The sequence below is a fragment of the Dreissena polymorpha genome, chromosome 8, assembly GCF_020536995.1.
Source record: "Dreissena polymorpha isolate Duluth1 chromosome 8, UMN_Dpol_1.0, whole genome shotgun sequence".
Classification (NCBI taxonomy): domain Eukaryota; kingdom Metazoa; phylum Mollusca; class Bivalvia; order Myida; family Dreissenidae; genus Dreissena; species Dreissena polymorpha.
This window is the reverse complement of record NC_068362.1, coordinates 32,418,694-32,537,452: the sequence shown is the minus strand read 5'-3', so window position 1 is coordinate 32,537,452 and position 118,759 is coordinate 32,418,694. Positions and strand designations below refer to the sequence as shown.

The following is a 118,759-nucleotide window of genomic DNA, read 5'->3' as shown; positions in this document are numbered from 1 at the left end:
GAGACTGATAGAAAAATACTCTCTTACAACTGCCGTGGATTAAATGATTGTAAAACGAAATGATGTATTTGATTTTTTAAAACCAAAATTCAAAGCACATATCTTTGTCTACAAGATTGCCACTTCACTCCATCTTTAGAATAGCAAATTTATTCTCAGTGGGATGGTGAATGTTATTTTAGCCATGGTAATTCAAACTCAAGAGGTGTCTGCATATTATTTCAAATATACCAGTAACTATTCATGCCATTAAAAAAGACCAGTCTGGGAACTTGTTAATTTTAGATATAACATTTGATACAAAAAGGTTCACGCTATGTACCTTGTATGGACCTAACACTGATCAACCAAATTTCTACAGTGAATTACTTTCTGACATAGACAACTTAGGAAATGATACCTATATTATCTGTGGAGTTTTAATCTTGTATTGGATTCTAAATTAGATTATGTCCATTACAAAAATCTTAACAATAATAAAAAGTCAAGAGAATTGTTATCTTCTGCAATGCATGATAGAAACTTGATAGATAGTTTTAGACTAATGAATGGCACTATTAATCAATACACTTGGCGAAAACCAAACACTCTTCAACAAGGTAGGCTGGATTTCTTCCTTGTCACTAGTAATCTTGTTCAAAATATTAGAAAATCTGATATACAATCAAGCTACAAATCTGACCATTCAGCTATAACATTAGAATTAAAATCTGCGAAACAACCCATGGTAAAGGACTCTGGAAATTCAATAACTCTCTGTTACATGATCAAGAATATCTCGATTGTATGAAAATAAAAATTGGAGAAAAAAAAAAACAATATTGCCTACCTGTATATAACATTGACTCTTTGAACACGATTGATGATTGTGAGATTCAGTTACCATAAATGACCAGCTTTTTTTTAGAAACCTTGTTAATGGAAATCAGGGGCAAAACTATCTCATTTTCATCATACAGATCTAAACAGAGGAAAGACAGGGAAGATTTTATTATAAAAAAATTGAAATTCTAGAAAAAATATTACTGAAAATAATATTGAGAACTTCATTTGTTACAGCAGGAACTATCTGATATCCGTGATATTAAAGAAAGGATCATTCATAAGATCCAAAGCAAAATGGATTGATGAAGGCGAAAACCCCACGAAATACTTTTGCAATCGGAAAAACAACACTCATCTAGCAAAACAATACCTTATATTATAAACAATAATGGCCACAATATATATGATCACAATGAAATTTTAGCAGAAGCTGCCTCATATTACAAGACTTTATACTCCAAAGGTGAAACAAAAGAAAGTGATAACGCAATATTTGATGAACTTAATTTGATACACGGTGCAAAATTGAATAACGATGAAGCTCAAGCATTAGAAGGCATATTGACAATGGAAGAAATCTCAACTACCTTGAAAAATATGAAACATTTTAAAATTCCAGGTTCAGATGGCTTGACAACAGAATTTTTTTAAGTTTTCTGGAAAGATCTTAAGTATTTCATTTTAAGGAGTCTTAATTATGCTTTTATTTCTGGGGCTATGTCAATCACTCAAAAACAAGGTATTATCACCTGTATACCAAAAGAAAATAAGCCAAGAACAACCTTTAACAATCTGAGACCATTAACTCTCTTAAATGTTGTTTACAAAATAGCTTCAGGCACAATTGCAAACAGACTTAAAACAGTTCTTGACAAATTAATTTCCAAAGATCAGACTGGATTTATAAAAGGAAGATATATAGGTGAAAATACTAGACTATTGTATGATATCCTAAAATATACAGAAGATAACAAAATCCCAGGACTCTTATTAACGTTAGACTTTGAAAAGGCGTTCGACTCATTGGCATTCAATTTCATTGAAAAACTCTAATTTATTTTACTTTGGGTCCAATGTTCAGAACATGGATCTCTCTTTTTTTATACAACACTATGTCAGCCATTCAAATCAATGGATTCCTGTCTGAATCATTCAAAATTGAAAAAGGCTGCCGTCAAGGCGATCCTGATCAGTTTCTTACATTTTTATACTATGTGCAGAAACATTGGCAATCAAAATAAGAAACTCAAAACAAATTAAAGGAATAACTATTGAAAACATGAATACAAAATTTCCCAATTTGCAGACGACACATTACTTTTATTAGACGGTTCTGAAAGTTCTCTTAACACAGCACTTGACCTATTGCATACCTTTGCCCTGGAATCTGGACTAAAAATTAACTATGACAAAAACAAACCTTATATTGGATAGGCTCCAAGAAATATAGTACACACTTCAATAAAAACTAAATACAAACTTAAATGGGTTCAACCAATTTCAAAGTACTAGGTATCATATTTGATGTCAACCTAGAGAAATGATTGATTATAATTATTCCTAGCAAATTGACAATGTTACAAATATCATAAATTTTGGAAAAGGAGAAAATATCTCACCTTTAGGAAAGATAACTGTAGTTGAATCCATGTTACTCCCCCCTTTTCACTCATTTATTTATTGCTCTTCCCAGTCCAGGAGTACATATATTAAATCAAATACATAATTGTTTTTACAACTTCATATGGGATGGTCCTTTAAAAATCAAACACAATCTCTTATCAAACCTTATGAAGAGGGTAGGGGCTGAATATGATAGATATATACTCATTTGAAAAAAGTATGAAGCTAACATGGATAAAGAAACTTGCACTATGTACAGGAAATGCTTTGTATTAGTCTATTCACTGTTTGATGTTAAAAAAATGTTAAATGTGGGAAATGCATATGTGCAAAAAATTGTTAAAAGATTAACTAACACATTTTGGAAAGATGTTCTTAATTACTATAGCATATATGTTAACAAATTTAAGATTTGTACATTTGATGATGTATTAAATATGCCATTATTTTACAATGACAACTTTAAATTGTATGAATTGCATTTATGATAAGAACATGTATGAAAGAGGAATTAGACTTGTTAGAGACATATTATGTACCTCTGGAGGGTTTAAGACCAAGAATGATATTGAGAATTACACTGGAAAAGTGCTAAATTTTTTATTCTATGAAGGAGTTAAAAGAACTGTATCAGATTTTATTAAAAAATCAAGTTTTGCTACTGTTAACAAGTCAAACACCACTGGAGTATTTTTCTCTTCCTATCTGAATGTTATTGTTTTTTAAAGCAAAACCAAATAAATCAATATATAGCACATATACATTTAATAAAGAAAAAAACTACATGTCAAAATAAGTGGAATGAAATATTTAATAACATTGACTGGAAGTTTGTACATAACTTGTTTTTGAAAACTCCAGAGATACATATATACAATGGCTTCAAACTAGAATTGTACACAGAATCTTGGGTACAAAATCTCTGTTATATAAAATGAAAATTGTTAACGACAATCTATGTTCTTTTTGTAAAAAACATGAGGAAACCTTAACTCATCTTTTCTGGGAATGTGAACACATTCAACCCATTATCAACTATATAAAATATTCAATGAATCTAAACAACATCAATTTTCCCAACATCTCTTGCCAAGATGTTCTACTTGGGATTTGTTCTGAAAAAATGACCCCCATTAATATTTTATTTCTTGAAATGAAAAGGTATGTTTTTATCTGTAAAAAACATAGTAAAATCCCAACAGTACCAGGGCTAAAAAATAGTTTTCAACTAGCATGGGAAATTCAAAAGCACACCATTTGCCAAGGATCGGAATTTCCAAAGTGGTCAGTTGTAAGATTATTAATCAATGAACCCATAACTTAAAATGTACTTGCTTTACATTGATGTGCACTGAAATGAATGCTTTCAACTATACACTGTGGTTTTGTTTTCACATATTTTTTTTTGTTCAAACCTACACTTTCTTTACCTTTGACAAAAGAAAACAATGATATGTGTAGTACAAATCTCCATATTAAGTATGAAGATCCCTGTGTTATATAGAAAGTATAGTTGCTACTTGTGTTTTCTGTGCTTTCACAAAGTTTTTCATCTACTATGTATCTATGTATACATTGTACATTGCTAAATATAAACTTGCATCCGCTGTTTATAAACGTGCAAATCATTTAGTTGTATACTAACACAGGCTGTATTTAATTGCTACTAACACATAATTTTTGTAAGGTATGGAGTAGGATGGCCTCGACCTACACATACCTATTGACGAGGTAAATAAAGTTTTCTTATTTAAAAAAAAAAAAAAAAAAAAAAAAAAAAATTCCCTATATGAGCTTATATGAATGTTATCTCTTTTTGCCAACCAGTGGGCGGATTCTAAACTTTGCAGGTGGGGTAAAATGACATTTCAATTCCCATTTTCAATGGTAAAGGTCATGTTCCCAAGTTGTAAAAATGCGCTCAAATCATATGCCAATGATCAATACCGTTAACATATAAACGTTCGGCGCTTTTTTCAATATTTGGCAATTATATTATCAGCGACACTGTCACTTTTCTCTCAAGCGGATTTTGTATCATCGCATTACGTCACATCCGGCTAAGTTACACAACTCTTACACTAGTAAATGCGAATAACTTAAAGGGTCAATAGGGTGTCACAACCAGAATGTACAATCTTATTATTGCATGAAGCATTATTTACAATGAAACATTACTACATATAAATGTATTTTACAGGGTTTGCACAGACCTTGAAAAATGCTTGAATTTTAATGTTCTCATTGAAAAGTGCTTATAAAGGCTGTGGGGTGCTTAAAAAGTAATTATTTGCATATAAAAACTTAAAAATGCTTGAAAAGTGCTTATTTTGAGCTTCAAAAGTGCTTGAAAAAAGTACCAAGGGTAAACATATATAATTTCATATCTTTTCCATGAGTCCGAAGTCGTTGTTTTTTTCACAATTTTATCTGTTTATACTGAAAGGTGCTGGATCGGTACGGGTTGGTACGGGTTTTAGAACATAAGGGAGACAACTTCTAATAATCTTCCACCAATCGGTCTACTTCGGGTTTTTGTACGCATTATGCCATTTATAATGTAGTGTTGACAAGTTGAAATATGTCAGCGAATAAGTTCATTTTTCAGAAAGGGTGGCTTTTGAAGTACCCTTGGGTTGTTGACAACTCCGATTCTAATGTCAAAGCATCTTCTAAAGTATGCACAACAGATAAAGAGATCGCTAGTATAGGGAATCGGCGTGAAAAAGCCACATAAGAGTGCATTTAGAACATTTAGAATACATATTCAATACAAATAACAGGTTTTGTTTAGGTATGTGTAATGCCTTTGGTCAAATACTATATCATAATGAAATATCTTACTTTTGATTAAACAGTATTACTGTAGCAGGGTAGTGCAGACTGTTGTAAGTCGCATAGAATTTCAAGCAAGAAGATACCAATTTAACGAAACTGTTGTCAGTATTGGACACAGAAAAATATACAGTTTTCAGTAGGTAGGACTTAAAAAGTGCTTGAATTTGGATTTTTTCCCTTGAAAAGTGCTTTAAAAGTGCTTGAATTTCATTGAAGAAAATCTGTATAAACCCTGTTTTAGTATTGCCTTCATGCTAAGGATATTGCAGTATCTAACAGGGCTCAACATTAACCTAAAAACCAACTTAGTACTTAGAAAATCTACTTGCCCTGAACGTAAAGCCAGTCTTGCCCAAACATGAAATATCACATTAACTGTAAACCTCATATTTTTAAATAAAGATAAAAATGATAAACCACAAAACCTTTTTTGTTTTTGCACATTTAACAAAAGGATTTCAGCAATTAAAGTCTAATTAAAGTCTAGATGAAATGCTCTTTGTTCTTTTTTGCACTTGCACGGGCAGACAACTACATTATAAAATAACTTGCCCGGACCCAACTTTTACTTGCCAGGGGCAATAGGACAACTGTAAATGTTGAGCCCTGTCTAATAAGGCCATACAATATCACGTGAATTCAATTCAAAAGGAAATACAGCATGGTATTACAATACCCCAGTACAATAAACGATGCATGAGGTATAGTACAACATGATATAACAAGCAGTGTTCAGCTAGTTTGCGTTTCACACAGTCAAGGTACTAAGTACTTTACATCTCATGAACAGTCCTGGCACCAACAACTTCACATCTCACAATCATTTTTATAATTACTTATCATCGCACAAATAAGGTAATAGATAAAGCTAGTTATCATCTCATAAACACAGTAAAATGACTAAATACTTCGACTCTCACAAATACAGTACTTATTACTTATTACTGTCCATCTTGTAAACACAGTCATGATATTAACTACTTCACATCAAACTAACCAACTCTTAATTTTCGGACACTTACAAATGATTACAAAAATAGTATACCAAAATTTAGATTCACACAAATATTATTAAAAAAGCAATATCGGAAATTGTTGAGTTAACCTGACAATATATAATGCCTAAATGCTGGGATTTGTGTATGTGTAAAGATACTCTGGTAAAATAAAAAGTTGACCTCAATACCACTCTTTAATACATTTAATATAATTGTTCAATATATTAACGATTATAAAAATGCTTGATTTTCTTATACAGAAACAGTCTATCAAATGTAATCCACGGATAAACGTTTTCCACTGAGCACTAGTATTAGCATGGTGTTGTTCGTTGGACGAACCTTAAAATACAAAGTAATTCAGAAGGGGCTTTTCCATGTGGATAACTGAACTGTTATAAGGCAATTATAGGCGAATTTTCAGATTATCATAATTGGTACAAGTTTACATCATTCAGTTTTTTTATTCATCGCAACAGAATTGTTACCCTCTGATCAACATCTACTGGCACAGGTATCAATCACATCATATCACTTCTTAATGGTTGCTTACTGGTTAATTTCCACTGGCATATAAACCAGGCAAATTACATCAGTACTTAATGGTGACTTATTGTTTAACATCCACTGGCACAGTAACAAAGCAAATCACATTACCCCTGAATGGTAACCTACTTATTAGCATCCACTGGCACATATACCAAGCAAATCACAGCACTCCTGAGTGGTTACTTACTAATTAACATCCACTGGTACATGAACCAAGCAAATCACAGCACTCCTGAGCTGTTACTTACTAATTAACATCCACTGGCACATATACCAAGCAAATCACAGCACTCCTGAGTGGTTACTTACTGTTTAACATCCACTCAGTCTGGCACATATACTTAGCAAAGCACAGCACCCCTGAATAGTCACTCATTGATTAACATCCACTGGTACAGATACCAAGCGAATTGCATCTTTACTCAATGATTACTTACTGATTGGCATCCACTGACACAGATACCAAGCAAATCACATCACCCATGAATGTTTACTTACTAATTAACATACACCGACACAGATACCAACCAAATAACATCACTCCTTAACGGAAACTAACTGATCCGCATCCATTAGCACATGACAAACCAAATCACATCACATCAGAATGGTAGTCTGCTGATTAACAATGGACCAATAAAGTAACCAACACAATCACTATAATGGTTTCCAACAAACTGAAAACACAATTCACCAACTTAGTTATCTTATACATTACACCTGCAGTGATATTTCCAGAGTGTCCTACAAATCCATGTCTTTCCAGAAAAGTAATTAATTGACAAACTAATTCACATCTCACCTCAGAAAATATTTAGTGTTGGTAAATACCAGAATATAAAGCAAACTACTGCCATGATTGTTAATATTTATTTATTGTTAACGTTATGTTGATTTTTTTTATATAACAAACTAGGTACTATGTTATTACGAGAGAAGAATATACAGATTTAAGGTTGTCGCATAATTGATGTATTTTATGTATATACCTTGTTCGCTATAATGCAAACCCTGGGGCTACGTCTGTGTTGCTGGGGACCTATTAATTTGTTGACAGCAGGTACACGCTTTCCGCTGGCTATAGTCCGTTTTAATTATAGGTCATTACAGAGATTACGAGATTACATAATAAATGTATGTTTGTTGTCGTGCATATGCATTTACAAGATGGTAAATAAATCTAGTATATGCAAGTTCAACGAGGTAGTCTGAATTATCAAGTTGAAATGTTTATGTAACGATGCATGTATATAAGCAATACGTTTCGGACACTAAAACAACAATGATTTAACACATAGGAGAAACTCTCAAGGTTTATTTTCAGAACTCAACCACAGGTGGGGTGGGGTCCTATCAGGATGGACAGAGACGTAGATAACAGAGACTGGAGACTCACCCAATTTATATAATAAAGCGTGCCGAGTTCTCACCCGTTACGGGATTTCGCGAGACTTGAAGAAAAATATAGACGACGCCATTTTGTTTGCGAAGCGGGTAAAAGCTACAAACTAAAGAGCGAATTTAGAGCGAGTTCTTTGTTGACATTGACTGAATATGTTATTTTTAAATTGCTGGATAATGTTTTCACCAGACCAGTTCAGTAAACAAGGAACATCATTGGAGGTTACGGTAAGAATCGTTACGAACATTACTGCATTTTTACGCTATTCTCGGTAAACACACGTTTTGCTCCAATTGCAGTAAACTTGTGACTCATTTATTTAAGAAAATATGACCTACATATTATTAAATTTGATTTTTGCATTAAAGTACTGATTCGGTTTAATGAATTCACACCTTTTTATAGTGATATTCTGTTAGATAATAAAATTACACCAGATTTTATTTACCCCATTTTGCCGATGCATTTGATTTTCTATTTAAACTCCTCATAGCTTTAGCGAATAAAACTTCGAATATAAACTACGGATCACATCATATATGGTTTCATTTTAAAGTGCTGATTGAGTTCTATGTTTGTCCATATTTTCAGTGTGATATTCCATTAAATAATAAAGTTGTGCAAGTTTTAATTTTACCCTATTTTTCACATACTTGCTTTCAGCCATTTTGGTTTTCCATAAAAAACATGCATATTTCCAGTGACCAAAGCTAAAAAAGGGTGCAATGCATCATATCATAACTTATATTTTTTCAAAGTGCTAATTGTAATTTATTAAGTCACATATTTTCATTGTGATGTGCCTTTGAATAAGAAATTGACACCAAATTAAATTTTCCCCATTTTGTCGGTGCATGCGATAAGCCAAAATTTATTTTAATCCAAACTCTTCATAGTTTTAACGACTAAAACTGACAACGTGTTCTATGGATCATATCATCAATGGTATCATTTTAAAGTGCAGACTGAGTTTTAAGGCTGCCCTTATTTTCATTTTGATATTCCTTTCAATAATGAAATTATCCAAGTTTTAATTTGTCCTGTTTTTCAGGTATTTGCATTTAGTCGTTTTGATTTTCCGCAAAAAACCTTGCATATTTTGCGTGACCAAAGCTAAAAAAAGGGTGCATTGCATCATATCATAACTTATATTTTTTAAAGTGCTAATTGTAATTTATTAAGTCACATATTTTCATTGTGATATGCCTTTGAATAATAAATTGACACCAAATTAAATTTTCCCCATTTTGTTGGTGCATGCGATAAGCCAAAAATTATTTTAATCCAAACTCTTCATAGTTTTAACGACTAAAACTGACAACGTGTTCTATGGATCATATCATCAATGGTATCATTTTAAAGTGCAGACTGAGTTTTAAGGCTGCCCTTATTTTCATTTTGATATTCCTTTTAATAATGAAATTATCCAAGTTTTAATTTGTCCTGTTTTTCAGGTATTTGCATTCAGTCGTTTTGATTTTCCAAAAAAAACTTGCATATTTTGAGTGACCAAAGCTAAAAAAGGGTCCATTGCAATATATCATAACTTATAATTTTAAAGAGTGCTAATTGTAAATTATATAGTCCCACATTTTCAGTGTGATATTCTTTTGCATAAGAAAATTACAACATATTTTATTTACCCCACTTTGCAGGTGACTTCTGTAAGCCAAAAATTGTTTCAATCCAAACATTTCATAGTTACAGCGACTAAAACGTCAAATATAAACTATGGATCGCATCAAATATGGTATCTTTTTCTGGCATGCCAATTGAGTTTTATGTCTGCCCGAATTTTCATTTTGACAGTCCGTTAAATAATGAAATTCTGCAAGTGGTAATTTATCCTGTTTTTCAGGTATTTGCATACAGCCGTTTCGATTTTCCGCAAAAAAACTTTATATTTTGAGTGACCAAAGCTAAAAAAGGGTGCATTGCTTCATATAATAACTGATATTTTTCTACAGTGCTGATTGAACTTTATTTAGCTCCTCAGTTTCATAGTGATATTTCTTTGCTTAAGAAAGTTACACCATATTTTATACACCCCATTTTGCAGGTGAATGTTTTAATCCATAAAAAGTTTCCATTCAACTCCTTCATAGTTGTAATCACTTAAACTAAAAACATATACTATGGCCTGTAACATAAACTTAATTATTTTACAGTGCAGATTTAGTTTTTTGGCTGCCCATATTTTCATTGTGATATTCCTTTAAATAATGGAATTGTGCAATTTTTAATTGACCCAGTTTTTCAGACATTTTCATTCAGCCTTTTTGATTTTCTGCAACAAAGCTTAAAGACTGTGTTAAAATTGCTTTTTATTTTAAAATAATTATATCCCAATATGATTGAAATTATACAAAAATGAATAAAAAATAAATTTGTTACAAAGAAATGGACTCATGCTGGCAATTCCGGGAGAATGATTATGGGAAAATTTTGAATTCAAGCATTTTGATGACAGTTTACAAAGTTTATGGCTAGTATTGAATAGAATTAATGCTCAATTTCAACCTGTGGATGTTAATTACAATAAAGTAATTTAAGTATAATATGAATATGGTTAAATACATCATTATTATTGATTTCAAAAACAATAAAACTTAGCATATCTCTGTAATTAAAATTATCTGGATTAAATTTAAGTGCACACAATTAGGGAGTCCTTTATTCCTTTCTTAACTCTCCCTAATATCCATAAAAACCTCCCAGGCAGATGTCAAATTGACCCCAGTTACTAATGTTGTGTATTATTCCCTACATAACTGCCAATTTATGTCACATAGTTTATGGCTTTATGGGTGTTGAAATGACTCTTATCAGGGGATATATCACAAGTTGAGTAGGCACCAGCTCAGTATGGTTTCATATTAACCCTCCCCAATTAAATCTCACTGTGTATTATAAATATAATTTGTTATTCCGCTTTATTCTCATTCGCAATCATACTTTGTGTAAAGCAGAGTAAGTTGTTGAAAGAAAATTATTAAAAAGAATTGTTGGGTTATTCTTTGGAGTTAAAATTGTTGAAGAAAGTGCTTTATTAGAAAAAAGTGCTTCAGTGTTATAAGTTAAGGAAGGATTTAATTCATTGATCATTTGATATAGAGTTTAATTTATAAGGAAGGATTTAATTAATCAGAGACGTAGATAACTACCTACGTCTCTGAATTAATTGGTCTATTAATATATAGTTTAATTAATAAATATAGTTATAATACAATCATTTAATACTTAATATAAGAGCTAGATTATTTAATTTGAAAAAAGGTGATCAGTGAATATTATATCCAAGAATTGTATTGTAAACCGGTGCTTGTTCATTAATATATATCTGTGGAAGGAAATGTAATGTGTATAAGCTCATTTTCTATTACAATTTTGTCTATTACCAGGTATTTTGTGGTGTAATTGTGTGGGTTCAGAGTCTGACTGGATATCTACACCTCTGGTGGATTATAAAAAAGAAGGGTTCGTCCACAGAAAAGGAGTAAGTTCATATTTAGTTTAGAAGCTTTTAACAATATATGCTGCCATATACCCTATAAAGAGTTTCTTGACCAGATTAATGGGATAATCTGCCATCAGAGCAAATGAGTTGACATTATTGATATGCTGAGCAAAAGCGAATCGATACATGTTCGGTTGCGGGTTTAACGCATTTATGCCTAGTGGACTCTCCCAGCCCTCTAAATTGGATCAATTTATTTCCAAACTTAGGGATGTCTAGTATATTTAGTTCTATATTTTTCTAGACGCTAGGAATAAATTGGTTAACTACTTGGTACAAAAATTTGACCTTGTAAATATTAGGTAGACTTAGTACTCTTACCAAACCAATAAAAGAGTCTGCAAAAAAGGTTATTAAAGTATCTCATTGAGTGTTTACTAAGAAATAAAAAAACATGATTTATTGGAGGAACTGTTCAATTACGAACGTTCACCTATTTTGCCTAACAAACATAACTAGCCAATTAACCCTTTCCCACTCAGAAGCATAGTGAAAATGGCTATGTACAAACAACATAAAACCAGAACAGCCTGCGAGTAACTCGCAGTCTGTTCAGGTTTTATGCTGTTTGCTTTGCACCAGTATCTTAGGGTTATTAATGAAGCCTTTCAAACTTGATTATATTAAAGATAGATAGTTATATTCATGGTTTTTACTTTATTTCAATATTAAAACAATATTTAGTTGAACAAATGTTTTCATGCACATTGTTTTTAGTTTGTATTTCAATATTACATCTTTACAAAAGGCACACAATGGCAGAAGTCATACATCAATGTATTTTGAAATTATTTATTTATTTTTCTCATTTTTATTTATAACACAAAATATACAACAACATATTATGTAATCGTTTCGCGTTGCAACGCTTTATAATTTTCAGGTTTTTAAACCTTCAAAATATGCATATAATGGATATTTTAGAGCATGGTAAATGTTCAGTTATACTGTTTCCTCACAAATATCATAACTACAATGACAATTTGCGTTTCCAAAACAATATCAAGTTGACTTCAAATAGAGCAAGTCGACCAAACACATGCCAGTTGACTAACGTGTGAGTTGACCGGCATCCTTTTTAAGTTATTTTATTGCACTCGCACACTTTTCCTTAAGTGCTGCACGAAAACTGTTGCCTGATTTTTCACTTTGATAAAGTGTATTTCTTTGAAGTTTTGCCATAGCAAACCCCTCACAGTCACAAATATTTGAGAAATATCCTCAAGTAGGCCACTCAATAAATAATCATCTTCATATATCGTTTCATTTGCCTTACAAAGTTCCTCGATGTAATGTTTTACCATAAAGTCTTCCATTAATGTTATCTACGTCTCTGGGATGGATTTGGACGAATTTCGTCATGTCTTGAAACGTTGTTAGTTACTTAGAGAATTACATGGACTTAGAAATATTGCATTAACAACTAGTTTAAAGAAGTATATGGACTTAGAAACGTTATGTTAACAATTGAATAAAGAGCCAAGAAAATTCCATAGAATTTATTTATATATGCGTCGCTACTACGGCACAAGGTATCTGCAATTTAACAATTGTACAACTTAACATTCAAATCATAAACACTTCAATGCGTTTATTCTTCTTGTTGTCTTAAAAAAATATATTTTACATTCTGAAATAAGGTAGAGGTCATCACAAGGCTCATACCTCTTTGTTCGTTTAAACATACCAGTGGTATGAGTGTGAATTTCGAAGTTAATAAGGTCTTCCTGAGCCTGATGCATGGATCTAGAGTGCGTCAAAGTACTCTTACTAGACTCAGTTAAGTTTTACTACTTTTGAACTAAGCTACAATTATGTAGAGGTAAAAAAATGCAAGGCTCACATCTCTTTCAAATTTATTTCAAAATACACTTGCTTTTCTGCAATTACGTTTCCATTTTTTCAATTAGCTGTATAGTTTAAAGAATATGAATGTATTAATAAAACAAAATGTTAGATAGTGATTCAATACTTATTAATGCAGTCATAAATGTTACACATGAAAAAAATACCTGTAGTGTACGAAAATGTGAAAAGATACACACATTTTTTTCTTTTTGTTCATTAGTTTTCATCAGTTACAATATATGATCTGTTCTTGAGGTTTTCAAAATACATCAACCACCTGAATGCAAAAGAGCTCCGAGTAGCATTTCACTGAACATATAACCTTTTTGCACTAAAATAAATTTAATTTGACTAAGTGCTTTTGGACAAATTTCAATTTTCCTTTTCTATTTGATTTCCAAGAACTAAGATATTTGAATACATGATGGGCATGGATGTTGCGATACAAAATAAAATGTATACAAAAAACGTTTTGTGAACAAATATCAATTAGAGCTGTTTCGATTTCACCACTCGAAATGCAGAGATAATTTTTTTGTTTGGCTTGTTTCTCGTTTTTCAACAAAATTTAACTTGACTAAGTGCTTTTGGACAAATTTCAATTTTCCCTTTTATTTGATTTCCTTGAACTAAGATATTTTAATACATGATGGGCATGGATGTTGCGATACAATATATACAAAAAGTCGTTTTGTAAAAAAAATGTCAGTTAGAGCTGTTTATGTAGCTAGACATGGATAACGAAATAAGGACCTTTTGAAATCAGGCCCTTTATCAACTGAGATAGCTAGTCCGTTTGTCCCATTTAATAACATTTGTTAAGCTCTGTTGAGCTTCGTATGCAGTCGACAGGAAATATTGGTTCCCGTTTAAGAGGTTTATCCAACCTGCACTTTAATTTTAATTAACTTTTTAATAACATTACAACAGCTACAATTTTCGTTTAATTCTCTTTTCAACAACATAACAACAGCAACAACTAACAAACAGAAACCAATATAACAAGTTTCCTAATAAAGCATCCGTGTTTTCTTAGAGGCAAGTGTGTTTAACATTTATTGACCGAAATATGTCTTAGAAAAAAGTCTGCTCATTTATATAATTAACAATACATATAAAATGCCTACAATGCCATTTCTTTAAACTACCCGGTAATGAAATACCCAACAATGAAGCACAAGTCAGTTCTTTTAGATAGTGAAATATCCACTGCTAAAACATAAACCATGTGATCAGATATTAAAACTATCATAGCTTAAGAACAAAACAGTTTTCTCAGCAACAGATATAGTCATAACTAAAGCATACAAATATTGTGTGAGTGACAAATTGACCGTTTGTTCGGTTTTTGAAGCATGTATAGATAAAAAATAACAAAGTTAGTTAAGATCCGTTAAACTATGCAAGAAATATCTAAAATTAAGAGTTTTAGTGCACTCATTCAAGGGAACGAGTAGACTCCTAATGTGTTTCTAAAGGAAATCCTTTTTTCTATTCAAGAAATATTCACATCACAATTGAAGCATGAGTCAACTCATTTCGCTTCTACCGTAGATACTTTCTCAACTACGAAGCAGTGTCTGCATATAAAACTGAAATATTCACAGCCACAGCACAATTAGTCACCCCCATATATAGCAACTGATACTTTCGCGGCCCATGAATCACCGTATTTATTCCGAGTTGCACTTGTACGCGCGAATAATGTCCCTGATAGGTGCCCGGCATACGGGACACTTGGCACCGCGATCCATCAGGTGTCGCCCGCACGGGAAGCAAACACACATGTGACCGCATTGGTACAGCACAGAGTCGCTGTGGTTGTCGAGGCAGATCAGACAGTGTGTGTCATTCACAGGGCGGGACAGGGCTGCTGTTGCCGTGGGTAGTATTCCTTCAGTTCCGGCACTTCCTATGGCACCTCCTATTAAAAGTACAGATCATTCATCAAAACGTTTGATAATAATTAACTACCAATAAGGTTTAATTTATTTAAGAATACATAAGAGGACGGCCTTGAGGGCCCAAGGAACGTCCATAACCATTTTATAAAGCAGCCCAGATATCATTAGAGCAAAATGACCTTAGCAAGTTTTGTATGATTGGTGGGGGGGGGGATATGACTTTGAGAGTGTTATAAATATTGCAATCAAGATTTATAAGAAAAACTGTCCAGCCTTACAAACAGGCAAATTTTGAAGCAAGACATTATTTGAAACAAACCATAGTACCACCATAAGATGTTACATGCAACTTAATACCAAACCTATGGGCCTAGCTTTTCACGATTGATTTATCTATAAGGAAAACAAGTTACCAAATAACATTGACCCCAGAGTCGAGATTTGAGCGGACCTGGTAAATGACCATCATACAATGTTGTATGTCAAATATTACACCTCCAGGAATTGTCCTTTTAGAGAAGAATGTTTTTTTTATATATAAGTTTATGTTAATTATGTGATTTCTGGTGGGAATCCACAGGCAGGATTAGAACAAAATAATTAGAAGACAACAAGACAATATAACACCCATTACTACACCCGTGGTATTTGTAGTTTTAGAGAAGAGTTTTGAAGTTTTAATTTTATTAATATCATGTTTTACCTCTAGTGACCTATGTATACCTGAAGGATTTGAACAACTTTAAAAGAGGGTCACCCAATGATCATCCCTGTCAAGTGTTGGTTAACTCTGTCTAAGGAGATTAAGTTGTTAAAATAAAAAAACTCTAACACAGGCAAATGCTTACAAACAAGAATTATTCTTAAAGCTTCCTGTAAGCACTTAGGTAAGCTTAAACGTTTAGAAAATCATCCTTCAAATATGTAGGAACCCCTCATGTCATGTCTTAAGCAGGGTATTAAGTGCATTTAAAGACAAAGAAATCCATTATCCACACAAACTGTTTCACAGGTTCCAAATTTGAAAATGTTTTATATTGAAATGGAAATAATGAAGGGGACAAAATTGTATTGTATTCGGTTCCGGACAAAAAACACTTAAAGAAACACTTAAAGGGGCCTTTTCACAGATTTTGGCATGTTTTGAAGTTTGTCATTAAATGCTTTATATTGATACATGTAAACATCGGATATAAAAAGCTCCAGTAAAAATCAAGAATAAAATTTAAAAAAAAGGAAAACAAGTAGACCGCATCAGGGCTCAAACCAGTGACCCCCGGATTCCTGGAGTAAAAACCAATTAAACCGCTCGGCCATCCTGCCAAGTATGTATGAATGACGTATTTTATACTTTATATAAGAAATATTCGTAGTTTCACAAGATTAAACGACAACAACAGAACTCTCAAAATTATTCAATCGTTTTGCGTTGCAACGCTTAATAATTTTCAGGTTTTTAAATCGTCAAAACAAGCATATAATGGCTATATTAGACCATGTTAAATGTTCAGTATTACTGTTTCCTCACAAATATCATTACTTAAACGAAAATTTGCGAATCTGAAACGACTTTTTTCAATTTTGTCAATTTACTAAGAACGTGAAAAGATCCATTTAAATTCCGATCAATTTAATAAAAAATATTAATTAGAGCTTTGTCACAAAAACCCCTGCACCACAGCATGGCAGCCATGGAAATGATCAAGGGCACAAACTGGTCACTAAAGAATAAGAGCTTAACTGCACGTGAAAATAGTGTCTTGCACTTATACACAATACTGTGATGACATATTTTAAGTTCCAGTTGTGGAAAGGGTGTGCTCCACTAATATGTAAACCAACTGTGTGTCTCCATTACATCACTGTCCAATTTTGTTTGCAGAGTCATACTTAATTAAATCCTAGCAACATTCACTAGAAAAGAATCAACACAACCAACTGTTCGGAAATATCATTACTATAATTTGTTATGTCACTTTTATAGTGAACATTGTCAAAATGCAATTATCCATTTCAAGTCTCAATTGATTAGCCACGCACTTTACAAAAAGTATTCAAAACGTTGTTTTTCCAACATTTTATGAATGGTTCTGAGCCACATTGCATTTGGAAAAAATTGAGTTGTTTTCACTTAAAATGGGAAATTAGTGTTGCTTACGATTGCTAACAAATACTTAACAATTAGGAAGAAAATTGTTTTCAATATTAATCTGCATAAGCAACTGTTCTGAAATATCATTATCATAAGATCTTATGTCACATTTATAGTCAACATTGCCAAAATGCAATTATCCATTTAAAAGTCACAATTGGTTAGCCATGCACTTCGCAAAAAGCATTCAAAAGGTTTTTTTCAATATTTTTATAATGGGTCCGGGGCACATTGCATGTGGAAAATAATTGAGTTGTTTTCAATTAAACTGGGAAAGTTGTGTTGCTTTTGATTGCTAACAAATACTTAACAACTGAGATGAAGATTGTTGTCGATTATGGTTAAACTTATACAGCTGGAGAGGGAGATGAATTAGAGATTGACATTTATTTAATTTTTGTTGTTGAAATCACTTTAGGATTTGTGGCAGTCATGTGGAAAAATAGTACTCTATTTGAGATCGGAAAAGGGGCCATATTCTGGCCCAAAATATGACCAAAAAAACACAATCTGTATGAAGAAACATATTTCACTACACACCTGATGCAGCTGCGATGCCAGCAGCAACTTCCTGTCGGATTGACCTCTGGATGTCCATCTGAAGATCAAAGCTGTTCTTCATCATGTTCTTCATCTCTAGGAGTTGGGCCTTCAGAGCCGATATCTCTCTACTTAGGTGCAGGTTGGTCTGTAAGAGTAATTGATTAAATATCTATTCAAAACATGCTGTGTAACACAACAGTTGCCTACTTTAATCATGCAAAACCATCACCACAATTTTTTTGTATCAGTTATGTGCCAAATAAGAAAAGGTGATTTAGTTTATACTGTAAAGCTGGTAGGTAAATGGTTCTAATCTTTACATAAGCAAAAAAGAACACAACCCTCACCTTAAACAAACAAGAGGGCCTGAAAGGCCCAAAGTCGCTCACCTGAGATAACAAGAAATTATTGGGACAAATCTTCAGACCAAGTTTCATGAAGATTGGAAAATAAATGTGGCATCAACAGTGTTAACAAGGTTTAACTATAGCCATATAAGGAAAAATGCCCCACCCCCTTGCAGCCATGTTTTTTAACCAACCGGAATCATTTTTGAACTTGTCCAAGATATTATTGGGATGGATCTTCTGACCAAGTTTCATGAAAATCGGACGGTAAATGTGGCCTCTAGAGTGTTAACAAGATGTTACTATAGCCACATTAGGAAAAATGCCCCGCCCCTTGGCAGCGATGTTTTTCAAGCAAACATAACCATTTTCGAACTTATCCAAGATAACATTGAGACCAATCTTCTGACCAAATTTCATGAAGATTGGACAATAAATGTGGCCTCTAGATTGTTAACAAGGTTTTACTAAACCCATATATAGCCATATAAGGAAAAATGCCCCGCCCCTGATGGCCAAGTTTTTTAAGCAACCAAAACCATTTTTTAACTCATCCAAGATATCATTGGGACAAATCTTCTAACCAAGTTTCATGAAGATCGGAAAATAAATGTGACCACCAGAGTGTTAACAAGGATTAATATAGCCATATTAGGAAAATTACCCCGCCCCCGTGGCGGCCATGTTTTTCAACCAACCGGCATAATTTCTAAACTTGTCCAAGATATTATTGAGATGAATCTTCATAACAAGTTTCATGAAGATCGGACGGTAAATGTGGCCTCTAGAGTGTTTTACTAGAGTCATATAAGGAATAATGCCCCGCCCCTTGGCAGCCATGTTTTTCAAGCAAACGTAACCATTTTCAAACTTATCCAAGATATAAATAAGACCAATCTTCTGACAAAATTTCATGAAGATTGGACAATAAATTTAACCTCTAGAGCGTTGACAATGTTTTACTAAAGCCATATATAGCCTGATAAGGAAAATTGCCCCGCCCCCTGGTTGCCATGGTTTTTAAAGAATCCAAAACCATTTTCGAACTCGTCTAAGAAGATATCATACGGACAAATCTTCTGACCATGTTTAATGCAGATCCGAAACTAAATGTGGCCTCTAGATTGTTAATAAGGTTTTACTTTAGCCATATGTTTTTTAAACAACGGGCATCATTTTTGTACTCGTCCACGATATTATTGGGATGAATCTTCTGACCAAGTTTCGTGAAGATTGGAAATAAATAAGGCCCCTAGAGTGTTAACAAGATTTAACTTTACATGTACATGTAGCCATATAAGGAAAAATGCCCCTCACCTTGGCAGCCATGTTTTTCAAGCAAATATTACCATTTTCGAACTCATCCAAGATATCATTGGGACAAATCTTCTATACATGTTCCATGAAGATCGGAAAATAAATGTGTCCTCTAGAGTGTTAACAAGGTTTCACAATAGCCATATTAGGAAAAATGCCCTGCCTCCTGGCGGCCATGTTTTTATACCAACCGGCATCATTTTTCAACTCATCCAAAATATTATTAGAATTAATCTTATAACCAAGTTTCATGAAGATCGGACAATAAATGTGGCCTCAAGAGTGTTAACAAGATTTTACTATAGCCATATAAAGCCATATAAGGAAAAATGCCCCGCACCTTGGCTTCCATTTTTTTTTCAAGTAAACTTAACCATTTTCAAACTCATCCAAGATATTATCGAAACCAACCTTTAGATCAGAAAAGTCCCCTACCGGCTCCACCATTGTCAGAAATTTCACCATTTTCAGAATATTTTTTTTTTCATTGCAACCACAATTTTTGACATAGGAACAAAATGAAATGACGTGCATAATGTCCATATTGGCATCTATCCATGTACCAAGTTTCATGAAAAAATATTAGGAACTTTTAAAGTTATCGCAGGATCCAGAAAAAAACCACCTTTTTCAGCACTATTTCTAGTCTATTTGTTGCCATAGCAACCACAATTTTTGACGTAAGAACAAAATGAAATAACGTGCATAATGTCCATATTGCGGTCTATCCATGTTGCAAGTTTTGTGAAAAAATATTAAGAAGTTTTAAAGTTATCCGCAGGATCCAGAAAAAACACCATTATCAGCACTATTTCTAGTCTATTTGTTGCCAAAGCAACCACAATTTTTGACGTAGGAACAAAATGAAATGACGGACATAATGTCCATATTGCCGTCTATCCATGTTGCTCGTTTCATGAAAAAATATAAAGAACTTTTAAAGTTATCGCAGGATCCAGAAAAAACACCATAATAAGCACTATTTCTAGTATATTTGTTGCCATAGCAACCACAATTTTTGACGTAGGAACAAAATGAAATGACGTGCATAATGTCCACATTGCCATCTATCAATGTTCTAAGTTTCGTGAAAAATATTAAGAACTTTAAAAGTTATCGCAGGATCCAGAAAAGTGTGACGGACAGAGACAAAACCATAAGTCTCCTCCGGTGAAACTCGTAGGGGACTAACAAGGCAAATATTGACGCCGCAAGACAGACGCCAGAAACCGGACAAAAGGCGATCACAAAAGCTCACCATGAGCATGTTGTGCTCAGGTGAGCTCATAAAAAATAATAGGGAAAACTTTCATGCAATATTACTAATTGGGGTACTTGATTTCCACGTGAAAGTTTTGTTTTAGGGTAAAATTGCATGAATTTCAATCTTTTTTTCTGAGAAGATGTAGCCTTTATTCAGCTACTGTTTACAAATCTGCAACCTTGATACACAATATGATTGAAATATTGGACAGGAGTAAAGAAGCCATAAATAAACAGCAATCGTCTTGTTTGTTTAGCAGTTTACATTTGCTAAACAATAACCTGTGTGTAAGGCACAGTCTATGCAGCTAACAGTTACTTGTGTGTACGGCACAGTCTATGCAGGTAACAGTTACCCGTGTGTAAGGCACAGTCCATGCAGCAAATAGCTAACCGTGTGTAAGGAACAGTCTTTCATAACTATCCAGGTAACAGTTACCAGTGAGTAGGGCACAGCCCATCCTAAATATGCAGCTAACAGTTACCTGTATGTAAGGCACAGTATATCAATAATATGCACATAAGTGCTACTTGTGTGTAAGACATAGCCATTCCTTAATATGCAGCTAGCAGTTACCTGTATGTAAGGCGCATTATATCATTAATATGAACCTAAATAGAAGAAGTATTATTTGTGCGTATGACACAGTCATTCCTCAATATGCAGCCAACAGTTACCTGTGTGTAGGGCACAGCGCTGGCACTGATACTGGTGACAGAAATGTTGTCCCAGTTGTTTTCTCCTTGGTTGGGGATTCCAAGGTTGGAGAAGTCGTTGTGTTGATGTGGCTGAGTCTGTGGAATGGATCTGATGAACTGTTCCACCCTCTGTCCATCTGTCCCAGTGGCGGCAAGTTGTTGCTATAAAAATACATTCCCAATTTGTTTGTTTGCAATACGCACACATGGCATTTTTTACCTCTTTAGCAAGGGTCATACATAAGTCAATGTTTTGTGTCTTACTTTAAATAGAATTGGAATTTTAACAATCTGAATTTTCTAAATAATCCAGGTAAGTTTGCTTAGCCAGACTAAGAAAACCGTAACCATGTCATTGCCAAGTGGTTAAGCTTTTTGTGCCAAGCAAACAACTGCATCTGTCTTCAACATCGCTGTCAAGAGTGTTTACTCTGTACACCAAAGTTTATACCACCCGGTGTTATTTCATAAATCCTGGCATCAAGATGAAATACTTTTATTACTCGCTCAGCCATCCCTACCTTAAGTGCTTTTACTTTCTTTGAAAACTGACAGTTTGATCTTCCAGGCCTCTGATGTCAGATGTCTTTCTCAGAGTTCTTGGAGATATTGACAATACAACATGACGCAAACTAGTACATTTGACTCTTCAAACAGTGTATGAATACTAATAGCATTTGAATACGTGAAAAGTCATGCTTTCGCTCCATACACAGTTTTTTTTCAGACATCCTGTAAACTTTGCAGTCTTAATCATTTTTGGATGCTTCAATGATTGCAATTTTCGAGACACATGTACTAAGGTAAAAAAATATTGGGCGTAAATAACTCACACAAACAGGAACTGAGGCAAACATTAGAAGTAAATTACTCAGATACTCAGTATAAAGGCAACAATATGGAGTAAATTACTCACAAACACAGGTGCCCGGTATAAAGGCAAACATATGGAGTAAAATACTCCCAAACACAGATACCCGGCATAAAGGCAAACATATGGAGTAAAATACTCCCAAACACGGCTATTCGGTATAAAGGCAAACAAAGGAGTAAAATACTCCCAAACTCAGTACCCGGTATAAAGGCAAACATATGGAGTAAAATACTCCCAAAAACAGCTACCCAGTAAGGCAAACATATGGAGTATAATACTTCAAAACTTCTGTTAATCTTAAAGAATACTCTTTCAACCGCAATGTTCTTATAGTAATATCCAATTAACTGTGACAAATAATTCCTCACTTCTTAGTACAAAATTATTAATTTAGAACAATTAATTTATCTAATAAACAACATAGCCTGTTCATATTCAGACTCTTGAGTATTTATCTTGGGTATGCATTCTTTATTGTTAAGTCTAAGAATAAGTTGTGTATACAGGCCCTGCTGTCTAGGACAAATTAACAGTCCTGCGATTCTATAAATTGTTTCCCACTTAGCCCTTTCTGTTTAGAACAATGGTTTATTCTCCCAAAACTACTTACTCATACATCCTGTTTCCTAAAGGCAAAAGTTACTTTTTCCCAAAACATCTGACTGAAATTTCCTCATTAAAAAGCCAAATTTTTCCACTTAACACAATCATTGATTATACAGAGATTCTATTGCGATTCACTCTATAATATATATATATATATATATATATATATATATATATATATATATATATATATATATATATATATATATATATATATATATATATATATATATACAGATGCAGTTAAACAAGCACTTATAAACAATTGGAATATTTTTATTTATAATCATATTGATAATGTTTCATTTTTTCAAATTTCATCGTTTATTCTGATATTTTTCCCAATCCAAAAGACACAGGCTGTAAAATATAAAGCAAAAGCAATCCCTGTCTAGGGACGCCATACCTGCACGTGAAGCTCAAGGATATTACGGAACTCCCCCTGCAGCGTGGAGGTGACCAGTCTGCGATGAAGGAGTTCGCTCACTTCCTGTATGAGCTCCTCTTGTTGTTGCTCTTCAATTGTGTGCCAGTTCACTTCATGTACACTAAAACAATTATTTAGATTTGCGATTTTTTCTTATACAAAAGGTCAAAGTTTCAAATCATCAAACAAAAACACAAATGAGCCTAAAATGTTTGATGATGATTTTCATCTGTGTCATAGAAAATTATCATGTGTTGTTTTGAGATCCACTTCCTGTACACTGAAAACCATTGACCATTTTTCTTTTATTTTTGTACACAAGGCAAAGTTGCAAATCAGAAAAAAAAACTACTCAAATTAGCCTAAACTGTTAATTATGATTTTCACCCTCGCCATATATAACATTAAATTATCTTGTGTTTTTATTTTGGAATATCTGGTCAATGGCAATAGCATGTATTTCTTAAATTCTCACAGCTAACCTGGAGTGACTTTATTGCGGACAGCTTAGGTCCTGACTGGACTGTGCGATTGCGCAGGCTATTCTTGCGTTATGTTGGTTGCATATGACATAATAACTATTTATACATGATTCAGGTCGTACTTACACTGGTCCGGTAGGTATAGCAAGGCCAGGGGGTGGCACATTGTCATGTTGAAGCACTGATCCTAGCAGACCTGCAACGGGATGGAAATGCAGTGTTCACGTGTAAGTCCTTCCAAACCATTCAGCTTGGAAAAAAGAAAGTAATATTGGGTACCTGTAATCAGCAAAGTAAGAAAGCCTAGCTGTAAAATGTATGTTGGACTTGTCAGTCTGTGCCAATATTGAATTGCTTTAGGCATAAGCAACATTGTCATTGACACATAGATATACGGAAAACATTAGTGATGCTCTAACCTTTTTTTGCTTACAAATACTATACAATTGAGAGTAAAATTGTTGTTAACATTGTAACTTTTAAGTTTAATGTTGTTAGATCTTTATAGAATTATGAACTGAACATTTTGAATTATATTTTAAAAATTGGGAATTAAAGGCAGTTCTTCTGGAAAAAAATTAATACTTTTGATTTTTTTGTTTTATAATAGGGCAAATTTAAGCACAAAACGTACCCCCTCCCGCCAAAAACAAACAAACGCTGTAAATAACATAAAAAGGTTATTTATTTTTTTGTATGTACTTTACATATTTAAAAGTGTACTAAAGTAGTGTTAAGCTACATTTAAATTTTCTATAATAGGGGCCCGTATACTGTGTCATTCCCTATGAAACATACCTCAACTATGCAATTAAAAAGTCACATTGACAAACCTCTGGGGTCTTGCACGCGAACATCAACAGGTGCATTGGAAAATTCTCGCAAACTTGTTGACGATGATGTGGCAGAAGTAACTTGACTTGAGACACTGTCCCGACGTTCAGGCAAACTTTGAAGCGGGGCTATTAGTGGAGAGTCACCTACTGGAGTTTATAGTGATAGAGTATTGTTGTTATTAATGGAGAGTACGCTAATGGAGTCACTGATGATTGAGTGTTTTATTATTATCTGATTGCAGATCTCATGTATTATATTATATTGTGAAAATATTTACGTTTGCAGGCAGCTTTAAACTGTTTAATTATTTTGATACAAATATCCTTTTAGCAAAGTTTATAATAAAATAGTTTGTTCATAATAAAGGGAATACCAATGGTAAAGTTAAGCCAGAGGGAGCTTGAATAGCGAACTTTATTGTGAACTTATAGAACATACGTAGTTTTTTATCAATATCTGGACACATTTTCTCAGTTTGGGACACCAGGACAAACACACCAAAAGCGTGACTGTCCTGCCTAGATCAAAACATCTGCTATGTACCGGTATGGTTTATTATCTACGACCTATACCCTTGAAATTGGAGATTTTTTATCCATTCGCTTAAATTAGGTGCAAAATGTTATTTTTAATAACATTTAATAAGGTTTCCTAAAAGTTAGTTAAACTTTATTTAAATAAAAAACTGTTCAATGCAAACAAATAAGCAAAATAGGTAATACAATTTTAAAATTTGTTTTTTTCTGCTCTTTTATAACGTCACTACTTTCAACATTTGAAATCCATAAAATTAGTTTAGAGGGACTTAACTTTAAAAAACATGGATACTTTTTGCAATAGGTTATTATGACTGAATTCTTCCCTGCTCAGAAGCCAAGTGAAAATGGCTTTATGCAACTAGAATAAAACCAGAACAGCTTGCAAGTTACTCGCAGGCTTTTCAGGTTTTATGCTGTTTGCTGCTTATCAGCATGAAAGATGTGGAAATGAAAGATATCAAATGTGAATCTTGAAAGAAAAGTTTTAAATTTGATTTGACATTTTATGCGTTGTATTGGATATCTGAGTGGTAAATAACGCTATAAAATTGTAGCCCTAAACAACCCCTGGATACCACGCTTCTTTTTACCTGTGCACGGACTGGGGTACTGCTGGGGGACGTGTTGTCTCGATGGGAACCAGACTGACTGCGACTCTGAGAAACATAACGAAAGCTCCCTCGTATTATGTTTTCCAACTGCCGCCTGAATCCTGCAGCCTGTAAGACACTCTACACTCTCTGTTGCTGAGAAATGTTGCTGATCTCAATAACAACTGCATCCGGTCTGTGCTCTTCCACATTCCTCGAGTTGAGTGGAACATTTTCTTTTTCTGAGGCGTCAACAATTTCGCGTACTTCGATGTTTTTCGCCATGAATTGACCAATATTGTTTCGGCTTTCCTGACCAGTTACTGGTCTGGTGTTATTCTGAATTTGCAGTTACTCGTTCTGTCTTTCACTGTGGCAACAATTGGAAAAATTATGTTTTAATTGATATGTGTGAAAAATGATAGTATGTCAATTTAATGTCACCTATCCAATTCTTGTCTGGCTTTATTAAACATGAGTTAAAGTCATAGCCAAAAGAATTTTCTAAACAAGAGTGGATGAAGAGATGGGTGAATATATTGATTGACAGATGAACGGAAGGACAGTACCGAATTTTTTGCATAACTTTTTCGTTCCCAAAATGTTCGTACCCAAACTTTGTTTGTACCAAAATTTTTTTGGCATATTTTTTTCGTACCCCATATGTTGGTACTTTTTTTTGGTACCAACATATTTTTTTCGCACCAACATTTTTGTTCGTTCCCATTTTTTTTGCAAAATTGTTTCGTACTAAAAATTTTTGTAGCCAATTGTTTTTCCTTCGTACCCAAAATTTTCGTTCCCACATTTGTGATCGTGCCCATAATTTGTGTATGTGGGTACGAACATTTAGGGTACGACAAAAATGTGGGTACGAAAAAAAATTATGGTACGCAAATCTTGGGTACGAAAAAAAAAAATGGGAACAAATAAAAAATTGGGTACGAAAAAAAATGGTACGAAAATAAAATAGGGTACGATAAAAAATGTGGGTACGAAATTTTTTTAGGTACGAAAAATAATTGGGTACGAAAAATGTTGGGTATAAATTTGTTGTTATTAGGACAGATTGGGTACCTGTAAGTATACCGGGGTACACAAAAGTGTCATTTGAAAATCGGTGTACGGTGAAGTATACTTCAAAGTATCCGGGGTACGAGGAAGCAGTACCGGTGAGGAACTTGCCCCATTTAGCATTATTGATAGCATATGGACATACTGGTTGTAGATATAGTAATAACTCTGTAATACATTTAACGGATAATCTTACTATATGGCAGTACTTAAGTGATGGATGCATTTATATTTATTTGAACAATATTATGCATGCTTACATTTGGAATGTGTGCATACATGTTTAATCATTTGTTGGAATTTCATTTACAGTAATTAAAATATGTGGATGTTCCTGTGCATTGTGGCAAAAGTACAACACATACATGTTTCGGTCATATTGTTTATTCTTTAAGAGATTGAGTAACTAACATTATGTTTACACTTGTTTAATGTTATTTTACTTAATTAAGATGATTTTATCATGAAGTGTGTTTATGCTTTTCGACGTTTATTTTTCCGTTTGTGGACGAGTAATTAACAGCGTACTATTTTATCCGAATTCCCAAAACACTAACCGATCACTAATTCCTACGCTTTAAAATAACTAATTCCTACCCTTTAAAATGTAAGCAATATAACGATAGCCAGAAGCGAGTCGTTACGTTTCATTACGCCCTTTATTTGAAACTAATTATGATTTCTAAACGCCATTGTTTTATATATAAGTTTTCATACAATTTGTGTAATACAATGTGTTACCGATAATAAAAATTATATGCAATCATTTAACGCACCAGCGATTTAGGACATAACAAATGTACAACGCTATTATTAAAATAAATAGTCTGTCATTTAATAGCGCTTTTGTGAATGTATTAGGCCACGACTTTTTTTTTTATTGGTTTACAAAAATTATTTTGAAAATGGTCCATCGGGCGGTCGAAAAAAAAAAAAAAAAAAAAAAAACATCATTGGAAAAAAAAGTTAATGCTAATAACATCAGAACAAAGACAACATATCTTTTATAACCTTAACACAGAGACAAAAAATCAAATTATGCAATGAAACACATCTATATCTTCAAATGAAATGAGTCCTAACAGCACCTTATGTAACATCAGGCAATTTTAAACACTCCATTACATGACATGCGTTCTTCTCCCATTAAAACGAAAAACTGCGCTTCATTTCCATAATTGGATGCGCACCATTACGCAATGCGATGCCCGTTGCATAAATCTTATATAAGATAAACTACTCATACACAAATTACCCGGTATGTGTTTGCTCTTACTCGACTTATGAGATCGTACATGAAAAAAAATCGAGGTAGATCGATCCATGCGTCGTCGCGGTAGTGTTTGTCAAAGTTGTTGTTGTCATGAAAACTCGTTGATTTACAACGCAAAACGTCTTATTTGAACTGACGCGAATTAATTTAATCATATTTGTCAACTTCGCTTTTGCTTTATTTTGATAATTTAATCCAAAGTTTAATGTTAGCAAGTGTTTTTTTTTACTGGAATTGTAAACAAGGAGTCAGTTAAAGTCTTCCCAAAATGTGCAGTCTGTGTGTATTGACAGTTTGACGTCATCAAAGGAAAGCCGCTTTCTGTCGGAAGCAATAAAGCGACAAATTTCGCGCCGAAAAAATTGGCTTCCTTTGTCTAGCAATCAACATGCCGAACCAATCGTGTGTTTGTTTCTCAATTGCAATCCTCCAATTTAATAAAAGCACGTGCATAGCTCCGCCTTCGAATCTTTTGCAGAGAACGGAGGCGGAGTTTAACGGTTAATTGAGCTAGTGTTTTACACAAGTTGAGTTCCGATTTGCCGAAATTACTCGGCCCTAAGCATTAAAACGACAAATACATTTATCAATGATTTTCCGAGATATACCGATTTGTTCCGATTTCCAAACTTTCTGTACAGTTCCTATAAACTATGGCGGACGTGTTTACAAAATTCCTAAACACATATATCGTAAATAATGGCAGTGTTGTATTGGATTATTTATACTTATTATCAAATACTATCGGGTTTGTTTAATATAATTAACATGTTAAACAATATAGTTGCGTCACAGACACGGAAATAAATTTTGATGGGGTCGACATTTGACTGACGCTGATTTTCTTATTGTCTGTAATTTTTACCCGAAATAAATTTTGAGAAGTGCCCATAAAAGGACTGGTACATAATGTGTCACATTGAAAAATATCCCGATCTCTGCAATATATGTGAACCAATCGTTGTTTGTACTTACTTGATTTTATTCGCAACCGTACTCAAACCGGATCGTTTTTTTCTCATTTCGCTCATTTTGAAGTGCGGTCGGGAATAAAATATTTAAAAAAAAGACGATTTTCCGATTTTATTTTTTTTCCCATTTTCCAAAAATTAGGGTCGGCGGTTTTGTAAACCAAGAAATATAAAAGTCGTGGCCTTATTTAATCTAACGGCCGACGTATTTGCTTGAAAAGTGATACCATTGAATACAGATCATTTACATTAGTGACCGTAAGCTTGATTTCATATTTTTCAATAAATGCGTTTAATATGTAAATTTTCTTAACACAGGAAACCAATCCAATAAAGGCGCTGCATTTAGAAGACAACTTGGACATAATAAATAGATTCAGAAGTGTGTTCTTAGCATGTTCATATTAGATACTATATATTAAAAAAAAAAAAATTTAAAACGCATATACATTTTGGCGTATATTTAACATTACTGCTAAGTTTCAAATATTTGAGTCAGCTGCACATGCTTGGCAAGTGTGGAAAAACAATTTTGCGATATTGCCTGAAATGAAGGCATATTCAGACTGTTAGATTAAACACCAGGAGAAGTAGTATAAAAGGGCCACAAACTCACAAAATGTCTACTTTTCAGTTGTACACTGGTGTTTGAACAGCAGAAAACAAAAATGATTATTTTCAAAATATTTAAGTTTGTATTTAATATTTTCCGATAAAATTTGGCATACATATACTTAAGTATACAAACAATATGTATGTGTAATTTGATGGTTGTAAGTTATATAGTTATTGACTTACAGAAAAAAATGCTGTCTGCTTGAAATTCAAATTTCCCTGTAAATGCTAAGCACCGCCCACTTGAAAGGTTATGAACTTCTCTCAGCCAATAACTCAAATCAAGTTTACATGTAAATACAGATTCAACACTATACTAAATTGCTGTCTGCTCAAACACGTGTTTCTGTTTCTAAACACTCTAATGTTATCAGCAAATCGCTGGCAGATAAACCCAGCCCACTAGTTAATGTAGGTTAACATTTTACCACCGCAAAATTGAGCAAGTGAGATCTTGCTTTTAACGTTCAGTCCTTTAACGATTTGACATTTCTTTAGCTCTGTAATGCAACGCGAGTCAACTTACAATAACATTGCAATGATTTTCAAAATTTCAAAATGCGATTACTGTTTCAATTTGACTTGCCCTTTGTCAATATATTCCAGAGCCGCTAAAGGAGAGTAGTATAAGTAAAAAGTATTGTTTAATAGCTATGTTTTAAATGTACACAGTATGTTTTTTTTAATTAGTAGCATGCTAATCACAACATGAAAATCACATAAAAGGAGACAAGCAGTGCAATATGCCATATCGTAACTAGAGAGGCATTTGTAGTCAAGCTAAAATTGATTATTCATACAGGCACACACAAATGTAATATATGTATCTATAGTTACGTGTATGATGAATTATGCGTTATCTATACTATGTGATTGAATAGGAAGATTTCTTAAGAATCACAAAACATTTAGTTATTTTTCGGAAAGAAGAGGTATTTACTGTCATTTAATACAGTGAAAAATCCGGTTGTCAGAAAAAATAAAAGTCACACAACATAATTATTTTTGGCTAAACATGAGGTAGTTCGAAAATGTAGATTTATTAAAGCTAGTTGTTTGTCGTTTCAATTGATAAGCTGACAGCAAAAATATCCAAGAGAGTGGGAGAATTGATCGTCACGTTAGGTATAAAACTCTAGATTTTGCTCTTTCCGGTTTAAAGGTACTTAATGTTTGTGACTTTTAACGACTACAATCTGTTGCTCATCAAACGGTATACTAAGAGGTATACGGGATAGGTTTAAGGAGCAATGTGAAGATAAAAGTGTTGTTTTTCTTATATATTTTATTCTATAGAGGAGATTGTTTGCAGACACATGTGTTACGTTATCTTCCGTCGGAACTCATCTTAAATAGACGTATATATTTACATATTTTAATTTGTATTGCAGCTCAAAGTGCTGCAACTTACATTACCGTATTTGTTTAATTGTAAAACCATGTATTTGCGCTCGATCGCATTAAAAGTCTTATGCTAATTAAGACACCATCTAGTCCGTTCTTGGAGATAATCAGTACTTGGTATCTTTGAAGAAGTTCTTGAGAACGCGTTCATTTAGCTTTATTGGCGACGTACGATTGTTCAAATGTCTAAAAATGTTAAACCTCAGATGGGTGAACACTTATGTTAGATATTTGTCAGGTAGATCAAAGTTACGAAAATAAATCTTAATCAGCTTCTCAAGGTTAAAGTAGAATCGACGAACTATTCACAAAACGCGTTATCAATGAATGGACGACTAAATATATATATATGTTTAAAAGTATTAAGGGGTTCTCGAAAACATATGTAAGCCATGGTTTAATGCAACAGGTTTAATTTTAAGATAAATTGCCGTGCTTGTGGAAAGAATCCATCTTTAATAACATATTGAACACGCTTCTCGAGAAGCGACTCCTATCTTTACCCGTCGTTCGCAGCTCGGGCATCTTTATGACCTACCCATTACCTTATTACGAGCTCAACCATGTTTGAATATGCAAAACTTTTAAAAATGCATACGGACACTATAGCGATTTTGTTAAATTTATTGAGTTCAAAAATAGTTTATTTATTTTTTAGATTTCTCTGTGGTCCTTGCATCGGGCTTATATGGTGAATCTATATACATTAGATAGATAGACAGACAGACAGACAGACAGACAGACAGAGGGTGATAGATAGATAGATAGATAGATAGATAGATAGATAGATAGATAGATAGATAGATAGATAGATAGATACATAGATAGATAGATAGATAGATAGATAGATAGATAGATAGATAGATAGATAGATAGATAGATAGATAGATAGATAGATAGATAGATAGATAGATAGATAGATAGATAGATAGATAGATAGATAGATAGATAGATAGATAGATAGATAGATAGATAGATAGATAGATAGATATATAGATAGATAGATAGATAGATAGATAGATAGATAGATAGATAGATAGATAGATAGATAGATAGATAGATAGATAGATAGATAGATAGATAGATAGATAGATAGATAGATAGATAGATAGATAGATAGATAGATAGATAGATAGATAGATAGATAGATAGATAGATAGATAGATAGATAGATAGATAGATAGATAGATAGATAGATAGATAGATAGATAGATAGATAGATAGATAGATAGATAGATAGATAGATAGATAGATAGATAGATAGATAGATAGATAGATAGATAGATAGATAGATAGATAGATAGATAGATAGATAGATAGATAGATAGATAGATAGATAGATAGATAGATAGATAGATAGATAGATAAGCTAGATAGATAGATAGATTAGATAGATAGATAGATAGATTAGATCGCTAGATAGATAGATAGATAGATAGATAGATAGATAGATAGATAGATAGATAGATAGAAGATAGATAGATAGATAGAATAGGTAGGTAAATAGGTAGGTAGGTAGGTAGGTATGTAGGTAGGTAGGTAGGTAGGTAGGTAGGTAGGTAGGTAGGTAGGTAGGTAGGTAGGTAGGTAGGTAGGAGGTAGGTAGGTAAGGTAGGTAGGTAGATAGGTAGGTAGATAGATAGGTAGGTCGGTAGTAGGTAGGTAGATAGATAGGAGGTAGGTAGGTAGGTAGGTATGTAGGTCGGTAGGTAGGTAGGTAGTAGGTAGGGTAGGTAGGTAGGTAGGTAGGTAGGTAGGTAGGTAGGTAGGTAGGTAGGTAGGTAGGTGGGTAGGTAGATAGGTAGGTAGGTAAGTAGGTAGTAGATAGAATGAAGACAGACAGACAGACAGACAAGACAGACGAAAGCAAGACAGACAGACAGACAGACAGACAGACAGACAGACAGACAGACAGACAGACAGACAGACAGACAGACAGACAGACAGACAGACAGACAGACAGACAGACAGACAGACAGACAGACAGACAGACAGACAGACAGACAGACAGACAGACAGACAGACAGACAGACAGACAGACAGACAGACAGACAGACAGACAGACAGACAGACAGACAGACAGACAGACAGACAGACAGACAGACAGACAGACAGACAGACAGACAGACAGACAGACAGACAGACAGACAGACAGACAGACAGACAGACAGACAGACAGACAGACAGACAGACAGACAGACAGACAGACAGATAGATAGATAGATAGATAGATAGATAGATAGATAGATAGATAGATAGATAGATAGATAGATAGATAGATAGATAGATAGATAGATAGATAGATAGATAGATAGATAGATAGATAGATAGGTAGATAGGTAGGTAGATAGGTAGGTAGATAGGTAGGTAGGTAGGTAGGTAGGTAGGTAGGTAGGTAGGTAGGTAGGTAGGTAGGTAGGTAGGTAGGTAGGTAGGTAGGTAGGTAGGTAGGTAGGTAGGTAGGTAGGTAGGTAGGTAGGTAGGTAGGTAGGTAGGTAGGTAGGTAGGTAGGTAGGTAGGTAGGTAGGTAGGTAGGTAGGTAGGTAGGTAGGTAGGTAGGTAGGTAGGTAGGTAGGTAGGTAGGTAGGTAGGTAGGTAGGTAGGTAGGTAGGTAGGTAGGTAGGTAGGTAGGTAGGTAGGTAGGCAGGCAGGCAGGCAGGCAGGCAGGCAGGCAGGCAGGCAGGCAGGCAGGCAGGCAGGCAGGCAGGCAGGCAGATTTTACTATAAAATATTACTTTGAAGTTGAATCCGAGTAATATGACCATCCTCCACACATGACTGATATAAGAACTTCTTGTTGATTATGATATTAACAAATATATCAGGAAACGTTATATCACTTAGATATCAATGCGCTGGCATGATAAAATTGAATTCAAACCTGCGATTGCATACAACATGTATAATGAAGTTTGCTGTGGGCGAATTTGTCTTTACCAATTATACCTTTTAAAGAATGTTTTGTTCTTGATGACCGTCGTAATAAAATGGATTTAAACAAACTAACACAAATGGTACCTATAAATTTATGTAGTTTCCTGATAAAAATGTTGTATAATTATGTAGTAAGCGTTAAAACGCGAATGTTTTGCTGGGACTTGTAGTTCTCCCCATTCATATGCTTGTTTCACCGTTATCTCCGATTCATCTACTCATTGATATGTGAACACGCCCCTTTAATTATTGTGTGTAATAGCACTAAATACTTTCTGTTGACGCATATCTGTGAATCAGAGGTGTCAAGTTCTAACAGTATTGAATAAATTGCGACCGCGTTATAGCCATTTACCGTCTGACATTGCTTCGAACATTTGAGTGCCGAAGTACTCGCCTGTTTTTGAGGCTTTTGTAATTTTATTAATAAATTTAATCGTGCAAATACATTTATTTAACCTGCGTGTATGCTTTCTAGGAGGTCATACTAATTGCTTAAGATTCCAGTCATACAAAAATATACTTACGACCATTTTGCCATCAGTGTCGTAAACTTAAGTTCAAGTGCGATATCATGTTATTTTAAGCCTTGCATTTAGCTTAAGAATAACATACGACGAATACAAAACAGTAGCATCCTATTGCACATATATTTATATTATACATTGGAAAGAAAACATATTACCAATTATTTAAATGTATTTCATATTAGCCCAATGGCACGCATTGGCTTAGTTGTGTTACGTATACCTAATCAAATAAATATTTACATTAACACCATTTGGCAACAATATAGAGACATATATATATAACATCATCCAACTAACAATTGCAAATAAATGTCTTTTTGTAGTAATCTTGTCGATATTGTTTTATATTAGTAATTTTAAAATGCCCCTCCCTCCGCTTGAAGAGTCATAGTATGGCTTATGTAAACGAAAATTTAACAAGTCTGTACAAAAGTCACTTATGAATTATTGTGGTGTCGTCCTTTCCTTCGGATCATCAAGGCCGGAAGCCGTCACAGGGTCTTTTGGTAGTCGATTCCACGGTCTTGGTCTCACTAGGAGGGGCTGCCATCCAATGTCAGCTATCAACTATCAGCTGCTGCTTGTGGTTCGGCTCAGGACGGCTTCAAGCTGTTCAAAGCATCTCTATTTTTATCGAGCCCATGCAGTTGCAGCGTACTCTAATGATGATCGCAATAAAGTGATGTTTGTGTTTTAAGGCTTGGAGGGCAGCTGGATGGGTTGCGCTTCATGAAGTCTATAGTGTTGCTTGCCTTCCGGGTGACAGCGGCTATATGAGATTTCCAAGACATATTGTCCGAGATTGTCACGCAAAGATATTTTCCTTCCTTAACAGCTGCAAGCGTTTGTCCATGAATTTCATACTCCGATTGTATTGGATTGCGCTTTGGTGATTTGCAAGACTTCACATTTCTCGAGGAAGTCCAGATCGAGCTGTAGTGTTGTTGCATCTTATGCTGTCTTGATCATGTTGTACAGCAGAGTGACGTCGACAAAGAGCCTAGCAATGCTATATAGGTAACAGTGTCGAGTATATCATTCATGTTGAGTTAAAGTACTGCCCATCGACTAAGCCCCGTTGGCTTCATCCGGTTAGGAAGCTCTCTATCCATGTTAGCACTGGCCCTCTGATACCGTAGTGTCTCAGTTTCATACGAAGTCGCTGGTGCTGGACAGCATCAAAGTCTTTAAGAAAGTGTAGCAGAATTATATTGATCCGCTAACCATCGTCAAGGGATGCAGTTAAGTCCTGTATGGTGCGGATGAATTGCGACTCACATCTGCGTCTTTGCCGTGGGCATGTCTGTCCGGCATCAATGCATCTCTCTTTTATAGATTTAAGTGTTCTACTTTAATATCTTAAATAAATCTTAGAATCTATCATTATGTGATTAAAGTAATCATTATTAAGCCACCTAATTTCAAGAATGCGGGAGAATGGAGGGGACGACAATCAGGCAGAAATACTTATAGACCAACATAACGTCTGTCCGTTTATGTGCATGTGTCTCCTGCTACATAAGCATCTTTTGTTGTTTCTTACTCTACTGCTTTTATTCATTCATAATGTCAATCCAGTCCTCCTTAACGTACGCCCATAATGCCTCATGTTTAAAAAAATGTTGATGTTGATGCATATATCCAAAAGCGCATAAATACGACGCATTGTGATAAATATAACGAAACAATGTGATGATGAATTGCACCTTTCTAGTGAATGTCAACGTGATACAGGGCCTTTGACAAAATTCATTGTTTTATAACTGTTTCTGAATGCCGATCTAGACTCTATGTTGACCGATCATGAGTTCACTTATTAACTGTTGATAAATTCATTTCATGATATGCAATTTCATGGAGTTTTTTTGCAGAAGAAACCCCAACACAGAAGACGAAAGTCTTTATGCAGATATCTATCATGTCAAGCATAACCAGTCGATTATTGTTTACAGGTCAAAGGTCAAATATATTGTCCATTTAAATTTATATCAATGTGCATCATACCACTTTAAAGTTTTTAATTTATATTTTCCTCATCGTAATGTATTTGATTGGTAAAGCATGGTTAAGTGTACTTTCAGATTTATGTTTAACCTTAAGTTTCCACGTAATCTTGTCAATCTGTTTCAATATGTTCCGCATATCAGGTAAACACACCCTAAGAATAATTACTGACTTTTAAGACAAAAGAGCGGCGGCCTTGTTGAATAGCACACAATTGACCTCGATAGTATCCACAGCTTTAAATATCATTCGTAAATATGCGCATGTATGTTTATGTTCGAGGTGCGTAACGGGACAAGGTTATTGGACTATCATTAAAAATTAAAATGAATAAAAACATAAGGCAATAGTTCGACCTAAAATAATTAACATAATTTAACACAAACAAAGTCTGTATCATCATTCTTCAATGGCATTCAGACCATGCAACTTTATGTCTTACTTTACAAGTTTCAAATAAGTATCAGAGCTTTTGTTTTATCAAATACCCCAAAAAAATATTTATTTTCAACAATTCACAAGAACGCATGGATTAAATAACTTAATGTCTCATTCGAAGGCAAACATGTACATGTTTAAAAATTGAACATCATGGTATGTGTAACCGGTTCAATATAAACACACTGTCCCCATATTTATTCGTTACAGAGTATCATGCAGTTGACAATTTTATATTTATTGAAAGAAGAATGACGGAATAATCGAAATAGTGTATGTTCTGGTAAACAACTTAATCCGGATGCTGAAACTTGAAACCATGGTTTAAATAAGTATCCTCTACTCTTTCATTGAATGACAACCTTATTAGGGTGTTTTTCTACAAACCAGACTTTACACTACACTAGTCTATTCTATCATCGAATGGCAGATTCATCCGGATGTTGTTTTTTCAACAATGGTCTAACAAACATAGCGTACTCTATCATTGAATTACAACATAATCCGGATGTTGTTACGTCAAAACATGTTTTACAAATTGTTATGTATGATTGTAAAAGATTTGTGTAAGTATTTTATTACGTCTTTTATCTTGCCTTTGATTGGTAGTTGATGCAGTTGAAGTTGTTGTGTTTGATTTTATAGTGCATGCGCAACAATATGATATTCGTTCTTGAACAAGTGTACACTACTTCATGGCATTCTTTATTTCGTGGCATATAATTCATAGTATCGCGTTAAATTTGACAACATATTTAGAACTTTAGGAACATGAAATCATGATTGCATAAAATGTGAATTCATTCAAAGCACCAAAGTACTAAATAAGATGTTGATGATGAGGTTACCATATTGTAAAAATGTCGACTAAATAGTGCTTCAGCTTTTGCCGGGTTAGTTAATAAAACAATACTCAAAGCATACCAACGGACTTCTCCAAAGTATAAGCTTTGTTTTAAACAAGTGCTTTGTAGTTTATCCAATCTTAAATATGCTGAACAAAAGCCATGCGTTCTCCTATTACATGACTTCAATATACCTCGACATTCGCTAAGGTGCACTCCATTCAATAGTGGTAGACGGCCAAGTATCTATCGTTATGTATAGGAAGGACTAGATGGTGTGGGGTATGTTTGCTTACTTATTAATCATAATTATATGGGACATGTGTTTAAAAGTGCCACTATTAATGTATACATTCGTATTATTCAAATAAATGGAAGGCTTACAAACTGTAGCAAAATCATCACATCATGATTTATTAGAATGTTAACTTCAATTTAAGAACTGAGACTGGAGTTTCATTGTTAGATATATTCAATAACTTCATTGGTTTTACCGGGGTCCAGTTAGAGGACCCACACTGGATCAAAATTTATTTAAAGCTAACAAGTATAGTCCTTTGTCGGCTTGCAAAAACGGATAATATAAGAAAAAATTACGATTGCATTTTATTTTATTTCATTTAATGAAAACAAACTTCGTCAAGAGGACTCTTTAAGCTTAAATAAGCCATTTTAACGATTATAAAAACATGTAGGTTACTGCCAATGGTAAAGTAAACTTAATTTATAACCCTTACTATGTGTAACAAATTCGGAACATTAATTTAATTTCTAATACAAATAAACCATCAGTGATTATAGATTTCGTTGGCATAATTTTCGTCGTTCTCAGTAAACTTAGGATTTGTAGGCAAAAAAATCCTATTTATTGATTATCACTCTTTGATTAAGATCAATAATCGACAGAAAGGTGTAAACTAATCAGAAACAATCATTACTTTATTGTCAAGCTTCTTTTAATAATTGTTTATTTTTTTTAAAATACGATGTTTGCATTGCAACCGGCCGATATTTCGTACGCAGTAGACAATATTTACCTTGTATCCAAGTTATACAGTGACTGCGCATGACCCGACGCCATTCATGATACTAATTGTGTGTAGCCTTATTACCGGATAGCTCCACCCATTCTAAAGTTTCATTCAACAACGTCATCTCAGGTGTAAGCGATTTAAACATTGATTTGCAAAGCTAGCTTGTAAACTTCAATAATCAAAAGATCATCCGAGATCACATACTATGGTGCAGTCCGGTTTTTGCTTACTGTTGAAATTGTTAACGCTTGTAGTTAAATAAATCGAAAACAGAGAAAACAGTCCGGGTTAAACTGCCAAGCGTTTACTGTGAACGTTTTACGAGATTTAACCTTTGCAAATTGCATAATTGTATGCCCCCGGATCGAATTATCGGGTGTATATTGTTTTTAGCCTGTCTGTCATTGTGTGTGTCTGTCGCAAACTTTAACATTGGTTAAAGTTTGGTTACAGTTTTGCAATTACCTTTGCAATATTGAAGATAGCAACTTGATACTTGGCATGCATGTGTATCTCATGGAGCTGAACATTTTGAGATGTTAAAGGTCAAGGTCAAGGGTATTCTTCGAGGTCAAAGATCAAATATATGGCTTCAAAGCGGCGCAATAGGGAGCATTGTGTTTCTGACAAACACATCTCTTGTTTAACCATAGCTTTAATGTGTTCTTGAAAATGGCTAAAATGGAGGACGACAACGTTAGTCTTGCAATACAACTATAAAAAGGTATTTACGTTTAACAACATTAAATTTACCAATATATATTAATTGTTTATATAAACTCGTATCGGAATCCCTGCGCTACGAGAAAGAAATAGGCCCAAACGCGAATACAAACGCCGCTGTCGTCAAAAATTGTGTAACAGTATATTTGGGTGTAACTGAAGGTAACTTTCATTTTGTGTGGTAATCACAATTTCATAAACAAAGATGTTTTTGCAATATGTTACTACAAGTACGATACTAACAAACCCTGGTTAGTACCATTCATACTGGTGAATCATATACTGTGGGGTTAGATGTTTTGTTCCGCCAATTTATAGACCTACCAACACAAAAAATGCAGTTGGGTAGTTAAAAATGGTTATATCATCGTGTGTGGCATAGGTTCAAACTTTTCATGAAACGCCGGACTGCCTGTTTTCACAATAACTCCACTGTCAATTGGAGCCATAGTTTGCATTCCATTAAACTATGTTTAACACTCATTTGAGTATTCACATAGTCTTTCAAATAAGGATGTTATTTGCTTTTAGTTTTTTCTTCGGTTATCACATATTTGATCTGCAATGTTGACGTTTCCGAGTTTGGAGGTTTGGAGTCGCCAGTCCCAAATTGTGATTTCTTTGTCATCAGGTGTATTCTCTTCCGATTGTTCTTCAGTTAAAGTACTATGGTATGGAATAAGTACTCTCTGTCGATTTCTATTACCACTCCGACCTCTTGAAGTATGTCGCATTCAACATAATGTTTGTGTTCTGGAACTTAAAGCATCACGCTGGGACTTTATATCCTCCATTTTTTCAAAAATAAAATCTGATGTTAACCTTTGATTGTCCCCGTCCAGGGCATTCCGTTGATACCTTAGAAAGTTTGTGTTAGTATCATAACATGACATGCTTAGGAGACTTTGTGAATACAATGGCATTAATACATTAAAGACAACAATCATACCAATAAAGGAATACACATAACAGTGAGAAAACAAATAATATGAGAAAAGCAAACTATCAGAACCAATCGTTATTCTATATTATATGAAATAATATATATATCAAGGTAAACAGCTGAGGAAAGAGAAACGACATGTGCAGGAGAAAGCAAAAAGAAAACAACAGCACACAAGCAAACACACGAGCACAACTAACAAGTAGTCCGTATTAAATCGTCATGGCTTTGGGTTTTCGCAACTGATTTAAAAATATGTATTCATTGTTTTAAGTATAGTGTTTTACATCCTGGTATTTTCGTAGTATGTATGTTTTACCTTCTATTGTTTAGGGTGGGTGTCATTTATTTTGCAATTCTTGTACAAATGCATTTGGATTAAAATAAATAGACTATTAATTACTTAAATGTTTATTCCATGCAACAACAGATAATACAATTAACATGACGCCTGGACGATGATCGCTCCGCCTACTTAATCACGTGGCTCAGCGGGAAGCAAACCTAGACAAGCTAACACCAAAATGGCTTCTTTGCCTATAGACTGCATATAGATTTACGCGATATTCCGGATGATTTTTTTTTACTTTTTGACACCATATAACACTTTTAAAAGTGTTTGTGTCATGTAGTTATTCTGCAAATGCAAAACATATACGTTTATAGAGAACATCAGCTATTTATAACGGGATTTTCGGTACATGAAACACGCTCTCATACGCTTGCGCGCTTACCGAAATCGAACCTGTTACTACCTGTAATGGTGGTATTAGCAATAACTTATTAACACTTGTTCAGGGTATTTACCCATGTTATTTACGAAAATATTAGCGAAACATCCCCCCGTGTATTTGACACGAAATAGCGCTTTAAAACTGGGATTTCTGTGAAGTTTTACGCGCTTTATGACACCGATCGAGTGGGTACCAAAATCCCACATGTTATTACGTATAAAAGTGATATTAATCATATTTAACAATGCTTTTGGGACATTTATCAATCAATATAATTGAAAGTGCAAGACAACACAATCAGTTTGGTTATTGTCTGATATAAAGTAGCGTTGTATGAAGGGAATTCGGTAAAGCTACCCGTATCAGACGCTCTCGCAGGTACCGACTTCCCACAAGTTAACACATTTATTGGTTATATCAGTAACAATAACTCTTATACAATGGCATTTATCGATACGTTTTTATTTAAATAGAAACTTAAAATCGTTTTCGCTTGTTTCTGACACACAAAAAAATCGATTTATAACGGGGATTTCGTTAAGTTACGCAAAGTGGGTATCATTATTCTCTATTATTTTACATGCACACGTGATATAATTCATACTTAATATTGCATAGTTATTGCTTACATGACATGTCCAGTTTTGAAAAAAAATTAATGTTCTATAATGATCTCGGTAATTCTACACATTGAAGCTTCCACTCGCTCTTGTCAAGACCGCATTTCGGCGTTGGAAATGGTATATATTTAATTAATGTAACATATCTTTCTTGAGTTACATTAACCCTATATACACCGTTTTGCCAGATTTCATTGCCGTTTATTTTTCAAACAAAATAAATGAAACTCGTTGAAAAAAAGAGAATTAGGCATTCGATCTCCATGTGAGGATTAAAAGCGTTCATTGGTGACACCGCATTTCTGCACATGTGTAGAAACCGTTATTAAGATAAGATATCACGTGTCACTTTCCAATAACATGTATAATGTCAATAAAGTGCATTACTATCAGAGTAATGAAACACAGCATGCATTAGGCTTCATGCTGGGTTTTCTTTCTCTTAAAGTAATGCAGATGAACATTGCTTCTATTAATCATCTTGTAACTGATAAAACTATTAAAAAAGCATGATCTATATTACGTGATAATCAGATCGATAACATTAACTATTTTAATAAATTATTCGATAAAAAGATATTGTAACTGTCTTTGACAGTGTTGACGTTGTGTTGTTCGTGGGGACGGCCGCACGCAATTATACATCTCATACACTTTTCAAGATCTCTTTTCGGCTTTGGAAACGATATTAATTCAATGCCACCAAATAATCTTCCAGGATATCGATTGTCCGAGTTACATAATCCCCATTGAAACCGTTTTACCATCTTTAATCTACGTTTTTTAAAGAGCAAAACAAAAGAAACTCGTCGAAATACAAGTAAACCTAGACATAGCTTGTCTATGAAAAATGGCGGACAGTTCGTTGCTAACTAACGCGCCCGATTAATCGATCGCTGATTGGTAGATCAATTCTTAGATAAGGATTTGATTGACAGGCGGCGACATGGCAATTGTGTTCCGTAAGATACGCATTCCGACAATAGAATATAACATATTTTAAATGTGTACTCACTCTCAACAGATTTTAGTTATTCAGCAAAAGGAAAAAAGTGGACTATATTAAAGTTAATTTAAAACAAGAGGTAGCTCGTTCCAAAATTTATGTATTGAAGCGAGTGTAAGTTTGTATCTTTTGAAAATCATGTTCCATTCTTTCTCTCGAAATTATGTATTCAGTTTCCGAATCAACTTTTGTGAATATGCTTGGATCGCAGTTTTTTACATTTATATTTTGTATGTACACTATGTTCTTGTTGCGTTAATATATATATATATATATATATTATATATACAAATTTAAGTTATTGCGAAAGAGATGCTTAAAAAATATTTGTTTACAGATTCTTTACTAAACTTTGCTCGACATGTCTCTGCATTTGTTTCACATCATTAATACTGTAACAACTATGTAATAAAAAAAGTTTGCATTGTAACACGTCTTGTTAAGTTCGTTCATTGCTATAAAAGTATCGTCTCTGTTATGAGTGTCACTAATATAAATAATGCCAGAGTAAAACAATATTTAAAACTTATTACTTGGTTTACCTTTAACAACATTATTCTTGTAAAATAAACGATATAGTTTAACCGCTTTAGAATCAATTGGTAGTTTGCTACAATAAACCTAAAAGGCATTTCTAGCATCTCCCCCAAAAGAATTTGTAATCGTATTAGAAAGTGTGCGTATGTAATGCTTTTTGTGAAAGCATTACATGTGCAGAATGAAAGTACAATTTAGCTTAACATCTCCACTAATTATCGCTGGTCTATCATGTTGAAATCACTTTAATTTAAGCTAAAAAAAATCAATATCGATCATGTAGAGTCAACCTTGATAATAGTCTTCTGTAAGAACGCTGTTGTTTTCTTTTACGGACCGTTCCATAAAAAATCAAAACAGTGCCTAATTATGTATTGTTCATAATATGTGAGTCATATATATCCGATTGAAACTAGTATGGCATGAAGTAATTAACTAACACAGTATTGAGATTGAAAATGGGAATTTATTACTAATGCTTTAAAAGTGTGGGCATTTAAAACTGGATGCCCTAAAAAATAAATGTAAAACATACAAAACAGTGTATAAAATATGTATATTCATATACAAACAAAACATATTAGTAAATGTAAACATACAAGTTGTGTACAGAATGTCATTATGGGCGAAAGAGAACCGCCAACAAAACATATTAGTAAATGTAAACATGCAAATTATGTACAGAATGCCATAATGGACGATAGAGAACCGCCTGTAAACATACATGGCAATAATGAAATGAGAACACTGGATGATAAAAAACTAAAATGATATGTGGAGGAGGTGGGGAGATGGTGGTTTTGAAGCGTAAACTTGGCGGTGCAACTGAACACGCCGAAATGTTACTGAACGAATTTGGAAGCAGTCTGATTTGATTAACAGATCAAATGTTTTAGCGTGTAAGGTTACACTGCACTAATTTAGCATGTACAGAAAGGTATTGAGAATAACTTCAACTGAAAAATTAAAGTAATCACAATGACATAAACAAACTGTATGTGCACATAAAACTTTTTATGTATTGTTCATAATATGCGAGTCATATATGTCAGATTGAATTTCGTATGGCATGAAGTAAACAACTAACACAGTATTAAGATTGAACATGGCATTTATTACAAATGCCATAAAAGTGAGGGCATTTAAAACTGGATGCCCTTAAAACAATGAATGTTATACATACAAAACAGTGTGTAAAATATGTACATTCATATAAAAACAAAACATAATAGTAAATGTAAACATACAGGTTGTGTACAGAATGCCATAATGAGCGATAGAGAACCTCCACAAGGGTAACAATGGTTACCCACCGCCCGTGGTTACCCACCTAAGGGTAACAATGGTTACCCACCGCCCGTTGAAATCTGACAATGACTAGCATATACACTATGAGTAAAATAGCAGTAATTTGCAAAAATAATTAAAAAATAAACATTTCCTACTAATAATGTCACATGAACACGGATTACTATTTTTACATATTTACACAGAAGATAGCTACTGGCTGCAGCTTAAAATGACATGTCTGGGAAAGTACAAAGACAAAATAGCGTCCCTTTGAGCTGCTGTATAACACCGTCAGCTCACATGGTTGTACATTATAAGGGAATAACTTTATGCAGGGTGTGTCTGCACCGCAGTTCCCCTAGCTATGATACTGCCATACAAATTTCGGAATTCTGCATCGCAGCTCTCCTAAAAAATAGCCACTGGCAAACAAATTGGGATAACTGCACCGCAGCTCCGCTCAAAAATAGCCACAGCAAAATAAATTGGGGTATCTGTACCGCAGCTCCCATAAATAATAGCCACTGGCAAACAAATAGTGATATCTGCAACGCAGCTCCCCAAATGATAGCCACCGGTAAACAAATTGGGATTTCTGCACAGCAGCTCCCATAAATAGCCACTGGCGAACAAATTAGGATGTCTGCAGCGCAGGTACCATTACCAATAACAAATGGCAAACAAATGGGAATATCTGCACCGCAGCTCCCCTAAATGATAGCCACAAGCAAACAAATTGGGGTATCTGCACCGAAGTACCCATAAATGATAGCCACTAGCAAACAAATGGGGATATCTGCACCGCAGCTCCCATAATATCTGCATCGCATCTCCCCCAACTGGTAGCCATAAGCAAACAAATTGGGATTTCTGCACCGCAGCTCCCATAACTAAAAGCCACTGGCAAACAAAAGACGATATCTGCACCGCAGCTCCTTTAATTAATAGCCAATAACAGCCCAAAGTATTGCTTATCTTTTTAGCATTAGCCAGCATACAAAATGTAAAAATAAACATTGCCTAATAATGTAACATGAGCATGAATTGCTATTTTTACATATACACACAGAAGAGAGCTGCTGGCTGCAGCTTAAAATGTCATATCTGCTTAAGTACAAAGATAAAATGGCGTCCCTTTGAGCTGCTGCCTACACCGTCAGCTCATATGGTTGTACATTATAAAGGAAGAACTATGGTAAATTATAGAGCCAAAAGCTGAAGCCAAAAACCGTCAGCTTTGAGCCTGAACTGTAATAAGTAAAGTAATTCAATACTAGGAGTCTGCCATAAACCGTCAACTCGTATATGAGCTTGTGAGATGAGGAAAGGAAAACGAGAGCTGCTGCTTATAACCGACAGCTCCCAGTTTTTGGTATGGTTGCCTAACGACCAGAGAGTTGATGTTTAAGCTCAATATAGGACCTATATAGGGAGAGACTGGGGTCTTTTGGATCTATGTTTGATGGAACTACACATCTGCGTAACAGTATTCGGATGAAAGTAGTTGATATTGCCGCGCCTTTAGCGAAAAGGAAAAGTGGATTAGGGTATTGAGGGGCTATACGTAGATAACGTAATACAGGAACGACTAGACAACAGAAGTTTAAGGTTACCAAGCAATGATTGCAGTTTTCAGAGTTATAGTACGTTTATCTCTGCATGATTTTAGATTTGGACATGTTGTGTTAGTTTGAGGACTTACATAACCCAATTTGAAACCAGTTCTACACCCGTGTATTATTTATTGTGCACGTGAAGGTACGGGGCTCACCACATCATCGTACAAGTGAATGATGCTGGTTAAGGTCATTAATTAGCTAAATGTCTATAACCTATACAGAATAAATGTCTTATAATAGTATGCTGAAATAAATGTATATGATCATGAAAATATATAAGGGACTTGCCCTTCCAAAGAAAAGATAACATATGATACATAAATGGTTATTGTACAACTGTTAAGATCAAGTAGTCTAATTACTAAAAAAACTGACGGAAAAATAATATATTACAAAATCGCATGATAACGACAACTGCCGCTAACAATTTGTCTTATTATGCAAGCACATTTGTAACATATAATCATAGTTGCATGGACTGTCACTGGTACGGGCACTACTTTATCGCAATATAATAATAGAGTTTTCATGATTGCGGCCTAAACCCGTCATCATTTAAATTCAAATTGCACAGCTGTGGCCTTAAACCATCAGCCAAGTCAAATTTCATAACTGTGGCCTTAAACCATCAGCCAAATCAAATTTCACAGCAGTTACTGTGGCCTTAAGCCATCAGCCCAGTCAAATTTTATAACCGTGGCCTTAAACCATCACCTTAATTAAATTTCACAGCTGTGGCCTTAAACCATCAGCTAATTCTATACTGCATATTGCGACCATCATTGTAAGTCAATTCCATAGCTGAGGCCTTGACCAAAAGTACTGTGAAGGTTGGCAACGACATTCAGTTCTTTTGTGTTATTTCAAAGGATCTGTTGCCATCACCGCTTAAAGTGTCATACACATCTTCATCTAAACTGGCCTCTAGGGGCTGGGAGGTTTCATGATTTAAAACAAATAAATGATTATGAAGTCAGGGATGAAGCTATGTTCAGGGCATAAACCCTTGAATGCATTATAATATTGTAATTAAGTAGAGCATAAAGGGAAAATAAAGACAACACCATGTATTTGTAATTTTTATGTGATTTGTAAACTAAAGCAGACAATCATAGCCAGCAAAGCTGGTCAAGTCAAGGTAGTGCAAAACAGTGATAAGTCCATATTTCAAAATTTTACAGGAGAGTTAAAAAACTGATTGTTAAAAAAGATTGAGATTTGATTTTAACACAGTTAATATTTTAATACAGCTTTTAAACTAAAATATATTAGATAAAATGTATTTTAGTAAATTGCTTTGTGCAATAACTGAATAAGGTAAGTTATTATGGTTTAACCTCAAACAATGAACTGATTTTGTTGTAAAACCAAGAATAAAATGATTAAGGATATTGAAACCAAAATAATGTTTAGACCAATTTTGATGTAGGAAGCACAATTATGAGTACTGGGGTTCTGTCATGGCCTAGCATTATGAATCTTTTTAAGATTAAATGAATATTTATTTCATTTTTAAACAAACATCTTGCATATTAATGAAACATGCATTGCTTGATAATTTATTAATCAACTTTAAACAATAATATTACACTGGTATTTCATTTAACATAATTATATTTGTAACAACAATCATCGAAATTTAATTTGTATACTTAAGAAAAAAGAATTTTATTGGAACAGGCAAAAATTGAAGAGTATGACAACATCACCATACATGTACATTGATACAGTATACTTCGGCTTATATTATTAAATGTGATTTATATGATACAATTTGTCAAATTTGAATGACAAAAAATTTAACCAATGAGACAAACAAGACATCTTTTACTACATGGCATTTTCTTCTATATTGATGAATCATAACAATTTCATGGCTTCACCTTTGCTGAAGTTGACAGTACTATCAGCTTGAATTTTTATGTTATTCTCGCAGTATTTAAGTAGTGATATATATAAAAAAGGCTTCTGATAAGCCCACATACACTTTTAATAAAACTGGAGAATTGTGTTGCACTTTTCCAACTTAAAGTAGATAAAAGATGAAGTTTTCTTTTTTAATTTTGTTGCAAAATACCATGATTTCTTACAAAACACTACAGGAAAAACTATCAAGCATAAATTTGATCATTAGCTCAAATTACACAAAAGAAATATCTTAAAAAAGATATATAGCATTGATTGTGGTTGAAGCTGGTGAAAGGTAAATAAATAAGATCAAAGAAAGCAAATGTCTTTTTCTGTGCAGTTCTTAGTTGCATCACACGCAGTACGGGATGTTACGCGGAGTTTCCGCGGCTTTTTTTTACATTATTACATTTTGCTGATCATAAATCTATCGATACAAAACAGGAAACCAAAACAAGAACGGAAGTGAAATTAAAACATATAAGTCAACCGGCCACACGCGAAGTATCCATACATATTTTAAATATTTATACGCGCCTTCTTCGAACAAACCTATTTTACTGGTTTTTCGGGCATTGCCATTTGATTCGATTATTGAAAGTATTGAGAATCATTGCGCTTATGCTTAATACATTGGTCAATATGGTGGTATAATTCTTGCTAAATTAATCAAACATAATATTAATCATGGATGTGTTGAAAACACATTAAGAATATAATTATTATTTACATACGTACCATAATGATATCGCCAAATATCTTTATTTAAGATATTTCTGGTCTAAAAAGAGAATTCCAGTTCACTTAGTTTACGCGATATTATATATTATATAACAATTATTCTACTGGCCGCGAACTGACCCTGATACCTTGCGGGTTGGAATGCAATGCATTAAAGTGAGGTCACGCTTCCACTGCTGGAACGACGGCTTGTTTAAAACTCTATACTTTGAAATGTTAAATTTTCAATTTGGCAAAATCGAATATCAGGATATGGAAAAACAATATTTTTATGAACTACACTATATACTATTACACAAACAGCAATATGGAAGTAATTACAAAATATGAGAACATAGCCGTTAAGTGCAAACGCTCTGGCGCTGACAATCTTCTGAATATATGGGGCACACACAAACTGTATTGATGTCAAGAGTTGAGTGTAAAACTGTTCTATCAATCAAGCCTTTTCATTAGAGATAAACATGTTTCATATTGATCACGCAGCAAAACAGTGTTACATGCTATAATACAAAGTTGGGTCATGTTTCCAATATTATGTGGGATTATGCTCAAAACAGCCAATGGAATAAATGAATTTTATTCATTGTTGTCTAGCCGCGGGATATTGTATTTGAATGTTATTGACACTCACAAAGGTCAGGTAAGGTGAATAGCATGCTTAGACAGCTACTACGAAAAACATGGAACTACCAGTACCTTCAACCATAGAAAAACAGTAACAACTTGGTTATCCCTCACAGGGCAAATCTTTGTAGAATGCATAATATGCAGATGGTATTGTGTTGTTTTCACACAATTTCACTTGACTGTTATATGTAGCCTGATGAATGGTGTGCTTGTAACAAGGCATAAAAAGTCCTTTCAGACAAGAAAATTGTTTTCTCAGTTTAAATAATAAAATGTAAACTACTGATGACCAAGATCATGAAAATATAATCAATAAAATCACAATGAGGTCATTGTTTCTAGCTATGATGTGATCATTTGGCCTTGATGTATTACACTTATCACTATATAACACAAAATAACTTCACTGGAAATCAATTCTATTTTGGTGCAATAAGTGGACATGTGAATGACATTTTCTTAAAAAGTACCATTTAAACTGGAATAACATTCTGATATTTATTAAGGACATGTATGGCATCATTTTAGATCATTTTATGCACAAAAGTCATTTTTGAAAAAAAGTCACTTATCACTGTTTTGCGCTAAGGTGACGTATAAGAATAAACCATGTATTTGTAATTTTCGTGTGATTTATAAACTAAATCACACAATCATAGCCAGCAAAGCTGGTCAAGTTATTATGTGATATTAAGTTAAGTGTGAGCTATCAAACTAAGCACGCCTACATGAAAATTACTATAAGGAATAAACCATGTATTTGTAATTTGTGTGTATTGTTTAAACTAAATCACACAATCATAGCCAGCAAAGCTGGTCAAGTTATTCTATGATTTAAAGTTAAGGATGATCTATGAAACTAAGCACGCCTACATGAAAATTACTATAAAAATAAACCATGTATTTGTAATGTTCGTGTGATGTTTAAACTAAATCACACGATCATAGCCAGCAATATATTCTATGATATAAAGTTAAGCGTTTGCTATGAAACAAAGCACACCTACATAGAATATAAGACTAAACCATGTATTTGTAATTTTCGTGTGATGTGTAAACCAAATCACACAATCATAGACAGCAAGATATGTTATTATATAAAGTTAAGCGTGAGCTATGAAACTAAGCACGCCTACATGGAATATAAGATAAAATATGTAATTGTAATTTTCGTGTGATTTGTAAACTAAATTAAACAATCATAGACCGCAATATATGCTATCATACAAAGTTAAGCGTGAGCTATGAAACTAAGCAAGCCGACATGGATTGTAAAAATAAATTATGTACAGAAGGATAGTGTGAAGTGTAGACAAAATCACACCGTCGTGCCCATTGTTGCTAAGTTAAGTGTGAACTCTAAAATACATTCACTAGTTAATTAGGACACACAAGTAACAGTAATCCTTGCACAAAATAAAACAAGAGGGCCAAGATGGCCCTAGTTTGCTCTTCTGAGAGGAGTTGGTTCATTCAATCTTTACCAAAAGTCAAACTTGACCTGGATATTGTCCAGCCAGACATCATGGTCAAGTTTCATCATTATTGAACCAAACTGTTGGCGCATGGAGTGTTTTTGTAAGATTTGACATGATGACCTATATTTTAACCCCTCATGACCAAACATCAAATAAATATTATGACCAAGATTCATTAAATCTGAAACAAATTTGTGACCTCTAGAGTGTTTACAAGGATTTTGTATAATATAATGAAAATTTTGAGAATCTAAGGAAAATAATTATCTCATTGATTGTGCGATTTTGCTCATTATCAAAGGTGACTGAGATCTTGTGGTCATATAGGTTCTCAGCAATGTTGATAAAGAATGTTTGAGACATGTGAATGCTAATGTGTTTACAAACCAAATGTAGACGGACGGATGGGCGGCGGACAAAGACCAATCCCAAAACCTCACCTAAGCAATCAGGTGAACTAAAAATTGTGTGTTTTTCACCGATCTGAGCCATTTTCCAACGTGCCGAGATATCAATAAAACCAATGTATTGACTAAGATTCACAATGATTAGGCAAACAATGTGACTTCTAGAGTGTTCACAAGGTTTCTCTATAGTCATTTAAGAAAAACTGCCTTTTGACCGATCGAGACCATTTTCAAACTCACCGCAGATATAAATAAATTCAAGCTGTTCACTAAGTTTTATGATGATTGGGCAAAACATGTAACTTCTAGAGTGTTCACAATATTTTTTTAATATATAAATATAAGAAAAATGCAGCCCCCTGACAACCATGTTTTTCAACGGACTGGAACCATTTTTGAATTCAGCTCTCGTATCTAGGAAACAAATGTTCGGACCAAATTTCATGAAAATTGGGCCAAAAATGTGACTTCTAGAGTGTTTACATGTTGTCACGATATACATATAGAAAAAACTGCCCCGCCCACTGGTGGCCATGTTTTTTCATCGATCTGGACCATTTTCGAACTTGTCCCAGATATAAATAAAACCAATCTTTTAACCAAGTTTCATAATGATTGGGCAAACAATGTGACTTCTTGACTGTTCACGAGCTTTTTCTACTATATAAATAAATAGGAAAACTACACCGTCCACCTGGCAGCCATGTTTTTCAACGGACCGAAACCATTTTCGAACTTAAATCACGTATGTAGGAAATAAATGTTCTGACCAAATGGCATGAACATTGGACCAAAAATGTGATTTCTAGAGTGTTCACATGTTTTCGCTATATACATATAGCGACAACTGCCCCGCCCCTTGGTGGCCATGTTTTTTCACCGATCTGGACCATTTTCCAACTCGTCCGAGATATCAATAACACCCATGTTTTGACCAAGTTTAATGATGATTGGGCAAACATAATGACTTCTAGAGTGTTCACAGGGTTTATCTATAGCCAAATAAGGAAAACTGACCCGCCAACTGGCGGCCATGTTTTTCAACGGACCGGAACCACTTTTGAACTCAACCAACATATCATTAAGACAAACACTTTGACAAAGTAAAATGAATATTGGGCATGAAATGTGACTTCTCCTGTGTGTTTTTTTATCCAGTGGCCTAGGTTTTGACCCGGCATGACCCAGTTACGAACTTAATCGAGATATCATTTGGACAAATCTTCTGATTAAGTTTCGTGAAAATCGAACAAGAAATGTGCCCTCTAGAGTGTTTACAAGGTTTCTCTATAGCCAAATTAGGAAATCTGCAAAGCCCACTGGTGCCATATTTTTCAACAAACTGGAACCATTTTGGAACTCAATTAACATATCATTAAGACAACCATTGTGACAAAGTTACATGAGGATTGGGCATGAAATGTGACTTCTACAGTGTTTACAAGCTTTTCTTTTTTTTACCTAGTGACATAGTTTTTGACCCTTCATGACCTAGTTTCAAACTCGATCAAGGTTTCATTGGGACAAATCTTCTGACCAAGTTTCATGAAGATCGGACAAGAAATGTGGCCTTTAGAGTGTTTACAAGGTTTCTGTAAATCCAAATAAGGAAAACTTACCCGCCCAATGGCGGCCATGTTTTTCAACGGACCGGAACCACTTTTAACCTCAACCAACATATCATTAAAACAAACAAACATTTTTACAAAATAACATGAAGATTGAGCATGAAATGTGACTTCTCCTTTCTTTTTCTTTTTTGACCTAGTGACCTAGGTTTTGACCCAGCATGACCCAGTTTCGAACTTGACCAATGAAAGCTTCAGAAAAAGTTTCATGAAAATCGGACAAGAAATGTGGCCTCTATAGTGTTTACGAACAAATGTGGACGGACGGACAGACGACGGACAAAGACCGATCACAAAAGCTCAAATGAGCAATCAGGTGAGCTAAAACAATGACAATTCGAAAGCATGAACTGTATTAATATGAAAATGTAACTCATTGTTGTTGTGTTTTTTTTGCTATAGAGTGACTATATAATAATTAAGCATTAGTTTAATGCATTAAATAAAGGGTCATGCTATATACACATACGCATGATATCAAAATGTTTGTATACATACTGGAAACCACGAAAGTAGGAGTAATTCATGAAATTGTATTACATCTACTAGCTAATTAAGCACACTGTAATGTAGCAATATACAATATGTATTTTTATATATTAAAATATATTCTATTATGTATACTTTTCCAAGTGTTGATTATTTGATATGTGGTGTTTAATGCCATATAGCAATTCTATAATTCAATTTTCTGAAAGGGGATAAAACTACTTTCCTTGTGTGTACGATACATTTAGAATAAAAGGACAATTTATTAACCCCAATTAGAAACAAGAGATGTGTTCGTCAGAAACACAATGCCCCCCCCCCCCTACTGCGCCGCTTTAAAATAAAATTATATTTATCATTTTGCAGGTATAGAAATAATCTCCCTTCAAAGCTTATTACTTCCCTTGGATTTTGTTCAATCTTACCGGGGGGGGGGGGGTCTGTAGACAGTCAAAAATGACTAAGTCAGACATCACTGACAACCAAGGCCTGTGATTTATCAAAGAGATCATCGCCAGAGCTCATCATGTATTTTTTTTCTTTTTCAAAATCTATGGACATAAGTCCGCCGGTATGTAATGAACTATACTATTCACAAATTAGTACAGGAAAGAAATGATAATTATATCATTAAAAAAACTTTGACAAATCAATCATTAGTGTTATAAATAATCAAAATAAAAACTATGTACAGTAACTGTGAAAAGAATTTTAATTCTTTGTAAGGAAATATATAATCTTTGATTTATAATTATATAAATTACTTCCCTTGAAAATAATTGTTTCTAACAAATCTCTATCTTTGTTAGCAAATAATTTAAAGCCACTACCGTGACTGTGGATTCACCACTCAAAATGTGCAGCTCCATGAGATACACATGCATGCCAAATATCAATGTGCCATGTTCAATATTGAATAATTATCTCCCTTTAAAGCTTATTATTTCCCTTGGATTTGTATTTTTTACCTTTGACCTTGAAGGATGACCTTGACCTTGACCTTTTACCACGATGTGTTTGTCAGAAACACAATGCAGCCTACTGCGCCGCTTTGATTTATTTAACAAAAATATATAAATTGGCAGGTCAGATAATTATGTTCATTTAAAGCTTATTACTTCCCTTGGATTTGTTTTTTCGACCCCGTGACAAAGTTTTTGACCCGGCATAACCCATATTCGAACTTGACCTAGATATTGTCTAGATACAACTTCTGACCAAGTTTCGTAAAGATCGGATGCAAAACTTTTTGAATTAGAGAGCGTTCACGAAAAGTGTGACAGACTGACAGACATACTGACAAACAGTGCGAAAACTATATACCCCTTTTCTTCGAACTGATACAATAGACACAAGAAGCGCGAGACTGATAGTCCTGCAAAGATGAATGGCTTAAGGCTGACAAATGATAATAATATTGGAAAGCGTGAGGCTAGTAACTCAATCACGCATAAAGATATGACATGAAGCTGGCAAGTAAACCATGCGTAGATAAAATATTAAAGAATAATCAGCGTGAGGCTGATTGCTACATTGTCAACAAGGGAGATAAATCTTTTTTTTTTCACAAAAACTGCTCCAGTTAATTCCCTTACATTTGGGTAAATTGCACATAATTATAGAGCAAGCGGCTGACAACTGACTCATGTATTGATAAAATAATACCATGAAAAAGCGTGAGGCTGGTTACTAAAATCACACAAAAATATAAATCATGAGGCTGGTACAGATAGTTTGACAATCTAAATCAGGCATCTATAAAATGGTATGACTGGCCAGGCCTTTTTCTGCCTATCTCACGGATCCGATAGTCGGACCCATTCTCAATTCCAAATATGCATATTTTTTCCAAATTCTAAAAAAGTATCCTAATTTCCGACTGAAATGACCGAAGCCGAAAAAGTAGGATCATTGTTTTAAATAACCGTGTGCCGTGTTGCAGCGTTCTAAAGGGAATAGCCCATAAAACGCCCTCGTATCGAGTGTTCCATAATGCAATTTTCGTGCCCTTGACACTTCAGACAAATGGCGGCCGGTTGTGTTTATGCAATTCTTAAGATAAATTTTCGGTCAGAATTTGCTTTCAAATATTGAAGTGCTGAATTATTCAGAATAGTCAGGTAACGTACCCGGTTTACAACAAGTGATAATCATGTGTACGTATAAATTATTGTAAATTGGTTGAGAATCGATATCGATGGTCTGAGGTAGAGAAATGTGGACTGGTTTCACTTTCAACGTAACTGTGTTTCAAAAAGTGGTTGCCTTAAGACATTTGGAAACTTGAATTTTGAATAATATGTTGAATGCAGGTCCTTCGACTGTGCATATTCATAAAAAAAAATCATAAATGACAAATCGAGCTATATATTGTAAATGAACTTCTAGCATAACATTAACAAAGTCTGTATTTTTTTCATACACATACTTTCGCTAGCAGTGGACAATGACTGTTGCATGAAAAAAACATTTTAATACTTTTCTTCGCATTTTAAGGGAATACCTATGTAAGAAAACATTCAATTTAATAAGAAAAATTAAGAAAAAAATCCCCAATAATGCTTTTGTCGATTAAAATTCTTCCGAATTTGAAAGATTTCGCGACTCGAAAAATCCCAATTTTGCTAGGTACTTTTTTCCAAAATGATGCTGCCAACGAAGTCATTTATTTAAGTATAATAAACCTGAGCCTGGTAACTCAATCACGCAGAGAGCTAGCATAAGATCTTCAAACATTGAATAGTAAACTAATACATATCTGTAAGTTCTGAGCTCAGCTGCTGAGGATGCGTTTCGTGGCGGCGACCACTAGTGCTCTGATGTTTTTATACAGCTGGTGTTGTCCCCGGCTGGAAAGGTGGCAACCGTCTGTTGCAAAGTTTCTTTCTTTGGAAGAAATCGTCCAAAACCCTTTGAAACGCCACAGGCAAGCTCGGCTGTCTGATACCATTTCATACGTTCAGAAAGTACTAAAGTAGGAGTTTTAGACCGTCCACCCATGTCTTGAACTGTATTTGCCACAGAATTAATTGAACACACAGAGTCATAAATGTCGTTGGTGCCAATAATCAGCACAACAATGTCCGGTTGGAAGTAAGAAATAACGATTAACCGATCGTGTAGTGTTGACGCGAGCACCGGTGAATCCAGAGTATTTGAATGAAGGGTGTCCATGTAGTGTAGCGATTTAAGGTCACTTCTCATTAGCAGACAAAGTATCTCCTGACAAGAATTTGCTAATGACATAAGACCCATTTTCGTATGACACTGGTCACATCGCGCTATTTTGTTTACTATAACAGGTTAATACACAAAATCAAATAATTGATGCTTCCACAAAAGTCAGTAAGTCAGTACAGGTAAATTCATTAAGACACTACCTGCGATAGTGGAATGAATTTCATTGAAACAAAAAATCTGTACATACAGGTGTCAACCCTGAAAAGTTTGTGAAGATTGAACAGGATGTCACAGGAGAACATACATCATTATAGTTTCTTCTGGACTTTTCTTAAATATATTTATTTGCTATGTACAAATTAATTATTTTGTTGTTGTTTTTTGCGAATAAGTGGAGTCAAATACAGATGATTACAGCTGTGAGAAAATGGAAGATATGATCTCAGACTCTGATGACCTTGATCTAGAAACGGACAAAGGTCAAGGTGAAACTTACAGGGGTTAAGGTGATTCTAAGCTAAAAGGTCAATGTGATTTCCAAACTGCTAGTAATGTAATGCGGGCAGAAATATCTGCGAAACTAAACAATACTTCTTCCAATGTTATTGAAAATTATAAACAACAAGATGACATTACCAAGAGTGGTGAATGGAAACAAGCACCATCATCACATTTGTTATCCTTGCCGTTAACAACGAAGAAGATTTTTCGGTATTGCAGCAAACATTAATAAACTGTTTTAATTGTGTTTATTTATTTTAAGTACATTCAAGGATAACTGCTTCTAGAAATATAAATGAGCAATGCATTAGGAAAACAGAGTTTAATACATTTGCGTAAAGTTTTGTTCAAAATAAGCCTGTGCGGTCAGCATAGGCTAATCAGGGGTCACATTATCCCTTTAACTGTATTGTCAATACGAATAGACTTCCTTTAAGTTAAAACTACAATAAAAGTCTTAAAGTATTGTTTATTAATGAATTAGTTAAGCCCAGTTTTTCCAGAGACTCGAATCACAATATTTATGATTCCTGATTCAGGATGTAGTGGTGATTAAAGGTTGAAATTATCATAAGTACAGAAGAACTTTTATCAACCACAGTTTTTAATTGCATATATTGCTAAATAATACAGCTAAACATTTTTTTACTTGTTATTCTAAGTAGTGGCATAGTGGGTATGATCAAGGTCCTTCTTAGAGTAGACAGTTGTTAGTTCAATCAAGTCAGAAATGGAAATAGAGTTATAATTACCATTTCATTTATAAGTGTATATGAATATTGTTTGTTTATACTTTTGGTTGTAACAATGCCGGACATAGTATTAAATCTGTTTCCTGAAATATAAGATGTTTCGTTGAATATGCTGCACCACAAGAAGTGCTTTGTGGTTGTTAGGATCCTTGGTTTCACAAAACAAACAAATGATTAATAAAATATTTAAAAATTGTATCGTTTAATTTTTATATAAAATTTCTAAATGCTTGTGTATATAGAAACCTGTACAATTATTTACATGAACCTGTACCATTATTTACATAAAACATTCATGAAAACAATTACATGAATCGAGGCTTACATTTTCTCCTCTCCAAATTTTGACATAAGAGCGTTTCAAATTTTGCACAGACAGACAGGCAATCAAATTAACCATTATGAGGCCTAATGGACAATATGCACACATTTACAAAGCGTTTCCATATTACGTACCAATGTAATGTATGTATAATTGCCAATGTATCAACTGCAAAAGAATAACAACACATTTAATTTGATTATAACCATCAACAAAATAATGCCATGGTGCATATAGGTATTTACCAATTAATTATTTGATATGCATTATTGCATATTGACTTGATTGAAAGGGGATGAAGTTTATTCATACACAAGTAAAAGGGCTATAATGTGTTTTTTTTTTCTTAAACCAGGATGTCCACTTGCACATTGTTTAAGAAGGCATGTCTGACCGACTAATGTCTGTTTATTGGAAGTGTATTGAGGCTGACTTCATATTGAAGGTCAACTAAAACATGTTGTGTAAACTTAATGTTAAAGGAAGAAAAATCTTCACAAATGAACATGTGCATGTTGACATGTATGTGTTTAAGGGATGCAATTTCTCCAATGATGATTTTCTAAATCACGTGATATATAGAAGCATTTGTAAAACCTTTTTACATTTTCATGATTAAAATCATTGAGAACTTATTTAGGGTGAAAAGTGTAGAGTTCCAGTTGAAATCAACTTGTCTTGTTATTTCCCCCATTGAATGACAGTAGATATCAATTGGTCTTGTTATTTCCCCTATGGAATGGCAGTATATATCAACTGGTCTTGTTTTTTGTCCTGTGGAGTGGCAGTATAGATCAGCTGGTCTTGTTATTTCCCCTTGGAGTTGCGTTAGATATCAATTGGTCTTGCTATTTCACCATGGTGTGGCAGCAGATATCAGCTGGTTTTGTTATTTCCCCATGGAGTTGCATTAAATATCAGCTGGTCTTGCTATTTCACCATGGAGTAACAGTAAATAACAGCTGATCTTGCCAGTTCCTCATGGAGTAGCAGTCATTATCAGCTGGTCTTGTTATTTCCCCATGGAGTGGCAGCAGATATCAGCTGATCTTGTACTTTCCCCATGGAGTGGCAGTAGACATCAGCTGATCTTGTTATTTCCCCATGGAGTGGATGTAGATATTATCTGATCTTGTTATTTCCCCATGGAGTGGCTGTAGATATCAGCTGATCTTGTTATTTACCCATGGAGTGGCTGTAGATATTAGCTGATCTTGTTATTTCCCCATGGAGTGGCTGTAGATATCAGTTGGTCTTGTTATTTCCCCATAGAGTGGCAGTAAACATCAGCTGGTCGTGTTATTTCCCGATGGAGTGGCTGTAGATATCAGCTGATCTTGTTAATTCCCCATTGTGTGGCTGTTGATATCAGCTGGTCTTGTTATTTCCCCATGGAGTGGCTGTAGATATTAGCTGATCTTGCTATTTCCCCATGGAGTGGCTGTAAATATTAGCTGATCTTGCTATTTCCCCATGGAGTGGCTGTATATATCAGCTGGTCTTGTTATTTCACCATGGAGTGGCTGTAGATATCAGCTGATCTTGCTATTTCCCCATGGAGTGGCTGTAGATATTAGCTGATATTGCTATTTCCCCATGGAGTGGCTGTAGATATTAGCTTATCTTGCTATTTCCCCATGGAGTAACTGAAAATATCAGCTGGTCTTGTTATTTCCCCATAGTGTGGCAGTAGATATCAGCTGATCTTGTTATTTCCCCATAGAGTGGATGTTAATATTAGCTGATCTTGTTATCTTCCCATAGAGTGGCAGTAGATATCAGCTGGTCTTGTTATTTCCCCATGGAGTAACTGAAGATATCAGCTGATATTGTTATTTCCCCATAGAGTGGCAGTAAACATCAGCTGGTCTTGCTATTTCCCCATGGAGTGGCTGTAGATATCAGCTGGTCTTGTTATTTCCCCATGGAGTGGCTGTAGATATCAGTTGGTCTTGCTATTTCCCCATGGAGTGGATGTAGATATTAGCTGATCTGGCTATTTCCCCATGGAGTGGCTGTAGATATAAGCTGATTTTGTTATATCCCATGGAGTGGCTGTAGATATCAGCTAATCTTGTTATTTCCCCATAGAGTGGATGTAGATATTAGCTGCTCTTGCTATTTCCCCATAGAGTGGATGAAGATATCAGCTGGTCTTGTTATTTTCCCATGGAGTGGCAGTAAACATCAGCTGATCTTGTTATTTTCCCATTGAGTGGCTGTAGATATTAGCTGATCTTGTTATTTCCCGATGGAGTGGCTGTAGATATTAGCTGATCTTGTTATTTCCCCATGGAGTAACTGAAGATATCAGCTGGTCTTGTTATTTCCCCATAGAGTTGCAGTAAACATCAGCTGGTCTTTTTATGTCCCCATGAAGTGGCTGTAGATATTAGCTGATCTTGTTATTTCCCCATGGAGTGGCAGTAGATATGAGATGGTCTTGCCATTTCCCCATAGTGTGGCAGCAGATATCAGCTGGTCTTGTTATTCCCCTGTGGAATGGTAGTAGATATTACAGTAGACTCTGCCAATACCGGACTCTCCGAATACCGGAAATCTCCCGATTCCGAACGGCCGGGCCAGTCCCTATTTCCCCTTCTATTTCTTTGATAAAAAAATGTTGAACAAACCGAACTCTCTCAAAACCGGAAACCGAACGGATATCTCCTTGAATTTCGTCATTTTCAAGGTAAAATACATTTAGTACACCGGACTGTCCAAATTCTCAAGATGCATGTTAATTACAATACCTAGTCAGTACGGCGCGTGCGGTGTCACACATTCCGCTCACGCAATTATCGATAATCTCGGTTTTCAGAGAGTCTACTGTATCTGGTTTTGTTATTTCCCAATGGATTTTGGCAGTAGATATTAGCTGGTCTTATTTTTGTCCTCATGGAGTAGCCGTTGATTTCAGCTGTGGGTTGTTTTTTCCCCATGGATTCTCCAAGTTCAATCAGGAATGAGGTGAAACAAACTTTAAAAGACTATACCTGTATATATAAATCAAACATTTAATAACACAGAAAATGTCGTTCCTGATTATCTTGTTTAAATTGCAACGCATTTTTAAACTGCACATACTAATTTTGGACAATTCTTTACAAACATACACTTAGGCTGGTTTTCCAGAGATATGCCTCTTAGTTTTTTTTTATTTTAAAAATGTGATTGATAAACACATTAATATGTACCATACGGTAGCACTAGAGACGTATTTTTCAATATTTATTTCCAAAGGTAACAATGATTCAATGTTGCTGTGCTAAGTCTTATGTCAATAACTGAGATGAAGGGCCATGTTTTGGATATAGTCAGCAACAAGGCTTTATTGATCTGACAGGCTTTCAATGCAGTAATATTTGATTATTACTTTTAATTTATTCATGCATCTGTCATGACCATTTACCATTTTTATTGACAGGTTCCTTTATCTTAGAATAGATTTGAACCCGTGAACTAGTTTGGAAACTTGTTGATAGCATTAATTGAATGGTCGGAGTGATATTATGAATTTTCAATAAACTATTGCAATAGTAATCACGATGATAGGGCGAATAACACAACTTTTCCGCTCACCGTCTAAATTTTATACTTCTGACAAGCGCACCGTATCGTTCTGTCAAAAACATGGCCTCAACCTTTTTGGCGAGTACAGAAATGAAAGAAAAAAACAAGATATTCCATCGAACGAAGTATACACTTTACATATAATTGCCGTTTACCGCATCAAAATTTAGTCGCTTTGAACTTCAAAACTTTGAAAACTATTTGGGCATGCCTTGAAAGAAGTGACTTTCATGACGCGAAAAATCGTATTTTTTGCAGATTTTAAACATTTTAAATGAAAGATTGTTATGTTAAACGGTATTTTATGGTAGAAGAATCAATTTACAACACATTATGACTTGCTTTATTGAATATAACTGTGATTTTTACATTTACACGTGTTAGCAAGTATGCACCGCTCAACACTAACATTATAGAAATATGGACACCGCTCAACAATGTCCGTAAAGGCACCGCATCTTTATGATGTTTTGGCACCGCTCTATTCTGATATTTTTTCTTTCAGATAGAAGAGACGTTCCAATGTATGTTTAAACAAACCAAAAAACAAGAAACGGAGACTTTTTCCTCCCGGTGCTGAATATGATACCGGCGCATCTCCAGGCGACCGTCAACCGGCATGTACCAGCTCGACGTATGTCACAGAGACACCAACTGATCAGTGCCGCCCAGCCTTCCATGACAATATTGTTAATGCTCCACACAAACGGAAAACCAAGAAAGCAAGATCATCATAAAAGAAATTATTTGAAAATAGCAGTTTAGAAAACATGACTGAAAAAGTGACACATCTATTACCAGGTTTCTTTCAAAAATTACACTCGGCAAATTTATGCTATGACTTTTGTAACTTTATCAATTTGGTATGTAACAACACGTTTCCGCTGACAAATATTGCTCTGCTATTGTTTCTGGATGCTGTCAGGTGGTACGGTCTACCGATAACCTCAATGATGACATACAAAGAAGACACCATGAAATTCTGGAGAGTTGTACATAGATTATTTCACGGAAAAGTGTTGAGATTCATGTTTGGGGTCATAATTGTTAACAAATATAAAGCACAATATTTATTAAAACAATGTCAAATAATGGCTTCATACTGAATCAGGATGGCAAACAAGTGTACAAACCGTTTCAAAGCAATATTACAGTGTAATTTGAACATATTTGGGTTTCAATTTATTTATTTAAATACTTGACGGAAATAACTATATATGATTCGAACATCTCGTAAAAACGGACCGCGCTGTAATGTCTTATCTATGAAGACGTGCACTCACACGCTTCTATAGACAGTCTCAAAAAAGTTGTTTTTTATTATTGTAACCCCTTTTTTCTGATTTAAGTAGTCGAGAGCATATTTGGTATATACCGTTGGTTTTGGCCAAAAACACCAAAGTCATATTTTAGTAAATGTAACCAATGCAACATCACAATGCACACTCTATAGATAACTTAATTTATTATTTCTTTCGGTTAGTTTTACACCAACATTTGCCTATACTTTTCTATAATCGTAGCTTGACATCTTTTCATGAATCTGAAATCAATAAATAATAATTATCAATTATGATTGTATTATTCCACAACAATAAAGATAAATTGAAACATGAGACTTAAACATGTGCCCTCCACGTAATGGAAAGCAAGACAATCGATCCCGGCAAACCTTTTTTTGGTGCAAGCATGTAATCATTTTTATGATAAAATTTGGGACATGTAACTTTGATAAATGGAAGATTATCGTAAATAAATTAAGCTCACGATGGTTTGTTATAGCTTATCATTTAAAACCACGTGCAGAAGTTAGCGGTGCCACAAATTTCAGTTACACGGAATATATATACGGTGCTTATAATCAGTGTTGCGCGGTGCATCGCTTTTTATGTAAGTGATGCATGTTTTCACCAAAATTAGGCCTTTAACAGATATTGAAACAAACAGCTTCGTATGGCATGTTCTTTTTATATATACAATGATTTAAGTCTGTCACATCAGGTCTGACACATCGAAAATAATCGGATTATTACATTTTTCTCACAAGTACGAATGGTGTCGAGCGCGACACGACTTTTTGTAAACACTTGTTCAAAGTCATACTAAATATAAAACGACTGGTAAACTTTTAAATAGACGACATATTGGTTCAGAAATTCGGTGGAGTGCTTCGCAAGTGGCAATCATTTTTCAGTGTCTTATAATAAAACATTGTGTCACCCACTTACCGGATTTGTCTTTGTCCGCAATGTTACTTTTCGTCAAAAGGATACGGTGCACTTGTCAGAAGTGTAAAATTTCGACGGTGAGCGGAAAAGTTGTGGTATTCGCCCTATCATCGTGGTAATATATAGCTGACTGCATTAGCATAAATTTAATTTATCATAGATACTTGCATGTTTTATATTTTAAATTATCCATGATGTTGTTTAATGTTCCTAATTACCTGCTCCATTTGTCCAGAAAATACAAACAATCTTATTTCGTGTGGACTGTTTAAAAAATAATATATTATGTAATGGTACAGTGAACCTTTGTGTTGCATACTATTTAGCCATGCTACTTAAGAACATATTCAATACTTACTGACACTCCATAAATATATGGGTACTCCCCAGTACCAGTTTTTCAAAATCTCATTTAAATGCATATATATTCAGACCATTTATTGCTCAGGGTATTCCCCCTGTAGGTCTTTACAGATCATTTATCTCGTTTAAATTTTATTATTCCGACCATCTATTTATGCATTTATAAAAGTTTATTATTATTTGTAATGGCAATAACAAAAAAGATTTTGATCATGCTTTAACGACTTTGGAGACATGTTTTTAAAAAACCAAACAACTAAGATCATGGGAAATCATAAATATCATAGCCAAACTTTTTGTATATGCTTAACATAAAGTGCCATGCATACATTGAAGTTTCACTTCATTAAGGTTTTAAAAGATGTTGAAGCATGCTTTATAACCATTTAGTGAACAAGTTTATATGGAATGATTTACATATTACCTCTGTGATACCAAAATGGGTCTTAACCCTTTTCCCCATAAGAAGCAAAGTGCAAATGGCTTTTGCAACCAGCCTTAAACCAGAAAAGCATGTGAATAACTCGCAGTCTGGTCAGGTTTTATGCTGTTTGCTGCTTATAAGTATCTAAGGGTTGGATATGAAGCATTTATAACTTGAATTTTGTAAGAAATGTTTTTAATTAAATTTAACTTTACAATGGACTACCAATGCGTCAAAATCCGTATCTAAGTGGTAAAGAGTCATATGCAACCAGTGTAGCTTCCGACCAACCTGGGCATCCACGCAGTCTTGCAGGGCATCCACGCAGTCTTACCCTGTCTGCTTATGAGACCATAAAACCGTGTTTGACTTACCAGTTGAAAGCGTAGCTTCTTGCCAACCTGCGCAATTGTGCAAGCTGGTCTGGAGCAATTCTGGCAGCACATGACATAAGACCCAATTTCAAGAGGCCCAGTTCATACATATTGCAATTTAGTTTTATCATTAATTGCATCAGGTTTTTATCTTTATTGGAGTAAGAATTGAGTTGCATTGAAAGATAGTCAGACTCTTGTTTGGAAATAAATTAACTAAATTAGGCACGCCAGAATAAAATGACACCTTTAAAAAGGATTATATTTAATCAGTTCATGCAATACAAAAAGCAGCATCTTGGTTTTTTTACGTTTTTGTTGAATATATTTGTTAAATCCAAGAGATGGGTGGATGTTTAATTTTATTTTGTATTTTAAATTGTAGAGAAGTTTATACTTCCCTAAGTATATACATGTAGTGGATATTTCATACACCCAACGATTGCATGGGGATTGTTTTAGATGTTTACTTGCAAGATTCAAATAGATACTTTATATCATATTTTCTCAAAACCATTTAGCATGGTTTACGTGTCTTTTCCTCTCTGTATGTTATAATTGTGCTTGTTATTTGCAGGTTAAACCATTTTAGCTGCAAAAAAGTTTTAATAGTACTATTTTAACACATGTTATGAATATGTAATATGGGTACAAGTACCTTATTTTACTACAAGTCAATAAATTTAATCTTAATATGACAAATTGTCCATTTTACTCAGTGACATAAGTTTATTATTTACGCGATGTTTAATTGCTTGCATCCGTTAACCGATATGTAATTATCCAAGGCCACATATAACATTGATTTTGATTACAATTGATGTAGAAGACGATAAAAGACATCATTTCCATGTAAAATGGAGCCTCTTAAAATTCCACTTTACTTCTGAGCTAGGAGATTCAACACACAAAATATTACTCCTTGAAGTTGCTTGGTAAATAAGAAATTGCTGCATTATATTATACATGGAATGTTTTATGTGGATGGATGTTTCCGTTCGCCTGTAATTGGTCTCTGCTTTGTAACTTTAACATTCATGGGAAAATTTTAACCCGTTCCCCCTTAGATAATATTTTCACGCATTTGCAGTTCCTTAGAAAGTTATATTTAATGTTAGATCGTCCATACTAGATTCAAATGTTTAAGGTTTCATCTCCAAACCTTAGATACTGATGCGTAGAAAAGAGCATAAAACCTAAACAGACTTATATACTTATTAAAAGCGGTTTTATAAAGAATATAGTATCAATAATAATGTATATTTCAAACGAATAATGCAAGTTTTCTGAACATTTGCATTGTATGATCATTCTTCTGAGATAATTTCGCATGCTGAATTTATTATTGACCGACGAAATCGCGTGATCATCTGAACCAATTAAGTTTGTTTTGTGCCAAAAAATTGATTTTCGGTCTTTGAAATTTGATACCGTTTCAAAACAATTGCTCCAATACCTGAATTGGCATTCGTGCGCATTCAAACGAGCATATCAATACAAATCATTAAGCCATTTGACTGTTTAGTTATAGTTCATTAAATTGAGAAATGTTTACTCTGGATTGAATACAAATGGTCAAAATAATTCTCATTCTACTTGATATATTGATTTAAATGCTTGTTAATAGTGTTGCCATTCAGACATTTCTTTGTTCGTTTATTATTGAATCAATGCTTAAGCTGAGAAAACGTGCAGAAGAAGTTTTAACGTTGGACTAGCATTGTAATAATATGTAAAAAAGAAAAAGTTATGTTAATTTTAGACAGGTATTTGCACAATCTCAATTTTATTTTAAGAAATCATGTTAACGCGAACTTTAAACAGATCTTTAATGTATATCAAGTCTATAATGGCGATATAGCATATCACGGCTTTACGTTCCTTTAGTTGTAAAGATATTGTTTATACATTATACATTATACAAACAACATAACTGAACAAACTGACTGACACAGACTGTAATACAGCATAAATTAAGATTAAACACGAATCATCCACAACCAGCATATATCGAAACATGTGGTGGTCAATTTATCTTAATTCTGTCATTTCCTAAACCAAGCCACATGCTTACCGCGTATGTTTTCATATTACTAAAAGATTGAGCGACACATTTAGGATAGACTTTTCAAGTACTGAACTTCTACAAATGATTTGTGTAAAAAAATAATGTGAGGAAACATTAGATTTAGGCAACATTTTAAGTTAAAGATAATAATTTTTGGGTTCAAATTTGATGGCATTTGTCCGACTAGACACGTTAATAAAAAGGTGTAACCCGAGCCCCGCAATTGTTACTATGGTTGTGTTATTTGCTTTCATTGTCAGACGTAATTGTGATTTATTTTAAACGGATTTATCTTCAGTAGGGTGCTACCATAAATATGAAAGTATCAGGATATTGTTCTCCAACCCTCCATTATGTGATGCAAGTTAGAGAAAAGCTTTTTTTTAAACATTTAGGACTTGCCTAACGCCGTAAAAGTTTATAATACAAGCTGCATTGAATATATAGGCATATGTTGATAGTAGCAACCACCCGATATTGCATATCGTAATGTTGAGAATTCGGTAGTACTTTACCAGTGATTTTTTGCGGATTTTGAAAATTCGAAAAACGCGATACTGTTGCATTTATGGGAATAATAACTCATTTATAAATGACTTTTGCCAAATGAATATACGAAAAAGACTGCATATTTCTGCTGATTTTGCCGAGCTATATGGTTATGCGAATATTATCCGGATGTCACAGTTTTTTTGTAATAGATTTTGCTGCTGCTGCTTCTGCTACAGCTACTACTACTATTACTACTATTACTACCACTACCACTACTAGTACTACTACTACTACTACTACTACTACTACTACTACTACTACTACTACTACTACTACTACTACTACTACTACTACTACTACTACTACTACTACTACTACTACTACTACTACTACTACTACTACTACTACAACTACTACTACTACTACTACTTCTACTACTACTACTACTACTACTACTACTACTACTACTACTACTACTACTACTACTACTACTACTACTACTACTACTACTACTACTACTTCTTCTACTACTACTACAACTACTACTACTACTACTACTACTACTACTACTACTACTACTACTACTACTACTACTACTACTACTACTACTACATCTACTACTCCCCCTACTACTACTACTACTACTACTACTACTACTTCTACTACTACTACTACTACTACTACTACTACTACTTTTTTTACTACTTTTTCTACTACTGCTACTACTACAACTACTACAACTACTACTACTACTACTACTACTACTACTACTACTACTACTACTACTACTACTACTACTACTACTACCATTACTACTACTACTACTACTACTACTACTACTACTACTACTACTACTACTACTACTACTACTACTACTACTACTACTACTACTACTACTACTTCTACAAAATCTCTTTAAATTATTTTGCGATTATTGCAGTTTGCAAAACTTTCGGCCACTTTTATTAACTTCACACGTCTTTAATCCGCTTTTCACACGTTTTGATCTATGTCTGAGGAGCAATAAACCGGTCCTGACCGGTTTAGAGAGGTACACTAACGTATGGACAGACCAAATTTTTATCCAAAAACTGACCTGTATTCGGAATTGAGGGGATTTCGGTCTTGAGAAGATGATTACGCATGGTTTTATAGGGACAAAAATTGGACCGGACAATTTGTCAGGACTAGAGAGGATTCCGGTATAGAGAGGATCCGGTTTAGAGGGTTTTCACTGTATATGAACATGATGTTAGAACAGCTTCTGAAATAATAATTATTCTTATTATGCATAATATGATGTTCATGACTAAATGCAACTTCTTATACATATGAACCTTCATATATATTATCATGTTTTAATTTAGATTTATATTGGAAATGAGTAAAAGATGGAATATTCAAGAAATAATCTTTCTGATTTCGATCGTTTTGCACATACTATTCGGCTTGAAAAAAACTGCTGTCCACCGCAAAATGACAGAACACCTTAAGAAGCGCATATACTATTATGTTGTTTCTAACTAAAAAATATCGACCAATGCCAGAATTTGTTTACTTATTATCGTATTTGTTATCAGGATACTTTTCAGTGAACCATCTAGATCGACAAAATTGGCATAAATATGCAGGTTTATGTCTATATTTTTTAACCAAAGTCACTAATTAATAATAATTAAGTATCAGAGTAATATCGCTTAAAATATATTATTACAAAATTTATTTTTAAAATCCACAAGAAAATGACCAGTTAAGTACTAGCGTTTTCGCAACATTTCAATATGGAATCCTGATGGCTACTGTCAGCATATACTTTTATATTCAATGAAGATTGTATTAAAAACTAAACAGCCTTTAGCAAGCCCTAAATATTTTACATCTAATGTGTGGGTTAGGGCTTGGTCATAAGCGGTAAGTGATTGTAAATCTAATGCTTGTTAACAGGGACCACAATGCATGCCGATTAAAATACATGTAAATTGTTGAAAACCCAAATTATCGTTGAGTGAAATTGTAATCATGCGCGGTATTGCATCAATATATAAATATTTTAATTTTTAAATTGTACATTTAAAAATTGGATATTTTTAAAATTGGAAGAAGAACCCTGCATTTAAATTTTAGAGTAGAGTTCTACATATATGAGCAGTAAATACAAATGCTGTAGCACCAACGCAGACATTTAACATCATTTTGCGTGGAAATTAAACAAAAATCTTGAGTCCATTCCTAAGACCCTATTCTTTCAGACCTGGGCGCTTTAACAACATTCTTGGGTAGGCCTTGAACTACACAGCATACTCAACTAAATTCACCTTTCATTTATTATGCCCATTTAATAGCCCATGACAACGTGCATATGCAGTGACTTATATGCTAAAAAATACCAACTATATTTGTCTGTTTCCTAAAAACAGTGACGTGTTTTTTCCAGAAATCTCACTAATTCCTTCAAAATGGTAACACATTCCAAACGTCTTATAAAATACAGGAAATACAGTTCCCTCTCTTTGATAGATTCCACATGAACTTTAAATGTCGTTCTGATTGGCCACTAATCAAAATAATTTTGTAATACTTAGCTGACCAATCAGAATAATAGTGACATTTCTCAAGCGTGATTTGCAGACACATGTATAAGAGTAGGCACATCTGATATTTACTGCACATTTTATTTCCAACAAATAATTACAACGCCAAATATCAGAAAATCATAATGAACCGGAAACATTCCTACGTGCAACTGGAACCCATGTAAATTCAAATAGTACTAAAATTTAGTTCAATAAGCAGGAAACAACAGTAAACAACAGGTAGAAGAAAATACATTGACTTAAATACCCATGTTCACAAACCTTTACAATTTATTTGAAACATATGTATTTCAGCGCGATTGGATCGAAATTGTAAGGCTTATTTGAACCGCCATCGAGTCCGTTTCCTTGGACTAAAACCAGTACTTGGTATATGTGGGGTAGATCGAAAGAACACTCCCGTAGTGGGATAGAAACCGTGACATTCCGGTCGCATTGCGGACACTATATCCACTACATAACGCCGACCTTTCCAATGTTTGCAAAATTGGGCATTACATTACAAAAATCATTTACTAGATGACACTCGCTCAAATGTTTTGTTTAAATAATGTATGTAAACATTTATAAATACATTTCTTAACACTCGAAATACAATAATGTTTAATAAAATGTATGAAGTTTCATTTAACCAAAGTTCTTGTGTTTTCATATTCTTAAAGGCACATGCTGTATAATAAAAAAACAAACAGCACTGCCTTAAAATGCACTAACACGAGATATCATTATATGCCCACAACATTCCATATCGTCTATGTACATAAGAATGTCAAAGCGTTCCATAAATGTCAAGTTCATAATTGATCTAGTATTCTTTATTTCAACTCTAACACATCTTCATCATATCTTAAACCTTTAATCATTATTAACGGTGTCATTAATAATATTATCATCATCATAATATCACATGCATAATAATCATCGTTATCGTCGTTCTTACAATGGAGATCATGATCAACATAATCATCAACAGCATCACTGTAATACATGAATAACTGCGATCCGTATCGCATACACAATCTAAAAGGTTTTACATATTTTTTTGCAAATGACTGGACCGATGGTAATTATATATATATATATTTACAGCTGCAACTCAAGCCACAACGTGTTTCTTCCGAACGTTGGATTTCCATCTGCGATGAAAATAACTTAAACATTATGGCGAGGCTAGCCGATGTGTTCACCGAGCCGGAAAGGACGAACTGGCTGAAGGCATGGCTAGCAATTGATATTTCGAAGTCTGGCCTAGAGCAGTTCGTGGAAAATGAGGCTAAAACTTTGCACGGCAATATATATAACGCTGTCTGGGCAAGTGTTCAAGCGCAAGTCTCGTGTACTGGCTGTCACATCGCAAACTTGCTGATATGCCATTCACAAGGAATATGCAATAAACGTGGAGCATATGGGTTACGCACATCAATGCATCACACCGCGTTGAAACAACCACAGCCATGTCCAGCTAATGTGTGTAATAAAGTTATTGACGCAATTGAAAAGCAACATAGATTTTTAAACCCGTCATGGAAAAATATAAAGGCGAATTACTGGACATCAAATCCGTGGGAAATAGCCAAGGCTTATTTACCTCCTGACGGTTATACTGAAAACATTTCGGTTCGAGATACAGACTTTAACGGAATAATCAGTTTATAATAAACTGCAAACACTTCGATAACAAGTTTTCGTTCCCCATAGCCCTGGGAAAAACACATCCGTCGTGTATTTTATCAAAGGTAAATATACTGTTGTCTCATTAAATGAATCTTATATTAAAGTTCCATTCAAATGCATAATAAAATGTAACTTTCCACTCTTGCCTTATTCCTTCAAGAAATTTGCATAAGTGCACTGATATCAACTGTATTTTCTTCAAAATAAAATGTATGTTCTCGGAGAAAGCAACCCGTGCTTTTGTTTTGTATTGTTATGTCAATGCAGTTCTTTCTACCCGCGCCATAGTGGAAAAATGTATTTTGTGACACTTCTATAATCTTATTTTTTTACAATATGTTAGTATGTATGTGTAGATAGATTTTAAGTGTGGTCTTTTCTTTGTATGACTGTGAAAGATACTTTAATTTAAACATAAAAAGTAACTAACATGTGTATTTGCACTAATGCATTATTATATTCTCTTTAAACCGTATTATATGTTTAAGTTTTATACATGGACGTTCTGAAAATATATGTTTATTCATGTAAGTACACGCTGGGATTCAGTACTTCAATAGGTTGTCGTTACAAATGAGCATTGTTTTATCAGGTGATACTTAACCTTCTTCATAATTTTAGGCTCGAGAACTTGGCAGAACTGTGCACCATTCCTCTTCATGCAAGGTCACCGACAAAGATCTCCAGGACATCTTCATAACACTGATTTCCCTGCTGACTGACACCCAATGTCTGGCACATTACCTTTCTGCGCGAGAGGCTGTGAGGAAACTAGCAAAGGTATTGGATAAACATTTGCGGTGAATAAAAGCCGTTTACGTAATTGCGATCATTATCGAACTTTGCATGAAGTGCGCGTTTTAATATTGAATATAGTTTACTGATTGTGTACGTTTTGTTATGGTATAATGGGTACATTTAAATGTATCGTTAATGTCGTATTTTTTATTTGCAATTGATCCCTTATATGCGATCATATTGTATTTATCATTATATCAGTCGGTGATAGCCTCTTATGATTTAAATGTATCATGTATACGTATATGAAGGCTTAGCAATGAGTTGTGCATGATTAATATGTAGGTAAAATCACGCTGTCCACATACTCGTATATATACATAAATATTCATGAAACATTATAAATGTACATGTTTGACCCAAACGCATGTTTAAAGATAGTTTTCGCTGTCCAGCTACAAACCGACGTTCTGAAGCTAACAACGGAGGAAATTGTTGATTTGTTAGAGTCTGCACAAGATAAACTAAAGACAGTTGAACACATAACAGAGGCGGCAATTGGTGCGATGCGAACTTACATTGAACACTGCAAAAGGATCTCAGCGCACACACGGACAAATGTAAACAGAAACTTAGTGAATACACGGGAAAATGTAAAAGGGAACTCGATAAACATTGTTGGAATACTACAGAATCGTACAAAATCGTACTACGAGAAATCGTGCAAAGGTATGTCTGACTTTAGATCGCACTGTAAATCACCGAACAATGAAGTCAACCTCAGTTATCGCAATATTCAGCATATGTGTGGAACTTGATAATATTTAACCATATTGACAATTATTTAATTGCATGTTCAATACCAAACCAATAATGTTATTGCAAATATGTATGTCAATTAGAAACAATTTTGCGATTGTGTTTGCAAAGATTTAACGATATGTTTGGGTTGAGTTAATATAGCAATATTAAATACATGTCATTAGTACTGCATGCAATTCAATGGAAGTGAGAATTAAGTATGAATTATTTTAACATAGTCATATAACTATGCCATATAATCGTTCAAACTGTCAAAATGCGATCAACACTGTTAACGATACAATTCAAAATGAATCAATGTTTAATACTACAAGATCATATTTAAATTTTTAGTAAGGCCTATAACATATCGAGAACATTCAAAGAGAGAAAATCATATGAAAAATAATAACATGTCCACTTAATTATTTATTTTCGCTATGTATTTACATAATAGGAACGTGTGACTAAAATAAATAATTCTTGACAGATTAGGTTTGGTTTCATAAATCTCATTAAACTCATGTCTAATCTGACGAGATGAAATACTATTTTGTAAAAGAGATCTGATTCAGATACCTCAACGTTGACTAAAAAACTACATTAAGCAATGTGCGTTTAAAAATACATTCCGTGGTATCTCTTTAGAATTTCGGCGACGTTTGATTGCCCAGTACAATGACGCTTCTAGAAATGTGCCTCTTTCCAATGTTGTATGCAGTATTGACAAGCGAATATTAGATATATATGCAACGCCAAACATACACCGAATTGAGATTAAAAAAGATGGGAAACGCGTAAAAAAGGAGGAAGCGCTAACAAACAAACAAATATTTTACACAGACGATGATCTAACCTGCGTATATACCTACAACGTAAACCCGGCACCGGTAAAACTACGTTTTCAGCTAAGTTGGTTCGTGACTGGTGCCATGGATATCAGGTTTCATCGACAACCCCCTGCGTAACTACAGCATTCAATGACGTGTCAACAATTCAAAAATTCAAATTTCTTTTTCTCATCACATCCAGAGATTCGAAAGGCCAGACAGATGTAACGCAGATGATAAAAAAGCATTTTATTGATAAAACGTTTTCCGAAGACGAACGAGCATATATGTACAAACTTTTCGTAAAAATAATAAACTCTGAAATCTGCCTCGTATTACGGGACGGGATAGATGAAAGGGTGTCTCCTGATAGCATAAACCTAACCGAATCTTCCATCACTGGATATCAGAACGATACACGTACGATACTTACAATATCTCGACCATCGAAGCTGGCTGATAAAGATTTCAAGAATTCTCATACTGACATATTATTAGAGATCCATGGGATACGCGATCCGTATGAATTTAGTGAAAATATACTTCGACGCTTAATTGACCAGGCGAAGAATCTAGAAGAAACTTCGAAAAAAATTCAGTCGTTGGTTAGATATAGTAAGATAGAATCGTTATCATCTCCACCAAAAGTGTACACGCTTGTCATATGTAATTGGGTAAATACGATTGTGGAGGAAGACAATTGGAAAGGTCCATCACGTTGTGCTCTTTATACTACTCTGATTGAAAGTCTTTGTAAAAAGGCTAACAATGCACTTGGTTATTTTAACGATTCACACCCGCCACCGGTGGACTGTTTTTCTTGAACAAGCTACTTCCAGGCAAACATTGAACACCTAGATAAACAAGCTGAAGTTGCTTGTAAATTGCTCCTCGCTTCTGATAGAAAATCACCTTATGTTTCCAATAAAATACCATTGTCCAGCTATTTTCCTCTGGACGATTTCACTGTATGTAAGTAATTTGCTGTTAAAGCAGGAATACTTACAAACATAAAAGATAACACTCGAACAGACAGCTCTATCTCGTTCGTTGACAAAACTGTGCTGAACTTTTTCGCAGCATACCATATCGCCTGCAATCCATACGTATTTGGTGTCGAGGTATCCAGTTATCTTGAACGTAACAATACATCATATCGCGATATATCGCATGTTCTCATATTTTTGTGTGGGATGAACATCTCCGCTGCGAATAAACTGTCGGCTTTGATCAATCAATGTGACATCAGCCATTGCTAGTATAAGAATGGGTCACACAATCCTTGTGAGTTTCAGCGCATCATTGAGTCAGGAATCAGAGAGGCAACAGCCAACAATCAGGATGCCATACAGATGAAACTCAGTCAATTTTATATTGATGAAATCAACATAAGAGATTTAAATAATATATGGTCTTCTAACACGATCGATGCCCAGAGATTATTTGTAAAGATTTCAACGAGTGACTTCTGGAGTTCATCTGAAGGTTGCAAGTCTACATCTCATTATGACTTTAACCTGTCATCCTGCCACAGCTTGAAGAAATTGGTTCTTTGGGGATGGGGCATATGGTTAAGAGGTAACAGAAACGATTATTTACCTTTTCTCATCACTTCAATCGAATGAATTTTAATATTACAATATCACATGTTATGATTTATTGATATGGGTTTCAGTCTTATAGATAGTGTATACGATGTATGTTTATTACTTATATTCCGCAGCTGGAGTTTCACGTCTTTATATTATATGAAGCACGTGTACTTTTCGTTTATTGAAATAGCGGTATATTGCAAGGCTTCAGTTAAAACGTTTATGTTTTCGTGTTCTTAAAGGCGCAGTCCGTCGAACAGAACAGTTAAAAGTAGAGCTGTAACGATTCGCGTTTCGATGCATCGAAAAACCGGTTCAACGCCGCCGATTCGATTTCGATACCAATACGGCCAATTTCGATTCGATTCACTGCAATCCCGATTGATCCGCATTTTGAACCTTACTTTCCAAAACCGACGTCCAAATTTTTCTGTTATTTGTAATACGTATTGTGATTGGCCAATAGCCAATATAGAATCCAATGAATGAATGAATAACATGCTGAGTATTGCATCAGCCGGTAAAATGGCTTCTTCAACCGCGCTGAAAGACGCACCGTCAAAATTAAAATCATAAGTATGGGAACATTTTGGGTTTCGCGAAGGTTTCGATGCAATGGCAACTGTCAAATAGTGTTTTGTTGACGCAAGTTACCCTAAATCTGCAAACACCACACGTTTGAGGAAACATTTGTAGAGAAAACACTCAGGTTGCTATTTCAGATGTGATAAATTTTTCGTTTTATGTTATTTAAGAATGACGCAACAGGAAGTTTTGCTCAATAAATTTGTTACAATGTTGCGTGTTTAAATTTTAAATTGTATTTCAAAAATTAAACACTTTAAATGTACAACATAATAAGTTAATAACAAATACCAAACATATAAATTCATGCCCTGGACAAATCAAACATAAAATAGTTTGCAAAATAAGCAGGAAATAGTTTAATTTGATTTGAATAGAAAATAATCGAATCGGACCATTTGGTATCGAAATCGAATCGTTATTTTTAAAAGATCTGGACGTTTGCCACTGACAAGGGACTCGTAGTTTTATACAATACAATTATCATTATCTTAAAAGACCGGAGCCTCTACAAGCAAAACACATTAAACTATAAATAACAATGTATGTATGGATCTTTGCAAAACTAATTACACCATGCATAATTTTAATTCTAGACCATGATAATAATACTATTACTAAAATCCTATGAATATAATACACGTTTGTTTGGAGCTATCGAAACGAATCGTTGAACAAGTAGTATACTTTTACCAACTTTATTTATGATTATTAATTGAAAGAACAAATATTTGTCACATTATTTAAAAACAAAATCAGTATTTTTTCTGTTTTCATATGATGAATACGTCCTTTTTTTCCTTTTTATACTCTATGATAAAGTTAAAATGGCCACTTTGACGAGCGGTTAACAAGTCCTCTTACTATGTTTGTTAGTGTTATATATTGAACTATGCTGTGTTCTAATACAGATACAGCCAGATCGACCACATCATAATTTCCGGTATGGATTGTTCTTAACATTACAGATCCAGCCCAGTGTGTAGACCCACCTTCGATACTGTCATCAATAGAAAACATTTACTTGGCTAGCGTCAAATGTTCCTCTTTCGGTCTACGTAGCCTGTTAAGTTCTATGCTAAGACTCGATCATGAGGTGAAGTGTTGGCTGGACGACTGTGTCAAAACATCGTTTGTAGAGGGTTCAAACATATTTACAAACTTAATAATAACGACGAGTAAAAACAATACATTAAACATTATTTGTGTTCGGAACGACAGCCCCGGTATGTGGGAGGCTCTCCATGGTCTGAATATTAAGAGTTTGAGTCTGGGTGATAAGGACGGATGTTTTACATTCGATGTGAATCATGTTCAGTTTGTGTGTGTTTTTTTTCTATCATCGCTCACACATTTAGAAACGCTTTGTATTGAGAATGATTATGATGTGTTCAGTCAGCGGCACGGTTACCATGGTCTGAATATCAAGAGTCTGAGTCTCAGTGGTGTGTGTGAAGGTTTGACAGTGAATCGTGTAGAGTCGTTGACACAGCTCACAAAGCTGGACACACTTAAGATTACAGTGTTTGAAGACAATACAAGTCTGTGGGAGGTTCTCTTCGGTCGTTATATCAAGAGCCTGAGTCTGATTGATACGTATGAAGATTCGGGCTTGAACCATAAATAATTGTTTTTGCAGTTTCTATCATCGCTCGCAAAACTAGAACCGCTTAGTATTGAGGTAAAAGATGTCATTCCTGGTTTGTGGGAAGCTCTCAGTGGTCTTAATATCAAGGGTGTGAGTATGATTGATAAGTCTGGAGGTTTGAGAAGGATTCTTTCAAACTCGTCGTCGCAGTTTCTATGCCTATCTTTGCTCACAAATCAGGAAACGCTTAGTATTTGTGTTTATGAAGACAGTCCCGGTCTGTGGGAGGCTCTCCGTGGTCTAAAAATTAGGAGTTTGAGTCTGAGTCATAAGAGTGATGGTTTGGAAGTGAATCATGAAGAATCGTTTTCGCAGTCTCTATCATCGCTCACGCAGCTTAAAACGCTCACAATATATGTGTTTACTTCAATCAATCTGCAGCTACCTTAATCATTGGAGTTTTTTAATATCTACTGTCATACATTGGATCCATCGAAATTACACGACCTTATGAATACGATGGCTTCATGTACTCACAAAGTTGAGAGTAGGCTGGAATTCATATGTACTAGTTATGCGCGAATGAAGGACTACATTGAAATCAAACAGAAACTGAAGAATGTTATAGTGATACGATTCCGAATATACGACAATGCGCTGGGATCCGATAAGTGGTCTCATATGCGTGGTATTGGTGTTGTTAATGACGATGATCATTTTTACGATGACAGCGTTGACAATAAGGAGTATAACTATTTCCTTCAGAATAGTTCTCATGACGCCATCAATCGAATTTAAATGCAACTTCAGATACTTTCAGCTTCAAGTTCGACTTCATGAATCAACGCATGCGAGGTTTATGATGATGATATCAACGCATGCATTACTAATGTAGGCAACAATTGTTGATATTGTGTAAATATAAAGAATACAGGGAACATCTAAAATATAAGTCGCCAGATGAATTCGTTTATATTAAACATTGCATTACGATGTATAAGTATTTTATCAGTGTTAAATTACAACGTGTAAAATATACTATTTTATTATTTTTTCCAACATAATTTTAGTTTTATTTATTGTTTATCTTACAGGCTAGTAAATGATAAATGTTTGTATTATGTATTCCACCAATATTTTTAAGAAATACATTTTAGTAATAAATGTAATACTTCAAAATAACATCATTTCATTCCTAAATAGTAAACTGTAATGACATCGTATTCATTCATATAAATCAAAGAACGATATTACTTCACGTTAGCTGCTTTAGGCACAAGTCACATGTTGCCTGCACGAATAGTTAAACAAAATAATTATTTGTTTATATAGTTTACGTTTTATTTTAGTGTATGTGATTGTAAATACATTCGTTTGTTTCAAACATAAAACATAAAATAGAATAAAACATTGTTGTTTAGTACGCTTCTATGTGTGTGCATCTAGATCCAATGTATAGATTGCGAACAATCTCTAGAATTAATATATAGAGTGAGTTTATTATAAATATAAATGGTATGACTCCGACCACAAACCGCGTGTTGAGTTACGACTCACCATATTCTTATATATGTCAAATTTGATAAAGGAATCAAACTGCGCGTCATATTAACATTCATTAAATACTACTATGTTTTTATTTGCTATATAAATCAAACTGCGTTTTGTTTTTGAAGCCATTATATATACTAATAAGTGTTGCTTATATAACACGAACCGTTGTTTTTGTTTGAATTCACCATAAACCTATACATGTATGTGTTGTTTATGTGTTTGGCTACATAAATCAAACTGAGTGTCGTGTAAGAACTCACTATGATACTATGTGTTAATTGTTTATATCAATCACAACGATTGTTGAATTAGAATATGTCATATTTCAGTATGCTTGTAATTGCCTTTATAATCAAATCGCATGTCATGTTACAATTTATTTTATACTATCAATCGTTAATTTCAATATAGAAATCAACCGCGTGTCGTACAGTACTATGTGTTAATTATGCTATAGAAAAAAACAACGTTTGTGTTAGAACTCATCATGAAAAACTATGTTAATTTGGCAATATAAATCAAACCGCATGTCAAGTTAGACTACATCATAAAGCAATAAGCGTAAGGTTTGGGGTTTAACCCTAAATGCTTTGGATTGACCAATCGTGGACAGGGGCCCACATGTTTACTCACGGTTTGGGTTTGTTGTGTATGTGATCGACTTGTCAATTACATGTGTCATATTGTTTAACATATGGCTTCTTGCAAATGAACAAATGAAACAGGCTATATGTTTCTATCTGCTGATACTTTAATGAAATATATATGCTATGTTCTTCTTTCTACTCATGATTGGTATGATAATTACGATAAATCAATACAATAAAATTAGTGCAGATACGTTGTCGTTTTTATTTTTGTGTATTAATTGTTGTTATGATAATTGATGGTTGTGATCACATTGATTACGATATAATAATTTCGATTTGTTGAAAGTCATGATGATGATGATGATGATGATGATTACGAAGATGGCACTAACCAGGAGAAAGCAGAGTAGAAGGAAAATAGGGGTTATGATGATGTTAAATTTTTTATGATGATGATGTTGCTGTTTTTTATGATGATGACGATAACTACGATGCTATTGCTGCTGCTGCTGCTGCTGCTGATGATGATGATGATGATGATGATGACGACGATGATGATGATGATGATGATGACGACGATGATGATGATAATGATGATGATGATGGGCTGCCCCCGAATATAGCAGAGAAGTTGCATAGGTATGTTATTGCGTACATGATTTTATGCAGATTTAAAGTGAAATATGACACAAAAATGCATTTGGAAAAGATATATGAACTTAGAAAGTATTCTCTATGAATTACTAAATAATTAAGCAACATGGGTGCAATGGACATCTGCATAAAACATTTCATGAAAATTAGTATCGTTTGAATGCTACGCTTTTTAGTAGTTAAAGTTATTAATATTACATAGATTTACTATATATGTCTGACGTCACTTTAGAACAACTCTTTGTACGACAACAATTTTGAACCCGTTTAATTATCAAATATAAAACAGAGTCAATGACACTTTATTAAGTGACCAAACCAATTTAAAGACGTATGGAAAGATTATTTGAGAATTAAATGGCCGCCATCGTGAGGACCGACACAAATCCGACACTTGCTAGTTAGATAAATCGAAACAGCACTCGGTCTAAATATATTGGCAATATATTCAGTTTAAAATAATAAGTCAACGATCAGTGCACTCCCCATAATATTGTGATTACTTACAACCTAATGTGTTGTAAACGGTGGCAATCTTATTAAAATGTGTACTTAGTATAATTATCAGGAATAGTGTAACACTTTTGTGTACACTCTACACACTGTCTACTCGTTAAGCCGTCAAAATTGTATCATATTTTTATCAATACGTGTAATTATGTATTGTCACACAATCCGCTTATCTCATATTCATCAAATTGATCCCGGTGGTGGATGTAGGCATGATAGAAGAAACGATACACTCGGCGACACACCGAGTACAGCTTGGAAACTGTTTACTCCTTGATACCTACCTTGGGGAAAGACATAACCATGGTTAAGCTGTGTTACAATAAAATAAAGTAAACCTTAAGTATGACAACTTATCATTGTTATAAATCATTACTTAATCATGTCATGCTCAATGCATGAAACGAAATTCCAAAACACAACTAACTAGTCCTTTTGCTTTCATATATAAATCCTTTATAAACAAGAAGCACAACAATATTTTTTTTCAAAAAAGTGAGCAAAATGCCCACACCGTTTTGTCACATGAACATGTAGGACATCACTTGGCAGCTTTACTGAATGTTACAATCGCTTCAGAAATGTTTTATAAATGGGCTCAAAAAACTAATAGCAGTTTAAATGGCAGAAGCGCTCTTGGTTTAGTTAAAGGGACAATACATCCGGAATAAGTAGATCAATGGATGCGGAAATTGTATTTTTTAAAAATCTACAGTTCAAGATGATAAAACATTTCAAGTTTCAAGTTCGCTTGAGATATGAAGATGTGAAAAGTTTGCTGTTAAATGAGTGGATCACTGCCGATGAAAATTGTGGACTTCACATATTAAGTCCAACCTGTCACATGAGTATAGCGGCAGTCTTGCTATCGCGGTCAGGCTAGATTTACCCCGACGAAAATCATTCTATATTACACCTAAGTATTACGGTCATCTGGTTTAAGCGACCAAAGGCTAAAATATTTCACTCAAAAAGACATTTTCCACCTGTGTTAAGCGGTCACGAGGTAGTCATTGCGAGTCGCGAAAAGTAAACACTCATATCAACCTGCTTTGCTGTCTCACATCAGACACCAAAGCGTCTATTGTGCTTCTTTTTTGCGTCTTGAGAATCTAATAGCTGTAACTTCCTTTGATTTGAGTAATATGGTCTACTGTTAGAAAACAAATACAAGTATGTGTGGTTGCTAAACTCGGATTTTTAGTGGCCGAAGTCAACACGACATAGCATAATAGCGTCATAAAATCAATAGATCTGTATTGCTGAGAAGATGTCTACAACAATACTCAGCCAGCGAGTGTTGGTATAAGCATGCGATAAAAATATGTTCGATCGTCTATTTTGGCAAAATAGATTGGAATAGCAACTTTTATATTAAAAAGATGGTTTTGATTCAAAATGGTGGTATGTGGTTTGCAAATCTTAGTAATAAACAATTTACTTTCCTAAGATAAATAGTGCTAAGCTTGTGTGGTTGTTTGATTTAAAATCCTGAAGGCTGACGTCGATCAGTGTGGAACTACTCTACCGGCAAGTTATAATAAGAAGAATAAATACCACCATAAAGGAAAGAGAGTTACCTCCCCAATATATCCCTGTTCCTGCTCCAACTCCTAGGGATAACTCTGGTGTCCATCCCAACAAAGCGTTTTATTCGCATCCTGCTTTACTTAATGAACGCTATAGACTCGCATCTCTGTTCCCAACAAGCCGACTTCCAAAAGGAAAAACAAACGTGCAATGAACAGATCGCAACCTTGCGCCTCATTCTGAACCAGCCCCAAGAGTTGAATTCATCAACTTCATCGATTATGAGGTGGAAATTGACAACGTTGCCCGGCAATCCATCTGGGAACAACCGAGACACTACGGAAAGCCACCAATATCATCAGGAAGTCTCATGTAGAGATGCCCCTCAAAATGATTCATGTCAGACAGCTCACTGACGGCTTTGAAGTAAGGACCCCAGAGAGACATAGCTTCTTACTCTCGCATTCATTGCTGGTAAAAGACTGCGTCATGACGACCTCAAAGGATCACAAGCAAAACGGAATTGTGTGCTCACTTTGGAAGCTGTTGGATGACCTTGACTTTGCCGAAGATCTGACTCTTTTCTCCAACTCTATAAGAATAATAATAATAAAAATAATAATAATAATAATAATAATAATAATAATAATAATAATAATAATAATAATAATAATAATAATAATAATAATAAAAATAATTTAATTTGTGCACATAACATAACAAAACAATCACACAGTCACATTTTTAACAATTCAGATATATCACAGATAGTCTACATCAGATCTTTTAAAACACATATATATATATATATATATAGTTCAAACTCTATCACATTTTATCACATCTATTTGTCGATATTACATTATCTTTAATTATAGAAACATAAGAGCACTGGATTTCCCGTAAAGCTTTGACGATAAATCGTACAAAACTTATTTCCAACGGGGTTCAAAGCGGTCACATGTAGATCTAAGTGATTCAAAAACATGCCATAAATTCGACAAATATAATGAAATAAAGTGACAACGGTCTTTCAATGTCATAGTATAGTATAAATAAAATAATTATTATAGTTGAAAAAGAGAACAAGACGTTTGATGATGAAATTGACAGGATTGCACAAACACAGTTTAAAAATATATTATAATATGGTATACAGTTTAAAAATGTATTGCAATATGGTTTACATCTCTAAAATATGATAAAAAGCTTATAATAAAGATATTCTCGTTTCTCAACTATTTCCATTTCTGCTAATAAATGCTTTTTAACTAGTTTTTTGAACGTTTTCTTAGAGTTTGTACAACGTATATTTTGTGGCAAGTTATTCCAGTCTTTTACGCATAGCAACAGATGCAGGAAATGGCTTACATCGCTGCGTAAAGTTCAGCTAGACTGGGCTTCACAGTGAACAGAATGCAAAGCAAGAGCATCGAAAGACACACCAATCATAGCCGAAGGTAAGTCGCTGGAAAGCTTCACCTATCTCTGAAGCATCCTGGATAAACGTGGAGGAACGGATGCAGACGTCAGAACCCATATCGATGAAGCTCTTAAATACCATTGTAAAGCCAGTACTGCTTTAGGAAGCAGAGACTTGAAGCCAATCCAGGCCTAAATCAACATCAAGATCCCCTGGATAGAACAGATACCAACGAAGCTTTATGGGAAATAACAAAGCAGCAGCCCAAGCAGAAAACGTCCTCCTGAGACGGTGAGGATTGATATGCCTCGTCGTTAAGAAGCTTGTATACAATACAATAAGGCAATATCTAGCAAAGAGCCACCCTTGGGAAGATGAAGAGAGGCTGGCCAAGAAACACATGAATGCATATGCCGAGAAGATGAAGAAAATTTCGGAATAGCTGGAGACACACCTAGAAACTGGAAGAAGCTGGTCAGCGGCCTGTTTCAGACAGGACCACTTGCAAAGATGAAAGGTATAACCAACACAAACGTTCTTGGTATAGCTGTTTTATTTGTACTAATGGCGCATAAATGGCTGCTTGGTTACTTGTGGTAAGTGCCAGTGACTAACAACTGCCATACTTGAGTCAGCGGTAGGGGCGAATATCAGAATGCTTGTAGTGATCATTGTATGACCAATATCCATATGAGTTTATGTAGCTAGGCTTGGAGATTAAACCCAGGACCCTCCTTTTGAAGTAAGGCGCATTATCAACTGAGCTAGCTAGTCCGTTTGTCCCATTTTAAAACATGTTTAGCTCTGTTGAGATTCATATGCAGTCGACAGGAAATATTGGTTCACGTTGAAGACGTTTATCCGACCTGCACTTCAATTTGAATTAACTGTTAATAACATAACAAAAGCTGCAATTTTCGTTTAATTAACTTTTCGACAACATAACAACAGCATCAACTAACAAACAGAAACCAATATAACAGGTTTCCTAATAAAGCATCCGTGTTTGCTTCGGTACAAAATAGGTTTCCTAATAAAGCATCCGTGTTTGCTTCAATTCAAGTGTGTTTAACCTTTTTGTACCTAAATTTGCTTAGAAACAAAGTCTGCTCATTTATATAATTAACAATACATATAAAATGCCTACAATGCCATTTCTTTAAACTACCCGGTAATGAAATACGCAACAATGAAGCACAAGTCAGTTATTTTAGATAGTGAAATATCCACTGCTTAAACATAAACAAAACAGTTTCTTCAGCAACAGATATAGTCATAACTAAAGCATACACCATATTGTGTGAGTGCCAAATTGACGGTTTGTTCGGCTTTTGAAGCATGTATAGGTAAAGAATAACACAGTTAGATAAGATCCGTTAAATATTCAAGGTAAATCTTATATTAAGAGTTTTAACGTACTCACTCAAGGAAACGAGTAGGCTCCTAAGTTGTTTCCAAAGGAAAACCTTTTTTCTGTTCAAGAAATATTCACATTACAGTTGAAGCATGCGTCAAATCATTTCGCGTCTACTGAAGATACTCAACTACGAAGCAGTGTCTGTATAACAAACTTAAATATTCACAGCCACAGCATAATTAGTCACTGCCTTATATAGCAACTGAAACGTTCGCGGCCAGTGAATCACCGTCTTTATTCCGAATTTTACGTGTATGCGCGAATGATGTCCTTGATAGGTGCCCGGCATACGGGACACTTGGCACCGCGGTCCATCAAGTGTCGCCCGCACGGGAAGCAGACACACATGTGACCGCACTGGTACAGCACGGAGTCGCTGTAATTGTCGAGGCAGATCAGACAGTGTGTGTTGTTCACGGGGCGGGACAGAGCTGCGGTTGCCGTGGGAACTTTTCCTGCAGTTCCGTCGATGGCACATCCTAATAAAAGTACAAATAATTCATCAAAACGTTTAATAATGATCAACTCTCAATAAGGTTAAGTTTATTTAAAAAAAATATATAAAAAGAGGACCTTGAGGGACCTCGGTCACTGACCTGAGACCAGAAGGAACTGAATTGCTTTGATAAACTTTTGTGAGTTTCCATAACCATTTTATAAATCAGCACATATATCATTTGAACAAAATGTCCTGGCTGGTATTCATAAAGCCCCTAAGGCAAATCATTACATAAGCTGGATTGAAGGTGCAATTTTAAAATTCAATTTTCTAATGAAATGCTTATGATTTCAATTGTGTAATGCAAAAATACTGTTATTCTAGGCAAAATTTACGTACATAAACCAATTAAATGAACAAAAGCACCGAAATGAAAGAGCAAAACAGGATTTTTTAATTATTAAAGGAATTTTCTTGTGTTTACCATAAAGAGCTTTATGAATACCAGCCCTGAGAAAGTTTAATGCTTGAAATGGGAAAAAATAGATTTTTGAGAGTGTTATCAATATTGCACTCAAGACTTATCAGAAAAACGGTCTAGCCTTCCAAAGAGGCCAATTTTGAATCAATACATTATTTTAAACAAATCATAGAACCACCAAAAGAGATGCATGCCACTAAATTCTTAACCAATGGGCCTTGCTTTTCAGAGATAAATATTTAGTTTTCGCGATTTATCTATAAGGAAAACAAGTAACCAGATAACATTGACCCCAGGGTCATAATTTGACCGGACCTAGTAAATGACATCATATGATGTTGTATGCTGAATATTACACTTCCCGGCATGGTCGTTTAAGATAAGATTTTTTTCATTTCATTTTGCTTTTTTGCCATTTTAATTCGCTATATAAGTTTATATGAATCATGTGATCCCTGGTGAGAATCCACAGGCATTATTTGAACAAAATTATTAGCAGACCACATGACAATATAACACACCCATTAATAAACCCCTAACATTTGTAGTTTCAGAGAAGAGTTTTGAAGTTTAATATTATTAAAATCATGTTCTTCCTCTGGTAACATATGTATAAAATATACCAGAATGCTTTAAACAACTTTTTTACGATGGTCACCCAAGGATCATCCATGTCAAATTTTAATTAAATCTGTAACAGAAGATGTAATTTTTAATGAAAAACAAAAACTAACACACGCACATACTAATATACAAAAACTATTTTAAAGGCTTCCTGAAAGAACAATGTGCTTAGGTAAGCTTACAACATAGAACATTGTCCGTCAAATGTGTAGGAACTGCTGGAGTTATATATAAAGTGTACACAGTCGTTATCACACGTTTAACATTTTATAAGATTTTATGTTTAAATGGAAATAATGAAGATGGACACCATTAGATCGTATTTGGTTCCTGGCCCCAAAACACTTAAATTTGAAAACGATTTTCACACTAATTGTGACAGTGACCTTGTTCTTTGGCCAAGTGACAACAATTTCAATAGGGATCATTTACTGTCCAAGGCCTATGCACATGTGAAGTATCAAGCCAATCAGTCGATTCGTTAACGAGTTATTGATCGAAAACGATTTTCACACTTATTGTGACAGTAACCTTGGCCTTTAACCTAGTAACCCCACTTTTAATAGGGGTCACCTACTGTCCATAGCCAATGCACATGTGAAATATCAAGCCAATCGGTCCATTCCTTAACGAATTATTGATCGGAAACTAAGTGGTCTACCGACAGAACGACAGACAGACCGACCGATGAACTGACAGACCCACCGACATCCAGCAAAACAATATACCCCCTCTTTTTCGAAAGGAGGCATAACAAATTGTTGTTTTCACTAAAACTGAGTTGCTGTCACTAAAACTTGGAAATTATTGTGCTTTTAATGGCTAACATATACTTATAATTGAGTAGAAAAGTGTTGTAAATATTACACATATTTTTCAACTTAACAGCTGGAGAGGGTGACGAAATAGAGATTGGCATTTATTAATGTGTTGCTGTTGAAATCACTTTGGAACTTTTGGCAGTCATGTGGAAAAATTGTTCTGTTTGATATTAGGAAAGGGGACGATTTCTGGCCCAATATATGACTAAAACACAATAGATGTGTAAAGAAACATATGTCACTACGCACCAAATGCAGCTGCGATGCCAGCAGCCACTTCCAGTCGGATTAAGCTCTGGATGTCCATCTGAAGGTCAAAAGTGATCTTCATCATGTTCTTCATCTGTAGGAATTGGGCTTCAGGGCCGATATCTCTCTACTTAGGTGCAGGTTAGTCTGTAAGAAGAATTTATTAAATAGTTGAGTTTTACTTTATTTATATTTGTTGGCTGGTTACAGTTGTTAGTGCGATACGAAAAGTCTCACATATTTTAGTGCCTTGTGTGAATCATATAGTATACTTCACATCGGTTCAACGTCTCATGCGAAAGACGAGTTAGCGTTCAGCCTTCATCCGCCTTTATTTACCTAAACATTACTGTCTTAACTTTTATAAAAAAAATATACATAAAATAATTAAGTACATTTCCGCAAATGGACATTTGACTTGTTGTATCTTTGTTGAGGATATAGAAATACCGGATGGTTGTGGGATCGTTCCTATGGTATGTTGATGATCAGTAAATTAGATGAAGGTACTTAAGATATAAATGTTATTATTTACACCAAATACTCAATTTACATACATGTGTAATACACTATACCTTTGATATCATCTTATGATGTATGTTTATACTTACGGAATAATACACCGAAATAAAATTATTGTATATTTGGATAATTAGTTTCGACGTAAAACTTATAAAGGGTTGAACTTTATTTAAAGCGTAAAACATTATCAGAACATACCAAGATGTTTGATGGACTTTACACCGTTTGACATATTTAAATGTTCTCTTCTTTGTTTTATAACGATTGTATTTTGATTTATTGCGTTGTTTCCAAATACATTTTAAGTTATTACTTCCGATAAATATAAAACAGAGTGAATACGATTGTTTTAATATTTCAATTTTATTATTGTGTCACTCTAAGATAGTATATACTTTCTGTTGTTAGAGCGAAGCACAAAAATGATGTACTATGTCTTAAAGTCTGCATGTTGATTCTGTGGAAACCAAAACATTCTCTTATGAAATGATAGTTATCAAATCATGCATATCTATTGTATTCTATGTTAATTCAAATATTCTATTTAATAACACTATCACAAACCATGTAACTGTTATAAAGTGTCAATCAAGTGCTTGCGAGTATAAAATAAACGTTTTGTTATACGCCCTTCAAAATTCCTTAAAGCCACATCGCAAACAGACGGAAAATTGTCGTATTATTTATTATAATTCACATGCACGTTGAAATAAAATGTGAATGAGCAAAGAAGAAAATAGAAAAATCAATTAATAGTATAACACTGATAAAAATGCATAAAGTACCCACATACACAAATATTCAAGGTGGTTTTAGTAAAAATATATCTGTAAATGAGTATAAATGATTGTTTCTTTAATACCAATTACAGATTGTATTTCAAGTTACACATACCTTTTTTTCCGAATAATAATTTCAATTTCTGTTATTTCTATTCGCAAGCTGCAAATGCAGTCAACTTACTACACTTAATAAGCTATACTTTTACTTTGCATATTAAATTAATCGTTACATCACACCAATTGAACATAACCAAATGCAACAGTAATTAATAAAATGTGTCACTTACTATTGGTATTTAAGCATAACGAACTTATACTGTAACATTAATAGGGCTTCAACATTACACGGCAATCTCTTGCACGACGGTAACATTACATTTACCTCTGTGTTGGGCTCAGACCGGACTATTGTTATGAAAGCGTCTCATTCATGTCATGATCATACCAAGCGTTCATCAATGAGGTTACAGTATGCTTAACAATCTCTTTCACGACGGTTACACTGCATTCACTGCATTAAAGAAAGCCATCTCATACCATGATATCTTATATCAGTCTTAATTCATTATTATACAATTGATATGTTTTTTTTATGTTAAGAAACCAACATACATACACACGTCAAAGCAATTCCTAACGTCACTCAATAAACATTATGTTCAATTGTTTACATTTGAAATCGTGTCTTGCACTTATATACAATACGGTGATGACATACTGTAATTTTCAGTTGTGGAAGGGGTGTGCTCCACTAATAAGTGGACCAACTGTGTGACTCAAATTGTGTTTGCATAGTCATAGTTAAATCCTTGTAATATTCAATAGCAAAGAATCAATATAACCAACTGTTCTTAAATATAATTATCATAAGGTATTATGTCATTTTAATAGCGAAAGGCAAAAGGCAATTATCCATGTGAAAGCCTGAATTGATAAGCCACGTTGTTTTTGAATATTTTGGGAATGGGTCTTAGTCCCATTGCATTTGGAAAAATATCGAGTTGTTTTCACTAAAACTTGAAAATTAGTGTTGCTTTTGATTGCTTACAAATACTTAATAATTGAGAAGTTAATTGTTTTCAATATAAATGTATTACCTACTGTTCTGAAATATCATAATCATAAGATCTCATGTCACTTTTATAGTAAACATTGTCAAAATGCAATTATCCATTTAAAAGTCTCAATTTGTTAGCCAAAAACTATGAAAAAAAGAGCATTTAAAAGGGTTTTTTCAACATTTTGGGAATGGATCCGGTGCACATTGCATTTGGAAACAAGAGTTCCGCAGACGGAGACATATGACCCCCAAACAGGGCTTTGAACTAGTGACCCCGATTTCAGTAGGGGTCATCTACTGTCCAAGGCAAATGCACATTGAATAATCAAGACGATCATTCCATTCGATGACAATTAATCGATAGTTATCGATTTTCACACTTATTGTGACAGATACCTTGATCTTTGACTTAGTGAACCCAATTTCAAAAGGTGTCATCTACTTCCAATGCCAATGCACATGGGAAGTATCAAGCCAATCAGTCGATTTGTTGACGAGTTATTGGTCGAAAACGATTTTCACACTAATTGTGACAGTGACCTTGTTCTTTTACCAAGTGACAACAATTTCAATAGGGATCATTTACTGTCCAAGGCCTATGCACATGTGAAGTATCAAGCCAATCAGTCGATTCGTTAACGAGTTATTGATCGAAAACGATTTTCACACTTATTGTGACAGTAACCTTGGCCTTTAACCTAGAAACCCCACTTTTAATAGGGGTCACCTACTGTCCATAGCCAATGCACATGTGACGTATCAAGCCAATCGGCCCATTCCTTAACGAATTATTGATCGGAAACTAAGTGGTCTACCGACAGAACGACAGACAGACCGACCGACGAACCGACAGACCCACCGACATCCAGCAAAACAATATACCCCCTCTTTTTCGAAAGGAGGCATAACAAATTGTTGTTTTCACTAAAACTGAGTTGCTGTCACTAAAACTTGGAAATTATTGTGCTTTTAATGGCTAACAAATACTTATAATTGAGTAGAAATGTGTTGTAAATATTACACATATTTTTCAACTTAACAGCTGGAGAGGGTGATGAAATAGAGATTGGCATTTATTAATTTGTTGTTGTTGAAATCACTTTGGAACTTTTGGCAGTCATGTGGAAAAATTGTTCTATTTGATATTAGGAAAGGGGACGATTTCTGGCCCAATATATGACTAAAACACAATAGATGTGTGAAGAAACATATGTCACTACGCACCAGATGCAGCTGCGATGCCAGCAGCCACTTCCAGTCGGATTAAGCTCTGGATGTCCATCTGAAGGTCAAAGCTAATCGTCATCATGTTCTTCATCTGTAGGAATTGGGCTTCAGGGCCGATATCTCTCTACTTAGGTGCAGGTTAGTCTGTAAGAAGAATTTATTAAATAGTTGAGTTTTACTTTATTTATATTTGTTGGCTGGTTACAGTTGTTAGTGCGATACGAAAAGTCTCACATATTTTAGTGCCTTGTGTTAATCATATAGTACACTTCACATCGGTTCAACGTCTCATGCGAAAGACGAGTTAGCGTTCAGCCTTCATCCGCCTTTATTTACCTGAACATTACTGTCTTAACTTTTATAAAAAAAAATATACATAAAATAATTAAGTACATTTCCGCAAATGGACATTTGACTTGTTGTATCTTTGTTGAGGATAAAGAAATACCGGATGGTTGTGGGATCGTTTCTATGGTATGTTGATGATCAGTAAATTAGATGAAGGTACTTAAGATATAAATGTTATTATTTACACCAAATACTCAATTTACATACATGTGTAATACACTATACCTTTGATATCATCTTATGATGTATGTTTATACTTACGGAATAATACACCGAAAAAAAATTATTGTATATTTGGATAATTAGTTTGGACGTAAAACTTATAAAGGGTTGAACTTTATTTAAAGCGTAAAACATTATGAGAACATACCAAGATGTTTGATGTACTTTACACCGTTTGACATATTCAAATGTTCTCTTCTTTGTTTTATAACGATTGTATTTTGATTTATTGCGTTGTTTCCAAATACATTTTAAGTTATTACTTCCGATAAATATAAAACAGAGTGAATAAGATTGTTTTAATATTTCAATTTTATTATTGTGTCACTCTAAGATAGTATATGCTTTCTGTTGTTACAGCGAAGAACAAAAAGTGATGTACTATGTCTTTAAGTCTGCATGTTGATTCTGTGGAAACCAAAACATTCTCTTATGAAATGATAGTTATCAAATCATGCATATCTATTGTATTCTACGTTAATTCAAATATTCTATTTAATAACACTATCACAAACCATATAACTGTTATAGAGTGTCAATCAAGTGCTTGCGAGTATAAAATAAACGTTTTGTTATACGCCCTTCAAAATTCCTTAGAGCCACATCGCAAACAGACGGAAAATTGTCGTATTATTTATTATAATTCACATGCACGTTGAAATAAAATTTGAATGAGCAAAGCAGAAAATAGAAAAATCAATTAATAGTATAACACTGATAAAAATGCATAAAGTACCCACATACACAAATATTCAAGGTAGTTTTAGTAAAAATATATCTGTAAATGAGTATAAATGATTGTTTTTTTAATACCAATTACAGATTGTATTTCAAGTTACACATGCCTTTTTTCCGAATAATAATTTCAATTTGTGTTATTTCTATTCGCAAACTGCAAAAGCAGTCAACTTACTACACTTAATAAGCTTAATAAACTTTTACTTTGCATATTTAATGAATCGTTACATCACACCAATTGAACATAACCAAATGCAACAGTAATTAATAAAATGTGTCACTTACTATTGGTATTTAAGCATAACGAACTTATACTGTAACATTAATAGGGCTTCAACATTACACGGCAATCTCTTGCACGACGGTTACATTACATTTACCTCTGTGTTGGGCTCAGAACGGACTATTGTTATGAAAGCGTCTCATTCATGTCATGATCATACCAAGCGTTCATCAATGAGGTTACAGTATGCTTAACAATCTCTTGCACGACGGTTACATTGCATTCACTGCATTAAAGAAAACAATCTCATACCATGATATTTTATATCAGTCTTAATGCATTATAATACAATTGATATGGTTTTTTGATGTTAAGAAACCAACAAACATACACACGTCAAAGCAATTCCTAACGTTACTCAATAAACATTATGTTCAAATGTTTACATTTTCAAAGTGCGTGGATTGATTCCATCGGCGTAAAAGGGAAATAAAATAGTTCCAATTAGTTGCATTAAAACTCGCAAGTTTTGGCCGGATTTATCGTAAATTTAAAAGTCACATTTCTTAATGTAATGCATGCGATCTTAAATATCCAATCAAATATACATTGAATGCGTTTGTTCGGTTTTAGCTATTTTATAGACAAAATGGCGTGCTGAGCCTTTCGCAGAGTTGTATGTGAGAGCAAGGAACGACAACTCTGCGTGGAGATTGATTACACGGATTTGCGGCTCGAAATAACACACGATTTTCCGGGACAAAGTTGCCACTAACGCAATACACCGGGTCGGGTCGCTCTTTTACAAAATGGGAGATAGGTGACTCGTTTTTGAGGAATGCACAGTATTATCAGGCAAAACACGTTAAGCATAGTTTCCCTAATTCGAGGCTCAAATATTAGATTCATTCAAATAGCTATTGCCCGTATACACATTACTTATTCTGTTTAATAAAATTGTGTCATTGTGTCGTATGAACAAATCTGCATGAATACTACATTATAGGCATTTTTCACTGTTGAATAAAATTGTGTCATTGTGTCGTATGAACAAATCTGCATGTAAACTACATTTGGACTCAAATCGTACATCAAATCATTTCTGTCTTCAGTTGTCAAAACACCTATGTCGCTTTAATGGAGTTACCATTTTTATTCATTTGCTTCTTAATATTAAATCACCTAAACTTGTTTTATTAGTAGCACAGCCCCATTAATATTTTTATTTAGTACTGCCCTTGGAATTTGTTCACGTCATGTCATTATGGATTTTTGTGACGTCCTACGACCGACTTTCCCAGTTATAATCTACATGCATAGGTCATTGTGTTTATAACGTTCCATTTTATTTATATTTTCTCTCTGATAGGCGTTTCTTGTTTGATTTTATTATTTTTAATTTGTTTAGCAGTCACATAAACAACCAAGCTATGTAATATGGAATTTTTACACCCATTATTGCTGCTTCTTCCTGTATTTGCGCGATGATTATCTGAGATATTAACTCTATGATTCTATATTCTCAAATCTTTTCTATAAAGAATGAATGTAGTTGACAATGGTTAATAGTTTTATTTGATCGTTCGTCAAAAAGTTGTAATTCTGTTACTCTTGTATCTTCAATGCAATTGAGTAATTAAATAGTAATTAAATTGAATGCGTTTTAATTCCCTTTTATTATTGTTTAATTTGAGTTACAATGCTATGACGTTAAATTTTATTTACACTTAATTGTATTATGAATATTGCTGGGCCAAGTGTGAGGTTGAGCGCTCTATAACCAGGTTTAAACCCCCAATGCTTTGCATTGACCGTTCCAAGGCGGTGACCCCAGCTTTATTCATATTTTGTGTTTATGTTGGTTTGTATTTTGCTGTATTGTGCTGTTTTGTACTGTTTGGGCAATCGGTCACTTGCCTTAAATAAAGGACCAACTAATTGTTTTTAATGAAAATTCAATACTGCTCCAGCAGCTGGAGTTTCACTTCTTTATATTGTGTCAGTTGTCAGCTATGTGCTCAAGATTTATGTAAATGGCTATTTCACGTGTACACATGACTACCACTTGCGTACAGATTACTTGTCAGTCGGACAAATAGTATCAACAAAGCTATACATTTAATTAGTATACAACGGATGAAATATCTGAACTGAAAATAACAGTCGCTTACTAACACAGACAATTATTTGCAATGAACCAGTAGCAGATTTATAATTTAGAATACAATTGAAATATATACCAAAACATATGGTATCAATACGAAACATATTTATATATAAATTAATCGTATAAGTATTTAAAAAATTAACATATTTGAAAAATGTTATTCATTGTACATTAATAGTGTATTTGTGTTTGTTGTACACATGTACTATGTTCATGAAAAATGTAGATGTCTACAATTATGGCATTTTTTGTACTTAATTACTAACGGAGTAATTCACGACACTTAAAAATTTGATCCTCAAAGGTCTGAATACCTTAAATTCCAGCATCGTTAAGTACTGCTTTGTAAATTATTTTGTTAAAAGTGCATCATAAACATCGCTCATTTTCTTTTTACGTTTCAGGTTGTAGAAATAATTATATGAGTACATTTCAACTAGTTAAACTTAATAACTCAACTTATGGCAGCCAGTTGTGATGCTGGTAACTTGATATTTAGTGTTGTAAAAGAGTTTACTAAACCGTTTTGATTTATGGCCAATGCAAGTATCATCAACCTGACATATGAAAGGTTATTTCAATGTTCATATCATTTATTTATTTAAAAATGCATTGAATGATAAAAGTTAACAACGCTTCATCTGTCATATATGACATCTGGCATATATTAAACTAAGTACTCTCGGTTGTATAATGCATGACCCGTATCTTATTTTTTAATTCGTTTAAGATTGAAATGCAATAACATTGAAATAAAGACAGTGCTGCGTTAGCGAGACAAAGAGTTGCAAAGGATTACTATATTTATAGCAGTCTGTTAAAGCCGATCTCTGATATTAAATGTGCCTTGCTAGCTTAATGTCATGGCAGTTACAATGGGCAAAAGGTATGAACATATTTTACTTGAGAATATTTGTTTTTCTTTTGTTGCCGAGTTAGCAAATTTATTTCTGTATTTATTCATTTATTCATTTTTGTCGTTTTTTATTTATAAATATATTGCTTTATTTATATATTAACTAAGGTATTTACCTATTTCCTTATTTATTTATTTTTTGGTTATTTTTTTAGTAAGTTAGTTGTTAATTTAGTTAATAAGTAAGTTAGTTAATTAGTTAGTTAGTTATTGGCTTATTTATTTATGCATTCATTAATGTATTTGCTTTTTACTGCGTAATTGTTTGCTCAAGTTAATGCTTTATTTAATGCTTTTTCATTATTTTGTTATTGCATTATTTTTTCCTTTTTAGCTCATCTATTTTTTGAAAAAAAATTATGAGCTATTGTCATCACCTTGGCGTCGGTGTCTGCGTCGGCGTCTGCGTCGGCGTCCGGTTAAATTTTGCGTTTAGGTCCACTTTTCTCAGAATGTATAAATGCTATTGCATTCAAACTTGGTACACTTACTTACTATCATGAGGGGACTGGGCAGGCAAAGTTAGATTACTCTGGTGTGCATTTTGACAGAATTATGTGCCCTTTTTATACTTAGAAAATTGACTATTTTGGTTAAGTTTTGCGTTTAGGTCCACTTTTCTCAGAAAGTATCAATGCTATTGCATTCAAACTTGGTACACTTACTGACTATCATGAGGGGACTGGGCAGGCAAAGTTAGATAACTCTGGCGTGCATTTTGACAGAATTATGTGCCCTTGTTATACTTAGAAAATTGAAAATTTTGGTTAAGTTTTGTGTTTAGGTCCATTTTATTTCTTAAGTATCAAAGTTATTGCTTTCATACTTGCAACACTTACTAACTATCATAAGGGGACTGTGCAGGCAAAGTAATGTAACTCTGACTGGCATTTTGACAGAATTATGTGCCCTTTTTATACTTAGAAAATTGAAAATTTGGTTAAGTTTTGTGTTTAGGTCCACTTTATTCCTACAGTATCAAAGCTATTGCTTTCATACTTGCAACACTTATTAACTATCATAAGGGGACTGTGCAGGCAAAGTAATGTAACTCTGACTTGGACGGAATTATGGGCCCTTTATTCTTAGAAAATTGAAAATTTGGTTAAGTTTTGTGTTTTGGTCCACTTTACCCCTAAAGTATCATAGATATTGCTTACATACTTGGAACACTCGCAAACTATCATAAGGGTACAGTAAAAGGACAAGTTGCATAACTCTGGTTGTCATTTTTACGGAATTATAGCCCTTTTTTGACTTAGTAACTTTGAATATATCGTTAAATTTTGTGTTTCGATCCACTTTACTTCTTAAGTATCAAGGCTATTGCTTTCAAACTTCAAATACTTTCATGCTATCATGAGGTTACTGTACCTGGCAAGTTGAATTTTACATTGACCTTTGAATGACCTTGACTCTCAAGGTCAAATTATTAAATTTTGCTAAAACTGCCATAACTTCTTTATTTATGACTAGATTTGATTGATACTTTGACAAAACTACTCTTACCTGACATACCACAATAGACTCCACCCAAACCATCCCCCGTGCCCTCCCCCCTCCCCCCCCCCCCCGAATCCCCCCCTCCCCCGAATGCCCCCCTAATTTTTTTTTCAGATCATCTCACAAATGACCACCACACCCTCACACTATACCCCCCCATCCCTACCCCCCCCCAATTTTTTTTTGGAAACAGTTAAAAACACAAATATTTATTTTTATAATTTTATGTTTGAAATACCGTCCAACCATCGCACCCAAGAATCTCCACCCCCCACCCCCCCCTCCCCCCACCCGAATCCCCCCCCCCGCTAATTTTGTTTTTTAAGCATCTCACAAATTACCACCAAACCCTCACACTATACACCCCCACCCCACCCCCCCCCCCATTTTTTTTATGAAACAGTTAAAAAACACAAATATTTATTTTTATTATTTTATGTTTGAAATACCGTCCAACCATCGGACCCAAGAATCCTCCCCACCCTCCCCCCCCCACATCCCACCCCCACCCGATTTTTTCTCTTTTTTTTGCATCTTTTTCGCATTTTTGGAAGATAATGTAATAAATGTCCACACCCCCACACTATACACCCTCTTCACTCCACCCCTCCCTCATTTGTGATTGAAAATAAGAGTCCCTTCACCTTTAAAAAGAAAATAGATGAGCGGTCTGCACCCGCAAGGCGGTGCTCTTGTTTATTGATCTATGCATTTATTTATTTATAATTCATAAGCTTACAAATTTGCACACATGCGTTAACTTCAAATAAATTGTTTAACATGTATACTAAATTTAAACAGCAATAAAATAAAGTATCTGTTCAATGCATGCACGATAATATTGCTCAGTAGTGTACCAAATGCATCATATATCTGTAAATCCGTGCGTGAACAATAGTGAAACACCCTAAAACAAGATCGTTGTAATGCATCTTCGGAAAAACCCGCCATACACGGCGGAAAAAGTAAACATTTTGGAAGAGCTAGAATTTATATGCATAGCATTTATAATGCACACAATTCGTTTTCAGTATGTTATTAAAAATCAAATTTCTAAAACGTGAAACACATACGCTTTTATTTGTGTTGTCCGTTCATAGTCTGCTTATGGTTGGACATCTTATTACAAGGGCTAATTTAAATAAGGGTGGCATATCTTAAATTTGTTTAATTTATATATTGTTATATATGTATGTGTTAATGGTGTATTTTTTTCAACACTAACACTTCAAGTTTGTCAGTGAGAGAAAAAAGGGGCAAAGGTACGTATTATTAAAGTGTTTGACAAAATAGATCTGTTGCAATTATTAAGATTATTCTCAATCACAACTCAAAACAAATCTATATAGTGTAACATAAAACACTTTTCTTGCGAGTTCTAACATATGTATTCCTCAAATGAATACCCACACATTAATTCGTCGCGTGTTCAAACAGATAGTTGATTGCAATTTAATCCTGGCGTTCTTATAATTATTTGTGCTAAATGGATAAGACGACATAGCAAACAAGGTCACTTTCAAATGACCTTTCCCTTACCCAAAAACAATCGTGCGTTATGTAAAGTCATTTTGCTTTTATCCTTACCGAAAGAACAGTTATTTTAAGAAGGACGATTTGATTATTGGAAGGTGATATGAACATGACATCTTTGAAGTTGTCATCGCATCCAGTCAGTGCATTGCACAGAAGCGTCAGACTAGATATGATTAAAACGAGATTAGTTTCAGCTTGTGTCCTTTTTCCTGTTATGACTTTCGTTTGCAATTGCAGAAATTCAACCTCATTCTTCGTGATGCTGATGGTATTGATGCTTGCAAATCTTCTGTCAGGATCTCCCATGCAATCGGTCGACAAGCAATATCTTTCAACCGATCTGGGGTCTCCAGTCAAAGCCGTAACAAGGAGGGTCATACGCGATCTTCACACAGTTGCTGCAAATGCGCCTGAACATTGCCTTCGTAATGTCAGGTTCCAAGAAATTATACATACCTTGGTAAGAGGTACATTAGTTACGAATACTTTTATTAAAGCATTTTTTTAAATTAAATATTGTCGTTCAAGTAGATCAGCTAACATTAGTAGAAATGTGAAAAAAATATTTTGGTATAATGCACGCGATTTTTCAAAATTCGTTTAGTTTAACAGTCTTAAATGTTACGTTTTAAATAATGAGAATAGCTTTGTGTTTTGTTAATTGGAATCAACATGAGTTTAGCTTTAAGTAAAAAAGCTATAACGTATGCAGCCAAAACTCCTCATGCGCTAGTTTGCAACATTAATACCATGATTTCTCCCTTCATTCAAAACTTCTTAATACAAGTATAGTAAATGTATTTAATTGGTTCATTTACTGGAATGTGCTAATTCATAGGGAAATAGCATTGCATATGTTTGTTTGCTCTCGTTTAAGGAGGAGATGAAACGACTTCAACATTGTTCCACATATAACTAACCAGGAAATAAATACAAACATGAATTGCAATAACTTTGGATAATAATTCAGGAATGAAACCTCTGAAAATTATTTCTTAAGAATGTATAAGCAATCAATTAATTAATAACACCAAGGCTTACGTGTCTCGAGCTTTGTGAAAATAAACTTTATCGTATTATGTGTGATCATATAGCAACATTGAACAAAATCAAGCATGTTTGGCTGTGGTGTAACTATAATGCGTGAAGTGTTTATGTTTGCGTTATACTTTTACATTTGTGTCGTCAATCCGCAAATAACCAATATTTTATGCTGCTTTTTTAGTTTTTGCATTCATTTTGTTGTCGAATCTTGTGTTTCATTTATTGTCAATTAATTACCAAAAAAATGGTTAACATTTCTTGATGACTTGACGATATTCTAAATAATTAATATTTAAATATACATAGTTCATGTTTCATTTATAGTGTTCTCTTCACTCGGTGTGTATGTCGGCATATAGTACAACTTGCCTCAAAAGAGGTAAATTAAACCGTTATTAAAAAGGTATACACAAGAAACAAACCTTAGATGCGTACCAAGATGCGTACCAAGGTAAACAATGAAAGCTGATGAACATATTATTAAGTAAAGCTTAAAAACAAAGAAAGAAAACTATTTTAACCCAAGGCGAAGAATTTATCGAGGTGGTTGTTAATTATAATCACACTAAATGATGATGCAGCCACCTATTTAAAAGTAGGACAATAATTACCAATATCAATTTTAAATAGACAAAAGGGCTCATGTTATTCCATAAATTGATAATATTGAGAAATATCAAACGATGTTTGGGTTAAACACAAGTAATTAAACTTAATGTTAAAACAACAAATATCAAAACAGAAAATAAATATTTCCAAAGGTGAACTATAGAACGAACATTAAATTATGTGCAGAAAATATTAATTGTGTATTATCCTAGATGGTAATGAAAATGTCACAGGCCAAACGGAATCGTACGTCTTGAAGTGAGAAAGAACCACAATATGGTTAATGAACATGCCATTACTTGAATAATAATGTTTAAGACTTTTTTAATTGGCATAATGAGCGGTAATACACATCACCATGGGAAACAGATGGTTTACACCGCTGCCCATGAAGTACGGAAGACGTCCGCAACTTAAGAACGCGGTAGCTTTCTATGAAGAGATGTTAACGTAGCCTTACAATTGCAGACAGGTATTATAGGGAAAATATGTATATATTGTTTTTAATTTGTAAGCCAAGCATTAACAAACATGATACATTTGCGTGTATGTGGTATTACAAAATCACAAGAATCAGACAGGAAAAAACAGACTTGCATAACATTCCGATTTAATAAGCTTTATCCGGATTTACACAACTTTGGCAAAACTAATACAATCTGGAGCTGTTACAAACCTGACCAAGTCCGTGCACCAACCGTAGTTTCAATCAAATAAAATTTGAAGTCATGAAATTGATATCTATGTGTAAGCTTTAATTGTTCCTCCGAATAAGTGTTGTTGTTGTTATTGGTCTTGCCATTTAGACGTAGGTCTATTGATTTGAATTTGTTTATAACAACTTTGGTCGGTGGCGTAAACCTAATGAAGAACACACGTGTGTTTGCGCTCGTCCTGCAACATAAACTTAGAGATTAAATCATGTGACTGGTGTGAAGCGATATAATGTAACTGAACGTTAAATGCAGTACGACTGGCCGTCACTTCAGAAGCAGATTGACTGGACATTGGCTGCTATAAGACTGGACATTCGATTCAATGTGACAAACATTTGTTGAAGTTAGACCAGACATATGATGCAAGGTGTCTCGACATTACCTGCAATGACACTAACTATTTGCTACAATTAGGCTAGACATTACCTGCAATTAGACAAAACATTAACTTTAGTAAGGCAACACATCAGCTGCAATGTTTCTGGACATAGGCTGCTGTCAGAGCAGGCATTAACTGCAATCTGCCAGGACATCAGCTGCCGTGAGACCAAACATTTGGGGAAGTTAGAACAGATTTTGGCTGCAAGGTGTCTGGACATAAGGTGCAGTTCGACCAAACATTTGTTGAAGTGAGACCAGACACTAGCTGCAGTGTGTCCGGACATATGCTGCAGTGAGATCAAACACAAGCTTCAAGGTGTATAGGCATTAGTTTCAGTGAGACCAAACATTAGCTGCAGTGTTACAGAACATAAGCCGGTGTGTGACCGGGCTAAAGCCGCAGAATGACTCGGCTTTTGCTACAATATGGCTGGGCTTGAAATGCCGTAGGCCTGGATCACCACGGATGACGGAGCTCCAACTCATATTTAATTGTATCAAATCGGTCGTGTGACTGGACTTAACCTGGGAAAGGATGGCCTTAAGCGGTTGTGTGAATGGATGGACTTTACCTTACAGTGAATGAACTGCAATTGCGGAACTTAGGCTTTAATGATAATGGTGCTAAGTATTATAAGTTAATATTGAGAGAATACATTGATAAAGTATCAAATACATAGTTCAAAAGCAAAACTCGCGTGAGATTATATAACATGAAACAAATGTATGTCGTTAACACGCACTATATTCTTTTCAAGGAAACGCGCTATGATGTTTCAATGGCTAAAAATGTATGACCAATTGAATACAATCCCTATTATATCCTTCCTTGTAGTATTATTGCATGTATTTTTGTGTTTCTGATGCGTTCAAGTTTCATATGACCATACTTTTTTAATATCGGTTTGGCTGGAACGAAGTATCAATTTATTGTATTAGTTCTACGGGAAGTGCGAAACTCTATAATCAAGGTCATTAAAGTTTACCTGATGCCTTTTTACAATGTTACACGACATGACAATAGCAAGTAACACAATTAGGTCATGATTGTATCCGGGTTTTTTCCTCTTACCAATTGACCATCTTCGTATACAACATACATGTAACATAATTTACACGTTAAACACTTAATTGGTGTTTCTCTGTCTTAACATTGAGAGGAATTAAAACAAATGCATATTCTCTTTTTGCCCGCAGATTTATATTAAGTTAAAACATTATATTGATAACAGTGTTATGTAAAACTGTTTTCTGAGCCAAATTTTTCGATACACGTCCCCACACACACCGAAAACAACAGACAACTTAAATCACAATTTTACAACTAAAATTCCCTCTTTTGGTATTACGAACGCGTTAAGACGTATGTTTTCCATTCAATACAATGTTAATAATACAACTTAATATTTTTCTGCTAAATATGTAACCAGGACGGCATCGTATAATTATACCATTAAATATAAAAAATATTTTTTTAAATATGAAAAATGAGTTTATAAAAAACAAAAACAATACAATTTCCAAAGTAAATACACGCTTCACATGAATCATATGTTTGATGTCATATCAGATTGGCCATCGATATACTCCTTTAAGGTAATATTACCAATGTTTATACAACGCAATTTATTTTATACAACACAAAAAACAAACACACATAAATTGATGGAAACCGGGATAATGGTTTAGAACATGGTAAACCTCAGCTGGACAGTAGTCCGGAATTACAATTCAAAATGATTAAAACATAATATGCTTTGAAAAACAAATAAATCATTTCATTGCTCTATTAAAAAGTCTCTTCATTACAATGTTCTGTGGCTTGATGAAAGTATAAATACTAGTTTAAGCATACTATTTCCCAGAAAAAATACCTTTAAAAGGGCAGGGACAATCAAGAGGGGTAAGGAACCTAAATTGGATAGGGGAAATAAAACGAAAGGGGTGGAAGAAATAAAAAAGGGTTACGGGAAATAAAAGGGGAAAGAGAAAAGAGCGAAACAAAGGTTTGAAGAAATAAAAAAGGGGTTAAGAAAATAAACTTGGGAAAATAAAGGACGATGGGAAGGAACAATTACGGGGAGAGGGGTAGGGAATTATTGAATTACAAATGTTGTTCATGAAGAAGCTGTTTAATTTGTTGGTCTAGTTCATATAGCAGAGAACCATTTTTTTCACTCAATCGGCAACGCATGGGTATTTCGAAACATTTAGGAACTGAACAAAAAACAGTAATGTATACATTTCTTCCATGGGCATCATAATTTCAACAGAATATGAGGTTTGTCAGATGTGCGGGTAAAGAAAAGCTCAAGCCATCAAGGCCACACAACAAGCGAAACCCTTAATCAATAAAACAAAGGTTATAGAGACTGTAATAGGAGATAACACTGTTATGAACGTCGGACGAATGTGGTAACCCGGATGAAGCATTTTTAGGAACATGGCTACTTTACTAGGATGACACTGCTTTAAACACGTTAAATATTTACACAATTCAGCGCGACTCACGTTTTACACAAAATAAATGAACTCAAAAAAGGCCGGACAAAAGTAATTGTTCCAAATGTGATCCTGTAATTTCATAGAAAATCTTAATATTCTCTCAATATTTAACGGGCAAAATGTTACGGGTTTAGCATATGTATATAAATTGAATGTTTTCCAACGCATGGGTAAACGTTATGTAATATTAATCAAGATACATAAGACAGGAAGGAAATGACGTCGATAACATATAAACATGAAAATCGAAATGACTTCGCACCTTTCGCATTATCCGTATCACATACATTTTGTATGCGAAATAACATTGGTATGACTGGGCTTAAGCTGCAGTGTGAATGGGCTTAAGCTGCAGTGTGACGGGGTTTAAGCTGCAGTGTAACTGGGCTTAAGCTGCAGTGTGACTGGGCTTTAGCTGCTATGTGATTAGACATAAGCTGTAGTATGACTGTTCTACCGCAGTGTGACTGAGCTTCAACTGCAGTTTGACTGGACTTAAGCTGCAGAGTGACTGGATTTAAGCTGCAGTGTGACTGTTCTACCGCAGTGTGACTGAGATTCAACTGCATTGTGACTGGACTTAAGCTGCAGTATGACTGGACTTAAGCTGCAGTGTGACAAGGCTTAAGCTGCAGTGTGGCTGTACATTAGCTGTAGAGTGACTGGACTTAAGATCCAGTGTGAGTGAACTTAAACTACAGTGTGACTGGACGAAATCTAAATCTTCAGTGTGACTGTACTTATAAGCGGCTGTGTTACTGGGCTTTAGCTGCAGTATAACTGGACTTAAACGCTTCTTTTTCACTGGGCATGAGCTGCTGTGTGAATGGGCTTAAGCTGCAGTGTAACTTGACTTCAATTGTTGTGTGACTTTGCTCAAACTACAGTGACTGGACTCAAGCTGCAGTGAGACTGTTTTACAGCAGTGTGACTGGACTTAAGCTGTGACTTGACTTCAACTGAAGTGTGACCGGACTTCAACTTCAGTATGACTGGAAATTAGCTGATGATTAAAGATTGCTTTGATTATAAATCAGCTAAATATAATGAATATATAGTTTTGGAGCAAATGTATTTTATACGACCTCAATATAGTTCAGCAGCTGGTTTTTTCCCATTGACATGAATACAATGTACGAAAAACTCGGGTTATGTTACATTACATAAAGACATTCCATATGGTAAATAATTACAATGCACTTTCCAATGAAACGATTTACGATGATCCATTGACTAGAAGGGACGACCTATCAAATACAATCCCTGTCACCTATTTCCCTGTCATAGTGTTGCAATATTATTTGATTCTTACGCGTTTAATGTGGAAAATAATATTTTTAATTATAAGGTGATTATGAGGTTACAGCTTACTGTATATGTTATCACGATACTAGGAAACGTAACACATGCGCAATTAATTTGATGTTACTTGACATATTCTCGAAATGAGGAACACTATAAACAACAAATGGCGATGCAATACGATAAGTCACGCTGTCACCCGTTAGTATCTTTAATCACCTGACCAATTGCGTATACAATACATGACATAATATGCAACGCAAAATACTCCGTTAGTAAGTGCCTCCTTAATATAGACACGTTGAAAAACAACGCATTTTCCATCTGTGTAAGTAGTAACAATGTTACATTTAAAAAATCATCAAGAAATAAGAAAACTACAAGTCGCCAGTGGGTAACGAACTCACGCTCACAACAAATAGCTAACTTCAAATATAATTTAACAACGCAAAAGTCTGCTTTCGATATTGCTCATTTGTTTAGACAGATTGCTTGTACTTTTCATTGAATATGTGTTAATAATACTAATTGATATTTTTCCCACTAAAAGTGTCACTGTGGCAATTTTGTATGATTATAATAACTTATATTTAATAAGTTTAATAAGTTTATAAAACAAATTGACTGTATCCGGTTGCCAAAATTAGTATGTGCTTAATAATGATCATATGATTTAAAATGTAACACCATAAAAGTCGTCGATACACCTTTCAAAGAATTTACCCATTTCGTTCACAATGCAGGGCAATTTAAACACAGTACCCTCAACATACAAACGATTGAAACTGCTTGATCAGTAGATGGATATATTTTGAAAAAAGTGGTTTAAAATGGTTTAGGACGTGTCGAACCTCAGATCTACAAAAATGCACTTAATTTGGAAAATAGATAACATGAATTGAATGACAAAACATTAATTTATTTACTAATTTGTTTAATTGTATCCTAATAACACGATTCAAAGGCATGATACAAGTGTAATATTTTTAGTTGCTCGTTAATACGATGTCATCACATAATATTATTGAATTACGCATTTGCGTCATAGAGAAACTGTTAATTTCGGTCTGATTTCTGAGAACCACATAGGTATTTCAACGCATTAAGTAACTAATTAAATCATTGAAGTAAACATTTCTAACATAGGCATAAATTCAACACAAGTTAAATCGAAAGAAAAAATTGCAAATAAATAGGTACGTTGTTTACCAATCCATCGATATTAACACGTCCGGGTTTACTTCCGGTTCAATTCGCAGAAAACCGCGCCTTTTCAATAGCGAAGGAAAAACATCTACAACGATTAAACAATTTAAAACATTTGCATTTGACTTTTAACGTTTAAAAATGAAAACAACACGCATTTAATCACAAAAGTTCACGACAACAACTCTGCTGGCTTACCCAAATTTCCTACCAAAAGCTTCTTTAAAGTGTTTGAGATTGAGACTTTCAGCCAAAATGGCGAATCATGGTCGGCGGCAACAAGGGGAAAACAGCTGCTTTGGTCAAACACGGGCAGCAACAGTGAGTAAGAATTGCCTTAAACATAGTTGGATAACGAGATTCCCTCCCTTGATCATATGCAGCCCATGCTGTGCCAAGGATTAGAAGGCATATCAAATAAAGTTGACAGTGGTCTTAACTTTCAAAACACAGTAAGTACACTTGAAACTATAATTTGTGATCATAAGAGGCAAATGAAAAGACTAGAGTATTTACCCATAAACCTCCAAGCTAGTCTTCGATATAATATTATTCTAATAAGTGTTATCTCGGAGAAAGAGACGAAATCTGTTAACACAACTTTCTTTCGAGGAAATCTTGGGCTCGATCTCTGCCCCAGCCCCTGTCCATCGATCACACAGTCTGTGAAGATGCATGCACTACTCAACCAGACCGATAATTATATAATGTTTATACTTCCGTTACACTGAGAACTTTCCTTCAGTTCTAGAAAGCTCCGTGGGACACATTTTCCTATTAACACAAACTATCCACACGAGATTGTTAACAAATGTGAGCACCCATTGCCACATTACAAACGCCTTCACCAAGGTCGATTCCTTCTCAAAATTGGATACCATCATGCTAGGGAGCCGGATAATTAATACCATACTTTTGTTGACGAACTCATAGTTTGCCCAAGCTTTAAATGTACACCAAACTTTTGCAGAGTTGGCAATGTCACGAGTTCCTCGTGACCTATCAAACAACTGAAACAATGCTGCATCACAAGACAATATAAAGAACACTGCATCCCCTATACTTACGCGCAGAAAATCGAAATTAAACAATTACCATCAGCTTCCCGGAAGAGGAATTCTCGCGCATACGCTCCTAGAAGGGAGCCTCCAAACCGCCAGTAGAAAACGACCCAGCATCATTTCTTAGCAGCCTCGACACACGACATTGGAACGAATCTGGATCCGAAAACACACTCAACCCGGGAAGTGCTTACTTGGCCTACAGGGCAAAATATTGTCTCTTTTATCTGAACGGCAGGAACATGAAATTATGATGTGTAAATAATAGTGTAATGGAAAAAAGACAGTTTAAACCTGATTTTGAAAACAATAATTTATATCTCTGAAACTCACGTAACGAATTAGACATTCTTGACATCTCAAATTTAACATATTTTTATAAGCATCGTTCTAAAGATTACAAGAGACAATCCGGAGGCATTGAAGTATATGTACGAGAAAGAATTTCCACGCGTGTTAATATTTTACCCATATCCTCTATGATCAAGGAAGCATCAACAATTTCTGAGGTGGACATTTCGTTGCGGTTGAAATAGAGTAACACGTCTTATTCTATTATATAAATGTGTTTACGAAGTTGCACGCAGCCATTCATATAAATGTGTTTACGAAGTTGCTCGCAGCCATTCATTGCCCACAATTGTAAATTGACTTCATAGCTTGTGAAAACGTCATTAAACTAATCGATTTCGTCGTCGCTACACTATGGGAAATAATTATGTTATTAAATATGTATTACGTTGTATTTAATTTCGTCTTCCCCTATAATTCATGCTATCCCACTTCACAAACGCGACAATAATTCAAAATACTATTCCGCAATGTGTGTATCCTCCACCAAGTTGATCATCCCACATTGCGTATGAATATTCGTTACTATTTTAATACGCATGTTTTCATGGGTAGTCGATCAAACAGTTACTTATACTGTTTGTGATAATTTAGAGCCCGCATGCTTGCAATTGTTGTGTAGACATTTCACACTTTTGGAACGAACCTTTCACGTGGACTGCAGTTTGCTGCCTGTGTGTGTTAATAGATTCCATGACGTATTTTTATTAATCATTATTTTGTGTTATGTTTAATTTCACTTAAAGTAACAACTTCACTCTCCGATTGTATTTCATTGATTACGCATGTGTTAAAATGTTATCATTTATGATAGTGTCTAAAACTATTGAGTGTGTGTTAAACATGCCAATATATTCTTGACTAATGATTGTTCAAAGTATTTCGTATCAAAATGCTGAGTTGTTACTAATGAAAACTGACTATGCCTACTTTCGTGAAAAGTAATATTATGAAAACGACTTATATTTGTGTTTAGTCATTCCTATAATGATGTTGATTAAAAAATAGTATTGTCATTATTATAACTATATAAGATCAATGTTCATTTTGTAAAACTATTTTTATATTCATCATCTGTTTGAGGTGTTCACACAGCTTGTGCAACATCCCGTATACTTAATTGTACCACAATTGAACCGGATACTATATTATTTATTTTTACCATGCATATTTTGTGTGCCCCATGTTTTTTATGCAAACCTGGGTTAAATGAAGTAATGTTCTGTTCTGTTCTACCATGGTATTATAATAAACTGTTAAAAAACAGTAGACACGTATAAGCTTTATAGCCCCTGGTATTGGATATATTAACATGCATGTTCTCATATGTGGGGTTTTAAAATGATAAAACATACGAACTATAAATATAAGCCATATATTAATTATGTATATATTTTATTTCATTCACAGTTATTTATTCAACAAAAAATACAAGATATTAAACCTCCGTAATAATTTACCGACATGCCGTAAACAACTTTGATTGTTCGAAAGACAAGAAACTACAAAAATGCGAAGATTCCGTACCAACCTATCGGGTTAATATTGTATATGACACATAGAGCTTTATATTGTTAAAATTGACAATATCGAGTAATGCAAATATTATTTGATACAAATAAAAGTTTAAGCAAACGGCCCACGTTCAAGCGTGTGCGTAACACAGTAATCAAAATATGCTAAAATTGCAATAATAACACGCACTGCAGCTAAGTATTAAAGATACCGGAATGAAAAATTGACACTTGTTATCATGCAATACTATATATATAGAACGAGCTGAATATTTTGGAGACCTCTTAAACGGATAACATGGAAAAGTTTAAACAGTGTGACATTAAAATCACAATCGTATGTTTTCACATTAAAATCGAAGCTGTATTGTTACCAGATTTTGTTCATACGTCCAAAATTATGTAACGACAACATTGAATGTTTATGAAGTAATTTTACCACAATACCGTCCATTGATTGAACAGTCAAGGAAAACGTATGCAGCCAATCAAAGCGCTCAACTTGTTGAGGATATAATAATTTTAATGTTTTAACAATATGATATAACAATTTGAATGAGGTGCAAGATGCAATTATTGTAGTGTTTAACAATCTGACATACACGTGTGTAAGAAGTTCAAGATAAACCGTCTGTTTTGTTTTAACATTATGAAATAAACTATTTATGCGGTAAACTTGAACAGTGGATCACACGCGATATTTTTTTTAGTTGAGAGAAGGGTTCATTTCTTTGCTATTAAGGAAAAGCCTAATTGAATATTTTTTGTCAAAAGCAGACAAACCATAGTACCTTCGTACGTTGTCATTATAATTATTATTTGCGTTTATTGTTAGGTTAGATACATCACAATCAGTTACATATTCGATCACCGTAACATCTTTCAGATCTCATAGTACACTCAGTGCAATTTTCTTTAAACAAGGGCTGTTTGTAAAACATGCATGCCCCCCATATGGGCTGTCCGTTGTAGTGGCAGCCATTGTGTGATACGTTTTTTGTCGCTGTGACCTTGACCTTTGACCTAGTGACCTGAAAATCAATAGGGGTCATCTGTGAGTCACGATCAATGTACCTATGAAGTGTCATGATCCTAGGCAAAAGCGTTCTTGAGTTATCATCCGAAAATCATTTTACTATTTCGGGTCACTGTGACCTTGACCTTTGACCTTGTGACCTCAAAATCAATATGGGTCTTCTGCGAGTCATGATCAATCTACCTGTGAAGTTTCATGATCCTAGGCATATGCGTTTTTGAGTTATAATCCGAAAACCATTTTACTATTTCGGGTCACCGCGACCTTGACCTTTGACCTAGTGACCTCAAAATCAATAGGGGTCATCTGCGAGTCATGATCAATCTACCCATGAAGTTTCATGATCCTAGGCGTATGCGTTCTTGAGTTATCATTCAAAAACCATTTTACTATTTCGGATCACCGTGACCTTGACCTTTGACCTAGTGACCTCAAAATCAATAGGGGTCATCTGCGAGTCATGATCAATGTACCTATGAAGTTTCATGATCCTAGGCCCAAGCGTTCTTGAATTATCGTCTGACAACCACCTGGTGGACGGACCGACCGACAGACCGACAGACCGACAAACCGACAGACCGACATGAGCAAAGCAATATACCCCCTCTTCTTCGAAGGGGGGCATAATAAAAAATCCGTTTAATTTGTGGTTTAATAACAGTAAACATATAGGAGAAACGTTCAGTATCCAAATATACTATATTTCTTTAGAGACAACTATATTTTAGTAAATCGTCGAGAGCTATAAAAACAAACAGCAAAATAAACGTTGTATCTCACTGTTACAATGTAACGCTTGTTATTTGAATGTAAATGCTTCGAGCTCACCGATTTAATTTCTGTGTTCATTTCCCAAATGGAAGTTGGCGGTCGTTTGAATGATGATTTTTTACATCAGTGAAATAAATTTAAATTGTTTGAGTGTTACATACAAACAAATTACACACACATGCACTTTCTGTAATAATAATTGGGTAAATCAACACAAACCAGACAATAACCAGTGACAGTTCCCAAGCGTTGGAAAACACTAGGAAACGAATAACTACAGACACATGTACATATAATGTTTAAGTTAATACACACGTAATCCTCGACTGAATTAAGGCGCAGATGTATGGGCGATTAAAAGGATCGTTCGTGGTATTTTTGAAAGTGTTTTCAAAGAATGTGACTCTTTTACAATAGAATAGTCTTAAATACCAATGCGAAAAATTGAATGATATCATATTAAACAAAACTAACTGTGTCTGTTATATTTGATATCTATCCTTCTTAATGTTGTATCTCATCAACAAAATTGATTACATTAGTTTGTCTGTGTATAATATTTTGTCAATCCATTTGTTAACAAAGTATTTAAAAATCATATTTATCACAAAAATAAAGCTGTGTCAATATATATACTTTTTAATATGCACAATAAGTTCCCTGTTAACAGGGTAAGGGACGTGCCGACATTTGATACGACGAGTGTTACTATCTAATTGTTTTTAATATTTCCAAATAATCGTATCACCGTTGATAAAAACGCTGATAAATAGCGTGTTCCGGGATCATATAAAACATTGCGTTTTAAAGTGATATGTGCTTTTGATCAATAAAATTTGTCTTTCAGTGTCGATTAGTGTTCTATATTCCAGTATGGCAGCAAGAAAGTGTACTCAACAATGTTACATTGATGTATTACAATCCACAACTTTAATTTAATTATTTCTCACCAATATTGCTCATAATCCAAGTTAATTCTTAAATAAGGTAAAACCAGGAAGTCGCTTCAAGGACACATTTTTTTATTTTAAACAAGTAAAGCAATACTTATTTTAAACCTGAAATATGATCCCCTATTCCCTTGTTAAATTAAACATAAGCAGCGCAAATCTTTTGTGAAAACAGTTTTTGAATATAAGTAGTGTATATGAACCAATAGGTCATACCTTATATATCATATAGTAATTAGATACCATTTTAATGGTATAAAAGACCATTTTTGTTCTGTCCTTCTCACATTTGGATACATCCACAATAATTATCTGACTTAATGTTAAAATATCTTTTCTACTGTGAACTATGTAATGCAAAATGTTTATGGCAAAGAAAGAATATTACTTACCCTAATTATTAAATAACTAAACTTGTGTTTATTGTATACCCAAGCAAGACAAAAACAGATTGAAGTTAATAATTTGGACAGTTTGGACGGCTTTTGAGAAAGAGGGCTTAAATTCAGGCTCATACCAATTTAATTTGAAACCTTAAGAAATCCGTAAATCTTTAAGTGTTTTTCCTAAAGCTCACTGTTTTAGACTGAGCCTTCAAATTCGTCATTTTTAACATATTATTTCAAATAAAATCAATTTAAAAAACTACATTTTCTAGTCCAACCATGTGACGTCGTGATTGGATGTAAACAAACAAGCTCAAGATTGTCGAGGAAAGGACGTGAGAAGTAAGTGCGAACACGATTATCATGTACGGAACAATTCTGTTATGAATCAGCAAAAAAGTTGTTAAAATGAGACACCTTAAAAGTTTTGTTATTTATGGGGTCCCACTGTGTTACGTCACGAATGTTATTGAAAATCGATTATTTTAAGTAACGTCGCATTTTAATGTGAACAGACTGGCGCTTATTTGTGATTTTTGATGTAAGCGGCCAAGATATATTTTTCGCGAGAATAGCAGCCATGTTATAAAAATATGGCATAAGGCCGGAGCGAGCTGGGGTAAGTGTTATAACAAGTTACGTCGTGAATTAAGAAAAATCACCCATTATTAATAAAATAACAGCATAAAAAACCTAACAAACCGACATAAATATGTCTGTATCTACAAACAGTTTGCTCATGCAGATCTTGATGTCACTTAGCCGAGAACTCTTTATCAAAATACGGCATCGAGTACCCCACCCACAACATACATATTGTAAACTCTGAAAGATATGTGAATTACGAATTGTGTACGTTAAACAACTGAAGTGGAATCACTTTTGATTGAAATTTGAAAGCATATGCATGGACTTATTCCACAACGCGACAAACATTTATGACAGAGATATGATGAATGTAAAAGATGTAACTGGGACGACTGAATTTTTAATATCAATATGTGTCACTGTTACATCCTTATTTTTCCATGGTTACATCTTATATGAAATTTATGTTTTAAGGTTGTTGAACATTAAATTGGAAATTATTTTTATAGTCACCTGTTAATTGCCTTCATTATTAATCTTTAACATGACTGTGCAGCTAATTATAATTTTTGGGGTAGAGATTTTGATTACATAATATGTCGTATTGTAATTTGACACAACTTTTGGTTGTCCATGTTTTCATATTGCTCCTTGAGCAGTTCCATGTTACGTCCAAGTTACATCTTAGCTGAAATATGTGCTTATACTGCTAAAAACAACATAGGTGGAACATTTGAATTTTCAAGAATAAGGCTATATGTGTTTTGTTTTACAGAGTATACCTGCAATAGAATCAAATCTGTTTAGAACATAATGTATTTGACAAATGTTATGTGATGTAACTTGACTCCAAATTGTATTGTGCATGTTACTCCATGGCATCCAAATTTCATCTAGTACATTATTATTTATAACATGAACTTATGCTGTTGATGGGTTTATTGTAAACATACTATAATGTAATATTGTTAGTGTAATGTAATGCGTAGACTAAAAAGAGTTATTTTTGGTTGTAACATAGTTTTTAAAATTAAATATTGAAAAATGTAGCATTGACATTCTCATTTGTGTTGTCCATGTTATCACAACACGTGAAGTTCTCTTGTCCATTGTTATAGCTTAACCCTTTACCAAACAATAACATTATATTACAAGTGTGTTCCAAAAGAAACTTTTGTGCATGCTCTATTTATTTTCCAATAATAAATGTCTAAACTGATGATTCATTCTTTCAGGACCATCAAGGTTTCAGGTTATTGACATGCGATGGAAAATACAGAGTACTAGTTTCACTTGATACACAAGCAAACTAAGGTCAACGCCAAAGTTGACTACATCTTGGATCTGTGAGTCTACGATGTCGGCTAACGATCAGTAACCATTCAAGTACAAGGGCCGACTTCATATTCAACTTATCAAGGCGCCAAAACATGGTCTTGTTTACATATGGTTTCTGGAGTGGAGAGTATAACAAGGCAAGATAACAACGGAACAGCATATGAAATTAGTTAAGTTTTCATTTAAAATGTTCAAGCTAACTACTTCATAAGGATATACTAGCAAATAAGCAACCATACACACATATAAGATTTTAGTTTTTTGTTTTTTTTTCATTTGTGCGTCTCAACTATTCATAATATACAAACCATTATCTTCAACAATTACATATGAGCACTGGTCCTACACATTGGTACAGTCGACTGTAACAGGTATCCGGAAGCCCTGCTAGTGAAGCTGTGCGCTGCCTTCCCGGATTTCAGCACATAATATGGCTTTCCCAAGGCGCTGTCGCGAACAGCACTGGAGAAGAAAATCGTGATAAGGTAGATAGTATTTAACAAAAAGCCGGGTGTGCATTTAGCTAAATGATATAACTCAGCATAGATTGACTGCTTGGTATTTATTGATGAGTACATTTATACATTAATATTTTCATCGTTTCGTAATATTACATTAACATTCTTCTTCTTCTTCTTCTTCTTTGCGTTCGCGCTACACAATCATGCCAGTTTCTGCAATGAATGCTGTAGTCCGTCTTAGATCTTCCAGACCTCCATACAGTTTTCTGTTGAGGGTTGTGTCTTCGGACCACTCCGCAGCTCGCTCCTGATCGTGTCTTTTGCATCTTTGAAGAACATGTTCAGCAGTTTGTTCCTCTTCTCCACATGGACAGAGTGGTGAGGGTACCAGCTTGTATTTTCTGTACAAGTGGGCATTCAGTCTGTTGTGTCCTGAGCGTAGTCGAACCATCACTACTTGTTCTGCTCTGTTAAGCCGGTGATAAGCATCTTGCTCTTGCTGGTGCCTGGTGATTGCCTTTATTATGCTGACTTTCTCTCTGTATGTAACCTGGGTATTTGGTTGCCCTGTTTTTGCTCCCTGTTTAGCTAGTTGGTCAGCCTTCTCGTTTCCTGACACTCCACAGTGGGCAGGTATCCGCTGGAGTGCTATGTTAAGATTATTGCTGAGTCTTGTCATAAGTTTTGCTAGTTTTGGGGAGGTGTTGTTTGTCAGAGCTTCAAGGACTGATCTTGCATCTGTGAGGAATACTACTGAAGTGGTATCTTCAGGTGAGTTCTCAATCATAGAGGCTGCCTTCATGAGTGCTTCTGTCTCAGCTTTGTAATTGCTGCACCTCTTTCCTGTGGCCATGAAGTGTGTTTCATTTCTGCCTGATGGATATCTGATGAGGATCCCAGCTCCTCCGTCTTCAACGGCTCTAGTAGCTGATCCGTCTGTGTATACATGTGTCCACAGATCTGATGGGAAATCCTCGTTTATCATGGCTAAGGTATGACTTCTTTTCAGGATTTCATTTTGTGCTTCTGAATCAAGTAGGGGGACAGTAAGTCTGATTTGTACTTTTGACAGATCATTTGCTGTTGGATTAACAATGTCTTCAGAGCTGAGTGGAGTTGTTTGAGTGTCCAGCTGTTGTGCAAACTGTCTGTTAAGTGTCTTCACTTGGTGTACAAAGCTACCTCTCTTCAGCCGGTTTTTAGTACCTTCAGTTAGTCTAGATTTTATTGGATGGTCAGGTAGGGATTTGAACTTTTCAGCCTGTAGTAGTACTTTAGTTTGTCTTCTTTCATGCAGTGGCTGTATACCAGTAAGTTTTTCCATGAAGGCAATGGGTGTCGACTTGGTGGCCCCTGTTATGATTCGCAGTGCTTGGTTCTGTACCTTGTCGAGGGCTTGCTGGTTGGTCTTGGCTGTAGTGGACCATGCTGCTGAGCTATATTCCATTGTGGGTCTCACTGTGCCCTGGTATATGGTTTTCAATATTTGCTCATTAGCACCCCATGTTGTTCCAGCAAGTTTGCGCATCAAAGCAAGTTTCCTTCTGGCGGTTCCTTCAATACGGCTGATATGTGGCTTCCAAGTTTGCCTCTTGTCAAGTGTGACTCCTAGGTATGTAGCCTCATCTTCTTCCTTCAGCTGTGTTCCTTCAATCATGATCTTTCCAGCTCTTTGCTTTGTTGACATGGTGAATAGTGTTGTGGATGATTTTTCCTTGTTAATGGAGACACACCAGTCATTGGCCCATGCTGTAAGCTTGTCTATGGCTCCCTGCATTCTGTATGTGGCCGTGGTTGCATGTTCTTCCTTACACCATAGCACCAAGTCATCTGCATAAAGTGCGGCTTTTACTCCCTTTGGTAGCTCAGAAACTATGTCATTGATGAAAAGCACACAGGGGTTGGAGATAAGACTCCACCTTGGGGGACTCCATGGCGCAGTAGGAACTTCCTGCTTTTTTTTTGGTTCAGACTAACCCTGGCTCTCCTGTTATATAAATATGACTTGATCCAGGTCAGCATGGATCCGTCAACTCCGTTCCTCATAAGTTTCACTTGTAAACCATCAGTCCAGACTTTGTCGAACGCCCTTTGAAGGTCAATCCAGACTGTCAAGACTACCTTCTGTTCTTGAAATGCGTCTTCGACCTCTTGTGATAAGTAAGTAGTCTGGTCTTAAGTTGAGCGAAACTGTCGGAAACCTGCCTGTTGGGGTGCCAGTAAATCATTGGTCTCCAGATACCACTTGAGGCGTGCGTTAACAATCCTCT

General features: G+C 34.5%; 1 protein-coding gene across 1 annotated transcript; it reads right to left on the bottom strand.

Annotated features, from left to right (window-relative positions):
* Nucleotides 1-14,531: 14,531 nt before the first annotated feature.
* On the bottom strand, nucleotides 14,532-89,120 carry LOC127840428 (uncharacterized). The gene is made up of 10 exons (XM_052368845.1): nucleotides 89,027-89,120; nucleotides 86,704-86,891; nucleotides 85,055-85,124; nucleotides 83,799-83,908; nucleotides 25,048-25,204; nucleotides 24,341-24,410; nucleotides 23,712-23,853; nucleotides 21,805-21,987; nucleotides 18,197-18,344; nucleotides 14,532-15,521 (listed from the first exon to the last, which is right to left on the bottom strand). Exons 1-10 carry the CDS (start codon nucleotides 89,118-89,120, stop codon nucleotides 15,274-15,276), a joined length of 1,410 nt encoding a protein of 469 aa, XP_052224805.1. The 3' UTR covers nucleotides 14,532-15,273.
* Between the last annotated feature and the right edge of the window lie 29,639 nt (nucleotides 89,121-118,759).

What these genes read in the sequence shown, in the direction of transcription:
- LOC127840428 (XM_052368845.1), bottom strand. Translation starts at nt 89,120, where the DNA reads ATGAAGAACATGATGAAGATCACTTTTGACCTTCAGATGGACATCCAG. An exon ending in ACCGCGGTGCCAAGTGTCCC is followed by an intron (nt 85,125 to 86,703) that starts GTATGCCGGGCA and finishes ATGGTATTTAAG; the next exon opens with AGCTTCATCGATATGGGTTC. An exon ending in CCAGGATGCTTCAGAGATAG is followed by an intron (nt 83,909 to 85,054) that starts GTGAAGCTTTCC and finishes GGCTTTCCGTAG; the next exon opens with TGTCTCGGTTGTTCCCAGAT.